The 117,990-nt window shown below is 47.4% G+C and overlaps 1 protein-coding gene across 1 annotated transcript; it reads left to right on the plus strand.

Moving 5' to 3' along the window:
- Positions 1-2,460: 2,460 nt before the first annotated feature.
- Positions 2,461-64,235, plus strand: LOC149347331 (uncharacterized). Its single transcript, XM_089587009.1, has 7 exons — positions 2,461-2,794; positions 46,658-46,710; positions 54,036-54,270; positions 55,543-55,739; positions 57,948-58,156; positions 59,115-59,403; positions 60,868-64,235. Exons 1-7 carry the CDS (start codon positions 2,764-2,766, stop codon positions 63,880-63,882), a joined length of 4,029 nt encoding a protein of 1,342 aa, XP_089443135.1. The 5' UTR covers positions 2,461-2,763; the 3' UTR covers positions 63,883-64,235.
- The last annotated feature ends 53,755 nt before the right edge of the window (positions 64,236-117,990 follow it).

The following is a 117,990-nucleotide window of genomic DNA, read 5'->3' on the forward strand; positions in this document are numbered from 1 at the left end:
CACTCCTAATGGCTGTTCTGTTCAATTTCTCTTTTCTCTGGAGGTCAACGTCAGAACACTTACCTTGAGGCCATTTTGCGGGTATGTCCAGGGATATATCATCGCAATGATGGCTCTGCTTTGTTAACTTGGAATTTATTTTGCAAATATAATTTTTGTTTGCAATTGTAATGAAGTATACTTTTCAATCATGATAACAATTGGCAGCCTTTCCCAAGTTTCTCATTTATTAATGCTGCGACCGTCCGACTCAACTGAGATCAGTAATTTTATATCTTGCCTGGGATTGCACCATATACCCTGGTCAATCCTCCGCCGTGGGTACGTGCCACATGTACGAATCCTGCAGCAACTATTACTAGCTTTCAAGACGGGATTTAAGAAGTCAGTGAAACAGTCAAGATCTTCGCAACGAGAATTCCTATGGACGGACATTAGCGAGGAATGGGGGACATTAGCTATTCCCCAGACGGACTCCACATTCAGAGAACATCGCATCCGGTCAGAGCCAGACGACTTTTCCTGACCGCTTAGTAGGTTTTCAGCACATTTTCCTCGCTACGTTGTCTGCAACTCCATCGCGCTGGTTGGAAGGAGAACAATAGCGCACGACTAAATTGCTCCTCTAGTGTACGAGCTTTTGAGGAAAGAAGCCACATGTCCGCTAGTAGGCAGTGATGATGCATACGGCAGCCGGCTGCCCACCGGTGACATAATAGATGTAAGCTTTCCCCTGGCCTTACGCTCAGAATCTGAAGAGTTATATGCTTGGAAATTCATCTTTGACCCCTCCTTATAAATCTAAAACAAATTGCGCAGTGGTGTGCTTTTGCCAAAGCTATGTGCACCCGTGAAATTGATCATCGCCACTATGATGCATGAATGACAGCGTGGACTGATCACTCTGAGCTTGAAACCAGCTTTGGACAACATTACGGTTATGTTGCAAAGATGATGAGTATTCTGCGAAGTCACTCTGGTTTATAAAACTGAACACCCGTTTTTCTGTACTTCACTCGTCGGAAGTGTGTTACAATTTTGTGACAGCTCTGAAGCTTTGTACAGAACTGTGGCGTGGTATGATGTGGTGCACGATATGACATGGTACGTGGTGTTTAATTTCCCAAAGCACCACATGTGCTATAAAAGAAACCGTAGGGCAGGGCTACGAATTGATTTCTATGAACTCAGGTGTATAGCCGGTCAGCTTCCTTGTAAATATCAAGCCAGATTTGTACAAATAGTCCCTCAATGCCCCATATTCACGTTGAGAGAATAAACAGGCTGCAAGCGGCATGCGCTTTGTGGGCAAGGGTGTGTTCTGGTCCGCTTAGTTTCACCGTAGGCTTTTTGTTTGAATCCCGAGTGTTAGTGCTAAAAACTGATTCGTTGTGTACACATACCAACAGGAACAAAACCATGGACGGACACTCTCGCAAAAGAAAATGCACTGGTTTGAGGCCTGCATTGACTGCAAGCTACGAAGCTTCTTCTAACAGGATTGTGGTTTCAAATCTGGAGAGGTCAAAAAGAAGAGTCCACCTCTTTCACTTTGAACGGCAAAGCAAAATTTATAGGTGCACCGAGTCTCCGAGAACAGTTGTTCGAGGACAGTTTAAAGGCCGTACGTTGAGCTGCTTCCTCTTTGAAAGTAGGGCGGAATACTTTGAGCGTCAGTGGCGTCTCTGCCCGGCCATCCCACCGACTCAAATCCTACGTGGGTCGGACCGGTCGCGTTCCTCTTTTTTTTTTTTTACTCTGGGGTCGACGCCGGACTTCCGCGCTCGGCGCATTACACGAACGGGCCTGTTTCTGAATACGCGCGGCCGTGGCACTCCAGGTGAGGTGGGGGGCCCGTTTCGACGCGGCCGTCTAGCGGCGTACCTGTAACGGAGCGCTAAGACCTAAGCGTAACGGCGCCCGTGCCGGCGCAGGGGAGGACGTCGAGACGCTCCGAGCGCGGTACGGAGACGTCGGCGGCCGGCTCGCTCTGCGATTTGACCGACGACAATTACCGAGCCTAACTGCGCTCCCGACGTGCACTTCCCGGCCGTAAGAGAGAGAGGAAAAAGGAACAGACAGAAATAACTAGGAGATAGGCAAGTCTAAACAATGGATTAGGGAAAGGGAGACGGGTACAAACAAAGAAAGGAAGAAAGTAAGAACGATGGAGGGAGTGAAAGCAACATAGGCAAGAAATAATGAAAGGAAGCAAGAAAAGAAAGAAATGAAGAAAGATGGAAGGAAACAAAGAAAGTAAGCCTGACGGCATCGCTCTGGCATTCCACGGTCTCCTGGCTCCTCTAGTCTTGAGGGTCTTGCGCCTGGGGAGAAAGGAGATCGCGATATGTCCGCGAGCACACGCGAGCAGCGGACGTGCGGGGCGAGACCCTGCGGAGTGTGTGGAACAGTGTGTCGCGGTCTTGTTCTTCTTCGCGCTGACCTCCTCGCCCTCTCACAGGTCGGAGGGTAGAGAGAGGGTTTGGCGCGTTCCGTGGCGTTGCGTCGGCGTCTGCTGCGGTGGCTGTGGCGTCGCGTCGCTTTCGCCCGTTCCCGCGCGGAATCCTTGGCGGCGGCGGTGGATCCGCTTTCGCTGCACCGCGCACGGGAAATGACTGCAAAGGCGCCCAGAAAACGGTCGCTCCTCCTGCCGGGTGCGATACTTGGCATTCCCGCCGATCCCAATCGGAACCGGTCGCCAGACGAGCACTTCTTTCCGCCGGCGGCAGAGCGGCGTCCGAGCATCGCTCGCGGGACGACGACATGGCGATGATCGTCGGCGCCTGCATCACCGGTGAGTCGCACTGTTTTCTGCCACGGTCCCCTCGGTCGCGACATCAGTTTCATTCCGGTTCTCACCAAAGTAGGAAAGCACTCGGCGTTACTAGACAGCTCTGTCCGCCTGCTAAAAAAAGAAAAATTTTATGATGCAAGAGAAAAAAAATTGTGATGCAACAGGCTAAACCGCACATTGAATCTTGCAGCTCTGCGTTCCCATCGATTGCTTAAAGACGTACCCCCTTTGCGAAAAGTAAGCGAGCAACAGGTTTTAGCTTCTCAACCATATAATGGAGCCGGTACGGCACCCCTAATGACTTAAAGGTACCAAAATGCGAGGACAAGGGTTCACCTTACTTTACACAGATTCTAAGCGTAAGGTCTGCCATGGGTGCTTCGCTACGAGGATAGGAAACAAAACATAGTCGCCCAATTACTTTTGGCAAAGACTATACATATGTTATATCCACGCTATCTGTAGACCCTTCTTCGTCGTCTACTAGAGTCAAATCTCGTTATAACGGCACGGTTTATAGCGAAATAATCGATACAACGAAGGAATGACAGTTTCTCTTGGAAGCTCAGTCAACACGGGCTATAACGAAACTACGGCTACAACGAAGTAATCGCCGGGCCCCTTCAATTTTGTTGTAACAAAGTTCAACTGCACTTATTCTTGAGCTTAGTATTCTTCCAAGCTCACCTAGGCAAAATGGGCAGCTTTCCCTTCTACCTGCGTGACCATATATGCAGTGTACGTTTCACTTGATATACTTGGTGTATTTTGAGATCATCAGTCCGTTCTATTATGCGCATACGCGATGCAGGCTGAAATGTGACGCTACGTTTAGAACAGGGAAATTGCAAAAGACTGAATTCATCGTTTTTTTTTTCATTGGGAGGCTCTTGTAAGGATTGGCAGGATTAGATTTTGAGTAGTCTGCATGTTAATTAATGCTGACGTCCTGCTTCAGCAGCGAACACCAGCGTTTTTACTTGTTGTTTGTACAGTTAAGGTGAATAATATTCAGAGTGCAAAAGCGAATGTTCCGATTGAAAAAAAAAAAAAAAAAGGAACAGGGCACTTCTTCTTTGGCCAGTGTGTTGAGTTGTCGTCCACGCAAGCCATGGCCACCATGTGAGGATGTCATCGGTGCGGCCTACCATAAGCGAGTTAGACGGTTTCCGTTGTGGGGGCTGTCGCGAATGCGCTAGTGACGCAATAACGTTTATTTGCAAAGAAGCACGCAAACAATGCAAAAGCTAAGAACAGGGTAGTTGTTCTGCTTTTCCTTTGCGATGGTTGCGTCCTGTAATAAGACAGCCAAAGTCATCTAATCGCAAAATTTTAATATATCCTACTGCATGGCCCTTTTAAAGTTCAGATTTAGGGAAAACACGAAACAGCACGTATTTTTCCAATCGGGATCCAAATTTATTTCTTCTGCCGCATCAGACTTGAAAAGGATTAGAGGAAGCATGCGTTTTCGAAAGAGGAAAACAAAAATTACCACCATTACTCAAATACGCCCTTGAGGAATAAATCATTGCATTTCTCATAAAGTATTCCAATGTATGTTGCTTTGGCCTGTGCATGTATATTACGCATATTTCAGTCTCTGAGGTTAGAACAGCCTTTTTAAGGTAAATGAAGTTGGGGATGGTAGCATGAGTGGATATGGATAGGGGATTACGACATAAACACGTTATTGTTCTGATAACTGGAACATGTTTTGGTAGGCCAGTGCGAAAGGCGCCTCGACAGCTTTAGCTGCACGCATTTCTCTTTCGTTTCTGTCGGTGGATAATTGTCGTCGTCTCAAAGTCTTACTGCTATATATTCGCAACGTCGACTCACACGTGCTGGTACGCTTTCACTTCTTTTTTTTTCGTTTCTATATATTAGCTCTCAGCGACGAGCACCGATATGGGCCTAGAAACCGGCGCAATAACTTATCGACAGTAGCGATTAGATCACCGTAGAAGTGCATGTATAAAAAGGGGGCCATCTTCGCCGCACCAGCCCGCTAGAGCTCACGGATGGTAAGCAGGGCACAATCTGAGAGCCTACAGTGTGCCCGAGCACAGTCTTTCCGCTTTGCATTCAAACCCGCTGCAACCAATGGGGTGACCCACACTTATCCGGTTGCATTACGGAAGAGCCAAGCTCCGGTCCTGAGCGCTCATTACGATCTAGATGACTCTCCCTGGCACTTCTGAACTGCGGGAAAGGTATAGTACCTGCTTGGCACTCACAGTCCTGAGAATGGGCGGAAGATTAATTTGATTTATGGAGATTTGACGTCAAAAAGCCACGCAGGCTATGAGGGACGCCGTAGTGAAGGGCTCCGGAAATTTCGACCACCAGGGGTTCTTTAACGTGCACTGACATTGCACAGTACACGGGCGCCTAGAATTTTGCCTCCATTGCAAATCGACCGCCGCGGCCGGGTTGAACCCGCGTCTTTCGGGTCAGCAGCCGAGCGGCATAACCACTGAACTAACAGTAGTACCATGCTTTGTCTTCGCATAGCCATGCCGACTTGTGCACAATGACCGTGTAACCGTCATCATAGCGGCCGTCATTGTCATCACTATCCCTGGTTACGCCAAATGCAGGACAAACGCCTCGTCCACTGCTATGTAATGAGCTTCACAATGTAACAGAGCGCTGGTCAGGAGCAATGGAGACCCCGCATAGGCCATGCTTATGATTTCGAAGGCGTCACGGACGATTGACCGAAACCGGGCAGGATGTTGGATATTATTGCATGAGCGATCACTTGAAGTCCAGCTTTCCTGTCTTACCACGTTCTTGGAGTGCAATCGATAGCTCCAGAAGCGACGTCTTAGCTATGACGCTGCAACTTAGTGGTTCGACCACGGTGGTGGGCTGGAAAGTACTAAACACCAACACATTTCCCGCTCTGTATATACATCGGAGATTACAACTACGCCGCAGCCAATGCAGTAAACAGCTGTACCTCAAAGCTTTCGGCTTCCAAAATAAAGTAGAAATTATTGATTTATTTATTTACCCTCGGAGCTATAGGCATGAGAAGGGGCACTGGTTAAAATGTTAAACAAAAAGAATATAAATGCAGTAAAACGTTGTGCAACAAGTTTCCCGTAATCGTACAATGTGAGCCAAAGAATTGCAAAAAAGAAGTTTATCGCCGGCTTACAAATTTCAGCAGGAAGGTGGTTTCATTCGCGAGACTGAAGAGGAATAACTGGCTGAAAGAAAGTTTCTCTGTAACAGAGATCGATACATGTTTTGCGAATGCGACCAATGCGATCTAAACGGCGAAAAGTTGTCAAATATTCTACAATCTTCTTCTGCTGCTCTTTCTACTACTACTTGTACTTAAATCTCCTACTACTTAATAGTAACACGCTCGAAGCCATTCGGAGGCCACAGGATTTCTTGGATGTAAACAAGTCTAACGAGTCCACCGAAGCCGTCTGAGGCAACCGGCGTTGCACGCCTGGAAAGTTCGCTCATTACAGAGACTGCATAACAGGCGGCAGAGTATTGGTGCTTTCTTCTCGACACCTTGCCCGGCTCGTTATGTTGCCCTGCTAATGCTCCTGCTGCTTGGTACTACACCTCGGCACTTAATACCTCTTGCCTATCCACCTTGGGCGGTGTGAGCCGCTAACAACTATAGCACTGGCCGCAAACAATGTTCGCCGTGATTCCTTTCTCGTGTTAAGCAGGCTCTTTTCTGCAGGTCGTCGTGTCCTTCTTAATCCATTAACTTTTCATCGAATGCACAGTTTGGCCTATGGCTGCTGTCCACATTTATCCAGGGACAAGTGTCTACCACGGCGAGGTGAATTACCGGTATTATCCTCGCTGCCTCCTCGTTGTTCCTCGTCGTTACGCGACCCTTAAAATGTGCACTGCGAGGTCGTTGCTTGCACGAAGCGGTGCACAGGACGATCTTCTTGGCATTGCTGTATTATGAGGTATTCTGGTATTGCTGAGTACCATGTCACATCCAGCGTGTTTTAACCACGCTAATGTTTTTTGGCCTGGAGGGAGAAATGCGCACTTCTAGGTGGGGGGGGGGGGGGGGCGCTTTATACCTTCGTCAGGGACAAAGGACTTATCAGCACCCTGGCGAGCAACTGCGGTTGTGTCTGCGTGCGCGTGACTCGAGTGCGAGCGTGTGTCACTTCTCGTTTTATCATCTTCATCTGGGGCTGCCTCGTCCCCCACGTGCAGTCAATATTATGAAGTGCCTCGTTCTTCATTTTAAACACCACCGCCGCGGTGGCTCAATGGTTGTGGCGCTCGGCTGCTGCTAGCCCAGAAAACGAACCGACCGCGGCGGTGGCATTTGTATGGCGGCGAAGTGCTAGAGGCCCGTGTACTGTGCGATGTCAGTGCACGTTAAAAGAACCCCAGGTGGTCGAAATTTCCGGTGCCCTCCACTACGGCGTCTCTACGGCGTCTCTTGGGACGTGAAACCGCCTTAAACGAAACTTTATTTTAAACATTGCCATGTCATGGTAGTTTTGATGAGTTAGCTCACTAATAACGGACTTTCAACGACTTTAGTGACCTGCATACGTGGAAATACTTTGCGACCGAATAGAATGGCGTCGCTTAAGGAATGGATCGATCAATAAACTAGTTATTCAATCAAAAACAATCGAGAAGTTAATCCATCGCTGTCAGCTGTCAATCACGTCAAAAATAGTAGTTGTTGAATAATGTAGGCCACATCCACTAGTTTAACCCAGACTGCACGATAAAACATCACCCGATTATCTATAGACGGTTCACTTTAGAACAGTGAGGAGGCATTTCACGCCGGCAGAATTGACATTGTTGGAGGCTTGGTCAAAGTTCAGTTCTCTCGAAACGAGTGCTAATAATGGCTTCGAAGCGCTACAACGTACTATTTTAACTAACGCGCTCTCTGAACTGGGCCACACGCAGCGTCGAATGTAGGTCATTTCTCAATCCCTCCATCCCGTAGTCTCTTCCGCACACCTTTTCATCTCTTCCGGCCTTGCAAGCTGAATTTTCTACACCGCGTGCATGTAAAGCGGTCAGCGGCAAAGGCCGTCCACTCCGACTTCGCAAGCAAAAACAAAACACGGCATAAACGCAGGAAACACAGTACTAAAAACCGCTGAAAACTTGGCCGAGGCGACCTCAGGAATCGCCGTATTTATGAGGCTGGATGACAGGCGGAGGAAGAAATGTGTGGGGGTTTCCGCCGTGTTGGACACTGGGGCACTTAACGGTGCGGCCCGGTTGGAGGTCGCGTCGACGGCGGAGCACCTGGCCTTCACCCCCCTGAGCAGCTCGAGTAGAAGCAAAGCCACAGTGGCCGGAGGCTCTCCTTGGATAACAGTAATACAGGCCTGCGCACACACAGACGCACACTGCATAAGCACGGCCGATGCCCCGTCACACACGCATCGGCCGCTGTGGTCCACCGCGTTCTCTACATCGTGATGTCTAGAGTAGCCTGTTTGCGGGACGATGCAAGACAGATGAGAGGACGCGGAGGATGTAGCGCCGCTCACCGGTGGCTCCATCGCAGGCTGCAGCTTATGCGGCGGATTAAAGCGTGACCTGCGGGGGGAGAACTGTTTGCTTGACATTTGGCTTGATGCGCGATTGCGGGGTGTGTCAAGTTATGCCGGGGCCGGCACCTTGTGGATAATGTTGTGCGCATGAGATTGAAGGGTCTTTGTGAATGGTGTCTCGGCGCACCTTTAACGCAAATCAGATTGCGCGTGTGGGTGTGCGTTCTTCTACTTTTTTTTCTTGCGAAAACTTTGTGCATGAGGCAGGCCTGTCAGATGTGTTCAGATGTGTTTTTCGCCTCCTTTGGAAAGTAGCCGAGCCCCCCCCCCCCCCCCTCCCCCAAGAAAAAAAGACTGAACGTTTCAATTCTGTATTTCTAATGCTCTTCAGCTTGTTTAAATTTTTAAACCGCAGCGGATATTTTTGTTTTCGTCACCTTCAAGGTAAAATAAATTTGGCTGCGAAATAAAATTAGGCTGTGCGCTTGCACTGCACTGGAGGATAACCACGATTTTGTAGGCCTGCGTAATAGTGAATTATGTTATTCCACTACCTGAGCTTTGTTCGCAGTCAATTTGAATTCGTCGAGTTTAGTCAGTTTAGACATTTTAATTGCGTATGTTTCGTATATTAGCATATACCGGTGCGTTTAGTATTCAGGCAATCTTCACTCTCAGCTTGCCACTAGAGCTCCACCCCGTCCGTACCTTTTCGTTAGTAGGCAAATTACCAAATGCTAAAAACATGGACCTCAGTTCTGTAGTTATTATAAATGTGTAGGAGTAGACCGGCGGGGAGGCTTATTAGTGGACAGGTCACCGCAAAATAAAGGGGAAGAAAAAATTGGAGTTCGATAGTGTAGTCTCTCTGATATACGCTGAAAAGCGGAGATGTCGCCAACCCCTCTGGGCAAAAAAGCAGTGATTGTGTTCATTCGATATTTCAAAGAATAACTCGGCTGCCGTAAGACAGTGAATGGCCGGAATGGGGTAATATGCCGACAATGTCGAACGTTCACGTAATTATAATAATTGTTAAAAAGTCTAATAGACATTCACTTGCAGATCAGTGAAAAACGGAAGCTACAGAAGGTTTTAGGAGATGTCCCGGCAAATAGCTAAAGCAGAAAAATGTGCAGAGGGAAATCTTTAGAAACACCCAATTTAAAACAACATTAAGTGTAAAGAAAAGGCTACAAAAGACACCCACCAATTTACAAACAGCGACTTTCAAATAACAATAGTAAATAGAGCTCTTTTCAGTTCCGCAGAAAGAGGCGTGACAGGCGCATTGACAATGTTCAAAGACGCCGAGAAGAGTCACACCTTGGAATTTCACACCGCCGTTTTTATCCACTTTGTTTTCAAACTCTGCTCAAGCATATTTTTTCCATACCTTGTTCTTGGCGCATGATAGCCTTAGCTGCTTATGCGCCAATAAACCCAACACAACACAACCTTGGAATTTCGCGAGCCCAGAAAAGTAGGCAAAAAATTAGGCAAAAATATTGCTTTGTTGCCCTCCTATGGTGGAAAGAAGTGCCTAGAGCTTCAAAAACACCTACAGGTTCAACAACACATCCTTCTTCCAGCCGCCGCGGTGGCTCAGTGGCTATGGTGCTCGGCTGCTGACCCAAAAGACGCGGGTTCGATCCCGGCCGCGGCGGCTAGAATTTCTTTGGAGGAGAAATTCTGGAGGCCCGTGTACTGTGCGATGTCAGTGCACGTTAAAGAACCCCAGGTGGTCGAAATTTCCGGAGCCCTCCACTACGGCGTCTCTCATAGCCTTAGTCGCTTTGGGACGTTAAACCCCACAAAACCAAACCATCTTTCTTCCCTCCTTGTTGTTTTTATTTTACATTCCGCAGCAGATTATGCCGTGCTCAATTTCTTTCCATGCTTTTCTGCTAGCCTTCAGGCATCAGTCGCACAGGCAAGAATAACGCTTGTCGCCGATGGTCCCATGACTGCCGAAATAGCGCCGCCTGTATCCATGCACCAAAGGCGTTCTTTGTCGTTCAACATGAGATATAGCTGGGTGTGTGCTTCAACTCCGCCGGACCGCGAGCGCAGGTAGCAGTGAACGTGAAGTGCTGCCGTGTGCGGTGCGGTGATCCCGAATTAGAATTACCTGGAGGAGGTTGCGCATAGGCCGTAGGTCTTGCTACGGCTCTCTGACCCGGTGGTAAAAACAGGTTTCCCGCTCCCGCCGCGCGTGAACGACTGCTGCGCAAGTAAGCGCGGATGGGGCGGGCAGACGGAGCAAGTACGGCACTTTGTGGAGCGCTTGAATGACCGGTAGCTCCCACACACTTACCTGCGGTTTCGCCAACTTGTTCCCTTGCTCGGCTGTCGTTCGTGTGTGCGCGGCCTAGAAGTACGACATTTGCCTGCTATCCTGACTACTGTAGTCTATTTCGCTCTCTTACTATCGGCGATATGTTAGCGGAGTGTACAACATATTGCTAACATTGGAGGGTTAATTTGTGCAAATAGGTTTTACTCTCGCCTAAAGCGGTCTGTTTTACCAAGTGGTGAGCCATTGTCTTTCAGTCATTGCATGTCATTACAGGTAAGCCATTGCATGATAGCTTAAGTCGCTAGGTCCGTATAACTCAGCACAATACAGATTGCTGCACGATATGAACCGAGTGACAAGCATGCCGCGAATTTATGTCCTAATTGAAACAGATTTGGGTACGAAAGGAGTACCGGTATACCTATGTGTTCGTACTAATCAGATGCGCACCGTGGTTGAAAGGGCTTGCAAACTTTTAGCCCTTACTGCCGGTGAAAAAACAGTAACGTGGGTCAGCATACGGATGTCGCATGTTAGATGGGTATGGTTTGGTTTGCATTATTGGGGTTTAACGTCCCGAAGCAACTCAGGGTACGAGGGACGCCGTAGTGAAGGGCTCCGGAAGTTCAGACCACCTTTGGTTCTTTAATGTGCACTGGAATCGCACAGTACAGAGGGCAAAACGCATGTCTTGAACACGTTCTGAGCGTGTTTCGGGCTGAACACGCGATAACTAGCGATACGAGTTTGTTAAAAATGGTCTGGATGTAAACATGTGCTGTTAAACTCATAGAATTTCATCGTCATTTTTTGCTTTCTTGGTCCCAGCGGCTTTGGGAGCTCCGGAACACACAGTTTGGTTGTTATAGGCATGCGTTTTGCCCTCTGTACATGGGCCTCTAGAATTTCTCCTCCATCGAAACTCAGCCGCCGCGGGGAGGATCGAACCCGCGTCTTTCGGGTCAGCAGCCGAGCGCCGCAACCACTGAGCAGCCGCGGCGGGGCCGCTGTGTTAGAGTTGTGAAGTCCAAAGATGTGGATCTTCTCAAAGCTGTTGTCTGATTGCGCCGATCACACATATACACACAAAAAAATCTGATGCCGATAAATAGAAAAAAAAAATTATATATGAATTAGCCATAGCAGTGCCCCAAAATACCTTCAGTGCGGGTACAAAGACGAGCAAAATTGGTGAGGGATCGGCTCTCAGAGAAGCAAGAATTGAAGACGCAAGCACACTTGCTTCGGGGAGAGATTTAGAGCGTATCCTTGAGAACTCCGGCGTGCCTGCGATTGAGCTAAGCTTCTTGAATTGGTCGGTATAGGGTCTGCAAGTGTTGAATGCCAATGCTTTGTCGTTCTCGCATCTTTCCATTGATCGTGAAGATGCGGGATTGAAAGAAAAAGGAAAAAAAAAACAGTAAGCCTACAAGTACGTACAATAGATGCGGTCCTTGTAGTCCGTGTTGTGATGAGATCTATGCTCTTCAGCCGGCTTCCGTGGCTGTTCGTCAAGGCTTTGTTTTGATAGCAAGCTGATATCGCGCTTGTGGTTTACGCTCTCCCCGAGGGAATCTCGATGCAGCTGGAATTCAAAAGACCGGAAATATCTTATTTTAGTGCGGGGTAAAGATCCCCAGCTTTCAATCGCGTTGTTGAGTGAGCCCTCAGAGCGGCGTTTAGCACTTTCCGCATACAGACACTTAATACTCACGGGCTCGTTTCCTTATTGAGTATGACATCACATGCAGTAAGGGGAATGCTGCGGCAATTGTGCCAACCTGCGCCATTGCATTAAAATATACAGCACACTGCTACAAATTGGTGTTTTTTGACGAAGACTGCGCCAGAATACTATGCCAGCAACCAAGAGCCGCGCCCAGTGCGAACATGCTGATGCAATCGCGTTAAGTACACAAGCATAACTGGTTGCTTTGCCCAATGGGCGAGGAGAAAGATGACCGACGGAAACCAGCCCGGCTTCATTTCGCGGCGGTTTCATTTCATGTCCAAAAAAAAAAAGCTTAACAAACTTAAATAGGACTGAAATTGGGCACTGCTATATTTATAAGGCTTTTTCGCAGCACTGGCACTTGTGTCATAAGGTCACTAAGGCCGTTAGAGAGATTATTGGCGCGCCCCAACTGATATAACTGCATTCGAGCTGTAACAGCGCCGTCATCAACCGAGCTTTCCAATTGTACAAAATGGAAGCTTCTCCAAATTAAATTTTCGCCGGCTACAAAGCCTGCTCCAAAAATCTCATGGCTGTTCTTACCACTGAATATGTCTTGCAAATTTATTTCTTATTTTTGGTGATGCTGGTAGCTGAAGCGCATCTCGGGAAAGTCAATACCCAAACCGTCTGTTTTCTGACGTTGGTTGCAAGAACGACACTTGTATATACTGCCTATGGGCGCCCTTGCTAGTCTTTATTTTTAAAGGGCATAATGATTCCATTTCCTCTGCAGCGAATGCACCTTTCGAAAGAGTCGCTTCGTTTTCCTAGCAGACCCAGTCGCGTCGACGTATTTGCGCAGTGCGCCAGCAGGACTGGGCATTGCATAAGGTGCCAAGAAAACGCTCGTCGAACCAGTTTGTCAGCAGGTGATTCACGAGGACGAGTTTCAAACTTTTTTTTTCAGTTACTTTTTTTTTTTGTCAAGGAAAGCAGTACGAGTTGACAGGCCGGAACATTCTTGATTGAAGTGGGCGCGATTGAAGGGAAGGTCTCATGAATAAGTATGAGAAGGAGCGAGTTTTCTTCAATGCTGTCCTGATGAAGTCACTTCAAGAAAGACGCGGGATATCTCAAAGCAGTCTACTTTGACTTGCTTTGCAACAGTGGGATACGCATATCAACGGCAATAAAAGTGGACGAAGCCCCTACTAACCTCTTAGCTTTGGGCATTTGGCGACCTCAAAACCAGTTTGAGATGTTTGCCGAGAGTGTGGTCCACCGCTGAGCACTGTTTTCACTGCCCTAGACTAGGCTCTAAAGACAGTGAAGGCACAAAACACAGGCGTTGCAGCTTGCATGGACCGTGCGCCGTAACACTTCGTAAAGAAAAGGCCAAGGAACTCTACCCGAGTGGTGGTGGCGGCTGACAATGTTGGTGAACGCTAACTTGGCTCTAGTAGAGTTGACGGGTTTCGGGGGGAATGAGCATGATTTGCATATCAAGCAGCCGCTGACCGTGCCGTCCAACTCGATGCTACTCTTAGGCCAGTTGAAGCGAGTGCCCGACGCTGGCATTATCAAGACTGGACCAGTGCGCTAGGCCATTACAGCGATGATAGAGATCTGAGACATGGAGGTGAACTTGAAAAGGTATTAAAATGTCGCGACTAAGTCATTTCGCGAAAGCTTTTTGGTTGCCTCCGACCGTCTTCTTCATATGCCTCGTCCACTTTAGGGCGCGCCCACAAGTTGACCAAAACATGTCGTTAGCCCCGGGAAAAATCTCTCTACAACGGTCGATAGTCCTGAATGTTTGATTTCCATTATCTTGCTCTTATTTCGGACAACACGCTTAATCAACACGGCCGGGATAGTGTGTACTGATTCTGAAAACTACTCCACTTCATATCTGTACACTCAAAACAAACAAGAGCAAAAAGGGAGGAAACTGTCCTCTAGGGCAAACCCTTTTATTAAAGGGTGTGCGCTAAAGGACAACTTACTTGCTTTTTACTACCACGTAGGCGTATTCGTGTCTAGAGGGTATTTCCCGCCATTTTCCACTGGCTGACGCGACGCCACGGTCTCGGCATGTATTTTAATTTTTTTTTTTAATTTTCTATCCTCAGCGTCAGTTTTGAACAACAGTGGGGTGGATAAGAAGGAAAGGGGGGGGGGAGGCAGCACATCCAAAATGCAAGAAAATGGCAAAAAGGCCTAACCGGTTTTCGAAAATAAAGCAGGAAAGAGCAAGATCACCGTGGACGCTTTAAATGCATGGAAAAGAAAGCAAACACCACGACTACAAAAGCGTATTGCATATAAGTGAAAACTAAATTCTCCATAATTAAAGACAGTTGCGATACACTGTGAAACTTGCGGCCTCAGCAGTTGCACTTTAGATGAGTGGCCGGAATTTTGAACCTATCGGTGCAGCGGGAAATGACAGCAATATTATTAGTATTTATCATTCGATGAAAGAACTGACACAGCGGAAGGCAGGCGATCAAATTCACGGCTAATTTTAGGAAAGTAACAGTTCCTGAAAGCCGATTTCTTGCATTTGTGTCTACGCACTTTTTCGTTTATGATCCAGTCGAGCGGAATAGTAATGTATTTATGTTTCGCGCGGGATATCAATGTAGGAGTAATGCATGTTGTGGAAAATTACTCACGCCCACTGACAGAGGTGATGTGGCGTCGAAGCAGTCAATGGGAAAGGGCGGTGAATGCGAAGTTAGCATGGAATCGTTATACTATACCGGGTTTGGATGCTAAGCTGCCACCCGCTTCTAGTGTCAATTGGTTCCGTTTCTAAAAAGCATGTCGTATGATGAAGGGAAAGGGACAGGAATCGTCTCGCTCATGGTGGACACGTGATTTCTCACCCGACTAACTTAAATCAGTTGCAAATGCCTTATTCGGTCCCCGCCGGGGTGCGTCTGCAGCACGCAGACGTTGGTGAGTGGCGACACCACGGGGTTAACCCGAGCATCCGCAGGGACATCCCCGCAGGGGGATGATGGTGAACAATGCGTCACCACGGACCCGAGCATCCGCGCTTAGCCGTGCGTGGCATCGCCGTGTCCGGGGAAAAGGGGATCCTGGTGGTTGAGCCGATGCCGAGCGTTTGGACCTTTAAGGCCCCTCGGCGGAGGCAACACACCACGTTGGCCCCAGCTTCCTGTAGACGGCACCTCCGGCCTGACCCGACCGGAGGAAATCGGCAGTCGCCTTTTCCTGTCCTCCCCTCTATCTTTCACTTTCCTATCTCTTTCTTACAACTCTCCTGTCTCCTCCTCTCTTCTTCGTTTCTTCCTCTTTTTCCTGGCGGCGAGGGTTAACCGTGTGTGACCAACTACCCTGAGTTGAGTCATATTAGGTTATAGTTAAGGTGTACAGCTGGCGTGGGCAGGACTTGCTCGCATGTTCCTGTCACGTCCCCTTGTTGGACTCCATGGTGGGTGGCTGGCACCATGACCGAAAAACCTCAATTTTTTATGGCTCCCCCACTTTCCAAACCTGATCGCTCTCTCAAGAGAGGGCGGAACGAAGCAGATGTTTTTTTCCAAAAAAGAAAAGTGAGTTTTGCTAAATACCATGTCATCCATAGTGAAGTAGAAAATAAGCAAGCAAGAATCCTGTCTCCCTTCCTAGTATCAAAGTGTTTGACAGAAGCCTTGGGCATTGGCTACAAGGTATCAAAAATGGCCAGCGGTGACTTACTGCTCGAACTGCGAGACAACATCCAGCACTCAAAACTCGTAAACATTGTGTCTGTTGGAGATATTCCTGTCTTCGTGACTTCACACCGATCTTTGAACACCGTCCGGGGCGTGATATCCGAAAATGATTTTGTCCACATGACAGAAAAAGAGATGCTCGAAGGTCTGAGTGACCAAGACGTGATAGACGTTCACAGAATCAAGATCCGGAAGGATAATAAGGAAATAGACACAAAACACATGATCCTGACGTTCAACACTAGCACACTGCCCGACACAGTCGAAGTAGGATATCTGAAAGTTAACGTAAGACCATACATTCCCAACCCTCGCCGATGTTTCAACTGCCAAAGGTTCGGCCACGGCTCACAAAGTTGCCGCGGTCAGAAAACGTGCGCGAAGTGCGCCTCGAAGGATCATTATGATCAATGTGACGTAGCCCCGCATTGCGCAAACTGTGAAGGAGACCACGCAGCATACTCCGGGGCGTGTCCGTCCTGGAACAAAGAAAAGGAAATAATCACCATAAAGACAAACGAAAACTTTTCATTTCAAGAAGCGAGAAGGCGTTTTGCACTCACCAACTCATTCTCCTTCACAACAAAACAAAACTTCGCCGATGTGGTGCGTGGGCGTGGCGCACCACACCAGGCTTCGGCACCCGTCCAGGTCACACGCAGTGAGCCTGTGGCGGTGCCATCCGCGCCTCAAGGCAGAGCAGCTAACGCTGCTCCGCCAACTGCAAGTCAGGCTGCGCAGACCCCCGGGTCGGCAGGCCTCAAGACCTCTTCCCACAGGTCGAGGTCAAACTCGAACGCGAACGTGCCTCCTGCACGGTCGTCCAGCGCCTCCGCAGAGGCGATGGACACGGCCCCGGGCAGCCCCGCGCCGTCCACGTCGGACGGTCGGCGGAGCTCTCTGGATCGATCAAAAAAAGACAGGCCCCGAGTCACGGGGCCATCAACAACTTGATCTACCTTTCCACCCTATAGAAACACAAAATTAAGATGGCTTTCATAGTACAATGGAACTGTAGAGGACTTTTAAACAATTACAGTGAAAACAAATTACGGTTTTCAGAGGTTAGGATGGCAAATTACTGACTTAATTAATCAATACCCTATTATTCTGGATACTGTACGCAGCACTCCCTCTATACGTAAATACAAAATGCTAATTAAAGCAATGCTCATAAATGAACCTTAAAGGTGAAAACTGAACGTATACCTATCACTAGTGTATGTTTTGTAAATACTGCTGTGGTCGAATTGTGTTTTGAAGTATGCTGTTTGTTTTTCCGCCGAAAGCCTGTGTTTTGTAAGGATGTCTTATGTATTGTGTAAAAAATATTGAATGTGTGTTCTATTATGTAATGCTCTTTCTTGGTTTTCGTAGCCTGTGGTGCCGCCTGTCATCCGGGTGGCGTGGCCTCGTCAGGCAAAGTCTGCCTTTTGCCACGTCACCCTGGACAACCTTTTCGTTGTCTTAAATAAATTCTGAATGAATGAATAAAAGACATACTAGGAGCACACGCTCCTGTCGCCTTATGTCTACAAGAAACAAATTTAGGTCTCCCAAAAAATAACTATCTTAAGAGTTACACTGTTTTCCGCCGCGATCGGGAACACGCGAGCCGGCTGTCGGGAGGCGTAGCCATCATAGTGAAAAACGGTGTTCCGGCTCGAGAGCTTCAACTAAAAACAAGACTCGAAGCTGCCGCAGCCACTCTGGTTGCTCATAAAACCATCACAGTGTGCTCACTATATATCGATCCGCACTTTAATTTAACACTACATGACTTAGAGGATCTTTTAGAGCAGCTACCAGAGCCATACCTGGTAGTTGGAGATTTTAATGCGCATTCATGTTTTTGGGGAAGCGAGAAAACTGACGCTAGAGGCCATCTCGTAGAGGATTTTATTTTATGCAGTGACGTCTGTTTACTCAACTCTAATAAACCCACATACTGCTCCCCAACCTCGGGGAAAATGAGTGTTTTAGATTTGTCTTTTAGTTCACCGTCTGTTTTTAACGATTTTAACTGGGACGTCATTGACAACCCATATGGCAGCGATCACCTCCCTGTACTAATCACATTATCATCCCCACCGGAAATAATCCCCACAAGGCCACGTCGCTGGAAGCTTCACCTCGCCGACTGGTCACTTTTTAGAGCAAAGGCAAATTTAGAAAATATACTTTTAGATAATCTCACCATCGACCAGATAAACGAAAAGTTCACTAATTGTATCATAACTGCCGCACTCACAGCTATTCCTCAGTCGTCAGGAGTAGCGCGACAAAACCGTAAAGTATGGTGGACAAGAGACTGTAAAGAAGCTAAAAAACAACAAAACAGAGCTTGGGGTAAATTCCGTAGGTATCCGACACATGAAAATCTCTTAATTTTTAAAAAGGCAAAAGCTAAAGCTCGGTACGTTCGTCGCAGTGCCGAGAAAGCTTCATGGCAGAATTATGTTTCATCTATCAACAGTCAGATTCCATCTAAAAAAATGTGGGAGCAGGTTCGAAAATTAAATGGCACCTTTTCACCATTCACAATTCCTTTTTTAACAACACCCGGCACACAAACAAGCATAGAGGAACAGGCAGACATACTAGGGAAACATTTCGCTGCAGTTTCCAGTTCATCTCACTATACACAGTCTTTTTTAAAATACAAAAACACAGCTGAAAGACAGAGGCTCCCAACAAGTGGAGGCACAAATGAAAAATACAATTGTCTAATTACCCTACAAGAAATCAATAAAGTACTATCTGCTGGGCAAAAAAACTGCTCCAGGACCCGACGAAATACATTATGAAATGCTTGCACATCTTTCCGAGCCAGCCGGGGACGCACTTTTAAGATTCTTTAACACAATATTCATATCTGGGAAAATACCAGAAGCCTGGAAGAAAGCTATTATTGTACCGCTTCTTAAGCCTAGTAAGCCCGCAACTTCTCCTAGCAGTTATAGACCCACAGCCCTGACCAGTTGCCTTGCCAAATCCTTGGAAAGTGTCCTAAATATAAGACTAACCTTTGTTCTTCAATATGGTGAACTTCTTGATATCCATCAATTTGGATTTAAAAAGGGATGCTGCACTACAGACCACCTAGTCCGCCTTGAAAATACTGTCAGAGAAGCTTTTATACACAAGCAACACTGTCTTAGCGTCTTTTTTGATTTAGAAAAAGCATATGATACTACCTGGAGGTTCGGGATTTTCCAGGACTTAGCTGAGCTTGGCATCCGTGGCAGAATACTGAACTCAATTAAAGACTTTTTGACTAACCGTTCATTTAATGTTCGTCTAGGCTCAACCCTTTCGAGGGATTTTATTCAAGAAAATGGAGTGCCTCAAGGGTGTATTTTAAGCACAACTCTTTTTATTGTAAAAATGAATTCTCTTAACAAAATAATACCAAGGTCCATAACATATTCAGTCTATGTTGACGATCTTCAGATAGCGTGCACATCTTCCAATATATCTACATGTGAAAGACAAGTACAACTTACAATCAACAAACTGGCAACATGGGCAGACAAGAATGGTTTCCAGTTCTCACCACAGAAAACAGTAGCCTTACTTTTTTCACTCAAACGAGGCTTGCACACAGATCCCACATTACACCTAAACCAAACCAAACTGCCTTTAAAAAAAGAACACAAATTTCTAGGCATCACCTTCGATAAAAAGCTTACTTTCCTGCCTCATATAAACGCACTAAAGAAGAAAGCGTCGCTATCACTGAACATACTTAAAGTCCTTTCACGCAAATACTGGGGTTCTGATCGGATATGCCTTCTACAGATTTATCGCTCTGTAGTACGTTCCGGTTTAGATTATGGCTGCATAGTGTATGGATCAGCAAGGCCGTCGTACTTGAAGCGACTGGACCCTGTGCACAATATGGGTTTGCGTCTTTCAACTGGTGCTTACAGGACATCACCCATAAAAAGCCTTTACGTAGAAACCAATGAACCACCACTTGCAGACAGACGAACAATGCTCACATGCTCATACATTTTAAAGATCCGTTCTCAGCCTAAACACATCTGTTACCCACTCGTTACAAAGTGTCCATCTCGAACACTATTTACCAACAAACCTCTAGCAATCAGACCACTTCTCCGCTTTGAAGAGAAATGCCAAGAACTAGACATAATGAACATATTACCTAATATTGCCCGCAAACCTGATCCACTCCAGCCTTGGTACTGCCTACCATCTGTGTGGGACTTCACATTAACACAATTTCGGAAAAAAAACATACACCACATGAACAGATATTACAAGAATATTTAGCACTCAACGAAAAATACAGAGAATACGAAGCATTTTATACCGATGGATCAAAATCTGCGCAATACGTGGGAAGTGCTGTAGTTCAGAATAATTGGGAAAAAATAGTACGGCTACCTGAGTGTACATCCATTTTCACCGCCGAGTGTTACGCAGTCTTGGTGGCTGTAGAAAAAATAATAAATGAGAACATTCAGAACAGTATCATTTACACTGATTCTCTGAGCATACTAACCTCACTTCACCACAGCAATGCAGTGACACCACTAATCGGGGATATCATACATAACATAACAAGCGCCACAATACAGGGACAAGACATAAAATTTTGCTGGGTTCCCAGCCACATTGGAATCGCTGGCAATGACAAAGCAGATGAATGTGCTGGAAAAGCTCGAAACAAAGAAATAAAGAAAGTGTACATTCCCTACAAAGATGGTATGAAGTTGGTGCAGTGCAAATTAAGAAATAAATGGCAGTCGCAATGGAATATCGAAAGAAATAATAAGCTACATTTAGTAAAACCCATTCTAGACGAATGGAAGTCATGCTCACACCAAAAACGATTCATCGAAGTTATTTTATGCCGTCTCCGTATAGGACACACACATCTCACACACAACTTCCTGCTAACAAAGAAAGACAAACATGTTTGCGAGCAATGCGGACATGAACTTACCGTAAACCACATACTACTATCATGCACAAAACTTGAATCATTAAGGAAAAAATATTTTGCTACATTTTACAAAGAACATATCCCATTTCATCCAGCGTTGATTTTAGCTGAATATGCACTCGTTAGTATACTTGATGTTTTTAGCTTTTTAAGGGAAGCCGGTGTTCTTCAAAACCTGTACTGTTCTGACCCTGTGCTTCTCTACTTAGAACGATACACCTCAGCCAATTTCTCAGTCCTGAAAAGGAGGCTGAGGTTTTTATCTGAGTAGTTGGGGGCCTCGAGATCCTTGGCAAGCCAAGGATGTCCACGGAGGTTAACCAACTTTTAAAAGCTTCTGCAAACAGCCATTTCTAAAAAGTTTGTATTTAATCAGCCAGGTAATAAAAATAACTTTTAGGCCCTTTACACCACCGTTTTTATCAACTTTGTTTTCACACTCTGCTGAAGCCAATCTTTCCATACCTTGTTCTTGGCGCATGATAGCCTTAGCTGCTTATGCGCCAATAAACCCAACACAACACAAACACAACACAAACACTCTTTTTCCTGGCGGCGAGGGTTAACCGTGTGTGACCAACTACCCTGAGTTGAGTCATATTAGGTTATAGTTAAGGTGTACAGCTGGCGTGGGCAGGACTTGCTTTCAAGTTCCTGTCGCGTCCCCTTGTTGGACTCCATGGTGGGTGGCTGGCACCATGACCGAAAAACATCAAATTTTATGGCTCCCCCCCTTTCCAAACCAGATCGCCCTCTCAAAAGAGGGCGGAACGATGTGACAGCTGAATACATCCAGAAATCTAAAGTGATTTTCACCAAATTCCATGTGCTCCACAGCGAAGCGACAGATAAAACTGCCCGAACGATATCTCCATTCTTGGTAGCGAAAAGCCTGACCGATGCCTTGGGCACAGATTACAAGCTAAAAAAAATGCCTAGTGGCGACCTCCTTCTGGAGCTTAAAGACAACGGCCAACTCTCCAAGCTCTCCACCATATTGTCAGTCGGGCAAACCCCAGTCTCAATAACTCCACACCGTTCTTTGAACAGTGTCCGTGGTGTCATTTCCGAAGCAGACTTTGTCTGCCTCACTGAGGAAGAAATCCTTGAGGGTCTCAGGGACCAGAATGTTACAAACGTGCATCGTATTAAAATAAGGAAATACGACAATTAAATCCCGACGAAACATATTGTTCTGACATTCAACTCTAGCACACTTCCAGACTCTATCGAAGCAGGCTACTTGAAAATAAATGTACGTCATTACATACCGAATCCACGAAGGTGCTTCAACTGTCAAAGGTACGGACATGGGTCACAGAGCTGCCGTGGCCACAAAGCGTGCGCTAAATGCGCCTCGAAAGACCATGCTTCTGAGAACTGTGAAGGAGCAGCAGTTCGCTGCGCAAACTGTGAAGGCGATCATTCCGCATATTCTAGATCTTGTCCTTCTTGGAAGGCTGAGAAAGAAATAATCACAATGAAAACAACACAAATATAACTTTCAAGGAAGCAAGACAACTCTACCACGCAAAGAACGCCTTCACGTTCTCAACAAAAACAAACTTTGCTGACGTGGCGCGCAGGGGCGGTGCACCACGCAGCACTCCGGCATCTGCCCAGGCCACCTTCACGGAGCCTGTGACAGTGCCATCAACGCCCCAGGCAGAGACAGCCAAGGTTGCTCTGCCAACTACAAGCCAGGGAGTGCCGGCCCACGGGCCAGCATCCCGCAGGACTTCCCCCCGTCGGGGGAGGCCCGACACCAACACATCCGCGGCTTCGCGGTCCTCCAGCACCTCTAGTGAGGTGATGGATGCAACTCCCACTCCACCCGCTTTGCAGCGGCGGATCGGCTCTCTCGAGCGACGGAAAGATAGAACCCCGGTAACGGGCCCAGAACAGTAAATTCCTTCCGTTCCATTCCCACCCAAAAAAAAACAAACATGACATTTGTGGTTCAATGGAACTGTAGAGGAATGTTGAGGAACTACAGTGACATAACGCATATTCTAGGGTCAGTGATGCCTCTAGCTCTATGTCTCCAGGAGACCAATCTTGGTCCACAACATTCAAATATCTTAAAACATTATACAACTTTTAGGCGTGATCGTGAACATGCAAATAGACTCTCGGGAGGCGTCGCAATCATCATCCAAAGCGGCGTCCCGGCTCAAGAAATCAAACTGAAAACAAAACTTGAGGCGGTTGCGGTTGCGTCATCAGCTACAAAACCATAACAATATATTCTGTATATCCGCCCCCCCCCCCCCCCCCCCCCCCCCCCCCCCCACATCACATTAACATGCCAAGACCTAGAAGGCCTGATCGATGAACTGCCGGAGCCATTTCTGGTAGTTGACGATTTTAACGCTCACTCTCCGTTCTGGGGAAGCGAACGCTGTGACTCTAGAGGCCAAACAATCGAAGATTTTATACTTTCGAATAATGTCTGTCTTTTAAATACGGCAAAAGCCACATATTGCTGTCCAAGCTCAGCAAAAATGAGTTCTCTCGATTTAGCTTTTGCATCACCATTACTTTTTAACGATTTTAAATGGGATGTTTTAAATGACCCCATGGGCAGCGATCACTTACCTACCTTCATCAGGCTCTCGTCGTCCACTCCAATCATCCCCACAAGGCCACAGCGCTGGAAAATTCAGCTCGCCGACTGGTCACTTTTTACAAAAAGTGCCACTCTGGAAAAGGAATTTGTGACCACCTCAGCACAGATGAAATTAATGAGAAGTTTACTGAATGCATAATATCGGCCGCAACACTCCCATACCAAAAACAACAGGACTTGCACAAAAGAAACATAAAGTGTGGTGGACACAAGAATGCACATTAGCAAAAAAACAACAAAACAAAGCCTGGAGCGCTCTGCGTCGATATCCCACTGCAGAGAAGTTACTTACCTTTAAGAAGGCAAAAGCCAGAGCGCGGTATGTGCGAAGAAATGCAGAAAAAACCTCTTGGCAGAAATATGTCTCCTCAATAAACAGCTCAACAACATCAAAGAAAATGTGGGAAAAAGTTCGTAAATTTACTGGTGACCATACCCCTTTCACACTTCCTCTCTTGACAGCACCCGGGACACAAACATCTTTAGAAGAACAGGCCAACATATTGGGCGAGCATTTTGCTGAGATCTCAAGCTCATCCAATCACACAAACACATTTCAGAAACACAAAGCAATAGCTGAAAAACAAAAATTCCCACCCGAAGCAGGTATACATGAGGATTACAAGCAGCCTCTCACACTGCAAGAATTAAATAAGGTATTATCCTCTGGAACAAAGACAGCACCAGGACCAGACAACGTGCATTATGCTATGCTTGCCCATCTCTCCGAGGCTGCTGTAGAGGCACTGTTAAAATTCTTTAATAAAATCAGGATAACTGGAAATATACCTGACGAGTGGAAAAAAACAGTCATAATACCTTTTCTCAAACCCGGAAAACCACCAACAAGTCCTAGCAGTTACAGACCAATAGCCCTCACCAGCTGCATTGCTAAATCTTTCGAAAGTGTAATAAACATTAGACTGACCTTCGTACTTGAATCTCGGCAACTATTAGATACACACCAATGTGGGTTTAAAAAAGCATGCTCGACCACAGATCACCTTGTCCGTCTAGAAAACACCATCCGGGAGGCGTTCATCCACAAGCAGCACTGTATTGGGGTCTTCTTCGACTTGGAGAAGGCCTACGATACTACGTGGAAGTTCGGCACCCTCCGTGACCTAGCAGAGCTAGGTATCCGCGGCAGGATGTTGAACTGCTTGAACGACTTCCTGGCTAACGGCACATTCCGAGTCCGCCTAGGAGCAACTCTCTCCATGACTTTCACCTAAGAGAACAGCGTACCCCCAGGGGTGCATTCTAAGCACGACACTCTTCATAGTAAAAATGAATTCCTTAGCTAAAGTAATACCGAAGTCCATAATGTATTCAGTTTATGTAGATGACCTACAAATAGCATGCACGTCCTCCAGCGTATCAACCTGTGAGAGACAAATAGAAATCACACTAAATAAACTAGGTGCTTGGGCAGACAGAAATGGGTTTAAATTTTCTCCTCAAAAAACAGTAGCTGTTCTTTTTTCATTGCGACGAGGCCTACAGGTCGATCCCAATCTATACCTGAATCACACTGCGCTACCAATTAAACAAGAACACAAATTTTTAGGCCTAACTTTCGACAAGAAACTCACATTTCTACCACACATTAACAACCTTAAAAAGAAAGCTTCTCAAGCCCTCAATATCTTAAAAGTGCTCTCACGGAAGCGGTGGGGTGCCGATAGAGCAAGCCATTTACAAATATATCGCTCTCTGGTGCGCTCCAAGCTGGACTACGGGTGCATAGTATATGGTTCGGCAAGAGCATCCTACTTAAAGAGATTAGACCCCATTCATAATCTTGGTCTGCGCCTATCATCTGGAGCATACAGAACATCACCAGTAGTTAGCCTTTACGTTGAAACTAATGAAGCCGCTCTTGAGGATCGATGAATCGCCCTTACATGCTCATATGTCTTAAAAATCCGTTCTCTTCCGAAACATCTCTGCCATCCAGTTGTCACCAAGTGCCCATCTAAAAGATTATTCATCAACAAACCACATTCTATCAGGCCATTACTACTGCGCTTTGAAGATAAATGCGAAGAGCTAACAGTACTAGATGCCCTACCGAATATTGCACAAAGGAATGAATATTTACCACCATGGTACAGCCTGCCTTCAGTATGTGACCTCACAATGACCCATTTAGATTAAAAGCAAACGCCAAATGAGTACATATTACAGGAATTCTTTGCACTACAAGAAAAGTATGACACCTACATTGAATTTTATACCGATGGCTCAAAAACAAAGTCACGTTGGAAGTGCAGTAATCCAAGGAAAAAATAAACAGATAATGCGACTACCAGAATGCGCAACGGTTTTTACTGCTGAGTGTTATGCCATCTTTGTAGCTGTAGAAAAAATAGTAAGAGAGGATATCAAAAATAGCATGATTTACACTGATTCCCTGAGTATGCTTAAAGCACTGCACTCCAGAAATGCAGCTGAACCTATAATAGGAAACATCATACATAACATAGTTAAAATCACAAAACAAAAGCATAACATTAAATTCTGCTGGGTTCCTAACCATGTTGGAATTGTAGGTAATGAGAAAGCAGATGTATGCGCTGCACAAGCCCGGATGGCCAAACAAAGCAAGTGACATACCGCACAGGGATTGTTTAAAGTTTGTATACAGTAAACTAAAAAATAAGTGGCAGGCTGCATGGCACGTAAACAACAAACTACATTCTGTGAAGCCAATTTTAGGGGAATGGCAATCATGTAGGCATCAAGAACGTTTTACCGAAGTTATTTTATGTCGGCTCCGCATTGGACACACCCACCTCACGCACAACTTTCTGCTAACCAAACAAAACAAACCTCTCTGTGAAATGTGTGGTGCTGAACTCACAGTGAACCACATTTTAATTTCATGTGTCAAACTAGAAGAACTAAGAAAGAAATATTTTACAAAATTTTATAGGGAAAGACTCCCATTACACCCCATGTTACTTTTAGGTGATCGTGCACTGGTTGACATCTCATGTATATTTAGGTTTCTCAAAGAAGCCAGCGTTTTAAACTAACTCTAAGTATAAAAAGCTTCACCTTTAACAAAAACTCCAACCTTGTGTTTGGCGCATCATAGCCTCAGTTGCTTTTGCGCCACTAAAATCAATATAACTAACTAACTAGCCTTATTCGGGATAAGCATTCACCGCACTTTAATTATTTGAATCATTAATTTGATCGCCCAATTCCGGAGCCTAGGGTGCTTCGATGAAGGGACGCTGCATAGAGGTACCGTACACTAACCAGTTGTATTCCGGTCTAACCCCGACCTCAAAAGCCGCGTTTCTATGCAGGCGATAGAGAGACAGAGTAATGGGAAAGCAGGGAGATTGACTGGGCAGTGCCCTGTTTGCTAACCTACGCGTGTGGAGGGGTCTTGTACTGATCCTGCACAAGTTATAATAGCTAAAGGTTTATTCATGATCCACAAGGCAAACAGAATAAACCTTGCGTTTGGCGCATGATACCCTTAATCACTTATGTGCCATAAAACGAAGCAAGTAACATCTTACTGAGAAAACAAGAGAAGTCCTGGTGTGCAAGGTGTGGAAAATAACCCGGAGTAAGAAGGTATGTGTTAGTGTCATGAAAAAAATCTCGAAAAACTACGAAAAACAATGAACTTATTGTCGATTTGTCATGTGCTTCTTGCTTTCTGAAGGAAGGAAGTGTCGTAAACAAACTGTATATTTAGAAATTTCTGCTCCTATAAACAAGAAAGATGTTTAAACCTTCTCTTTAGCACATAATAGCCTTAGCTGCTTATGTGCCATAAAACGCAACACAACACTAGCTCGATTCCACCGTGAAACTGAACGTCACCGTGGTCGTATAGGCAGAAGTATTTGTTCAAAATCTATTTGTGCTGCCTGCACCCAGTACGGGATAATCTCACTAGCCGAAGGAAATAGGACCTGAAAACAATGACGCGAAGACAATTTTAGCGAGACGCAGAACACAAATAAAAATTGGTCCGTATTATAGACTACCTCATTCAAATGACAGAGGGGCACCATTCACAGAAAGCGAAAGTATTATGAGGGATAAAATGTGGAAACATAAAATGTAGGTGTCGCCGCGATCGGTCTTTTTTGCAGGCAGAGAGCGGTGACGTCAAGACTTTTTTTTTTCTTTGTGCGAATCCCTGAGGCTAGGGTACAGTCGCGGGCAAAAAAGATTAGCACACATGGCGGAACACAAGAGCGCCGGAATGACAACCCGTGGCGCTGCGGGTGGCGAAGAGGCTGATAACGAGTGTGCCGGGCCGTTCCCATTCTACAGTATTAGGGGGGTTCAACGGACTGCGTCGGACTAGCAAAATTACTGGCTAAAAGCAGGGCTATCATCTATTGTTCCCGCGAGTACCTTTTGACAAACCATCGCGGACATAAAAAGAAACAGTAATAAAAAGAAGTCATCTTTGCTCATGATAACCGAGCCAAAATAAATGCCGCAAGCACAGTCAAGTAGGGGCGGCACTTCAACGCTCGGGTGGTGCACGCTTGATAAAGCTTACTCCCTGCCGTCCCCCCCTAGGCTGCAAACATGGAAACGCCCCGTTAGGCAGGTCTACGTACCGCGGCGCCGCGTGGTGAGATGTACGAATTGTAATCGCCAGTGATCTGTCCTAATATTTTTTGCTCGCGACTGTACATTGCCGTTTATTTATCGCGATGATCACGGAGTCTTTTTTTATAGTCTTGACGTCACGAGTTTGAATGGAGTGGCGGAGAAACATACGCTTCATTTCTAAATTTAGTTTTCTCAGCAATAAGTGAGTTTTTTTGCTTCTGAACAGTCATTAACACAGTCCGAAAGAGGCACCCAATACATTTTTACAACGCACAAGAATTGGGATTTGTCCTTTAACACACAATTAAGTCGGCAGCACACGGTAGTACGAAGCATTCGTAAGACTAGTAAAATCCCGAATAGCGATCCAGAAACACAACAAAACTTAACACGGCCGGTAGTATTTACATGCCCTCCGACGAAGCTCACACGTGGCCGCGATAAAACGCCGGTACGCCAGTGCGGTTTCAAACCTCGCTTAGCGACTGTCTTCCAAGAGCCACTCGGCCTCCGAACTCGTCTTATCTGTAAGGAGACTACGCTACACTGGGTAACTGGGGCATAAATGCATAAAACCATAACGGGACGGGGAGGGAGGGGGGGGGGGCTGCCTGGCTTTGCGGTTTCGCTTTCTCCGCCATCCTTACGGCCAGGGACTTTAAAGACGCTTTTCAAATTGTTATCTATACTGGAGATCAATGCGGCGTCTGCCTGCCTGCCTGCCTCACAGCTCGGCATCCGGGCAATTCCAGGACACCGCGCCGCTCTGGGCGTCGGCTTATCGCACAGTAAATCCAAGTGCCATCACGAAGCTGAGGTACTTGGGCATCGCTGACTCTGTGGGCTCTGCGCCTTTGGCGAATTAGTTTCATGCTGGCTCGTGAGCGCATTGAGCGCGCACTCAAAGGCGCACTATCTGAGTTTCACCGCCGAGACAGCCAGTGACCCAGAATTACAGGCACGCGAGGTTCTTTGTTGCGTCTTATTCATCATTTGCTTGCTTTCAAGGGCAAGATAATGCTCACGAAGAACTTGTGTGCCTGCCGGGCGGGCTTTTCTGTGCGCGCAACATTTGCGTTTGTATGTACGAAATGCGGAGGTTATTTATTCGGTCATTAATTATCCCGCGCTACCCATCTACCATCAACAATGGCCCCTTTTGAATTTGTATGCGTGATGGTTGTCGCGATCTCATTTGTAGAGAGAAATCGCTCATCGGAATGCTTGGCTACAGTGATTAATGTTTTTCAGTCGAAGGTATGGATTGTGCGGAATATAGCTTTGCGAGGCTTCACATTCTAGACCTGAAACGACATCTGATACGGCAGTTATTCATTTAATCTGCTCGTTATTACTGCGCGCACACAAACACACCGAAATCACGCATATAAATAATGTGGAATGCATGAAGGGATGACACAAAATGTCAGCGGCATGGCCACCATTAGAGTTAACTAAACTATCGTAACATAACATTACAATGTTTTCACCGATGGACCTTGTGATTCTCAAGTCATTTTGTCGGTATGTTAAAACAGTTTGAAATGTCAGCGCAAAGTTAAGCCCCGTATATACTTGTGAAAGAAGATGTCCTGCTTTCTCCTCCTAGATGACAAATCTTTTAAGTTGATCGTTTTCAGGAACCTGGAAGACTCGTACTAAAAGCTGCGATATCTGCAATACCTGTCACGATACATGAGCAGGAAACGGCGCTAAACGTCTCCAATTTTAGCTTTAAGCAGAGTACCAATGAAGTATAAACAGATGTCGCGAACTAAAGATACAAACGCGCGCGCGCAAAAAAAGAAATCCCTTATCCTACGCTGGGCCCACACACTATGGTATGGTACTGTATAGTAAGGTATGGTATTGTATGGATTGGTATGACATAGTGATGCGCAATAAAGTGTGGTACATGGTGCTTAACCTCCCAAAATTTTACATGGGCTAGGATTGATGTCGTTGTGAAGGGCCCTGGATTCTTTTTAGCCCCCTTGGGTTCTTAACCATGCACTGACACCGCACAGCATGCAGATGTCTGTTGCATGCCACCGTTATTTGCCAAGGAAAGGCAGAACAGGGCTTTTCGCTGGTGCGAAGCCACAATTGCTCAATGCTGTCCGGAGACAGGCGTGAGAAAGCAGCAGCACCAATAAACAACCTGGTGTGATTATATTTTATAGCACACACCTGCCCGCTCAAAGCGACCTCAAGTACAGTGCAGGTTTTTCACACGTTGTATTTCGTACTATATGCTCCGTACTTACGTTTTCTGCATGCACACGCCGTCAACACAGCATCATGTGAGAGAAACCATCTATACGCTTGTAGCTTTTCCATTAAATAGCTTGTTTCTTTCTATGTCTGTGCTTTGTAGCAGTTGAATGTTATTAAGGGGTGTGATTCTCCCATTCAAATGCCAGGTTTTAAGATGTGCTGTTTTTTTTTTCGGTTGAATGCAAATGAATAAGCATTTGTAAAGAATGCGGTATTGTTTTTTTAGTCGCGGCCCATCAGGAGCCTCTTTTTCACGCGTTTTGACACCATGACTTTGACAACTGAAAACTACATCTAAGCTGCATGATCTTCCACTATTGCTGCGGCAGAAATAAGGTAATCATAGAAGTTAAAGCCATTGCATCCTCGCTTCATAACCGCGATTATAATCATGAATATTTTTTTTGTCCGCCGCGGTCTTCTACAAGACGAAGGAACCTAGAATCATAGCCCTGTCTTACACCGATATCAGCTACAACATCATGACTACACATGACCATTTATTGCCCTCAACCGCGCATCTCTTCACTCAGTACCCGACTTGTCTCTCTCAGAGAGAGCCAGCAGTTTGTTCGGTGCAGGAATTGTCTCTCTCGAATCCGTGTTCGTCTCCACATTCCAGACTCGGTGTTATCAACTCGAGTTCGCTCTCTAATTCACACTCCTTTCTTCTTTTACATGACACTTATCTTCTCTATATTTCAATGAAAATAAAGCGAGCAAGCAAGCAAACAAGCAAGGAAGCAAGGAAGCAAGCAAGAAAGCAAGCGAGCAAGCGAGCAAGCGAGCAAGCAAACAAACAGCAGCGCGACGCATTCCGCGATATGGATACAAATCGCTCCGCCATATCTCGTCCGCGGCTTCTCCCGCGGGTGGCCGATTCACCTACTGGGACAAAGTGCGGCCCGCTCGCTCTCCCATAGGGGAACGCCGGCGAAGCAGCAGCACCGGTGTGGAGAGAGCTGTGTTGCTGCTTGTTCCGGTTACGCAATCGGCGCGCCGACTAACGGGCTGTAGGTCAGCGGGGTGGCCGACGTGAGCCGCATGGGGTACGCGCACATGGAAAGACCAGCCGCCGCGATGAGCCAACAGCTGCTCGCTGGTGTGCGGAGGGAGAAGCGCGTCCAACGGGATCTCTTACTTTCTTTTTTTTTTTTCTGTTCTTACGCACGCGGAGAGGTGGTCGTTCCCACTTGTCGGCGAAGTCTTCTTGCTTTGTGGTAGAGGAGGATGCGAGAGGGTGACGACAAATGCGTCGAGCGTAGGATCGTAAAGCGGAGCTTGCCTCAGCTTCTGCTTATGTATAAATATATTGTTTTCCTCGTCGTTTCGTTGTTTCGCGACGCAGGTTTACGCTAATTGCATGTTCTCTCTGCTCATCATCATCACCAGCCTGACTACGCCCACTGCGGGGAAAAGGCCTCTCCCATGTCTCACCAATTAACCCTGTCCTTCGCCAGTTGCGGCCACCGTATTCCCGCAAACTTCTTAATCTCATCCGCCCACCTAACGCTCTGCCGCGTCCCCTGCTACGCTTGCCTTCTCTTGGAATCCACTCCGTTACCCTTACGGACCAGCGGTTATCTTGCCTTCGCATTACATGCCCTGCCCAAGCCCATTTCTTCCTCTTGATTTCGACTATAGGATGTCATTAACCCGCGTTTGTTCCCTCACCCACTCCGCCCGCTTCCGATCTCTTAACGTTACACCTCTCTGCTCTCTGCTAGTGTTCCTAAACTGCTGTTCTTCCCATCGCTGCTGGAATTTCAGTGGGTTCAAGGCCAGTTAGATTGACGTGGTGAACTTTTTATTCATATTAGCCGAAACGGTACACTTCTCTAAAGAAACTTAAATTGAATCCAGTTAGCTTGTAGACAGGAACGCGAAGAACACCCTGCCAAGCAATGATTGCCCTGCCCAACCCGGTCATACGCTGTCGTGATCAATCTCGCTGGCCCGTCTGGCAGGTAGAAGGTGACTGGAGATGGAGTGATTGTGCGTGTGTGGATCCGCAAAAATGTATTCCGCTTGAATAGACTTAAGTTTTCTTAGGTTTTTTAGGTTTAGGTTCGCAGCAAGTAGCAATCATCGCGTACATTTAGCTCTGCGGAAAAAAATAACAGCAAGAGGAAGAACAAAACCATGCGCTTGTTTGCGCAGAAATGTAAAGTGGGATAAAGATTGGCCGATGGAAACTCCCGCTTTCATCGGGTGATCCTAGTAGAGATGATGTCGATGATACACGGTTAATATGAAATAAATGAATACTCGTGAAGCAACAAGGGTGGGAAGGAGGGGGGGGGGGGGGGGGGGGCGTAGCCTAGAGCTAAAACTGGTCTTCATTTGATGACAGGCTCAAGCGAGAGAAATCTTAGGTCCCTTCTTTTCCCGTTTCCATTGTGTTTCTGGTAAATTCCGCAGGGGTAACATAGTTATTGCTTGCAAACAGGTTAGTGTCTGGTGGCAATTCGTTCCGAGAATAATTCGTTCGGCTAGTCGTATCCAATGGATCGAAATATCGCGATTTCTGAATGTAATTCGACAAAGTTGTACAATAAAGCTGGACTGCACATGCATATTGATCAGCCCGATAATTTACTCTGCGCAGAAGAACGCCCACGGACGCGTGCTGTGCAAACTCGAACCTGTTCAAACTATCGCACAGGTGGGGCTATTTCTAAAACACGTGCTGTCTTCCAACAAAGGGCGAAGGTTTCTACAAGTGTGGAGGTGACGCCATGGCTGCTGCTATTCAGAGTTAGACTGCGCTTCCAGCGTGGTCCTTATAGCGCGCAATCATCTCTCTCCACGTCACCGCCTAGAAGACGCGGAGCCGCAGGTATGCCAGTTGTGACGTTTGTATAAACATCTGTAAGGGCTTCAGCTCCTTTCCCCACCTGTAGGGTCACGTAATTGAAGGCCGAGCGGAGGACCTTGACCTTAGCCTTGCGATCGCGTATGAAATGTGCCAAAGCCAAAAGCGCCGAAGCACTGGGTCAAGGCTGAGAAGGGTCAGACATTATAGCGCTGAAGTTTGTGTGGTGGCCAAATCCAGTAAGTGGAAGCGATTTATTAGTGTCTCTATTGCCTGGCATCACTTTGCTAATGATAAAAGGTGTAAAGCTTGTAAATAACTATAATTACCCGAAGACATTAAGCGCAGTGCATAATCAGTGCGTTCGCAGATGCGTTAAAAAGCGGCAGCAGTGGCTGAATAGTTATGGTGCTCGGTTGCTGTACCAAAAGGCGCGGGTTCGATCCTTACAACGGTGGTCGCATTTAGGTGGAGGCGAAATGCTATAGAGGCCCGTGTACTGTGCGATGTCAGTGCACGTGAAAGAACCCCGGGTGGTCGAAATTAACCGCAGCCCTCCACTACGGCGTCCCTCGTAGCTCGAGTCACTTTGGGACTTTAAACCCCATAACCCCATAAACCAAATCAAACTTAAACGATACAATGACACTACACAATCTGACAATGGAGAAGCAGTTGCAGGCAAAAGAGACAGCGCACACCGCATTGTGTTTCTGAAATTAGGTTTTTCTCAGTGCTTTCAATCAAGTAAATGCATTTCTCTCATTAAATGTTACTTCCTTCAGGGATGTAGCGATTGGATTTTACACTTGCTTGAGTCCTTTGTGGATGCCAGTGTAGGGAATCTAGTTTCGAATGAATTACAATATGTGATATCTCATACATAAGTCCGACCGTGTGCAGTTCCTCACTGGCTATGGTGCGAACTTGAAGGAGGTCGCAAGTTCGTTCCTTCATGCCGTGGCTGTATTTCAGTGGGGAAAGAGTAGGAACACTTGTGCCTTGATTTTGGTGCTCTTAAAAGTACCAAAGGTCGCAATGAATTCGGAGGTTTTCGTTTCCCGCAGCGCACCTGTTTCGCGATGCGATGTTGTTGCGTAATGTGTAGCGTATGAGTTGGTACCTGATTTAAAGATTGCTGTTGACTTGTTTTGTGGTCTCTGCAATGGTTTCATGAGCATTTTCTGCCTGTATAATCGGGTGAGTTTTTGATGCCGCTCCTATACAGATGGCAAAAATAACAGAAATTGGTGCTAATAACGTTTAGTTAATAAATAAAGAAAATTAAAGCCGCAGTACAAGAAAACATTGCTTCACAAATGGGCTCTAACGACAACAAGGACAGGAGGCGATTAAACTACAAGGAGAAATAATGCTCACAAAGTGAAAAAGGGAGGAGAGAGCCTCAGGATGCTTGAGAACGTTTCAACAAGTGGTTTTATCTTCGGTGCCAGTCTTCTTGTCGAAACGTTGGCAAGCAACCTAAAGCTGTGTCCCCTCGCTTGTACCTTTGTGAGTGTCAGGAAACCATCTGCCTGCCCTCCCTATACCAAGGAGAAATTCTACAGGTGAAATTCTACGTTATTCTACAGAAGTGCGCTAAGTTCACAACGAGAAACACAGCATGAAACGATGCCATGGAAAATCACATAATTCTGTTCCGTGCCCTCAAGTTGACGGGCTCCTTCCTTTTAACTGATATGCGAGACAAACTGCACAGTGCAATGGTTTTCCGTCTTTGCGTATCCTCGCCTTCTTACCACTTTTACGATTCTGAAATATCAGTTTTGAACTTGGTTAAAAAAGAAAATCGTCACAACTATGTTTACGCACAGCTACGGGTTCCTGTCTCGCTTTTCCATTGACTCGTTTCGCGGGGCCAGTTCAAACAGCGAGTCCGCACATGCAGCGGAAGTTTGCGAGCTACAGTCACGTATTCGTTGTAACCCCCTTCTGGACTAGTTAAGCATGATTTTTACGATTTCTACAACCACGTGAAGAACCACACGACACTTCTGTGTGACTTTAAATGCATTTTATTCATTCGACCCAGCGAAAGTGAACGAAGGGCCAACGTGCTCCGGACTGCTTTGAAAGCGTTGGAGAAATTCTTCTGGAAAGACAGACAGCGGAGAGACTTTAACGAATGGGGGAGAAGTCTGCCTGGTTGTTAGCCTAGCATGCTACTCCAGGTGAAGGTGAAAGAAGATAAGAAGAAGAGGGCGAAAAAGAAAGAGTGAGGATGAAAAAAAGAAAAACAGAAAAAAGAAAAGGTGAAAGGTGAAACCAGGCATAATCAACACTCCCGCACTCACAAACACAGATGATTATCAAAGGTTGTCCACCAAACCCTTAGCCGTCGACTAACCTTCCGTACCATGGCGGAAACTGCGGCCGTCAGGTCACGGCAGATTGCCTGCAGACTGCGCTAACAGGCTGCCAGCGTAGACTTCAGTAACGTGGCGCCAGTGGCTTCTGCGCGTCGACTGCTCTCGTTCCCACGTACTGTCGGGAGCAGTAGTGGCGTTAACAACGCGAGCTTAGATTGAAGTGCGTGGTTGGGCCGCGTCTAGGCCTCGCCTTGTGTTGAGACGTCCTGTGGGGTGACCCTGTTTATTGCCGGACGTGTTAGTTTCGCCGTCACAATCCACGGCGTTCCTGTTCGTCAAAGGCGTCAAAATATTCACGCCGTGATGCTGTTTGTCCGAAGTTCGAGCAGTGTACTATGTTTTCGCTGTTCACAGCACGGGTGCTTGTAATCATTCTAGGGTCGTGCCATACCCTGGAGTTCGTGTTCCTGTGGGTGCGTTTGTGGGCGCGTCTGCGGGGTGCGCCTGTTGTTGTTGTTGTTGTTGTCCTCTTTTGGGGTGGCACATACCCTCAGCGCGCCTCTTGTCCGGAGAGGCCGCACAGCCTAACCTTTGTTTCCTCATTGTTGTTCGCGACAGCGTCGGTAACGTAGTAGCAATGAAAGGCAAAATTCGGGTTGCAGTAAGCTTTTACCCAATTACTGAAACTCAGGCAGCTTCATTTCAATGCACGTCACAACCTCTGCTGAAAACCATATCCGGCCTGTTTTGCGCCGCCGACAAGAATGAAACTTTTCTCGCTTCTCGGCCCCTTTATTATTCACCAGTGCGACGAATATGAAGCAAAATTGTGAATTTGCCGCCTAGAAAGAAATTTTTTTTACATCCGCAGTGAACTTGGAACTACATCAACGGTTTAAGTGTTTCATGAAGAAAAAAACTGCCCAAAAGGATCTGCTCCTTATTTGTGGTCAGAGTAGTAAATGACGACTCAATGCATCAATGTAAGCACCGCCCCCAGCTCTCTATGCGCCACTTCCCTTCAATGCGCGGCAGTGCCGGATCTTCTGGTCGGCTACGGAGCGCGGCCCCGTGCTCGCGTGTTCACCCCAAGAGTGGACGACCCCGTACAAGCTAGTTTCGCCCAAGCTCGTTACGAATGCGTTGCAGCGCACGGCTGCAGTAAGGCATTCTTGGTTCCGGGCACAAGTATAAACTCAAATAAATATATATATATAAAAACTTCAAGCCGTTCTCTCCTTTCCCTCGCTGTGATTGCCTTTGTGACAAGTTTTACGCAGGTGCACTTGAAAACTAATACAAATATTATGGAATTTCGATCTATCCTGGGCTTGGTCAAGTTACTCAAAGAGCATTTCTGACTCTCCAGTAATACCTACCAAATTAATTGAACTGAACTGAATTGGAATGAAATTCTTCGTCGTAGCGCTAGACACTTGAGCCCCCTTTGCGTGTTCCTACGACCGCTCCAGCTGCTCGGGGGTGTGTCGCATACTTCTGGCATGAACTGCTCTCCGTGCCAACAGCACAAGCGGTCAGCTCTTTCCTCTCTCGCTTGTGGGTCAAGAGACAATGCTTCAGCATTCGCTACGAATGAAAAAAGAAAACGGTGCTGTGTAGGAGGAACCTCAGACAGACGTCGGAGCTGTGACTCACAGCCATATAAGCTAATTCATTCGAAACACGTACAGCGCAGAACAAGATGGAAACGGGGGACTGCCTCAAAAGCGGAAAGTCCCTGGCTCAAAAACCAGCGACCGGACGGAGCAGCTTACGAGTGTCCGGGAAACTGTCTACAGTTAAGACAAAACTGAGAAAGGTTGGGGGGGGGGGGGGTCATTATTTTGCGAAGCAACGGAACAACGCCTTGAGTAGCCTAGGCTCGCAGTTGCTTTACAGCGCGTCGTACGACCCCCGCGATCCCGGAACGTCAACTGACCCTCATGTTTAAACAGCGGCCCCGTATGCGTCGTCTAGGAAAACCGCGCGTGTAAATCGAATTCACGACGGCGGCGGCGGGTGGTGGTTGGCAAAGTGGGAGTAGAGCAAGCGCTTAAGAGCTATTGGTGTTGTTGACGCATATGCCTTAACGGACCACCCCGTTCACATTATGTGAGCACTCGGCTGGCCGAAATGAAAGCTAGAGCCGACGTTTCTTTCTAGCCATGCTTTAGCCAACTCTGTCAATGGTCTTTTGATTGCAGCTTCACGTTAAACAAGGGCTTGTTTCAGCGTCGCTGCGTAGGGCTGTTTGCTCCAATCACTGCATAGATACTCCGTTTAAACTGCCAAACGTTCGTGGAGAATGGCGGATCGAGAAAGAAGTGTGTGGTTAGGAAACTATCACAATCTGGGGTACTCCGGGGCTGTGTGAGGGAGGGATGTTTTTGCGCTCGTTTGTTTCGTGAAGATCTGCTTATTGATTTAGTTCTAACTCAACGTTGTGGTTGGGGTAATAAGGTGCAGGCAGACGATTGAAGTAGGCGGTATTTGCACCGTCGATCAAAGCTTAGGAACCGTGTGTATGGAAACTGGCCCCTGCAAAGAACGAGCAGTACTTGTCCCATCGAAGGGAGCACTTTAGTGTCGTTTCCGTCCACCGAAGCAGCGACTCACTGCAGCTGTTCGAGAGGTTGCGGTTTCAGCGCCAGCTCTAAGCGGCTTGATTTTTGTGCTGGCGATCTGAACAAACGTTCGCCCACTCAGTCACAATGCTTGGCCGCTACGGGGCTCACCATCACCTGTGCTGAAATTGTTTACAAGCGTCCAGTATGTAGCCGGCAATAGTCCTAAATGTAGCTGTCAGGTCGCAATGGTCAACTTGATCTGATCTTGCTGCATTTTGACGCCTGTCAATGCGGCCGCACTCCACCCAGCATCAACTGCAGATATAGTAGTACACGACATCCTACAGTGCGTGGTATACAAAGAGTGTGGAGGTAATGAAAGACATGTGGGTAGAGCTAAAAACCTTGTGTTTAGCTCTCAAAGAGGTAGATGCACGAACTATTACGTACCGTGTCTCTATATGTATTTAGTTAGAATGATGAATAAGACATTGCGTATCACCACGCGGAGGTTTCCTACGTCTGGTAGATAAAGCCTTAACTGTGTTTCTTCAACCGGGCCGTTTCGGTTTCAGCAGCCGAACGGGGGGGGGGGGGGGGGGGGTATCACAGGCATGTTTTATATCTCGGGAAAGATACAAACACTGCCAGATTGAAGCGAATAATTTTTTTTTTTGCTTTTTTACGATCTTTGAGCGCCTCCGCCGGTACGTGGCCTGATCATCTTGTTGACCACGTGGCACATCGCAGCCATAGCGCATTGGAGTCGTCATGGTGACGTGAGGCATTATTCGCGATGATCGGCTGTTTTCATACTTTATAGAGTTTAACGTCTCAGAGCGACTCGGGGTGTGAGAGACGCCGTAGTGGAGGGCTCCGGATATTTTCCACCAACAGGGGTTCTTAACGTGCGCTGACCCGGACCTTTAGCATTTCACCTCCATCGAAATGCGACTGGCGCGAACGGGGTCGATCCTATATCTTTCGGGGCAGCAGCCGAGCACCACATCCACTGAGATACCATGGCGACACATGTTGCAGACTGTTTGCGGTGCTCAAAGCCCTTTACCGGAGAAGTTTGCTCCCGTTTTTACTTTCAGCGCGACCGAGAGTGATAGCTATTCTTTTTGTCGACTGCCGAGCCAAGGGCTATCGTAACTACGGAGCTTGAATTCTTCTTTGCGGAATAAACCATTTGCTTTGAAAGCCTTTCGAGATCTTTTGCCTTGCCCGACTGCTGCCAGCACGTCATTGTAGTATTTGTTTGTTCATCGCTTTCATTCCAGCTCTCATAGCAGGACAGTGTAAGGGTTGGAGCAAATGAAACGACGTGGTAGCGATTGTATTGAACGGGGTAGAGTCCTGGTTATAAAATATCTACTGTATGCAGACGAATTCCATGCACTGCTCCATGTTTACTCAGTTCTAGAGTACAGCTGCAAACAAACAACGCAAAACACGAAGTTGATGTCTCCAGCACTTTACGATATTCCGCATGCGCCGGACAAATGAACTGTCACCACTGCTTTTAAGCTTATTCCAGGCCTAAGGAGCACAGCGAGTGTCATATGACACACTATGCGGCGGCGCGCTCCTCTTCTATCCTCTCTTTTCTCCCCCTCCCCCCTACCACTATCGGCACGCTGGCAATGGGCGTGGTGGTCTGCCACCAGTATATAGGCTCGTGCCCTCCCCCCTTTCCCTCTTTAATCCACTCACTCACTCACTCACTCACTCACTCACTCACTCACTCACTCACTCACTCACTCACTCACTCACTCACTCACTCACTCACTCACTCACTCACTCACTCACTCACTCACTCACTCTAAGCTTATTCATCGAACACTATGCACACTCATATTCAGACTTATGTCGGCCATAGTTTGTGGAGCAGAAAATTTTCATCGCGGTACTCAAATAATCTATGGTTTCTCCGGTGACACTCATCGCCTACAGGCCACAACTCCGCGTTTAGACTACGGCTCGGCCAGAACGTATAACTTCTTTCTCTTTATTTATTCAATACTGCCAGCTTTAGTAGGCCCAGGCAGGAGGAGAAATGCAATGAGATACAAGGCAAAGTAACATTTAGCACACAAAACTAAAAGATAAACAAATCAAAGACAACACATGCATGATTCCAACAAAAAATAGGCAAATTGAACACAATGTCTCGGCAGAACTGGAAGTACAGCATACAAAAGTCGTTATAAAAAACTGGCAGTACTCTCAGTGCTTAACAGTGCAGTCAAAGGAAGCTGGTTCCACCCAGTTATTGTTCGGGGAAAATAAGAATGTTATGCAAGTTGGTTCTGGCACGATAAGGTGTTAAGGACTGGACATAACGTCTCGTTATTCGCGTCAATAGTGGTTTTATGTAAGGGTCCAGGTTCATTGATAACTTGTTATTCTTCAACAAAAAGAGAAATTGTAGTTTTTTTTTTCTTTCGCGAACGGTCATATGATCTTCCATGTAGAGCGATGGGCACTAAGCCTTAAGCGCTCAGTGAAAGCACTAATCGGCCAGCGCTGTACAGCTCCTCTGCCACCCTGGCAGTTCCTTCATACACATTTATCGCTCTATCCATGCCGTCTCGACCTGCGACGACCCTCTGGCTTTTCGCGTACAGGACTCGGTAGCCAATAGAGAACCAGCTTGAAGCTGATGAAGGAAGACGTCCGCGGCATGTTGCGACAGCCTCTCCTTACGATGGCCTCCTACGCGAATCTCCTGGGGTGGTCTGTAAGTCCGATACGTGATGCATGGCGCGACTGAGGTTGGTTGCGTTGCTACACGTGCCACGCGGACCTCGTTCAATTTTCGCTACTAGGGCAGCTTTCCATTTGCGAAACTGATTGCATAGCTGGCTAGTTTCCGCCGTCGATACTGCAGGAATCCTGAGTCAGACATACCATCGACGCTATAAGGTAAGGACGAAATGAAAAAAATTGAAAAACAGTCAAGTTCAACTTAAGAACGCACCTGATAGCTTTAGAGGGTGACATTAATTAGTGACCCGAATTAGCGACAGTAATTAACTACGCGTTGATTACTGCAGAATTACTGCACACTACAGTAGAACAGTCACAGCCATTTCAACAATCAATATATCTGCAGATCTGCCGTTGGCAGGCTTGCCTTTTTTGCTATTAATGTTTTTGATATCGTCAAAAGTGTTCCCCATTGGTTTTCTATGGCAGCCTTAATTGTTCTATGCGATCGATGGAAAAATTTTCTTTTAAAGATTTTGCTATCCATCGTAGGAATGGGCCATCGTCTTCAATATTTCAATAAAGGTACCTTAAAATATTCCAATATTCAAAATTTTTTTTACAAGAATGCTGGCCATGACACTGTGCGAGGCGCAGCGCTCACTGAAAGAGTGTTCCTTGGTGACGAAGAGGCAGCGTTTCCGGCTCACGACACGAGGGACAGAGGTTTTCTTCCATCCCTCTACCAAGCAGTTTGGCGTTTAAGCGAAATTTAGATGGCTCTGACGTCGCAACCCTGTTAAACAGTCAGGGTTTTAAAGTCACGGCGCCACGCCGGGAGTTCAACTTAACGGGAGCCTTAACGCTATCACACGTTAATAAATGAACACTTGTTGACACTATTGATCGGTCATGTGTTCCTCCTTATCACTGAGAGCACGTTGTACGGGATTCATAAATTCATTTATTCATGTCTTTATTCATACACCAAGGCGATCAGGACAACGGAAAAGCCGTTCTAAGATGTCTTGGGGATGTCTGACTACGTTAAAAGTGCAGGGGGCAATGCGATATGATTGCAGTTAGTTACGTTACACCAGCAACTAATTCATGACAAGCGACTAGATTTCATGGGCACATGGCTGAGCAGAAGTTTCAACCGTTCTATCCAGTTTTTCATTTTTTTTACAGCTTTCTGGGCTGTGTTGGTTTGTGTCCGTTCTTTAAGGTCATCGCTGCTTTGTGCGCAGAAAATCCCGTTGGCTCCGGATCAACGCCTTGCGGTCATCATTCCCCTTCCTGAGCTTTTTTCACCCTCTCAGTCCTCCCTCCCTATCGACGGGCTTTGCCTGTGATACGAGCGAAAGTACGGCTGGCTCTGTGTTTCGTCCCGCTCCAAACCAGTCTCGATAGTTGCTCGCTGTATGACGCGACGAAGCGTCCTGAATAATCCTTCTTGCGAGCCGACGTGTCCGCGTTTATTTTTGCACGCGATTCATTGGCTACGCGCGCCCTCTGCAGTCAGTGTTGAGTTATCGCTTTCAATAAATAACGCCTCGAGCTCCCCGAGGCCGCGTGTGCACGCAATATATCAAAATGCGTGCGGCGAAACCCGCACGCATAGAGCGCTACATTCGTGCCGATGGCGTTCCGGTTTGCGCGGTGAGCCTTGAGAAAGAGGAAAAAGGAAGCTTCTTTCGAAGACCGGCTCCTGTCCTGCGGAGAAGAAAAAAACAACAGCGAAATAAAAAGTCTCCTTGCGTGCATTAAATTTTCCGCACTGCATACTTCGAAGATGGACTCACCGGTTTGTGGATGACCACAAGATGGGGTGGCTCGCGTGATCGTCTGTGCCGCCAAGGTTATCTACCCTCTCACGGGGTACTCATGAGGAAACAAAAAAATATAAGTTCAAAATTATTTACCCGCTTAAGTGAGTACGGCGAAGCAGTAAAAAAACATACAGGTGCCCACTCAAAAGCTTTGAGTTTCTTCGCCAGAAATGCATCCTCAGTGCCCACAGAAGCCAAGGTTACCTCCTAGATCCTCATGAACTACTATTTCTTCCATTCCTACAGTCTTCGAAGTTTACCTGGTTAACATGAACAGCTGATCATCCTACCTACGCTGCCATGTATATAGTGTATGCCATTCATGACCACGTAACACCTTGCGAAAAGTAACCGAGCAAAAGGCTTTTGCTTCTGATCCACATAACGGAGCCTTTATGGCACCCCTAAAGACCGAAAAGTCCCTAAAAACAGAAAGGTAAACCAACCACCTGTGCCCGGTTACTTTTGACAAAGGCTGTATGTACAGCGCCTGCCTATGAAGACGTGGGTAGTATTTATTCTTATAAAACTGCGGCCGCCAAGTCAGTGCCTTGTAGAAGCAAAGGGCCTCTGCCTTAGAGAGCCAATGTGCGCTCGGGGCTAGAGCCCGAGCTGCCGCAGAAGCCACAGTGGTCACGTACTAGGTACCTCTCCTAGCCTTTGCGAGGGGCTAGCCCTTAAGGCCTGAACCCCCCCCCACGTTTTCTCTCCCATGTAATTAATATCATATAAATGTTTTTCACCACCACCACCACCTCTGGACTCCTACTGTGACGTCACCGCACCTTTCCCGGTTGACTATCGATGCCATGAATTTAGACCGCAAGGCTCAAGAAGCGATAACCGCCAAGGTAAGAAGCGATGGCCGCAAAGTTCATGGCTACCGTCGCTTCTGAAGCCTCCTGATCAAAATAGGCATAGTACGGCGAACCGGGCAAGCAGTGGTGATGTTACAGGAAAGGTGCGGAGGTCTTTTGCTTCTAAAAGGCACTGGCCAAGTTCGAGGCGAAAATCTGGGGCACATTAAGCCCAAGAATGGATACCTATTGAAAGAAAACGCTAATATGTACTCCAGGGCTTGGTGGTGATTCGCGGTCGACAAAACAGCGCAGAAAAGACACCGACGAAGTAAGTAACACGACGACAGGACGGTGCCCTGGGTAGGGATTCACGGGCGAGGTCGTGGGCAAGTCCGTTGTCCCCTACCCCTTGTGGTGAGGGGGACCATATTCAGTGCTCTTTTTTTTTTCTGTGATGTGTCATTCTACACTTCTGCTGAAATACTAGAGAACCACAGGCTAGAAAGATCACCATTTCCTAAACCATCGAAAGGATTAAGCAAGGATGAATAAATAAAAACTGCGCCGGAGCCAGGCTTGATGTCTTCGGCTAAGATTGGCATTTGCTACCTTTGAAGCATGAAGTCGAAATATTGCGCGTCACAGCTACGGAGGTGCTTGAAGATAAACGCGATATTTAAGAACCGCTTCTGGAAAGCTTCCAGTATTGCCTCCTTGATTGGACTTGACCTGCCCTTGACTCCTACTTAACAGCCGATAAGGAAGCATTGGATGTGTCTATGTATAGCGAGGACGCATGTTTTTGTTGTTCACTAGTTAAAAACTTGAGAAAGGCTACCATACAGTTCAACCTTAAACGAACATATTCCGGAGACATACATCAGGTATTGATAAGAAACTATGGACGGAAGATCAGAAAAAAAGGGTATTCTAGACCAAACACCCTCACACAATCTTGCAGTTCCTGGAACAGGCAGTTGGCTGCATGTCATGCAGTAGGATCGTCTGGATGGCTATTATTTGTACGATTACTCATACCTGATGGACGGCACACAACAGAAGTTATAAATTACATTACGGGGTACGGCTTGGGGCATGCACGGCTGCAAGTATAGTTGTCCAGGATCATAACGAAAGAAAGGGCTCTTCTTGCGGGTGACTTTGCGACACATTGTCATTGCCGCGAGAGGACATGGACTGCTGCTTTCAGCATTCGGTGTCAATATTAGATTGCCTTCTTCGTATACGGGTGTATTTGATATATTTAGGAGTTTTGCGGCAAGATGCTTCATTTTCAATGCATACCGCACTGTTGAGTTGTTGCCTGTAATCATCATCGTCAGCTTTCGCTCTCAGCCACATTACCCTTTTCTGCGGCAAATCGAAAGTATCGGATGCCATGCTGAAGCAAGGTGTGTTAACTTTTCGCTCCATGATAACACAACATTTTTTATAAATTGAATTGCTCGCACGGCACAGTATCCTTATTACGCGAAAGCTGTTAAAGCTGTGGTTTAGCCATATAACGTTCTATTGTTCCGTGGAACCTGCAGCGTCAGCTTGAAGACTTTAGTTGCGTTGTGATTTAATTAAATAAATTGATTTAATTTGCCACCTGCCACGGTTGGAAATTTAATTGAAGCAAAGTGGAGAGAAGGCAATCCCCCTGTGGACGTTTACAGGAGAGGAGCGAGAAGGATATTGCGCGAGAGAGAAAGGTGAGGAAGTTGGGATGTACAGTCTTTGTCAAAAGTAACCAGGCTGCATGGTTTGCTTCTAGCTTGTACAGTGGAGCCCTTATGGTTTCCTAAAGATCGAAAGTTGTTGGAAGTTAAGAAGACCCCCAGTCCTTACCTTTAACGACCATTTCAGCTTCAGGGAAGCTGTAGGGGCTCCACTGTACGAGCTAGAAGCAGACCATGCAGCCTGGTTACTTTTGACAAAGACTGTACCTAAATGGCGAAACCAATCTTCAATAGCTTTGCGGATGTGTAGAAGGTGTGGAAGCTACGATGCTGAAGAATTGGGAGCCGAGTTTGCTCGGCCACACTGTGCTTGGACTGTTGAACACATTATAACGAGGTCGAAGGGGACCGCTATTTATTCGTTAGAGCCGTTGCCTCGTTATAGAGGCGCGTGGCCTTGGTTGCAACTGCAGCATGGCACCAGGCTTACCAGCCGCTGTGTACACCGAGGACAAAGTCGCCGATGGGCGCTGCGAGAGCGTTCAGCGCGCACACAGAGTTCGAACCACGCTGCCGAATATGCGAAGACTAGCCGAATAAGCTAGCCTTGCCTACGCGCGCCCGTTTATTCCGCGGCCCGCATAACCTTCAGCGCTTATAAAACGGGTCGGAGAGGGATAATATCATAGAGGACATTGAGTGACCTAACCAGAATATTTAGGTTCATTCTCTGGGTCCTGAACCCGACACGGGCCGCTCTAAAAAGGGGGCGCGAGGCGGTGATTTCGTCGCGAGTGCTCATTTTGCTCGCTTTCCAGTGGTTTGGTTTATGTGGCTTTACCATCCCAGAGCGACTCAGGCTATGAGGGACGCCGTAGTGAAGGGCTCCGGAAATTTCGACCACCTGGGGTTCTTTTACGTGGAGTGACATCGCACACTACATGGGCCTCTAGAATTTAGCCTCCATCGAAATGTTGATCACCACGGCCGGGATAGAATCCGCGTCTTTCGCATCAGCAAGCAAGCACCATAACAAGTGAGCCACCACGGCGTCCGCTTCCCACTGGGGCGAGCAACTAATACACTAAGCGCGAAATTGCCCGTGGGGCTCATTGTATGTTCGTTGTATCCCGTTCTGGATAGATTTTGCTTCGTAAAAACGATATATCGATACATGGGCTTTAATGGAAGCTTCGAATTGGAATGGCTTTTACTTAGTTATATACATTATTTCGCTATACACCGTTCCACTAGAACGACTTTTGGCTGTGTATGCTCTGGAGATAGCGCGAGTGAGAGCTCTATGGACACTTCCATGAGCGGAGCTTTGTGGACTTCCTCTTAAATTTCTACAGAGCGTTGATTGTTTTTTTTTTCATCCTCAGGCTGGCTGCTGATCTCCTCGGCCAGCCTGGTGCTCTGCCTGGAACCGGAGCTGGTGAGTGGCCGTGTTTTCGAGAACCCTTGTGTGCCTCTGGCGCCTTTGCATGCCGTTAGGCTTTGTGCCGCACGAACATCGGAGGCCATCATGGGCTAAATAGAGGCTTTGTTATTGGTTTGGGAGCTTTTTCGGCCTACCGCTATAATGTGCCATTTATAGGCAGCTGTCGTAATAGCCGAGCGAACGCATTTGGAGTCAGTAATCCTGTGGAATAGGCTTTTTTAGAAGGTACTGAGTGAGTTTTGCGTCATCGGAACCTGCATGCCACCAAGTGGTACCTGAAAGCTGGCGAACCAAATACTCCACTTCTAAAAACACTCTCGGGCATTGGCGTTGACGCCCTTTGTCAAAAAATAGGAGCTCAAGGGGCTTGCTTTTGGGCCATGTTGTGCATCGCCAGTATTCCGAATCTCGTGAAAGAAACGGAAACATTTCACACCTCCGAAAGTTGGCACTTCCACAGGTGCTCTACCTGCGTTAGTGCTGTGGACTCCATCGGTGAAAGGGATGGTGAGGGCTAGTTGATGTGATCGTTGATTGGTGATTGACGATTTCTGATTACAAAGAGGTCGCTTTCACTGAATGCGCAGCTCTCACTCGCTAGAAAAAGTCAATAATTGTGAGAAGAAATGCAGCCGCTGGTCATTCTGCTCAAGTAAAGCGCGGTGACGTCGAGGACGATTTTAAAGGGTTCACTTGAACGCAGGAGAAAACACAGGACCATGGGCTTGAATACCAAAGCGACTTGCATTCGGCAACCACATGTGCGTTGTGATCACTGAACCTAGACGGAAAAAAAAGTGGGAAATTTAGTTATATGAGTTTGGCGCATGATGGCCTGAGCTGCCTATGTGCCATAAACCCAATACATACGTCTAAAAACAGCGCACAGAAAAACACGCAAAACACACGGAGAACGGACAGGACAAGAGCGCTTGCTATAGCAACTGAAGCTTGGTCGAAAAACGCTTCTCACTCGGTAAACTCGCGCCAGGAAATTGAGCACGTGTCATCAAGATAAAAACCCAAATAAAAACGTGACGTCACTGTACGATGGACATACTGACTAAACCACAAGAAAAAATATCTAACACAAGAATTAAGACAAGAAACCTAGACCCCTGGGGTGAACGAAGCACATAATCAGCACATGCGAAAGGCGAAACCTGTATGAAAGCGCTACCAACGTGGAAAATTGGCGTGTTGGTACATGTCTTGAACAAAGATATAGCAGCGCAAGGATACGAGGACTAGACGAAGCACATAATCAGCGCATGCGAAAGGCGAAACCTGCATGAAAGCGCTACCACTTCTGCTGTCAGATACCGAGGAACTTACGCTCTTTTTCCAGCAAAAACATCGAAGTGTAACTGACACACAAGTCATTACGTGCGGCGATTATTTTCGAGGCCTCCAATATCTCTCCATCCACTCTTTTTCTACCGCGCCCGATGATACTTGTCGCACCCAAGTTGGGCAGACAGCCGCCCTCGCCCGCTTTACGAAACCCAATACAATACAATACAATACAATACAATACAATACAATACAATACAATACAATACAATACAATACAATACAATACAATACAACACAAAGTTATAAACTTTGACCCTGTGACCCTATCCCCATCGTGATTAGTTTGAATCAGAGGGGTGGTAAAAATATTCCAACTGACAGCCTCTGAGCAATAAAATAAAGTCGTGCTGTCGAACAGGAGTCAACAGAGTAGGATTTGACTACAAAAATGCCAAAAATCTTAGGTAGATGCTCACAGCGTCTCTCTAAGGCGTCGCTGTAGCCACTGCCGCCCACGCAGTGGCTTAGTGGCTTCTGCTCCTGGTCCCAGGGTCGCGGGCTTGAATCCTGGCCACGGATTCCGCATTGCGAAAGAGGCGAATTAAAAAAAAACGGCCATGGGCTGTGCCATGTCAGTGAAGGTTAAATAACCGCTGGGCGTCATCATTAACCCGCAACCTTCCTATACGGCGCCTCTTGGGAATCAGGAGTAGCTTCGAGACACTGAACCCAAATACCAAGCCGCATACCAAGTTCACAAGCAGTACGGGCTCCAAGTTGTTTGTGTTTATTGAGACAGCAACGGGAGAACTTACAGCAAAGTGGGAAGCCCAAAAGCCAAACGCAATATCGAAAAGAGGTCGCCGGAAACCGGACAAATTAAATCGAGGCCCAACACATTATTACCCTCTGAAGCAACCGCAAACTGGCCGCAGCATGTGGGCGCCTAACTCCTGACCCCCGAGGTCGCGCGCAGCTAGCTGACGCGGTATGCGAGCGCTATCAAGGCGCGGCGTACGTGGCTCCACTCACTGCACCTGTAAGACGGAGGCGAGGCGATCAAGAAAATTGCCGCCCTTCGCGGGCTTTACGTTATAGCTACTTGCATACGGGGCCGGATGCTAATGCAGCTTTGTAAACACCGGTCCCGACGCAAACTGAACACAGGTAGACAAAGCGCGCGTTCGAGACGGTTTCATTTCTCCCACCGCTCAATACATTGAGGCGCCGCGCTGGGGCTTGTAGGCGCTGTACGCTTCGTGAATTGATGTTGGGCGTTAGGGCAAGCTTCTACTGTGCTGACCTCGGTAACCTTGAAGCAAGAAAGAACAATGCGGCGCTAAGAGTGTAGGTGAATAAAAGTAATCTCAGACTGCTCGGTGAACTGAACGTGTTCTTCTACCACGCCCCCAGGAGATAGAGAGATGATGTTTTCCCATGGCTCCGCGACTTCGTATACAACTGGTGATGGCGGTAGCACATGGTAGTCGTAGGAGTAGTAATAGATGTAGTACATGTACGCTTATCTTAACGAAACAGTCAATGACGTATCTATTCCATGACAATCTGGGGCTGAGAAGCAAGATAGATGTACTGCGCGCTAGGCTGAGAGCGAGAGAAGAACGTTTGTGTATGTTTGCGTTGCCGTAGCGTTGATGTTTTTGGGAGGAGATGGTAGTAGTAGTGGTAGTGGTATAATTATTAGTGGGTGTATCTGTGTATCTATCATAGGAGAAAACGATATAACCTGACGACTTGGGGAGCATTTGGTCGGCATCTCACAGATCAGGGCATCGTCGTAATCATCTGCTTTACAGTAAGAGCGTTCCTACTCCTCCAATATAAACCGGGTGTGTGACCTGTGGGCCAGCGCTTGGGCCTTACGAGGGAGTGCCAGTAAGAGGAGGTAGCTGCGTTATCAGCGGAGGCTATATGTTTTCTGTGGATGAAATAATTTGGCGTCTATTCTCACAAGACTCGGTGACGGCCATGCCAGAGTCTTCTTTGTCCAAGCACGCCAAGAAATCAAGGTGGACTGCTTAGGAGGCTGGGTTCCAGTATTGAGGCTCAGCGCAGTGCTTTCAGGACATAAACTTCGCGAACGGGGAGGATATGGACGTCAGGTCGTCATACCATCTCTGCCACACGGTGAACTGTCGCACAGCTCCAAAAAAAAAAAAAATCATACAGCATTTCGGAGTATTTTTGTACAGGCAGAAACACAATGTTGTTCTGTGCGACCTCAATGCTCTTCTCGAGTGTTCAGTAAGCGATCAGGCAGGCATTGAGTAAAGGCATTATTGATGATTGTTCCGCGAGGTGCAGAAGAATCATCTATGTCAGTTTGTGGCAAGTTCTAATGATTGCCGATTCGGCACCTACTCAAGAGATGGCACCGCTGGGCCTTTAGTCGGGCTGGACAATGACAATCGGCACGCTTTTCATAGCATTAATGCGCTTAGCGTTGACGGTACAAAGAGGAGGAAGTTGTGAGAGAAGGAAAGGGTCAGGCATTGCTGTCGTAGTTTTGTCCAGTCTTCGTGGACATGGCTGACAACTTTTGGGCCCCTGCAAGGGTAAGGAAACCTTCGAAGAGTCTGCTCATTCATAAAGAAGAGGCTATAGTAGAGCGGGAAGCTGGGCTAGTTGGTGAATCTGCATCTTGAACAAGTGAGATACTGCGCTAAGAGACACGCAAAAATATTGAGAAATGGTCTTGCTCTATACAGCATTACTGCTGCCGTACTGAAATCATACATCCATGCAGTGGCGAATACCGCCAGTCACCTGAATTAACACATTAAATACAGCTGGCTTTCCGAGCTCTGTAGTTTCAGCAACGTGCGAAAAAAAATGATTAAGAAGTTGAAATTCGGTGTCACTGCCTCTACGCAAGGCGACTGCCAGAAGCATAAGAGACACGCTGTAATACTTCACTGCATAAGGTGACACAATATTCGAAGAACGTTGCGCAACATTATAGGACTGACGTTGTGTTTTGTGCCCCCTTAAAGATGGCTCGTTGTGCACACGTGTTCAGATAAAGACTAAAAAGACGCCCTGCCTAAACCTCTTTTCTTGTCAAGAAAACCAAAAGTCACAGTTTGTGCCCTGCGTCTGGGCTCTGGTTCTCGAGTCCCTTTCTTTTGCTTTTGTGTTTATGTCGGACGTAGGGAACGGAGTGTTAATATCCGTTTCAAGAAACACTACAGGATTCAATTTTCGGGAAAGTTTTCCCACGTTGCACATCATTGCATGGACTTTGGAAGAAAAGATGAAGATGTGCATTATAAAAAAAAAACAAATATGTGCTACCCATTCTTCGGTATCAATTGCTGGTTGTGAGGAGCAGTCTCTGGACGCGAGCTTGCGACGGCAGCGTTACTTTGGTTTTGGATGGCCTCTGAGCATGGTATCCTTTGATCGCTTTTAGTTTTCGCTTCGATGTTTCTTTTCATTGTTTCCAGCTTGAGTGAGCACGCGTGCATGTCGGACTGTGCGGCGCATGCGCTGATTGTATGAAATCTCCCAGTAAGAACGCGGCTGGCGCAGACCCATTGGAAATATGGCTGCGCCCAAAAAGGCAAATGTGAGAGGTCTATACTCGTCGTCTTTCATATGAAAGAGCTTCAGTTGTGAGTTCGCGGTCGTATCCTCTGCTTCGTGGCTTTTCTATGTCTTTTACCGCAGTACCTCAAGTTCATGATTGCAGGATGAGGCAGCGCCTGTAAGGTAGCGAGAACCATGGCCTAGTGACTCGGAGGCTTCTCCGCAGTCCTGACGAGGTGCCGGTTGCGTTTTGGTGTTTTAGTCAGAGCTGGTCTTGAAAGTGGAAAGAAAATATTGTCTCTTGGGCCTCATCAGGATTAGTACTTGATGCAGGGCTTGTTGGTTCATGTTACAATATTTTTAACTGCGCAAAAAGGCACACACAGAGGAAAAGACAGAAAGAAACGAACAGTAAGAGCGCCATACTGTAAGAGTGCTCTTACTGTCCGTTTCTTTCTGTCTTTTCCTGTGTGTGTGCCTTTTTGAGCCGTTAAGAATATTTTCTCATCAAATTTTAGTTGGCATGGAATGATGGGCAGTCTACATCGGTATGCTCGGTTGCCGGAGCCTGGTGAGCCATCTGTACCTATAATCTTACACTGCCCTATGGAAGCGCAGTTCGCGTGAAACCCAATCCAACGGCTTGATGGGAAGTGAAGTACTAGCAACGTAGACCAGCCGGGCTACATTAGACGGCAGTTTTATTTTGTATCGAAAGCTACACTGGCGACGAACTTGCGATTTCGCTCTGGTGGTGCTCCGAGGAGGCACAGAGACCTACCTTGAGCCGTTGCCTAGCAACCGCCGCAGCTGGCGGACGCCGCGCGCTCGCCGCGCCAACTGGCATGACGTCAAACAGCGCGCCTCGCCGCGGAGCCGCCGCCGCCGTTTGGTATCACGTCACACCGCTTGCCTCGTCGTTGCGCTGGCCTCCGCTAGCTTTGCGAGCTGCGTCGCATGCCTGATAACATGTCGGAGAATTGAAAACCAAGCTATGCCTCAGCTTTTGCTGCCATTTTTTTACACTCAGAGCTGTATCAGGGCCCTGCTGCGGTAAATGCCTTAGTGCGTTGTAACCGAAAAGTGCCGCTGTTTCCAAACAGCTGTAGGGCTTTGCCGGCAGGTTCCCTTTGAGCTACACGGCGCAAATCGACCAAGGTGTTAGCGCTCCCGAATATCTGACATCTGTGTACATGTAAAGGCGTCCTTAGGCAGACAGAGACACGAGCTACGGCAGATCCATCGCTGTTACTTCCATGCCTAGATGGCGGCCAGGCGCTTATATTTTTCTCCTGTGCCCGTTATGCGTTCAGCTCTACGCCGCCACGGTAAACATCAGGCATAGAAGAGGGCACGGTCATCGACCAGCCTGGCGTTAAAGGTCCCGTTAGGCGGAAAATTCGACGTCGGCGTGACTCGAAATTCTTGATTGGCAGAGAGGGTATTAGGTAGAAAAGCAGTTTCGCAGCAAAGAAAAAAGATGTACAAGCGGAACCGAACCGCTGCCTTTTAGGTCGGGAGCCTGGAACGCTATCTCTGCACCACTGATGAACTTCTTTTTTTTCAACTGGTATTTACTAAAATGATACGATGTCTTATGTACATGACCTTTCTACAAATATTAAGAAAAGAGCGCCAAATCAACACACTTAAGCAACAAATTAGAAATATTATGGCGCAAACACGGACAAAAAAGAGAGGAAACACACACACAAGCGCTTGTGTGTGTGTTTCCTCTCTTTTTTTGTCCGTGTTTGCGCTATAATATTTCTAATTCAATATGAACTACCAACTCGCCCAACAGGAAGTTTTAATTAAGCAACAAAGCACGAGGAAAGAGTCAATTTGAAGCACATAGTTAATACATCATAACATGACACATCTAAGCCACAAAGAAATAAAAAAAAGGCAATCAACGGCACAGCACTAAGAGTGAGTGTCATTCCGGTTCAAACATGATCTGGACATACAATTATTTTAGATGTGCAATCATTCTACTGAAATAATCTTTAGCAGAAACAACAGATTCACAATGTCGGTCCACATGCGTGTTTTCCACAGGATGTGTAATCTAATTAAAAATAACATATCTAAGGGTTCACCACCAAATGACAGTGCTGTGAGATAACGTTATGTGAACAAAAAAAAGACTTCATTTTACACCACTGATGAACGTCCGTTTAGTCGAATAAATATAGGCCTTGGACATAAGGGCACCTCACGCTGCACAGTAGGCGACTTACATTACAGGAACACGCATTAATTAGCAGCACCGGTTAATACGAACGACGATGTGTAAGGAGCAATGTGATGGCAACAACGGTGTCGCTGTCTGCGAAAGCCGGAGCCTGGGGCTCCCAAGCGACCGTAGAGATACTTTAACGCTATTGTGTCATAATTTTGAGGTGAACTTAAAATGTCCCTCAAGTTTTCTCCCGCCTACTAACATGCGTGGTCCCTTTTCTCTCCCGCAGTCGGGCGGCCTGTGCGAGGGCCGGCCGGATTCGGTGTTCGCCGACAGCGACGGGGCCGGCTTCGTCGCCTGTCGCGGAGGAGCGGCCCACCACCTACGGTGCCAACCGCGGCAGCAGTTTCACGCGGGACACTGCCGTCGGCCCAGATCTGAGCTACAGGCCCAGAAATGCTCGGAGCCCGACGGCGTCTACCCGGACTACGGCTCCGGATGCCGCAGTTTCTACTTCTGCCGAGGTACGGTCCGGCGGGCTGCTGCCTTTACTAAAGAAAACGCGACGTCGCATCACGGCTGCGTCACACAGTGACAGCGGTTGCCGTTGAAAGGCATTCAGTGGTATTACATGCATTTTCAGCCTATCATTGTGGGCACTTAACGATCTTCAACAAGCGCAGAGACAACAGGAGCGAGGAGAGAAACGCTTGCTGAATCTTGGTGGCGGTGAAGTAGTACCTTGGCGAGCTCTACAATCGAAGGTTGAAGTCGCTTGCAGTGGATGGGAGGCAGCACAGTGACGGAAACCCTTACAGGAGTAGAAATGCTAGTGACATCGAGCGCAACAGACATTCATGTTTGGTTTTGATGCATTATGTCAGGGTTGTTCTTTCTTATCATGCGGCGCCTCTTGCTTGGAAGAAGGTTCAACGCAGAGGATTGGCATATCATTAGGCACATGGGTTGAACAATTGGAAGCTCTACGAAAGATAAATATATTAGGAGAGACTTAGAAGGAGGCCTGGTGGCTGTGAGAAGTCAGTGAGAGTATTAAGACCCCGTGCATCCCCCAAGCTCACAAAGTCGGGTTAAAATTTTAGGAACATTCACATCAATATTCCGTGCCAGTTTCATGATGAGTGCCCTGCTTCATAGTACACTTGAATTGTATGTCTGCTCCTTCTACTTGGACGTAAAATGCTACTCGAAATGTGTGAAACCTTACATCGTCAGGTATACTGTTTCCACTATGACCTTGCTAGTATGCCGCTGCGATAATATTTTGTCGAATAAGTCTAAGTTGAAGCTCGCTCATTTTAGTTTGCTATTCGGCAGGGCCGCTTAGTGACTATAGGGTTCGGATGCTGAAGCCAAGGTAGCAAGATCGAATCTCCGCCATGGTGACCTCAATCCAGTGAAGGGAAACGAAATGGACGCCAGTGCGCTATGCGATGTCAGTGCATGTTAAAGAACACTGCAGGTGGCAGATATTACTCACGAGCCATCCACTACAGCATCTCTCATAGCCCATTGGTAATGTACCATTACCATTTTCGCTTACTGCCATTTATTTCTTATTTCATCTCGTTTAGGAACAGTGAGACCTTCCTCTTTAATAAATGTAATCCCCTTTTTGTTGCACATGGGCTGAAAACGAGCGTTGCAAATGTGCTTTCGTTCAAACTGCTGTACCGTTACAGCGAAGAAAGACATGCTGTCAGAGGGCTGCATTGGACAGCAAACCAGTGCTGTGACGGTCAGCCTAGAGAATAACCCGGCGCTTTACATGGCAGATGGCCGCAAGACGGCGCTCTCATGTCCGGCCTCGCTGCTGTTCGACTGGCGCTTGGGCCGCTGCCGTCCGGCCAGCAAGGTGGGCTGCCCCAGGCTGAGATGCGACGCTGACGGCGTGTTCCCGGACCGCGTGGGCGGATGCAGGCGCTACTTCCGGTGCCAGGACGGAGAGAGGGACGAGGCACTGTGCCCGCAGGTACGCGCTATGACTGAAGAGTCTGAAATGACCTTTGTCCTAGCGGGGCATCGGACTAAGACCGGGTTTCGACCTTGCACAGTCTTGCCTTGCAAAGAGTTCACATCGGGGAGTCACGGCAGTTGAAAATGGCCTATTATGATAGCATCGTGAGACAAGGCGCACGACTACAAGGCGGGACGCAGAGAAGGAAAAGACTGGGCGAAAAACCAGTGCAACGCGCGATTGTTTTCGCCCTCCATTTTCGTTGGCTGTATCGCGTCTTGTCGTGCGCCATGAGACACGGCGCACGAACGAACAACAAGCCATGCGTTCCACGCTGCTATAATTGCACGTCTGACAAGCCCGCTTAGCCTGTCTTCGCACAGAGAACGCATAGCACCGAAGCAAGCAAAGGCAGACCATGAATGGTTAAAGACGGAGATACTGACGCTAAACACGAGATTGCATGCTTAGATTGCGCGTCTTTCATATTGTGTTGTTATCTATCTACTGGAATCAACGCTAGACAGCGCAAGTGGGGCCCGAAGCTGGCGAAGCCACTCTAGCCATTGTGAAGGAGGTCTTAGAACAAATGTCAGCTGGCGAACGCGGGACCCGCGACTAAAACTTCACCCCTTGTCGTGTCTCCCCAATCGGTCTTATAGAAGAAACTCAACTTCCTCGGGAAGAGATGCGGTACCTTGGGGTAGCACGGTGGCGCCAAACTATCGGCGTGAGCGTAGTGTCTGTCTCTTTTCGTGGCCAGTAGGGGGGTCCCAGCTGTTAACAGAAGCTACAGCCATCCGCGCATGGGTGACTCATACAAGCCCTCATAAAAGCAGGCGCGGACGTCTAACCTGCTGATTGGGGAAAGGGAGCCCTCGACGTAATATCTACAAAACCACTGAAGGGACAACGAACTCATGTTCAGCCTGGAATTAACCAATCGACGGCATTGTTCTAAAAATGCCGGAAGAAGCAGGGGGAAGGCGATTTAATCCAGGAAAAGATTTTTTTCCCGGTATCTTTTCGCTTCAGTCACCTACCAGCTGACATTCTCTACATTTATCGGGTCAGTAACAAAATGTAAATACTTTTGTTGCGGGTGTTCCACCTAAGATTTTCTCCAATTTTTTGATATAAGCTTCTTGAGTTAGGAGAGCGCTTTTTGCGGCATGACATTGTGAGCGATGTAGTACCGTCTTTGTCAAAAGTAACCAGGCTGCATGGTTTGTTTCTAGCTTGTATAGTGGAGCCCTTGTGACTTTCCTAACGACCAAAAGTTGTTGGAAGGTAAGAAGACCTCCATTCCTTACCTTTAACGGCCTTTTCAGCTTCAGGGAAGCTGTAAGGGCTCCACTGTACGAGCTAGAAGCAAACCATGGAGCCTGGTTACTTTTGACAAAGACTGCACATAAGAAAACAGCTCAGACGTGCTAACTGGCTGACTGGTTAACGAATATTGAATAGTTTACTTTTTAACAATTACTATTGAGAGGCGTGTAGCCGACTGTAAGTAATACTGGTATCAGTTTTTAGAATTTCAAGAACGCGGTTCCCCTCGGCGCTGTGGCCCCGCAAATTTCGGCTATTTTGCCTAGTTACGTGCACTGGAGAGGTTGCGTTTTCGAAAGGGGATGTATATTGGCGCAATGTAGCCACATTTCACTGGGGCCACAGCGCTGAGGGTGGGCTACACGCCTAACTCACGGTGGGCTACACGCCTGAATATTTAAGGAGCCTAAGAGTGATAGTTAAAAAGGTAACTATTCAGATAGCGCGCTAGTTAGCGCCTCTTAGCTGTACTCTGATACATTACACCGCTGACAATGCTATGCGGAAAAAAGTGCTCCTCTAACTCAAAAAGCATATTTAAAAAAAATTTCAAAAAGTCTTAGGTGGAACACCTTGTTATTAGTACGAAGTCCTCATCATTAGCATCAGTCCTGTTTCCCAATCGGAGTTGTTGCTGCTGTAGGGCCTTTGGAAAGCGCCGGATTTTGAGTGAGATAATAGGCGCTCACAGGTAAGGAACCGAAACCTCATATTACAGCGTAAAATCCAATAAACCTTAAATAAACAAGTAAAATTAGTTTTATCACGGATATGCCCTGATTAAGCAAGTAAGTAGTGTTCAGTGACTCAATGAGTGTGCGCCTTTGTGCCTGTGTGTCCTGCTGTGCGGTTGTGTAAGCGGGAGAGTGACAGGAAGTAACACTTGCGCAGGGCGAGCTGTTCGACGCTGGCCGCTGCCAGAACTCGACCGGCGTGCAGTGCGAGGGTGACAACGGGTGCGCGGCGCTGCCGGACGCCTTCTACCCGGCGCCCGGCTGCGCCCAGTTCGTGCTCTGCGTGGCCGGAAACGCCAGGGAGTTCTCCTGCCCCTCGGACCTCATCTTCAGCCGAAAGCAGCTCGCGTGCGACTACCCCAACAAGTGAGCGGCCTCGCAGATGGGCGTCGTTCTCTGGACCCGAATGCTGTTTGTGTCGAACATTTTAAAGCCTTCGACTGCACAGTTCTAAATGGGGCACTGGGGAAATCCACTCGATCATAGTTCTTAACGAAAATCGGTCCTATGACCCTTTCTGGCTACGTTGACATCTGTTAGGCAATAAAACGCGCAGACATATGTATGAACGAGGAAATTGGATTTTAAAATGGGAGCTTTTTTTTTCGCCACCTGATTGGCTAATGCTTTCAAGTAAAAAAAAAAAAATGTCCGTGATTGCAGTTTAAAGTCAATATCAGTGTAGACTGGACTCAAGAATTCATGCACAAAGAAAAGTCCTTGATTTTCAGAGCTGTTTGTTTGCGAAATCGACTAGTTTTTGTGTTAGCTGCGGTTCATACCGTGTTCTTAATAGCTTATAAAAGCTCTGTTTGCAATGCAACTAGGTTTTTGCCCATGCTTGCCCATTTGATCAGTGCATACTATGATGACAATCAGATAGAAACTCGTGTATGCAGCTGTAAAATCTTTAATATTGCTTGCTTTTGGGATTGATTGTTTGCCATTGTTTTTTGAAACCAGCAAGGAAAACATCACAGAAAAGAACAGGAAGGACGAAAGGCACATTCATTCATTCATTCATTCATTCATTCATTCATTCATTCATTCATTCATTCATTCATTCATTCATTCATTCATTTTTTTGCTTCAATGAATGTGCAAATGTTGAGCCAATAGATGAAGCTAGCGTGCGCCCATTTTAACGACACATTAGGCAGTGAAAACCCGCCTGAAGGACATGACAGAAATCATCAGGGTAAGGCATACCAAAAAAAGAAACTATGCAGGCGCTGTCCTTGTTCCCGTCCGTGGTGTTTGCGGCGCTGTTCCCTAAACGGCGGCGAAATTTAATTCGCCTCAAAATCGACATTCTCTGAAACAGGGCAAGCTGTGAGGTTCCGGACGCCACGTGCGCCCCTGGCTCGAACGGACTGTTCCCGCTGGCCGGGTGCCGCGAGTTCGCCGTCTGTCGGGACGGCTCCCTGCTCAAAGTGGGCAGCTGTCCCAAAGGTACGGCCTTCGACGCCGCCTCGCTAACCTGCCGACCCCCGCGAGACGTGAGGTGCGCGTCTCCCGACGACTACGCGGACCCGGAGTGCGTCGGCCGCGCTGACGGCGTCTACGCGGGCACCACGGCGGATACCTTCTACGCCTGCATAGGCCAAGTCAAGGTGTGTTACTCGCTCTCCTCTTAAAGTGATTATTATTAGGATTTTATGCCTAATGGTGTAAGGGCAGCTTGACCAAAGAGTGCTGTAGATGACTTGCTTAGTCTTCAAAAGGTTTGGTAAGAAGCCCATATTCCCGAAAATTTCATCCCCGAGAAGGCAAGTGCCAGGCGAGGGGAAAAATTGAACCCATCGGAAAGCCGGCAGGGACTCGGTGAGCAGTGACCTCTTGGTGAATCGAAATAATATTTCAGAAACGGCTAATTAATGAGAGCAAACGGGTGCCACCCATTGAAAAAGGGTGCCTGCAAGTTGATAGTTTTTCTTGGGAACTTAACAGAGGTTGTATATTTTGATTCGATAGCAACAATAGGACGAATCTAGACAAATAAACAAGCGTAAAAACAAAACTGTATAATAGTACTTCTCACATTTTCACTGCTTTTGTTGCGCTGAAGAAATCGTGTCTCGCTGAGCTGGAAACCACTCAGGCAGACTGTACATAATTGAAGAAACTGGCTCAGAAAACATTCATAGTACTCTGCGCAACACATGGAATGAAGTTAGCCAGCATTAGAATTTAAACGCAAAAAATAAGAAAAGTTTCTGTGAAGTGTCCAGTAATGAAGTTCTGTGTTTGACAGAAGAGACATGACAGCTACGCCGTTCCACTCAATTAGACACACTGCGCTCGCTGTATAGCGCACACAGAGCAATCTTTATGCATGCGAGTACTTGCTGCTTAGCTGTGAAATAGTTTCAGCATTTACTATGATGAGTACACGCAAGAAAACACTAACATGTGCCTGCAAACTGCATTTAACGGCTTGACTGATTAACTAAAACCTCGCAGCCATTTTCTCACAAAGATGACATAGCAACAGTAAAGGCGACCGCTACTTATGGCTCTCGAGGTTGGAAGTCCAGCTTAGAATCATGGCTATCTTTCAACGCACGCGCACCTTGGCGTCCAGAAATTAGCATCTCTTTGACAGGCAGATCGCTCTGCACCATATAAATGGCAGCACGGAAAGCTAACTCAAAAGTGTCTGATGATTCCTTCCCCTGTCTCCTTTTTGTAGAATAGCAAAGAGGATGTTCATAATGTGCGAAGCCAATTCGAAATCCGGATGACAAGGGAATCTTGTGATAGGGACGTCTAGGCTCGTCTAATCTGTACCAAAATATGCGCACGCAATCTTGCTTCTGACGTTTTGATTTTGTCTTGCTCCCCTGAGGGAGATGCATGGACGGTTATCATTTCCACCACTTCAATGAGGATAATTAACGCCTAGAGCATACTATCGCTATCTGAGTGCACTGTCCGGATTTCTCTGACAGCTTAAATTCCATTGCCAGATATTACGGACTTGACCATCCAAAACGTTTTTGAATCCAAACCCATTTCTGCATTCAAACCGGCCATTTTCCTTCCTGCGATACAGCTACACCGTTTTTTTTTTGCAGGTTGCTACATCTGTTTGTCCTGATGGCTCTACCTTTGACCCTTCGGAACAAACCTGCCAGGCGACCGGTCGAGCGGTGGCCGACGGCGTGGCCTACGGAGAGTACGAGTGCGAGGGCCGCATCGGCGTGTTTCCCGACTTCAAGAGCTCCTGCTACAGCTACCGAGTTTGTGCCGACGGCCTTCAGATTGTCCAGGACTGCGGCGAAGGCCTCAGCTTTGACCCTGAGAGCGGGCGCTGCGTCCAAGAGGCTGCGTTGTGCCGGCCTCCTCGAGTCGTCGGTACCTTCAGGTGTCCTGAAGGTTCCCCAGGACTCTTCGTGGACGAAAGCACCGGCTGTAGGCTGTGGCACGAGTGCGTCGGGTCCGAGGGGGTCTCCTATGCCTGTCCCAGGGGTCACTCTTTCGACCCAGAGAAGATGTTCTGCCGCGCCAACGTCGGTTGCCCCGAGGCTGCCCTGCGGCCGCGAGCTTCGATATCTGTGACCGGAAGCATCCTGCGGCTTAATGATACGGACTTCGAGGTCGACTGCGGCGACTTCGCCGAAGTCCTGCCGTCGGTGGACCGGCGTGACTTCCACGTCTGCGCGCCAGCGGGAGCCTTCAGCTTCCAATGTCCAGGCGCCACTGTCTTCGATCCGGAGAGGAACGCCTGCGACGTCGACCGTGGAGTGGACGTTACAGATTTGGTTAAGCCTGGCGAGGATGACTTCAGCTGTGACGGCAGGCGGGACGGTCTTTATCCCGATGAGACGCTCGCGCAGGATTGCGCCAGGTACTACTCGTGCGAAGGCGGCAGGAAGAGGACCATGCTGTGCGCGCCGGGAACGAGGTTCAACCCAGTCCTACTGCTCTGTTCCAGCTCCGTACTTTGTCACGTGGACAGGCATTTCTCGGTAACAGCTCCGGCACTGACTTACTCTACATCAGTCAGCACCACACCTACCACCACGCCGCCACCACCACCACCGCCGCCATCGACGACGACGACAGCGGCGACTACGGCGGTGTCAACGCGGGCGACAATTCCTTGGGATATAGAGGTCACTACGCCATCCCCGGCCCCGGTTACGCCGCGGGCATCCGCGAGAGGAGGGAGTGCACGAACGGCTACGAGAGGAACTACGTGGGCGGCTACATGGCAAGGCACGTGGGCGGCGACGAGGGCCGCAACGCGCGCCACTACACCGCCACCGGCCCCACGGACAACTCGAGTGACTACCCCAAGGCCACCTACAACTACAACGCGAGCCACCACAACCACAACGCGAGCCACCACAACCACAACGACGACTACTACAACAACCACGCCGGCACCTGCGCCAGATAGTAGGCCGGAAATAGTGCCAGAGTATGACGACTATTATTCGGAGTTTGTGCCAGAAACCGCTGGAGGATTCACGCCAGAAACGAAGCGACTAAATACGCCAGTTACAACGCACAAACCTGCGGCGGAAATAACGCCTCAAAATTATCCGGAAAGTAGACCAGAAGAACTCCAAGGTCGTATACACGATAGGACACCAACAAATTTGGCGACGAGTGCGCCAGAATCTGTGCCGGAATTAACACCAGAAAATGTAGTAGAAACGACGCCAGAAACACTGCCAATCACAACGCCGCAACAGCCGGAAACGACGACACCGACAACTACTACTACCACTAAGCCTATTACTCCGGCGCCCACCCCCCAAAGTACAGTAGAATACGACCCGGATTACGACGCAGAATATTACTCAGAGTTCGCGCCTGAAACTACCGCAGAGGTTACTCCGTCAACTACGCGCGGAACAACTAAAGTAACCACAACAACGACCACGCCGGAAACTACGCGGGCGACTACTCCGGTAACTACGCCGGTCCCTGTGCCAGTAACCGCTAGACCAACCGCAAGGTCAACAGCGCGAACTGCTTCGCGCAGGACTACGTCGTCGGACGCTTGGGACGGTGCTTGGGCTGCGACGAGAGCGCCATCGTGGGCTGCGACACGAGCACCATTCTGGGCAGCGACACGGGCCCCAGTCACACAGGCACCGGTCACACAAGCACCAATCACACAGGCTGCAGTGACACGAGCGCCAGCGACCCGAGCTCCTACGCGGGCACCGACGCGGGCACCTACACAGGCATGGGCACAAGAATGGACGCAGGAATGGACACAGACATGGACACACGCACCGACGCAGCGACCGACGCAGCGAACGACGCAGCCACCTACTCAGGCACCTACAGAGGCGCCGACGCAACCGCCGACGCGGCCACCAACTCAAGCACCAACCGAGCCGTCACCGCAGCCGGAGACGGAGCCACCAACTTGGGAACTTACACGAGCAGTTACTCATCCTTCACTGGAAGAACCAATCCGTGCAGCTACGCCATCACCCGCCCAAGTGGCTACTCCAGAAGCACGGAGCTTTGCAGACGTTTCCGTCGCCGAACCTCTCCCGGCGGCCGATCTGTCGCCTCCTCATCCTGTTCTTCCTGCTAAAACTGACGACGTAACACTGCTGCCCTTCCCGCAACAACACCTTGGCGGTGTGAGGCGGCGTCGCATCAAGTGCGTGCCCGGTAAGACCGGTGTGTTCCCAGACTTCCGGTCCGGCTGCCGTAGGTACCACGTCTGCTCGAAAAACAAGAGCAAGACATACGAGTGTCCTGGTCAGCTCCTCTTCAACCCGGTCAGGCAGACTTGCGACGTCCCCGAGAAGGTCACCTGCGCGCCACCTCGCCGTCGCGGCTGCCTTCACTGCAAGAAGCCCTCGGCGTCCTCAAGACGGCACCACGCCCACGGCGTACCTCCGGGCTTCCACTTCGAGTGCGACCAGCTTCCTGATGGCTTCTACCCGGATGTGGCCCGTCGCTGCCACGTCTTCTACCGCTGCCACGGCGGACAGACATTTTCGCACTACTGTAAGCACGGCCTGCTCTTCAACGCGAAGACCGGAAACTGCGACTTCGAAGGAAGCGTCGACTGTTCGATGCCCGGCGAGGAACGCTCCCCGAACGAGTCGGCCTGAACGTTCAGCAGCCGTTCACAAGGCTAGTCAGTGATGGGCGTCGCGAACGCCAGTGACGAGCGTAGCGACATGCGTGCCGCCAGGTCGAAACGCGGGCGCTTGGCCTTTCCCGACTGCGTTCGAGCAGGCTCGCTTCGGTAATTGTCCCTGCTCTAGGACGGCCGCTGGCCTCAGTCATCACTGGCACATTTGGGGTTCGTACTTCTGCTTCCTGCCACCGCCGCCCGGTCCCGAGCGGTGTTTCCACCGAGAACTTCCGCCGCGGAGAAGCCTTCATACTTAAGCTCCTCAGTAACGAAATGCTTCAAGAGTGATCAAGGTGTTCACCAGTTTGTTCCAGACCTGCACTGTCATTGTTGTAAAATAAACAGCACTACACACTAAAACGTTCTACAACCTTAAATGGTCAGTCATCTTTGAAGTGACATTCCTCACGTTCGTTAAGAAAGAAAGAGAAGCTTTTCATAAATAAATTCGTTTTTTTTTTTCTTTTTAGTGCCTAGCGATTAGGGTGATTTCACGTCACGGATACAGCTCACGCCGCGGGAATAATATACGGCTTTATTGTAACGCTATAGAGGGACCCATTGCCTCGATTATATATAGATGGGATCCGTTTGCGAAATGTGGCTTGTGCCATATAAGACTGTCCGCCTAAGCAAGTTCAGAAACCATTGGTTTTGCTGTCCAAATGGCTACATGAAAGCCCATGAAGGCTGAACACAGAGTCTGCATTTCATTGTTATGGGCTGGCATCTAAAAAGACGGCCGTCATAAGAAAACAACATAAAGAAGACACTTTTTCATGCTTTTGCTTTCAGTCAGACTGGTGAATATTGCTGGCGCTAATAAGTCGTAACGGCCGCATAGAAGAAGCACGTTTTTCTCCTTATTTAATGAGCAGATGAGTCCGCGAAGAACATCTTAGTAGGCATACTTGCTTCGTGGGAAACCTCATAGTAAGCGACTTCTGTGTGGTGAAGGATGGACAAGACATAGCTGCTGTGAACATACATGTGTAGTGCACAAACTACCACAGTAGTGAAAAAAACAAACAAACGTGCACATGTAATAAAAACACAGTCCCACTAGCTGATGTTTTGCATTACTCACTTATCACGGCTATATGCTTACCGGAAATAAAAGCCAGGTTCACCGACCAAGCCGCGCGAAGCTTTATGAATTGAAAATATGTATTGGCGATCGCTTATGTATTTCTCGCTCGTGCATACAGTTGGGTTATTCAGCCAGCACCGCGCCCTCTTGGCTACTGGACGACCCGTCGAAAAAGAAGAGAGCTGCAATACACACATGAAGGCGTAGTGTTTAAGAGAGGAACATATGTACAGTCTTTGCCAAAAGTAACCGGCACAGGTGGTTTGTTCCTTAGCCGCGTAGCGAAGCACTCATGGCAGCCCTCAAGCTCTGATTCTGTGTAAAGAAAGGTGAGACCCTGTCCTTACACTATGGCACCATTCGGTCTTTAGGGCTGCTGTAAATGCTCTGTTATACGTTTGAGAAGCAAGAACCTGTTGCTCGGTTACTTTTGGCAAAAGGGGCACCAATATCCCTCGATAGAAAAGCATACAGCAGCTGAATGTTACTGGTACCCACCCATGGGGCAGAAGCGTGGAGGTTAACAAAAAGGGTTAAAGGACAGATAGTAGTTGAGTCCTTTAGGAGATAGCTCAAGGGTTAAAGGACATGAAGTAGTTCGGGACATAATAAATGAATAAGAAAAAAATAGGCTAATTGGAGATACATGGGAGAGACCTTTCCCATGCAGTGGGCGTATTCATTCTGATGGTGATGATTTGGCCTTCCGCCGCCGCCGCAGAACTCGCCAAGCTGCGTCTTTATCACAGCGCATTACAGCGTTTTGCGCCTTGCACCAATTCCGGACACGTCACCGCAAAAAAAGAAAAACTGGGGCGGAGTCACTGACTTGGCTGTGCTTTAACATGCAGCATATTCACATAATACTGTCGGAGAAACGCGAAAAGTTGCGTACTGCTTGTAGAAATTATAGACTATTAATAGCCTTGATAATCATTACGTAAAGCCGGAGCTGGCAGAAAGTTGAGAGAGACACAGATAGCGCTTTTCGTAAGTTAGCACAGGGAGCTGTGTGAACGTTTTGTCTACGTCCGCTATGCGCTGCGAGTCCGACATGACCATGAAATAAAGTTAGGACGTTCCATGCCATGCATTACTTTTTCTCTCCACAACCGCCGGTTCGCCTGCCCTGGAACTGTGCGCTGAGCATGCATACTATGGAAACGTTTGTCTGGTACTAAGTTTGACAGTGGTACTTAACTTGGTTCGGCCGCGCATTATGCAAGCTCTGAATCGCATCGCCGAGAGCGAGCGACCGGAACCTGCCAGCTCCGAGTTTCCGCAAAAGGATGGCAGTACCGTCATGTGTCTTCTGTACAGGCGCAGATGATTACGGGCTTGCATCATGGGTGGTCGAACCAGGTAAGTACAATTATCTCACTGCGAGACCAAAGTTGAGCAGTGTCACCTCAAACAAGGCAGCGATTGAAGCAGGACTATTGCTACGTGGCGGCAAGCCGAAGAACGAGGCCTCGATGAACGATGGACTGAAGATGATTCCATGGCCGCTGTCCTAGCACGAGCACTCCGTCCCGCGCCACTGCCAACTTCTTCGTCTTCGTCACACTACCCGGGGCCACCAAGCGATCGTCCCGATCATGGACAAATAGACGCGCGAAATGGTAATGAGCTTGAGAAGAGGTTTGAGCAGTAAGGAGAAAGTGGTGAAGTGCTGGCCGTAGGTATGAGAGACGGGCGAATGATTCCTGGTCTGCGAAGCTTCTGGGCCACAGGTGCCCAGGAGACGACGTTCGATGCCCTTGGGCGCACCGAACGGCAAGGACAGGGGGGTGGGGGGGGGGCTGTACTACATGTGGGCAGCGCCTCGGGTCGGTCGGGTCATAGGTTCTGGTCGCGGCAGCATCTTTATTTCTTTGTGTCTTCTGGTCGGGGCGGGGGACGGGGCTGGGGTGGGGTGGGCGGCGAGGTCGGTCAGGTCGGGCGGGCTGCGGCGTAGCCGGGCGGTGCGGGCCAGGTACTCACGGCCGATGACCACGGCAGACGCAGGACGCCGAAGCTCCCGGACCAGGACGGCGATGATTAACCCGCAGCTCACACCAAATGTTACGTGGCGGCCAGCCGAAGAATGAGGCACGATTAATGATAGATTGGAGATTACTTTTAATGGCTGCTGGCCTAGCGCCAGCGCTCCGTCGTTGCTGTTGTTGTTTTTGTTGCCTCAAAAACGGTGACACGTACCCACGGTGGGGGATCGGCCAGAGTTCGGTGCAGGTCCCGCGACACTGCCAGCTTCGTCGTCTTCATCAGAATATTTTCAAAAGTTTCTCCACTGGAGATGCACAACATGGCATCACAGTTTTGTATTAAGTATTGCAGAAACCTGGTCCGAAACTAGAAGTGTCCTGGACGTGATTTATATGTACTGCAAAAGCAAAATATCGAAATTCGAACTGCGAGACTGCTCCCACAGGCAAAGACGGCCACATTAGAAAGCCCTTTATGACCCAGGCACGCACGCCGCACTTTAGTATTCAGTACCAGCTATGAGGAAAGCGGCCGTGAGTTCACTCCTTTCGACGGCGGAAAGTAATTAGACACTGTAACTGATTAATGAATGACTGACGAAAAAAAATTTACTAAGGAGAAATGAAAACATTACCGTCGGTTTTGTCGGTAAAGTATTGTCGATCACACTTATCTAGTGTGACCTTACGGTCAATCAGAACTGTGCCTGCGACACCTTGCGGCAGTCACTCATTCGACACCAATTGGCAAATAGCGCCATGAGCATGGACACTGCGGTATTCGGCGCCGACCGAGATACAGGCCTGTGTGATTTGCGGGTCGCGAGCGCTGGCTCTTTATCACTGAAATACTTAGAACCCCTGGCTGAGCCGGAAACACGTGACCTTGCCGCCCATTGCTCGCAGCATCTATAGTTGGCGCTTCGCGGCTCGCGCGATGCGATAACGCCATGGACATGCATGCGTGCTTTCTCATGCGCGTTCGCGGCTCAGTCACCGCCAGTGTTGTTTAACCAATACATAACCAGCATTTGTGACCCGCAAATCACGCAGATCTATGTCTGCGTCAGCCGCGAATGCCGCAGCATCTGCGCTCGTGCCGATTTTGACCATGCGATCTCGAACCGGGTGGCTACCGCGAGGCGTCCCACGCGCAATTCAGAGCGCACCTCGTATCACGCTAGACAGACGTGATCGACTCTGTACTGCCCATGCTTGAAGATAGTCACACACTGCGATAAACAGCGAAATATGCACGGCTTCGTTCTGCAGAGACTACGTTTTGGAATAAGCAGCTAACGTAAACGCGCTCTCTCTAAGCACGCAGCAGTATGAATGACAGTTTAAAACGATTTATTATTCATACAGCTGCGTGCGTAGAGATAGCACGTTTACGTTAGCACAAAGGGATTTAGCCGAAGCGGTGGATTAGTGGTTATGACGCTCGGCTGCTCACCCGAAAGACGCGGGTTCGAATCCGGACGTGGAGGTCGGATTTCGGTGGAGGCGAAATTCTAGAGGCCCGTGTACTGTGCGATGTCAGCGGTCGTTAATGGGAGACTGAAGCACTTTTTTTGAAAATCGGACTGGCAGCCGCGTCCTATAGTTTTTCATGCTCTATACTGGAATATCGCATCCAAATAAGGCAAAAACAAGCGCGAATTGCCTTTTTTAGCCGAAATCTGCGACCTGTGCCGCGCAGCACGCCGCGCAGCGCGCCGCCGCCCGTGATTGGTCAAGAGAGGTCGTGACGTCACTTTGAGGAGAGGAGAAGCTGCCGATGCGGATCCGGCGCTGCGTTGAGTGCAGGTCGCAGCTTACCGTGTCGTTGTAAAAGCGAATACGGGGACTATTTTTTTTTTACTGAACTCCGAAGAAAAGGATACTACGGTTTGCTCATTCCACGTATCGCCTGAAACCAAAAAAGACACAAGCAAAAAATTCTACGCCTAGCACAAACTTACGCCAGCGTCAAAGACGCGATGCAGGCCATGCGTAAAAGGTGCTAGCCCAACCTCGGCTCGTATTCTCGGAAAGGAAGGGGTGCGAACAATACTCAAGTCAATTACCACCACCTGACGCCTCGCCCGGAAGAGCGTCATCCTAAAGAAAAGGCCCAAAGCACTGTGTACAAAAAATCCTGTTCTCAGTACTCGGCGTTGCAGGTTGGGGCAAGAAAGTATTTCAAGGAAACGATGAAAGAGCACAAAGTTGATGTCAAAATTAGCGAAGCGCAGTGGCCAAGCACTGCGAGGCATGTGACCACAAGATAGTGACGCAATCAGTGTGCGCTGGAAACCAGGCGAAATACGCGCACAAGGCTGCTGCTTCACTCGTGGCGCGTTCAGCAGATGCCAGAAAATATTAATCGCTGCCTCGGAAACGTTCGCCCTTCCTAGATTTGCAGTTTAGGTTCAGTGAAGTCTATATGTGTGTTTAAAAGCCAAGCTAGCTGGAACTCACCCGCTGCCACAACTTGATGAAGAAACCGAGTAAGGTTGCGGTGTTTTTTTGCAAAAACTCGGTTGGCATTCATTTCTGTCAAAAATTTGCATCCGAAATCAACATCGAACACTTCCATTTTAATCGCTTAGCTACGATTAAACGAGATGTCGCATATGAAGAGCTTCGATGCTTGCTTGCTTTGCTTTATTGTGCTTTGCTCTGCTTGCTTGATTGCTTGCTTGCTTGGACACGTCGAACCGAGTATAAAATCACTAACCAAGCCTTGCTGAGCACGTCTCAGGTGGTCTGGCCGCACCTAAGCTGAGGAGAGCGACACATGCTTAAGCCTCTATAAGGTTTCTTCAGGGGCTAAGTGAGCATGTTTCTACTTTTAAAAGAGGCGCTTCTTCGGAATGGTAACACGCCTCTCATGCGCGAGAAAATCGAAGGAACTGTGTCATGGTTCAGCCGCGCCTTTTCGACAGAAATCTCCAGAGGTCACATTAGGGACAAACTCTGCATGTAGCCGCTCTTACGAAAGTGCTTCGAGAGAGAGAGAGAGAGAGAGAGAGAGACTCTTTAATGAAATGCAGAGAATTTTGCCGGCGTTTAAAAATCGCTGGCATGCTACTCCGCGTAGGAAGGGGAATTTGGGAGAAAAAGACAGGAGAGCAGCGTGGAAGAGGTAAAAAAAAAACCCCGAAGATAAAATGCGGCCATGAAATGGGTACTAAGGATGCAATGGCGAGTATTGATGTAACCTATGGAATGATGGAGCGCATAGTCCGACAAATGGGCTGACGAAGTTCACTGCATGAAGAATGCATGAAGGTAACGTGCAAGTGAATTTAGAGCTTATCAAGATGTCCAATGTCTTTTAAATATGTAAAAAGAAAGTTCATTGCAAGTCTCTGTTGCCTGAAGCAGGCTAAGGGACCTAAAACTTTGTCCATTGTTAGGGGCACTGGGCAGAGCTTCTGCATGCAATGTTCATAGTACGCACGCTCGTTAGCATACGCAGGGCACACAAGTAGGATATGTTCCACAGTTTCTATAGAGGCACAATTGTCACAATGCGGACTGTTCGTTTGTCCAAAACGGTATCGCAAGCCGTTTGTATATGCAGAATTCAGACGAAGTCGGTGATAAAGTGTTTCCAGTTGTCGAGGAATTCTGGGTGAGTCTTGATCTACGATGTGGGTCGATTGAGTGAAGAAATTGGTACTGATGTGTCGGCAAACTCCAAAGACGATACGTTTCTTCGTAAGCAAAACTTTTAGCTATTTGGGACGCATCCGATTTCATGAAAAAAGTTCGAATGTATCTCCGATGTTGATGGCCCTTACGGGCCGCTTCATCTGCTTTTTCATTAGCCAGAATGCCACAGTGAGCAGGTACCCACTGAAATGTTATGCAGTGGCCTGCGGCAATAGCTAAATGATGTATATACCCGATGTCGAGGGAAACTGGCTGGTGATTCGTTTTCTTCAGCAGGTTGGCCAGGATCTGCAGAGATGCTTTTGAATCGGTGAAGATAACCCAACGGCCGGCGGTTCGGCGCAGGATGTAAGAAACAGCTTCCTTAATGCCGTGAAGCTCAGCTGTCGTAGAGGATGTCCTCCGCTGCAGCCGGTAAGAAAGGGCATGGTTTGTTGAGGGCACATAAAGGCCACAAGAAGAGGTTTCTTTAGTAGTTGAACCATCGGTGAAGATATGGATGTGCTGCGTATATTCCTCCGTTAAGTAGGCGAGAGTAGTTTGCAGAAGCGCTGCCTGTGGCATGCGGCTCTTTGCATTCACACCTGGAACAGACTTCTTCACCTTTAGAGGAGAGAGTGTCCATGGAGGAAAGGCCAGAGGTAGTAGCTTCTGTGGCTGATTAATAGTAGGAAGGGGCAGGAGATGTACTGCCTGGCCAAAGCTAGAGTTGCTGTGAGTTAGATGGACACGGTGTAGGAAGTGTTTCTTCCCTTGCAGGACATGGCGGAGATGGGTACGCATAGTTTCCTGGGCGGAAATCACCTCTAGTGGGAGACATCCTACCTCCGCTACTGTTCCTGACGCAGAGGAACCTTTTGGGAGGCCAAGACATATTCGCAGGCAGTTGTTCCGTGCGGCATTGAGAGTCTTATTGCTAGATGTAGATAATCTTTGAAGCACTGGTAGACAGTAGCGCAAGGTTCCTTCAACGTAGGCTTTTTCAAGCAGAAGCATTGATCGGCAGTTGCTACCCCACCTTGTTCCCGCCATGAACCTGAACACTTGCGATGCTGCAGTAATCCTCTGGCGGAGTTTTTTGATCTGAGGTGACCATGACAGATTGTAGTCGATAACAACACCCAGGAATCGCTGAGATCGTACATATGGCAGCGATCGTCCGCCTAGGAGCAGCGGATATCGGGTCATCGTTTTTCTTGTAAACGCCATTGCAACACTCTTTTCTGGCGTTAGACGGAGACCTCTGGAAGCCAGGTACATCGAAACGTGCAACAGCGCTCGCTGAAGACGTTGCTGGGTAATATAGCGCGAACGTGATGCGGTCCAGATGCAGATATCATCAGCATAAATTGTTATGCGGACCCCTCGCGGAAGGTTTCTTGTTATGTGAATACGGACGATATTGAACAAGAGAGGGCTGAGCACCGCTCCCTGTGGTACGCCCCTCTCCACTGCGTGAAAGCGTGTTGGACCGTCTGGAGTGGACATAAAAATTTGCCGTTCTTTTAAATAATGCCCAATCCACTTGTATAGCCTTCCTCCAAGGCCAAGACTGCCAAAGGCTGCGAGAATTGCATGGTGAAAGACAGAGTCAAAGGCGGCCTTGATGTCTAGGAAAACGGCTGTCGGGATGTACCCAGCATGAAGGTACTCCTCAAGTGATGAGACGAGGGCGATGATATTGTCAGTCGCCGACAGGTTTTGACGGAACCCAAAATCTATAAAAGAAGTCTCAGAAGAATACTGCAGGCTACTGTCGACAAGGTCAGGGCATTCGACACTCTCCGCAGATGGTCAAACAGGCATCCCAAAGGCGGCAGTGCCAGCGTTAGACCTGCCTTTCACAATGGAAGAACTATCCACAGCTATCGCGGAGACAAACAGACACACGTCTCCGGGTCATGATGAGGTGACCTATGACGCCATTGCTAAGCTACCCCTCACCTCCCGTCTTCGACTCCTGGAGTATTACAATTCTTCCTGGATGGCTGGTGAGGTGCCCACGGAATGGAAGCTGGCAAAAATTGTGCCCGTTTTGAAGCCCTGTAAGCAGCCAACAAGCTACGCATCATTCCGGCCCATTGCCCTACTGAGCTGCGTAGGTAAGCTCATGGAGCGCATGATCTCCAAGCGCATAATTTGGTTCCTAGAAAGCCGAAATGAGTTCCCCCAAAGTGCTTCGAGCAGAGTAGGCTTGCTTTGATCAGCTTGAATTCTTCGTCACAGCAGCGAGCGCTTGCGCTGCGAGCTTTTGATCTTGCGAAAAACAGTGGAAGACGAGACAGTCTCGGCCATATTTGTTCATGGACACGAACGCAGAGTAGTACCTCGTGTTGAATCTAATTCTCAAGGTCGGCTGACACGCTTTGTACGTCACAACGCACGCAGCACGAGAAACAACGCGCGCTAAAAGCGCGCTCGGGTGCGCCCAAGTATCCCCGGCTCCTCAACGTGACGTCACGTTGGCTGACATGGACGAGGTTTCCCTCTCCGCTGTTCTCCTCTCCTACGCTCGCGCGGAGCGCGGGAGATTTGAACATCGCGTTTTTAATTGGTGATTGCGCCACTGTTTTAGCCAAAATCGAAAAAATAATTTCACAGACGTGATCAGCAATGACACTACTTCAAATCCCTAAAAAATTAGCTGATTCGAAAACCGCCTCAGTATCCCTTTAATGAACCCCAGGTGGTAAAAATTTCCGGACACCTTCACTACGGCGTCCCTCATAGTCTGAAGCGCTTTGGTGCGTTAAACCCCACAAACTAAACGAAACGAAACCAAACAAAGCGGTTTAGACACGGAAAAGGAAGCTACCAACATGTTATGACTAGTTTGTGAGAAAAAAAACTGCGCCTGCCTCTCACTATTTGTTCCTTGTTTCTTCCTGTCAATTAGCCGGATTGCTCGAGTGTGCTTACATTTCCCTCTTCGAAGCGATTTAGGTGCGTCATTGCCTTATTGGTCAAACTGTGAAACTGTCTGGTCTATTATACCGGAAAATGTATTCAGTAGAACCCTGTGCGTAGCAAGAATTCCGTGCGGTATGGGAGCAGGACCAGGAGCCTGACTGCGAGGTTATGGATTCATATAGCGTTATACTGTTTTACAGTGCGTATTGAGATTTAAGATATTAGTGGCACCCCAAGAGATGCTCTGTGAAGCTTTTTCGCACCTTTAAGGAAAGTGTTTAGCTGCCCGTGAAAACTGTCTCGCTCTTTGCTCCAAAGCTCTTGCAGGCAAAAATTCAGCACGTGGGGCCAGATTACACGATCCCCTGTCGCACGGGATTTTCAAGGCCCGTCGCGCCTGAAATGTACAGCGCTGTCAGGCGCTCCTTCCAATAATGGCTGGCGGTGTAGGATTGATCAGGAAATATTGTCCGAAAGCACGGTTTTTTTGCAAGTGAACACCATCGCCACGTACGCTTAAAGCGCCATAGAGGAGTCCTCTAACCCAGGGAGCCACTATGCGCCTTTCCTTTCTTAAAAATAAACGGAGCCTAAACCTACTGCTGCTTATGAGAAAAGGATATGCGCATTGAATTGAAGGCACAGCTCGCGAAGGACGGGACTAAGTCTCGTCCTTCGTGTGCTGTGCCTTCAGTTTGAATTATGTACCGACTAGCCCCGACAAATACCTTACTGAAATGCGCATAAGTGCCTCATTTTGTAGGTTGGGTGCCGTCGCCTACGCACTTGCCATTGTATGCCTTTTCTTTTGGCTCACTGACCCAGTGAGCCAATTGCATCTGCTATTAAGAGGCTTCACAAAGACGGTCATCGCTGAAGTCCGGAGAATGCGGCTAGAAGTGCTTTTGCACTAAAAAGAGCTGCATGGCACTTTGAACACTGATTTTGGCTGCATCGTCATCACAACTGACCGCTGGACGTCGCGAGCAGGGGACAGTTCGTGACGTCCCAGGTGTGGAGGGGCGACTTTGTGCGTCACAATTTCGTTCTTGCCTACCGCGACCTGCGTGCGAACTATACTGGAGAGCATCTGCATCATTTACTGTGCTCTTCGATACGTTAATCCAAAACACAAAGGTGTTTTTCCTTTTTTGGCACCATATGCATATAGCATGTTGATGAGGGAATCGTAAACGAAGTCCCCGATTTCCTTCCTTATTAGCTCTCCCCCGAAATGTCAAACATGCTACATCATTTTCTCTCCGAGGTCATCCACAAATTATGGAAAAGGAAAACAAGACCGCTTGCCGCGCCACTGATATCGTCATTTGATACAGTATTCACCACCATACGGAGCCGCCATAGTTTTTACTGGGAACGCTACTTAACCGCCCATTATTTTGATCAAGCTCTTTTGTGAACATTGCGACCGTACCACTGAGAAAGAGCGCGAATGACCCTGAGTGCTTGAGCTAGGCTTGCGTTTGTGTAGTACTTCAAGAGTGGCGAGTGTAACGGAAGGAATAAAGGAAGGAGTGAAAGAACAAAGAGGTGTCGTAGTGGAGGTCTCCGGAATAATTTTGACCACCTGGGGATTTTTAATGTCTACTGCCACCTTCACCACACATACGGGTAGTAGTAGTAAATGGTTTAATAAACATAGTAAATGGAAGGAAAATATTTTTGCTAGCCCCAACATCTCCCATCGCTACGGGAAGCACCTTATCTAGGGCAGCGGAAATAAAAGGATATCAGGCAGGGTGTAGAACTGAAATGAAAGAGGTCAGGGGACAGTTAGAAAGGATAGGGGCAGAGGTATAGCGGGAAAAAATCTATGTACATATTAACATCTGTATACAGGTCACACGTGCGTGATGATATTGCTAAGTAGCATGCAAGCTTACGCGCGCGACACAATGCAGAGCGCCACACACGGGTGCCTATGGCGTTTCACCTCCATCGAAACGCAACCGCCGCGGCCACACGGGTGCCAGCCGCTGCGGCCGGGTTCGAACCCGGGTACTGAGGCTCATTAGTTGAGTGCCCTAACCACTGAGCCACTGCGGAGGGTCGGCTGGCTCAGCGAAATTACATATTTCGTAAAAAGTGACGCTACAGTAACCAGGACAGCATTTCATAATGGGTGTTCTGTCAAATCTTGTGCCGCATGTATGGAACTTGTCGGGATTATTGGGGGAGATAAACACGTTCTCCCCGCTTAACCACGGCTGACTCGGTTCAAAACTACGCGGACTCTACCCCGTGGTCGCGAGCGCTACCGAGCGCACGCCGGCCACGGCGGGCCTTGCTCTGCGGGAACAAAGGAACGACACACTGGCTGACACAAACAAGGCACTTATTGCTATAACAACAATAACGGCAGCTAGCAACAAAATACACTGAGGAATCGAGGCCGTCCGACTAACCAGCACGGCTACGAGCGGATGTTCACCCACGGTAGGGCAGAGGAAAACTCCGAGGCCGGGCAAGACGAGATGCGGGGTGAACGTTCCTCCCCACGAGGGTTCTCGCCAGCCGACGAGGAGCGGAGGGGCGCGCAACACGTCCACGCGCTTTCCCACTCCCGAGGAGAAGAGACCCCTCTCTCCCCCGCGCGCGACCAGCAAACGCGCTATCCGTGGCGCTGGTGTCGCTTAAAGTTACTGGAACTCAGAAAGTACCGCAACCAGCGGGCGCCGCGCGGGCAACATTGGGGTGTTGTTGCCAGAGGTGGTCCAGCGCGGCGAGCGCGTCGTCTGCTAGGCGAAGAAGGTCTCCCTTGCGACCGCCTTGCTCATCGGTTTTGCGCGAAAATTAATAAATGAAAGTATTCATGATTGAGACCTTAGATGAGGTGAGGGTTTTGAAAACCTTCAAAGCGTCGCACGACAGCTGCGCAGCCTCTCGTATTCTTTAGCCCACGGGTGTGAGCTAACAACGTAAGAAGCAGGCTTGTTCTATTTTGCTTCCGTGAGAGGCTCGCAAATGCATGTTTTCGGGGCCCGGAAAACTTTAAAGCCTGCAGGCTGCGTACATACGAGCGCGATATAACAAAACGTTTAGTAAATCGGTTCACTTGGAAGTCTGATGCGTATAAAACGTTCCCTGTGCGCTTGCTGTTTCCTGCCTCCTGTTCTTCCCTCCGTGTGGTCAGTCGCCGGTCGGAGGCTTGTGGGAGGTAGTTGTTCGACCCCAAGGTCGACGACGGGTCCAACGCTCTAACTGTGCGGCCAGATAGCCAGACAGCATGCGGGCGCGCTGTGGCTGTATTTCGATGGAGGCGAAATACAAAAACTCCCGTGCGCAGTGCGATGTAAGTACGCCTTAAATAACTCCAGGTGGCATAAATTCTCCCACTGCGCTCCACTTCGGCACCCTTCATAGCTATCGTGTCTCTTCGGGGCGTTAAACTCTGCAATTTATTATTTTTTACTTAATCCTCATTAGCCAATATCGATGACCAGCAGGGAAAAAAAATCTCGTAAAGCAACGTCTTCGAAGACATTTCTTGCTGTCACACTCACACAAACACACGACGCACACAGACACACGCGGTGCACAAAGACACACGCGCACACACATACGCACGCAGACACGCACCGACAGAGACACGCATGCACAGACACACTCGGTGCACAAAGACACGCTCACACAGATACGCACGCAGACACACGCGGTGCACAGACACGCGCGCACACAAATACGCACGCATACACACGCATACACAGACACGCGCGCACACAGACGCACGCACTGACAGACACGCATGCACAGACACACGTACGCACACAGACACGCGAGCGCGCGCAGAACACACGCGCGCACAGAGACAGGCGCGCGCACACAGACATACGCTCAGATTGAGGAACAGGCACGCGCGCACACGCACACAGGCACACACACACACGCACACAGACGCTATACTGAGCGTGCTACTTCATAAAACACGCAGTCCAACCTCGGAAGCACTGCGCCCCGTCGGCTCCTAGAGCGAGTGGACCATCTATGGAGGCGCCTAATCACGTGATCAAAACTGGCCAATAGGCGGCGCGGCGGCGAAGAGAAAACAGCTGCGGTACTTTCAGAGTTCCAGTGATTTTAGTGTCGCTGCGACGCGAGCGCCCTCCCCTGTTAGTTAAAGTAACACAACTAAGGAGAGTGCGTTGCGGGGGAGCTAACCACAGTTGAGGGTGCATTGCGGGAAAGCGAACCACAGGGGACGAGTGCGTCCCCACAAACTGGAGTCGTTTTGATTGGTTTTGTTTATAGGGTTTAACGTGCCTAAGCGACTCAGGCTGTGAAAGACACCGTAGTGAAGGGCTCCGGAAATTTCGACCACCTGGGGTTCTTTAACGTGCACTGAACCCCACTGTACACAGGCTTCTAGAATTTTGCTTCCAGCGAAATTCGACCACCGCGGCCATGATTAAACCCATGTCTTTCGGGTCAGCAGCCGGCCACCATTAAAGCACTGGAATAAATGACAGACATAACTATAGACGAAAAGAATTAACTTCAAAAATAATCGACAGCAGATGACAACAAAGAACATAGCAGCTGCTAACAGAGCCACACTGTGTTCGAAATTATACCCATGCGTTTCCACCGTACAGTGCTTGAGGAGCTGCAACCTGTTTCCTGCAATTTCTTTCGCGGCCCAGCACCGGCATGCAGAGGATGTGCGCTTTAGTTAAACGCCATTCGTGGCAAAAGCATTAAAACCGTACGATAACATGTCAGGAAGCGGAAAATATCCCATCTGCTGAGCAGTGCAGTGCGCACATTGGAGATCACAATTATAGCACCCCGGCTGTTCGAAGTGGTGACGGCGTTCGTCTCATCTTCGTGCAGCTGAGGTAGATGCTAACGTGGCGGAAACAGCGTGGCCATCCTGTTTGCTCTTCGTAAGCGGACATTCACATCAGAGTGACCTCCACCTGAAATAGGCGCAGTGACAACTGCGAAAGCAATATAACTTTTCCCCACCTTATCTCTTTATCCCTACACTTTTCACTGTCCTCAACGAGTGCGGGCATGGTTGTTTGGTTTTTGTTTTCAGGAAAGGTCATGACGCAGTAGCTGTCTCAGATATGTCAGTGGTCACCCGTAACCACACTGTAAGGAAAGGAATAAAGAGGGAGTGTAAGAAGAAAGGAAGAAAGAGGTGCCGTAGTGGAAGTCTCAGATATAATTTCGGCCATCAAGGCGGGAAGCTGGGCGATTTGGTGTGTCAATGTTAATTAAAAGACTAGCGCATAAAACTAGGAAAAAGACAGAGAGGGAGATAGGACGACTGTCCTCCTGTCTCCTTCTCTGTCTTTGTCCTAGTTTTATGCGCTAGTCTTTTAATTAACAATAATTTCGGCCACTTTGGGATCTTTAACGTGCACTGACATCGCCCAGCACGCGGGCGCCTTATGCGTTTCGCCTCCATCGAAACGCGGCCGGCGCTGTCAGGTTCGAACCCGGCTGCTCCGGCGCGTTAGACGAGCGCCTAAGGGACCGGAGTGGCAATTTTCTTTTTAGTTGTCGTTAACTACCCTTTCCACTCTTTGTCCTCAAAGAGGCCGGGCAATTTTATTTTTATTTCTCCTTTTCTTGCCCATTCCACTCTTTCTCCTCATTTGGCCTCTGGCGATGCGGGCCGGCCAATTTTCTTTTTTAACTCATTCTACTCATTGTCCTCAAAGCGGACGCAGTTAGGGTCCTCTGATGGCATGAGCGTTTCAACGTGCGTTGCCTTCAAAGTGAAGAGTAACAGCCCTTATTTTTTTCCTTTTTCCACCAATTGTCACCACTTTTGCAGGGAACGGAAGTGACGTTACGGACAGGTGTGTTAAGCTGCCCAGTCACGGGTCACGAATTGCTTCCTGTTGTTAGATTTGACGCTTATAATGGCATCGCCGAGAGAATTTACTCCACTTTTACGGCGCACAGTGCATTTTGGTGGTATACTCGTATACTGTCCGTTGTGTTCCAGCGTGACAGTGTTTTCACGAGTACCATGCGTCTTGCCCCGGGAAAGACCGTAATTCTCTTAATCCTAGCGACAACAATTGCAATGGCAACGACCGACGAAGCAACGGCTTCAGATCCACACGCAGGTATCGCATCTCGTTCATTGCGCCGAAGGCTTTACCGCGGTCTACTGAATCAAAGTAATTGTACTTAGTTGAGAATGGCAGCCTGAGTTCAGCTCGCTCGGAAAGCTGCTATAGCCTCCTTGATGTGGTTAATCAGGCCACGTTAGTCTTTGGCTTCAGGACATGCCAGCGACCTCATCAATGATGTTCGTGGTGATGTGGAGAGGCGTAAAGTTGGAAGATAATAGCATGAGTTGCATGTTGTAATCTGCGCAGTGTGTCGTTCAAGCTATGGGTGCTCAAGTTAGCGACTGGCTAATGTCAGTTTTTACGCTAGCAGGTGAAATACTCCACCTTAAGGTAAACATAGACTCTAAACTCTACACCTCATGATGATGCTGATCATGTGAAGGGTTGGAAGTGTTGTCTGTGTCTTACTGCGGACGTTTTTCACGTGTTCATCTGAAATCCGAAGTAAGCTTTTTTCCTGCCTTTCTGAAGTTATGCTTGAATTGATCTGCACGTTAGTTGTGCGTGAAAATGTCCTTTACACCTTTTACTGATTGGAGCTTTTTTTTATTATAGATGTTTTGCATTAGGGATATGATAAAGGGAGAGAAAGTTAGAAGAAAGAGTGTAAACAAGCCTCGCTTAAAAAGTGGCAAAGGTTCTCAATAAACCGATTACCATGCCTCCACTTGCAATAGTCGCCTGCAACGCCCCATCGCAGGCCTACCTTCCTTAGGAAGCGTCGTCTCACGGAAGGTGTAGCTGGGCAAGTCCACATCAAATGTCCTCAGGTCTGGCGCAGCACCGAAATAAGGACACTTGTCAGTCGTTTCTAAACGTTTGTCACGCCACCGATGACACACAGAGGGAGTCAGAGCCGCTCCTGCCCGAATCCGGTGCACAGATACCTCCTCCTCCCGAGTGAGACTACGGTGGAGAGGGTACGAACACGAAGGAATTAGAGCGCGCGTTCGCTGACGCAAAGCCTGTTTCTCGTAAAAATAAGACAGAACGGATCTGGGGAAAAAGAGGAAGGTGGCGGGATGTCTAATGTGTCAAGGTGTGTCATTGTATCCGCATGAATATTATGCGGATCATGAGAATGGCCATGAATCCAGTGTATACGCGCAGGACAGGGGTATTTTGTGCAAAGTTGGTGAATGGACTGTGTAATTTGGAATGTGCGCCGGACAGCCTTAAGCTGCTTAAGGGCGCCAAGGGAGTCGGTGCAAATGTGAACAATATGGAAATTGGGTACGAGTGGAAGGGAAGCAATGGCACTGTGTATCGCTTGAAGCTCCAAGGGAAGGGAGAAACAGGTATCCGGGCTATATGTAGCGCGGGAGTTAAGATGAGGATGGGAGGGATGTAAGCTGCGGCAACTACTTGCAGTGCTGTGTGTGATGCATCGGTGTATACTATGCACCCTGGCGGTAGATGCACGGCTCTTATAGGCGGCGATGCAGAGAACCGATTGTTTGTGAATTGACAGTATGACCGTGGAGAAAGAGTCTGTGAACGACAAAGCTGAAGCAACATCTTGCGTGCTCTGTTTGCCTCACGCTGGTTGATGGTTGGACTTAATGTATTAAGTTGAGCGTACTCTTGCAGAAGGGGGTGGGTGTGACGCGAAGAAGATAAGTTATGGCGCGCATAGCCTCCCGATTGAGTGATTAAAGCGAGTCCCACTGTCGACGGGTGGGGCGATGAAATTGGGCCTGGTACACCATCTGCGGCTGGAGGATGGTGCGCACGAGCTGGCGGGCAGTATCAAAACTCGCTCCGCCAGAGCGCATAACTATGCTTCAAATCGGACCGAGAGTAGCGTGAGCCGATTTGCGGGTCGCGTTTAGCCACGGAGTCCCACTCCCGGATGTATAAATTAGAAGACCTAGAACACGCAAACTTTATACTTGAGGAATTTGAGAATTATCTACCATGAAGGTAAAAATGGCTGCTTTCCATAAGCCACTTTTGTTTTCAATGCGAATGAAACAAGATTTATTACACGAGAGGGTCAGACCCAAAGGGAGTAGTCGTGATGTTAAGGCATCCAGCACTTGCTGGAGCACCGTCTGTTGCACAGACACATCTGGATGACAGGACCGCAAGATTGTCATCGGTACACGCAAGGACGTGTACAGAAGGCATTTTCTTTAGGGCTCGGACAAGGTGTATAAAAGTTACGTTAAATAATGTTGGGGCGAGGATGGAGCCCTGGGGTACACCTCAGTTGGAGGTAAAGTGACTAATAAGCTTCCCGTGAACACGTATACTGAAGGTTTTGTTTGTTAAAAATGACTGAATTGAGAGGAGAAACCGATGCGGGAGACCGAGATCTTGAAGGGTGCAAAGAATTATAGAGTGAAGGATGTTGTCATATGCCTTTGTGATGTCAGTAGCGATCACCGTACGAACAAGATGACTATGAGGAGAATGGTTAACTACGTCCGCATCCAAAACAGCAAGACCGTCTTCCGTTCCAATTTGAGGGTGGAACCCAGTTTGAGATTCTGGATAACAATCATTCGATTCCATCCACCATGACAAGCGGACTGCTGGAACGTGTTCATAAAGCTTGCATATAGTAGGCGTAAGTGAAATAGGGCGGAGGGCCGAAAGAGAAACCGGCGGCTGACCTGATTTTGGAATTGGTACAACGATAGAATGTTTCCGCTCTGCAGGAATAACTCCAGACCGCCACACCTCATTGAATGTATCGAGGAGGGTCTGTAGAGCAGGTCCTTCCAAACTGCGAAACAACGAGTTAGGTACCCCGTCATGTCCGGGAGCAGTGCTTGTTTTGAGGCGATCTATGGAGACCAGAAATTCTGCCATGGTAAAATCTAGTAATCTGATCAGGGAGCTCAGAGATCGATAATATGGGAGAAGGGGTAGGAACGCAGCCATGATGTGGGAAAAACTAACGGGCTACCTGGTGTGCAAAATGAAGCTTCATCCACATTCAGAGCCCAGCGAATGCTTTCGGCATAATCAGCTACTTGAGAATTGCGTTCAGGAGGGGGGGGGGGGGGGGGGGGCACTTTGTTGAACTAAAGTGCGGTGAGGAGGGTTTAAGCGCGGTGTTGCTGCTTGTGTCACTGATATGTGGTTAAGATGTTAGCTATGTACGCAACTGTTTGTGAATCTTAAATGCTGGAGACACTGAAGGGCATTTCGGAGGCATCCGTCTGATTCGACGCCTTTCTGCAAACACTCTGCAGCGTCATAGCCAAGGATAATTACATATGAGTTGGCATGAAGTAGCGTAGCCATTAGCACGCTCGGCTGCGGAAAGGAAGGATGGTGGTTCGAATCCCATCGTGCACAAAGATCTTTTTCTGGTCTCATTAGAAAAAGCTTGGCACCTCTGCTGAAAACCTTCTCCTGACAACCCTCTGTCGACAACGATGAGGCCATCCCTCGAACTCCCACAATAATTTTATATGCAGATGATACCAGTGTATTTTTTTCTGGCATGAATCTTAGTATTATTCATGGAACCGAAATGCTTTCATATTTAATTCCCAGTCTTCTAAATAAACATACACAGGCCATAGAAATTATTCAGAAATCTGTTTCCCAAAAGTCCTTCAAAAGAAATGCTAAAGCTTACCTCCTTTCTCGCCCGAATGATTAAAGGGTTGTTCACACAGAAATTCTTGATGTCCCTGTTTTTCCGTCAACTCTGTGAATTATGTCATTGCAAAAGTATGCACCTTCCTCCTACTTTTACCTTGTATAATTATTTTTTGTTTTTGTAATGAGAGTGTATGAATCTCTTGCTTCTTTTGCCGCTTGTCCTGAGCATTGTGTCGGGTGCTTGGGCCCCGTCAGCCAGAGTGCATCTGCCTTTTGCCCCTGTATCCGAGACCTTGTTGTCTAAATAAAGATCGATCGATCGATCTATCTATCTATCTATCTATCTATCTATCTATCTATCTATCTATCTATCTATCTATCTATCTATCTATCTATCTATCTATCTATCTATCTATCTATCTATCTATCTATCTATCTATCTATCTATCTATCTATCTATCTATCTATCTATCTATCTATCTATCTATCTATCTATCTATCGATCTATCGATCTATCTATCTATCTATCTATCTATCTATCTATCTATCTATCTATCTATCTATCTATCTATCTATCTATCTATCTATCTATCTATCTATCTATCTATCTATCTATCTATCTATCTATCTATCTATCTATCTATCTATCTATCTATCTATCTATCTATCTATCTATCTATCTATCTATCTACTATCTATCTATCTGTGTCTCTGTCTGTCTGTCTGTCTGTCTGTCTGTCTGTCTGTCTGTCTGTCTGTCTGTCTGTCTGTCTGTCTACCTACCTACCTACCTACCTACCTACCTACCTACCTACCTACCTACCTACCTACCTACCTACCTACCCACCCACCCACCCACCCACCCACCCACCCACCCACCTGCCTGCCTGCCTGCCTGCCTGCCTGCCTGCCTGCCTGCCTGCCTGCCTGCCTACCTACCTACCTACCTACCTACCTACCTACCTACCTACCTACCTACCTACCTGCCTGCCTGCCTGCCTGCCTGCCTGCCTGCCTGCCTGCCTGCCTGCCTGCCTGCCTGCCTGCCTGCCTACCTACCTACCTACCTACCTACCTACCTACCTATCTATCTATCTATCTATCTATCTATCTATCTATCTATCTATCTATCTATCTATCTATCTATCTATCTATCTATCTATCTATCTATCTATCTATCTATCTATCTATCTATCTATCTATCTAATCTATCTAATCTATCTATCTATCTATCTATCTATTACGGGCTTGCGCCTTAAACTAGCTTTAGGCGGGCGGATCGCCCGTCTTCTCGAGCAGAGTAGAGTCGCTTGCTCTGCGGCTCCACCTATCGGTAACAGCTCGAGTTAGAGTGAAAAGAACATCATTTAAGCCAGCTAATAATGCGCTGAAACTGTTTAGTAAAGGTAGATTTTGTGTTTTTAGTTAATTATTTGGTAAATGTTGCGCTTTAGATTTACAAACGAGGCTGCTATCTTGAATACCCGTACACGCCCGCGCGCTCTTACGCACGCTCGCGCGCTGCCTATCGCTCCGCGGGAGAGGGCTTCCCAGAGGGCGTAAGCTTCGCTCCGTAAAAACGCTGGCCGGCCCAGCGACGTGCGCATGCGCAGTGGCGTCTGCGCTCGTCCGCTCCTCTCCGCTGGCCGCAAAAACGCTCAGCTAAAACTGTCTAATCGTTGCCGCGCCCACGATGGACCAGCTAAGTCGCCAAGGAGAAAGCGGCACCGCAGCGTGGGCGCGGCAGAGGTTTTCATGTGGTAGAGTGAAATAAACGGCGGCACAACAAGGACACTAACAAGAGAGAGGACACCACATTTTATTTCATCATGCACCAACTCGCCCCTCAACCATTCTTCTGATGTGGTAGAGTCTTTGTCAAAAGTAACCAGGCTGCACGTTTTTCTTCATAGTCGTATATTAAAGTTATTATGCCAGCCCTCAAGCTCTAAATCTCTGTGTATGGTAAGGAGAGCCCCTGTTCTCACCTGCAAAGAACTTTTTGATCTTTAGGGAAGCCGTGAGGGCTCTGTTATACAAATGAGAAGCAAACCATGGAGCCTGATTACTTTTGACAAAGACTGTACGAGAGCCACGGGTGCCGCGATTTCATGAACGTCGATTCGGGCTCCCTGCAGGAGCGCGATTTTTAAATGGCACGAGAATTGGTCCAAATTTGTTAGCCACAGAGGCGCGACAAATCGCGTTTTCAAAACTCTATGAACCGATATGCTTATTGCTAACGCCCGGCTAAAAATCTGTAATTGCAATCAGTCTCCTATCAGTAATAGTGGAAAGTAAGCTATTAGAATATATTTAATCACTTCTCCATAGTTAAAATGAATCACCTGTTTTCGGATGTACGCCAAAAGTGGCATTATCGCGCCGCAAAAAGGTGATATTTACCTCGAAAACCCAATTTTTAACGAAATTAGTGGCGTGCTTTTCTCAAACAGCTGTTGTATGCCGGCTGTTTGCTTTAAGATATTCTGCAATTTAAAAAATCGGGATTTTGAAGTGAGAAGACTGCTTGCTTCGGAATAGCAGTGTAGCACATGAAATACTGCTAAGATGTGCTAATAAACATTAAGTTAATAAACATTAAGATAATAAACAGTTAAGTTTTAACCATTAATTTTAATCTCCTTGTTAAGCTCAGATGTATGTAGCCCACTGTAGCCCACTGTTTTGGAATTTCTAAACCGCAGTTACCCTCGAGCTGTGACCGAACAAAATTTGCCTACATCGGGTCAAAGTACATGCGCTTTCGAGAAGCTTGCAGGCAAAACAACCCCTCTAATGCACGCAGCTGGTCTATATATATATGGTGTTTACAGAAGTAGAGTAGCGGAGGTCCCATGAAATTTTTGTCTGCAATGAAATATTTATATATCGTGGCCAAATGTGCGGACACGAAGGAATGGATTTCAGTTTTTGCAAGAAAGTGTTTAGTTTTCATTGAAAAAGAAATCGTATATCACTGGAGGCAAAAAACTTCACATGTGCGATTTTACATAATAGCAAATTTAGATCCCCGCACACAAAAGGAATATTTTTTGCAACCTGAACCTTTTTTGCTCAAATATGTGCAAACAACCCTGTCTGAATTAGGGGAACAAAAATGTTTTTACTCTTGGAAGTACGATATAAAGAAATCACAAACCTCGTTAGAAACAGTGCATTCCGAGAAAGGAAGCTTTCAAGGTAATGAAGCGACATAAAAAAATATGTAGGCTCTGCTGAAACTTTCCCTCAGCATTCATCGCGTTTTTCTGCAGCCGTGAAAAATCCGTGCTCTAAGAAGTTTATCTCTTGTTTTAGTTGCTAGCCCAAAGATACTAAGATTAAAAATTGCGAAAAATAGCCTGTTTGATTAGGATTCTAAAAAGCGCCATCGTCGATTTCAGAATAATGCACTGAAACGCCCTAAGTAACTGCTAATTTTCGAACTGGACTAAATTGTTGGAATATATGAATTTATATTACAAAAAAGAAACAATAATTGATATAGAGGATATTTTGTTCAGTTACAATTACTTGATGTTTTCAGTTAAAAAATGCAATATTCACGAATTTTCATTCCAGACTGCATGAATAAGGAGGTACTTTGGAGCCGCGTTCTTTCGTGAGCTTCAGCAGGCAGTTAAACATGAATAAATTTGATTCTATGCATTGCTTCTGTTACTCTGTGTTGTGACTTGGAATTCTGCCTAATTTCTAGAGTATTTAAGGCAATTTGGCTTCGGAGCGTGCTTAATATACGCTACGCTCTTATTTGAGCAGCTTTCAATCAAGCATGGCCCATAGCGAAACGTGAACCAAATGTGGGAGAAATTTTTGAGTATGCTTTGCGCATGTGGCACGCTGAAATACGCGATGATAGCCCAAGAATGCCGGAAAAATAACGCATCTCAGTCTATGTTGTCAACCTAGAGCCACCTTCATCTTTGCCAAGTACGAGCGTTGCCGAAGCAATCTAATTTTTGACACGCAAAAATTTCAATTGAGTAGTGATCACAAAGGCTGACAGCAACTTGAGAAGCCGCCGTAGTGGCTCAGTGGTTGCGGTGCTCGGCTGCTGACCCGAAAGACGCGGGTTCGATCCCGGCCTCGGTGGTCGAATTTCTTTGGAGGAGAAATTCTAGAGGCGCGTGTACTGTGCGATGTCGGTGCACGTTAAAGAACCCCAGGTGGTCGAAATTTCTGGAGCCCTTCACTACGGCGTCCCTCACAGCCTGAGTCGCTTTGGGACGTTAAACCCCATTAAACTAAACCAGCAACTTGAGAGTGGAATGAAATGGTAAACCGTCTGGCCCATTCATTGTGACGACTCTGAATTGATTTCGTTTATGGGGTTTCACGTCCCAAAGCGACTCAGGCTATGAGAGACGCCGTAGTGGAGGGCTCCGGAAATTTCGACCACCTGGGGTTCTTTAACGTGCACTGACATCGCACAGCACACGGGCCTCTACAATTTCTCCTCCAAAGAAATTCAACCACCGCGACCGGGATCGAACCCTCGTCTTTCGGGTCAGCAGCCGAGCACCATAACCACTGAGCCACCGCGGCGACACTGTGACGACTCTGAAGGAAGGCCAAAAAATTGCTCGCCACAACAACACAAGATCTATCCCAGTGGTATCTATTCGTTAGGGAAGAAAGAGCTGTGAGTAGAAAACATTGTTAAGCATTTTTGGTTTGCCGAGTATACAGCAGATGCCTTTCCAAATAGAGTAAAAGCGCATTTGGAAAAAGTGGCCAGATCAAAGACTCTTTTGTGCCTAACACACAATTAGAAATAGCACCTGAGTATCCGGGGTTTTGTAAAGGGCCAACACATGTGACGTACAACACTCTCCCCACTGACCTTTGATAATAAAAATGTATAAGGGCGATATCACATCAAAATAGTATCTACAAAAATCAATGAGTATACAATACTATTCAGTTGCAGTTTTCGGTGCTCAGTGATACGTGCGTAGCGTAAGCGTTCAAGGCTGCATTACGTTTTTGTTTGCAAAGAATAGGGCGATAAATTTGTTCATTACAAAAGCTTTTCTGAGTATTCAGAGGGATATGAAGCATATGTGTTCTTCAAATCGCTGCGAAGTGCATGTTGATCGCAGCGCCTCTTCACCACGAACACAAATAATTCTCATGCAGTATTTAACTCAGTACGGTGAACACACAGGACAATCATTCAGCCCACTAGAGGTGCCAGAAAATTAATAGAATTCTCTACGGAGCATGCGCTTTCGTACAATCTACCGAGCAATCATCACACATCATCGTAAGGAAACTATACATAGACGTTATAAGACATCTTTTGCTTTGGGGACGTCGCTGTGGAAAATTAAACCTTAAAAAAAGAAAAATAAATAAAAGTCAAACACAAGGAATATCAAATTACAAAGCCGGCGTTTTTTACCGCTGGGCACGACAAAATCCGCGCAATGGCGATGGCGGGCTAGTTTCTAAACACTGGACAAAATGCTTTCGATGTAAATGACGGCACAGAAACAGCCAGTGGCCTCGTTGGCACACTGAAAGAAAAACTAAACGATATAAAGGGTGAATAGGATGAGGGCAAGAGGCAAAGAAACAAATGCAACACCACGGACGCACACTGCCAACTTTTTATTCAATCTAACAAAGCAGAGGCTATAAAGGGGGGGGGGGGGGGGGGGCAAAGTGCGCAGCCACATTTGCTTTCTAAAAATAAGAATTACAAAAGGAGAAAAAAATATGTACTAACTGTCCAACGTAAAACCTGCCGCCTACGAAAGGAACTCTGCAGACAAACCTTGAACAAACTTTGCAAACTTTTTATAACGCTTCTGCGCACAGGGCGACCTCGTATACTTTTCTTTAGTCACCAGCAGACACACCCTTACAAAAATGACTTTTGAGCTTGAGTTGACGCCTTGTTGAGCTCCTGTTGAATCAACTGGAAACTAACATGAACTGAATGTATGTTGAGGCTACTCAACAACTGCTACACAAAATTTTTGTTGAGCGTAGTCAAGAGATTATCTGCTGAGCAATTTCTGTTGAATTTAAGTTGAATGATCTCAAGCCAGCCGTTTCTAAGCCTAGCTAAACGAAATCATTTCGACATGCATCGTGTAAACAAGACCTGATCACATTACACATATTAAGAACGCATGCAGCGCCCGTTAACACTCTCATAAACCACTCAAAGTCATTTTATTGCATAGAAAAAACTGCTAGTAGTGCAATATGCTAATTCAGGCATACCTACTTTGGAGTATTCGTATGTCCGCTCATAAAAAAGGGCGCTTAATTAATGCTTTATTTATGTTGTTTATGAATGAATCAAGGTCGTCAAATAATAGAACGTTGCATGTGAACTTGATAACTTCTACTACACATAAAATAAATAAATATTAATAGTAATAACTGACCTAACTTTGCTGATCGGCAGGCCACAACCTGCGCAGGTCCGGACACCCCTGAGTAGGACTATATAAGGGCGAAGCCGAGGTTGCACTTGAGATCGTGAGATGAACTCTCAGTCAGTTAATCACTTACGTTCTCTGTGAGTGTGTGTGCATAGGACGACATCAGTTGCCGCAATGTATCTTTGTTTTTGTAGAAGGACGGATGTCCCTTTTTTATCGAGAGTCCAAATAAACTTCTCTTATGTGCTATAACCTCGTGTGCAGTACTGTTCCATGCTCTTTATCTGATGGATGTGTAAAGCTAGAGGGTATGTCTGTATATATTATATATACACACACGTGTTTGTGCATATGTGTGGAGCACTACGTCACAAGGGATGACGACTTCTCGTTAACGAGAAATTGCAGCAATAAATATGAATATACCGCCGAAAATTGCATTTTTAGTCTGTCCAACTGGCGCAGTACGAATGTATACCCAGGATTTATTGCTTTTTTACCCCAGCCAAGATTCAGAATTATGTGTTGATTCACCCCCGTAATTTCAACATGAATTCAACATGAACGCACTGCAGAAATTTTATTGAGAATGCTCAACTCTAGCACGGTGGCCACTTTTCCAGTGAGTTTCAACTCGACCTCAATAATTCACCAACACTAGCCCATCCTGGTCACAACAAAAATTCAACATGGCGTGTTGAGTCTGCTCATGAGAACTTCAACACCGTCTCAAGAAGCATTTTTGTAAGGGTGCAGTCTGCTATGCCTACACGGTGGCGAGAAAAATGTCTTCACCCCGTATCAGCTCGCCACCTTTTTATGCTATGGGAAGTCCGGTGAACGTAGGACATAACCTGCAGTGGTTCCATCTTAGCAGTTTCTGCGAACTTTCATTTTGGAATCAACATTCGCACTCGCTGGTGATTGACTGGGGAGGGTGTCTAGCGGAAAGAAAGCGATGCACTTGCGTTTGAAGCTTTGTTCTGGTTTATGATAACCTGACCATTCCGGATCAAACCGGGAGGCTAGGATTATAGTCGCACTTTTTAATAGCTTGAAATGCGTGCTTCCATACCGCAGCTGGTTCTTCTTAGTTCTTGGGGTGTACGATCATCAAATGTGCTTGGCCGCGAGTTCAAGCTTTAGGTCAAGGTAAGGGAGGCAGTTGTCACTGTCCAAGTTGTTTGTGAAGGTGAGGTCTCCGGAAGCAGATGTAAATATTCGTAGAAAGCTAACGTTACGGCTTGGGGGCGTGGAACCGGCGATACCGAAATGGCGTTGCCGCTCACGCATTTACTGCTTTTCACGCAGGTATTCATCGCTGGTTATTCAAGTCACTGCTTTCATCCCGAGGAATTGTCTGCTGTGCATGATTCGTCTACGCTGGATACTGGTTCCTTCACCAAGCTTTCACCTGTGCTAACCACGGTCGACTTCAACGATTGTGTGTGCCTCGCAGCCGATTTTGGACATTGTGCGGTGCCAGTCAACCCACCATGGTTTTACAGCCCGTGCCACTACACTCTACAAAAGGCGGGAATCGTCACTTCATCGTTGGGGCGTGGAACCGGCGATACCGAAATGGCGTTTCCGCTCACGCATTTACTGCTTTTCACGCAGGTATTCATCGCTGGTTATTCAAGTCACTGCTTTCATCCCGAGGAATTGTCTGCTGTGCATGATTCGTCTACGCTGGATACTGGTTCCTTCACCAAGCTTTCACCTGTGCTAACCACGGTCGACTTCAACGATTGTGTGTGCCTCGCAGCCGATTTTGGACATTGTGCGGTGCCAGTCAACCCACCATGGTTTTACAGCCCGTGCCACTACACTCTACAAAAGGCGGGAATCGTCACTTCATCGTTGGGGCGTGGAACCGGCGATACCGAAATGGCGTTGCCGCTCACGCATTTACTGCTTTTCACGCACGTTAGTGACACATATTTCAATATATGTTTAGTGTATGCTTTGCCGGTTCCACCCCCTGTATTGTATGCATGCGTTTCTTCTCATTCTGTAGCACACAGACCCATGTTACGCAGAAGGTGTCGTTTTTCTTTATTTCGAAGAGCTGCGTTTTACCTTTTGCTTCTGGTTTTGTGCGGCGACATAGAAGTTAACCCAGGACCTAGCGATGCAATCCTGCAGCAGCTTTTGCAAGGCCAGACAGAAATTAAGGAAAAACTTGCAACTATCGAGAGTTATCAGGATGAAAACAAAACAGCTATGTCGGATCTGAATGCCCGTATGGCCAATTTAGAAGCAAAGATTGCAGGTCTTGAGGAAATGAGGGCCGCTGTCGAGGACTGTAGGGCGAGTAGTGAAAGACAGCGTTCCGAGTGGCAGACTCTGATGAAGAAAGTGGATGATCTTGAAAATCGATCTCGACGGTGCAATTTGCTCTTTTATGGAATTAAGGACGAGGATGAACGCGAGTCACAACCAATTTCTGAAAAACTTGTCCTAGATTTGTGTAGATCTACTCTGGGAATTGACCCCAGAATCGAAAGAGCCCATCGCCTCGGACGGTTCCGTTCAGAAGGAACTCGCCCAATAATTGTTAATTTTAGTTCATTCAAAGAGAAAGAGGCTGTTCTGTCAAATGCGAAGAAATTGAAAGGAAGTTCTACTAGCATTTCAGAGGACTTCTCTGAACCAGTACGAAACAAGAGGAAAATGCTATGGGACTACGCCAAACCTCGCAAGGGACCCAATGGCAAAGCACATCTGAAATACGATGTCCTTTACTTGAATAATGTCAAGTACATTTACAACGAATCTCAGGGGCAGGTAGTTCGAGCCTCTTGACAAGTTAAGCCGAATCACTCTGTTTTGTCGATTCTAGTACTAAACTGCAGAAGTATTAAGAATAAAGTGGACAAGCTACATGGTCTAATTGACATGGCGAGACCTTCCGTTGTGATCGGATGTGAATCATGGCTGGATGGGGATGTTAGCGATAGCGAAGTTTTTCCGAGTAACTATATCAGCTATCGAAAAGATCGTGACAGGCACGGAGGAGGCGTATTTATACTGGTGGACGTCTTAGTTAGTTCTCGTAAGATGGAAATTGATGTTGGGACATGTGAGGCAGTATGGGCTCAAATTAGACTTTTAAATGGTAAATTACTATCAGTTTGCTCGTTTTACAGGCCACCTGGAAATCAGCTTGAACCCATCAGCGACCTAACTGATATGATTGAAACTGTTAAAACTGACTGTTTAGTTGTTGGAGGTGACTTTAACACTCCTGAATTAGACTGGAGCTCAGGATGTCTTCCGTCTAGAGCCAATTCCGCAGTAGGCAAAGAATTGTTAAATCTGTGCAATTCATTCAGCTTATCCCAATTAGTGCTGCAGCCAACCCGTGGCAACAATGTTTTGGATTTATTATTCACTAACCAACCATCGGCAGCTTGTTCTACCCTTGTAGTGCCCGGTATCAGTGATCACAGTTGTGTTTTAGCGGAAATGAACTTTCAGTATGTTAAACTTGAAGACTGTGGCAATCGGCGCATTTACAGTTACCGAAAGGCAAATTTCCCCGAGATAGCCTGGGCACTTGAATCCTATGTCGATGTGTACGAAACATTGTCTGATTCACTCAGCGTTGATGAGCTGTGGCGCACACTGACAGCCAAACTTTTTGATTTGCGTGAGCAGCATGTGCCGTCATGGGTGATGACGAAACGTCGCAGCAAAAGCAAGCCATGGTTCACAAAAGCGCTGCGCAGAGTCGTTGAAAAGAGGCAACAACTATATGCGCGCTTCAAAAGAAATCCGTCGGAAGATAACATGGATCAGTTAAAAAAGATTACAAAGGATATGAATGCTTCGGTCAAAGAGGCTAAATTTACCTACTTTCAGTCTTTCGACATGCGTATCCAGGATCGCCCTAAAGAATTTTGGCAGTACATAAAAAAAAACAGAAAGGATGAATTGTCTATCCCGCCACTCGATCACAACGGAAGTATCGTTCATGATAATCTGGAGAAAGCCAAGTGCTTTAACACGTTTTTCAGCTCAGTTTTTTCTGTTGAGGACAGCAATAGCCCTGCCGATTTTCGCCTTGCCTTGAACTGTACGGAACCCATGGAGAACATTGAATTTGATCAGCGAGGAATTGTGTCGCTCTTAGAACGCTTAAACGATAACAGTGCCACCGGTCCGGACGGCTTACCCACGATCCTGCTCTCTTCTTGCGCTTTTGCGTTGTCAAGGTACCTTCAAATTCTTTTCACAAAGTCATTACAGGAAGGCTCCTTGCCTGATGAATGGAGGCTTGCTAATGTTGTACCTATACATAAATCGGGACCTAGGAATGTTGTTTCAAATTATCGACCAGTGTCCTTGACCAGTGTATTATGCAAAGTTTTAGAGCATGTGTTTTATACTAGTATTATGAATCATCTTAGTATACATTCATTATTAAATACTAATCAACATGGCTTTCGCAGTGGTTACTCGTGTGTCACCCAGCTTACCGAATTTGTACATGACCTGTCAAGTGCTTTAGATAAGGGATATTCTGTTGACTGTATTTTTCTAGATTTTAAGAAGGCCTTTGACGTTGTATCACATTCCTTATTAATACAAAAATTATACTGGTACAACATAAATGAGAACGTTATTAGGTGGATAAAGGAATATTTGAGCGTTAGGCGTCAATGTGTTGTTGTCAACGGGAAACAATCGCATGAGGTGGCTGTAACATCAGGGGTGCCTCAGGGATCCGTCTTGGGCCCATTACTGTTCATAATTTACATGAATGACATCTTTTCAGGTATTTCTTCATACATGCGTCTTTTTGCGGACGATTGTGTATTGTATAGAATTATTAACGATCAAAGTGACTGCGATGCATTACAACAGGATTTGTGTAAAGTGGCCCAGTGGTGTGAGAACTGGAGAATGCATATTAACTTACAAAAGTCTGTACATATGTGTTTCACTAAAAAGAAGGTTCCCCATATTTTCACTTATAACATAAATAATAGCAGACTGCTTTCAGTGTTGGAATTTAAATATCTTGGTGTATATTTAACAAGTTCAATGTCATGGCATCGTCACGTGCATTTCGTTACTGCCAAAGCCTGTCGTGTTTTAGGTTTCCTGCGACGTAACGCTAAACTTTTCCCTTTAAAGACTAAAGAACTGCTGTATAATACAAACGTTAGAAGCATACTTGAGTATGCTTGCACAGTCTGGGATCCGAAAACCTTGCTTGACGTTCAAAAGCTAGAAAGAGTTCAGAATTTGGCCGTTCGTTTTGTTTTCAATAACTATGGGCGATATTTTAGTGTAACGAGCGCGAAAAAATCTTTGGGTTGGGACTCACTTCAAAAACGTAGGAAAGTACTGCGTTTAAAATTATTTCATAATATATTTCATTCTAGAACTGGAATAGACAGAACCAAATATATAGCCAACCCTGATTACGTGTCTTTACGTAGAGATCATTCACTTAAAGTTAAAGAATACAGGTGCCGGACTGACCTTTTTAAAATGCCTTTTTTCCCCAAAACGGTTTCGGAATGGAACAAGCTGCCTGAGGAAGTAGTGTCCATATTATCAAATGATTCATTTTCTTCCATGCTGTGACATTTTTTTGTGTATAATAATTCCGAGTTCTTTCTATCTCATTGTTATCTTTTTTTTTGTACCCACCTGCACGCGGTGGCATTTGTGTACTTTTTCTTCTACCCCCCCCACTGTAATGCCAGCCAATGGCGCTGTGGGTATGATGATAAATAAATAAATAAATAAATAAATAAGTCAGTTTATCTTCTGGGGACAGGTTGGGCATTGGGGATAGGTTGGGGATAACTAGAAAATCGTCATCATACCGAGATATGCGAATCTTTTGTTCGACGTCCTGGTCGAACACCGACGAATATCCGGATACAGATAACCAGATACAGATAATATCCAGATATAGATAACCGGATACAAATCCCAGCCTTTCGAAAAAAATTCACAATTGAATTCGATGACAATGACTTAAAAGAAAATGTTAAGAGATAAAGAAAGTGGTCTGTGCTGACACCTGCCGTATTCTTGGAATCCATTTCACCACTCTGATATGTTCTTAGAAGAATTCCATCAAACAAACCGTGACGCAGTACTGAATAGAAAAGATGCTCAATGTGTATGGAATAGCCTGCAGCGGCTTTGTGGGAGACCTCCTTCATGGCGCTTCACAACTTACCCGGAGTGCGAACATAAAATGTGCCTCTTCCAACTGTCTTTTCTAGGCTGGACTGAAGGTGCTTCACAATCGTCAGCTGAAAAGTTTCTTTCTCTGCAACGATGGCTCGCAGGGGGCAACAGTGAGGTTTGTGGGTGTTTCCAGTGAAGAATGTTCGCAGGTAACCACTTTCAATCTTTCATGAAAAACAGCTGTGCGCTTAACAGATGAAAACAGAGAGAGAACATACGCGACACACCTTGTGTGTCGTGTATATTCTCCCTCTGCCTTCGTCTGTAAAGCGCACAGTTGTTTTGCAAAGATCATGAACTAACTAACTCGACCAAAGTGTTACTCATTCTTCCACTCCGATTTGCTCAAAACCTCAGGGTGCATGCTTTTGAATAACGAGTTCGAGACTCTTCTGTTTTCTGACAAAAAGTAAGTCGGCTTACTTTCTTTCTTACAGCTTCTGTGACCTCGCATTGGCAGCTAGCTTCTTGTTTTCGGCGAGTCAAGCGGTACCGACAAAGGCCTCCAGACTATACTACCACACGTCGCTACCATGAATAACCAGTTGGCTTTCTGCGGTGTTGTATCTGGCCATTTGAAACCAGAGCTATAGACGACCACCAGTGCCATTCCGGACACCCAATAAAGTTTTCGTTAATAATTAAATCATTCATTCATTTCTTTGCCTCTTTTTGTCGTCCTATTCGTGGAGGTGTAAGTTTTCTCGAAATGAACTAAATAACCCTCAAGAATGTTTTTAAATTATATAATCATTCATGACCTTACGCGCAATGAGCTTTGTGAATTTCTGGACAGGATGAAAGAGAGGAAAACCACTAAGAAAGGACGCGATAAACCCATGCTCCGGATGTAAATGTGTTACATTCAATGTAGGCAATCTTTCTATGACCTGTAGCATAGTTTTGGAGTGGAATCGGCTCTGTATTAGTTTATGGTCTTGCGCGAAGCAATAGAGGCGCGGCTGGCTCCGTTATATTTTGTAATAATGCCATTCACGAAACGCAGTCTTGAACCTTAACGAGATTTTCATTCGGAGAAGTGCGCAGTTTGTCTGAGGCGACTTCGCTTAAGGCATTGAGGTTGAAATGATTACCGCCCTGTCACCTACCTATGTGTCTCTTCTGTTTTTTGCGCCTAAAAACTAGTTAATTATGAAATGATTACCTCCGTGCAGGACACTGCCGACCGGCTCCCATGTAGAACCATCATAAACCTAAGGCACTCAGCATACAATTCCAAACGAAAAATTCAGGGGGGCACTTTGTTGACCTAAAGTGCGGTGAGGCGAAAGCCTTTAGCGCGGTGTTGCTGCTTCTGTCACTTATGTATGGTTATGATGTTAAGTACGCAATTGTTTGTGAATCTTAAATGCTGGATACACTGGAGGGCGTTTGGGAGGCATCCGTCTGATTCGACGCCTTTCTGCAAACATTCTCCAGTGTCCTAGACAAGGAGACCTACATATTCGTTGGCAGGAAGTAGCGTAGTCATTAGCGCGCTCGGCTGTGGAACGGAAGGATGGTGGTTCCAATCCCATCGTGCACAAAGATTTTTTTTTTCTGGTCTGACTAGAGAAAGCGTGACACCTCTGCTGACAACCTTCTTCTGACAACCTTCTGCTGACAGCCTTTTGTCGACAACGATGAGGCATTAAAGGCTTTCGTCTTAATATCCCGTGTAGATAAACTCAATAAATTCATATTGTGCGCTTGTAAATGAGTTCGTTCCGTCTCGCGACTCAGCTTAAATTGACCTACCAGTCACCAGCACATCCAGGCAAGGATTGCTGGGCATCTCGGGTTTTCTCGTACCTTCCGACGCATTGAAAACAAGCATTACTGGCCCCAGACTACCTGTCAATGTCGCACGTTATGTGAAAATCTGACGAGATTGTCAGCGACGAAAGGTGCCTCGTACATGGCAAGAAGAATTCCCGAACCGAATTGAAACCAATCAATGCCCATCCAGCAAATCGGCATGGATATGCTTGGCCCTTTCCAAAAGCCAGCATCTGGAAACAAGTGGATCAGGGTAGCAACCGACTACATGACGCGCTACGCCGAGCAAAAATCCCTGTCGAATGCAAGAGCAGCAGAAGTCGACAAATTTTTCTTGGAATTTATCCATCTGCGAGACGTTGCCCTCGAAGTGCCCATCACGGAGAGTGAAACAGCGTTCATGGCGGGTCTGACGCAAGCGATCCTGCGGTAAAGCTGAACCATTCACCGGAGGATGACTGCCTACCATCCGCACACTTAATGGAGTATAGACACCTTACTTTTGGGTGAATTTTTCTTTTTTATAATCAGGCGTAAGACATAATTATTGACAGATTTCCGCGCGGTATCCTCCTGCGACAGCTAAATAGTTTATAATCAAATCTTCCTCGTGTTGTTTCGGTTTGGACTCGAGAGCCAAACGATGGCTGTGACGTCAAAGAGAGGTTATAGGTCACGTGAAGCATAAAAACTGCAATATAATCAGTGCTTCTATATACGTTGTCATTCCGGCTCTCGACGAAGGCTGACTTCAGCACTGCAGTGAATTAAAACGATGAAGCAGCGATTATATCGAAGCTTTTCGATGTCTGATTGACCTATAACCTCTCTTGGAAGTCAAGGCCATTGTTCGGCCGTTGAAACCGAAAGCGAAACAGCATGACAGAAAAATTCAATTACAAATTATTCTGAGGTACTTGCCAATGCCACATGGTAATTCATGCTCAACAGTGTCTTCCGCATCATCAGAGAGAAGAAAACGTGCCACCAAAATTAGGTGCCTATACTCTTTTAAGGTCTTGCGAAGGGCATGAAAAAGACAATAACAGACATGCTTTCCATGTATGTCGAAGCCGAACACAAGATTTCAGACGCGATTCCTCCCTACGTCGTCTTATCCTACACCGCAGTTGAAGACGCCACCCAAATGACATCGTTTAGGCTCGTCCATGGCAGGAAGGCAGCCATCACGCTCGACGCCTGTTCCCAAACGTCACCGACGATTCCAACATCAAGGTCGGGGCCTACCTTCAGCGCAGAAAATAAGCCAGGCGAATTGCGCGATTGCGAATCAAAGACCAGCAGAACACCGTCGCCCGACACTACAATCTACGCCGACACCACGTGGGATACAAGTCGGGTGATCGTGTATGGGCGCGTGGGCGCCCACTCAGTGCCGCGGACTGAGAAGCGGTTCTGTCATTCGCAGATTTGGAGAGCTTGACTACGAAGTGGCCCCCGACGTAACAAGCGCATCACATGTGCGCATAAATCCTTATTATGCGAGCTAATGGAGACTGTTTGCATTCTCAACTATTTTTTTTTGTACTATCAATGCTTGTGTTTTGGCCGCATTTGCTTTCGTTGTAAAGCATTGGGTCGAAGCTCCTTTAAGAGGGGGATATGACTGAAAGTTTTGTAATGGTTGCAATGGTTTAAATTCCTCAAAGCTGCCGGTTCGCGCCTTTATCCCTTTAAGATGCAAGACGCGAACAGATTTATTTCGAATGATCGCACCAAAATGGAACCGATTCTGCGTTGTTCCAGAGTGTTGTGGTTATTCTGTACGCCGATTCTCGAATATTAACTATCAGCTTTAAAAAGAGCACGGCCGAGAGCGGCGGGCCTTCTGTTCGACGACCGAAGAGTATGCTTGTTGCTATCGCCGCAGCCGAGTCATTCAATTCTTTGCGGGCGCGAGTCAGCACAATGAACAATTTGGTTTGGAAGCCCTTTTCCCTCTCTTTTGGTCTGTTACTGACTGCTGGGTGACATCTTGGTGCCGGCAGCTTTGATGTATATAGAAACAACCATTACAAAGCTTCTCATCAGTACTTTACATATGAACGTAGAAAAAGGTGGAGTGACCCCGACTGATTAATTCGGCGGGAACAGAGACTTTCATGCCACAGGGTGTCGGCATGTAGGCAGTATGAACTCGCTTGAAAGTGTCATAAATTTCCAGGGTGTTTCTTGCTTCCTGCAAGCGTTCACAGTACCTTAGAGATGCGCAGACGTTTAGAAATGGAAAATGGAGAGCGACATTTTTCCCTGGCCAGTTGGTGTGATTCCATGTGTGGGCCAGCTTGAACGCTAATACGCAATGGGCATTGATGATGGAGTATGAAAGTAAGAATGTAAAGTAGCCGACGTACTTTAAACCAACCCTTGCATGCAGGATGTCGAGGTGCAGGGCGACCTGACATGTACTGACCTTATCATGATAATGTCTCGAATTAGGCGAGGCTTGAAGAGAAAATAGGGAAACTAGTAAGGAATAATCTAATCGACGAGCTAGCGTTACCAAAGAAAGTAGAGGAATTCAGGATATTGCGGCACAACAGATAACCCTCTTTCACCGAGGACGGCGGTCGTATTCTTCAAGCAATGAATGATAACCTCGCAGCTGCTTTTATGAAGTGCTGAGCAGAAGGAGTTGGAAGAATGGTTAGGCGAGCTGCCCGCAAGGTGTGTCTCGAGAAAAAAGATATAACTAAGAAATCCGAAAGAATGATAGCTTCTAAACCAGCAGGCAGAATAGAACTGGCCGAGTGGTCAAAGTTCCTAAGTGTAAGGTACAAGGTGCAAGACATACAGGAGTATAATATGGACAGAATCGAGCTTGGTCTAAAGAATGGAGGTAGCCTAAAAGCGATCATTAGGAAACTAGGCATATGCAGAAACTAGATGTATGAGTTAAGACACAAGGAGGACAATGTTATTGGCAATATAGAAAAGATAGTTAAGGTAGCCGAGGCCTTTTGTACAGATTTGTACAGTACCCCATGCAACCATTACGAGAATGAGAGAGGCAGTACAGCAGAGCAACTTGACATCCCTCGGGTAACGAAAGAGGAAGTAAAGAAACTCCTGGAAGCAATGCAAAGGAGAAAAGCAGCTGGCAAGGATCTGGTAACAGCCGATCTGTTGAATGACCATGGGAAGATTGCGCAAGAAAAACAGGTAGTCCTGTATACGCAATGCCTCAAAACCTCGAACATACCGGAATCATAGAAGAACGCTAATAGTATGCTAATACATTAGAAAAAGGACATCATTGACTTATGTCAATGATCAGATTACTGTCGATTTCTACAAGATATGCGCTAAGGTGATCGCCAGTAGAATCACGAAAACCTTAGAAATGATTTCTTGCTTACCCTGAGCGTAGCTTGAGCTAGAGACAAGCAGTTAGTTTGAAAGGAAACCATCGAAACAGCTTTTTTCCTTCCAAAATCGTGGGACTGAATTTGTTTTCTTCATATCAGTCCTGAGTTTCATCGTAGAACCCTCAAGTTTGCATCGCTCCTGCTTCTTACCGTCAAATACACAATGGCTTATTGTACGCAGCCACTGTAAAAGGTGCACAGCGCCTATGCAGGGTGGCCGGATGTACGCAAAAGCCTCGCGCACTGACCACTTAGAAAGTGTTGGCCTGTCTCCAGTACTTATTAGCGATGACACCTCACTTCCAGCCATTTTTTTACCGGCAGTTTTACTCGCAAAGACAGCATTTTTGCTCCCCGCGTATCAGTTGCAGCGTGCATGTGGGTGCAGAAAATGTCCAGCTGAGTACCGCTGCAGACACATAAAAATCCGCGAACAGCACTATCTGCCATGGTTTTAAGCAGAATTTCTGTCACTGTTTGTTTACGGCGTCGAAACAAAATGAATTAAAGAAAGCTGGAAAGCGAAAATTCGTACAAAAAAAGAAACGAACATTAAACACACCTCCCATACAATGGACCATGTATATACTCACACTCTTCACGAAGGTCAATTTCCTACACCTCCACAGGGGCGTCTGGAACATGCAGATGTTGGTGAGCTGGGACACCACGTGTTCCTGAACATGCGCAGGGACATCCTTGCGGGGGGATGATGGTGAGCAGTGTGTCACCACGGACCCGAGCACCCATGGTTAGCAGTGCGTGGCTGAGCCGTGTCCGGGGAAAAGGGGGTCCTGATGCTTTAGCCGATGCCGAACGTTTTGACTTTTAAGATTCCTCGGCAGAGGCAACACATCACTTTGGCCCCAGCTTCCCGTAGACGGCACCTCCGTCTTGACCTGGCCAGTGGAAACCGGCAGTCGCCTTTTCCTATCATCCCCTCAATCTTTCACTTTCCTGTCTTCCTTCTCACAACTTTCATGTCTCTTCCTCTCTTCTTTGCTTTCTCTTTTATGCTGGCGGCTAGGGTTAACCTTGCGTGGTGAACTACCCACCGTTTTGTCATATTGAGTTATATTTAGGGTGTACAGCTGGCGTGGGCAGGACTTGCTTGCGAGTTACTGTTGGGTGGCGTCATGTTGGGTGGCTCGCACCGTAGCCGAAAAACAGACATATTTTATGGCTCACCCTCCTTCATCGAACGATCGCCCCTAAAGAGAGGGCGGACCGATATAACCAAACAGTTCCTCCAGAAAACAAAAGAAGCCTACCCGCAATACCATGAAGTTCATAGCGAAGATCCAGACGAACCAGCAAGAAAAAACTCCGATTTCATAGTTGACAAATGTCTTAAGAAGCCTTGGGCCCCGGCTACAAGATGACCGAAGTCGTTAGTGGGGACTTGATTGTAGAATCGTGAAGTTCAAATACCTAAACTTTCAAACTTTCTTTCTTTTGGGGACATCCGTGTCTGCAATGGAGCCGACAGGTCGCTAAACAGTCGGCGGTGGGATTTCGGAAACCGTTTTTCTAGATATTGTTACCAGTGAACTGGTTACTGTATCAGTGGACTCGACTCGTGACTGAATCGTGAACGAATCGTGAACGACGAAGTGGTGGTGCACTGGACGACGACGGAGCTGACAGTGTGAAGCTGGGAGGGGGTATGTGCCATGTTTATTGTGGAGAACAAGAAGAAGAAGCTGGGCCCTAATACCCTATTACTACTCCCTTTCCTCTATAAATGCTCCTCTTTCTAGCAGTTCATCGCCTGTGTCTTTGCCACTCCCCGTAGTGGGTATGTGCCATTTTATTTCAGGCTAACCAACCAACCACCTTTGAGCTGAGTGCTGGCCATCGCAGCACAGCCGTCAACACAGACTTCCCCGTAACATCCCCCTAACATCTTTTGGTGGAGGTCACGGGTTCGAGCCGACATGCCGACGACCCGACGAGCAGGCCCGTCGCGGTGCTTAGAAGGCGACTGAGGTGTTGTCTGCCTTCTCTGTTTGCTTCGACTGGTCATGAATGAGAATGAGCCGTGTGGGGTTTCCCAAAGGAGGTCCCCGATTCCTTCGATTTCCTGACTGTTCGCTTCTCATTGCAATATTTATTCGACCTGTCAAGGTGGGAGATGAAACAAGCACTAATAGAATCTCTATTCCCTTTTCACGTGTAGCCCTACCTTGTGTTTATGTATATTGGTGTATTGAAGCGAGTTCAGCAACTGTATATTCAACCTGCTGAAAAATCCTTCTTTTTTCAAACCCCATACTTCGACTCTAAGCGTCAATGCCTGGCTTCAAGCCAAGGGTACTTGTGTGCCATGGTCGGTGAACTGTCGCCTGTGCGACAAACCAGAGACGATAGATCATTGGTCTTTGTGGTGCCGTGATGCAGTGTTTTTCTGGGACAAAAAGCGGACAGTCAAAAAGGACATTGAGATCTTGTCTCATAGTGTACGGTTGTTGGCTGTTCTGAATGACTCGGGATTCACTCCGATCTGTTAATCATAACTGGACGTTTTAGCCTGTGGAAGAGCCGCATCATCGATTGACAAGCAGAACCACCTCGTTCTTCCAAGGCTTCGTTCACTGAACAGTGCGCCTTGGTGCGGAGGGTTTATGCTGAGCAGGACCGGCCGCCTGAATGTTTGCCGGTTCTTGACGCATGTGTATGACTGCTGCATTTTGATGTGCGGGTGGCGTGCAGTTTAAGAAGACTTTGAGAGTACGCCTCTGCGTCACGGAATAGTGTGTGTACGTACGTAAAGTCTTTGGTAGCCCAGTGGGTTTTATTTCCATGCAAACCCGATGAGTAGTAACCCAGGTTACTTTTCCCGAGCAACCTCTTGCGACCAATCATTATTTCAACTGTCACCTACCACTGCGCAGTTTGCTCACGATACGCTGGGCAGGCTATGAGGACGCAACAAGGTTACGTCACCCAGGTGGGCCGCCTACCTCCTAGGTTGCTTCTCTTCGATTTACTTTTCGTGCAGTTGTCGCACACGGTCGACGACGAATTTTTTGTGACACGAGCTCCATAACATTATCGCGTTAACATTTTGTCAGTTTTAGCTTCCAGCGCTGATGCTGAGCGCGTGTTCTTCGTGAACTTGACAAAAAAGCATATGTGCAACAAAATGAAATTGGACAGCCTAATGGCGATTCCATGAATCAAATTTGGTCCACAGCTTCGAGGCAAAACAGCTTCAACGTCCTTACGAGTTGTTGTCTAGAATGTGACATTACTCTCGCAAGATCACTATCTACGTGCACTGAGCATTTAATAAGCTATTTATTTATTTGGAAAATAGCTCCGACTTGAAGATCAAGTAAAGGCCCAAAATATTCTGCTCTTCACTCTGTTTCTTATGTTAATTGAGTATGCTAATATTTATTGTTCTTTCTTTATTTCAAAGTACACAAGTAATTACATAAAGACACTCAAGGATCCTTAGCCAGAGGCTAGTCGTGGATCCCATAATGAATACTAATTAGTCTACTGACGATTCAGGAGGAAAAAAAATCATACACATTTGTCGGTGTAGAATGAAACAATTGCAATGCAAAATACAATACAAAGTACAATACAAAATACAAAACAAAATACAGACTGAAACACTATCGTATGACATTCATATAACCAAATAAAAAATAATTGTCATTCTACATTCAGATTGCCACGTTGAATAGATTAGTAGTATTATGCCACGCCACAGAAGCATATAGTGTCTCTTCACTGAGACGCTTCTGTTTGAAGGAAAAAGTTCTTCAATGCTCTAAATGTATTAGGTGAAGATATGACTGAGCATGGGATAGCATTCCAAATTTTGACACCAGAAAAACGGAGACATCGATGACCATAATGATTGTTAGATATTGGAAGCAAGAACTTTCCATGAGCGGCTGAGCGAGAACTGGACGGTGGAGCCTTGTATGAAACTAAAGGAAAAGTGCTAGGGTTGCAGATAACATTTTTTACAAAAATTGCTAAACGATAGTTTTTTAGGTTAGTTAGTGGCATAGTGTTATTTTGTTTAAATAAAGGCTGTGATGGAGTTCTAGGTGCAACAAAATTGATCATTCTAAGAGCCCTTTTTTGCAGCCTGCAAAGGACTTACTAAACAAAGAAACCAAAGTAGGCGCCAGAACTTCAATATTGTTTTTCAATAACGAAACAGGAATTCGATCTAGTCCGCGCGCTTTTCCGGTCTCCAGTTGCCTACCCACTAATATAAGTTCATGACAGGTTATGTCATCATATCTGAAGCTGGATTCCTGCCATGGAGGAAGAAAAAGAGGCTCCCCGCTTTGCGCTTTGGGGATCACATTCTGAGCTATGGAGCAAAAATGCCTGTTAAATTCATCTGTCATGTGTGATGCACTCGGGGACAAATCTTTTGAGGGTAGTACCCTTTTTACTCCAGCTGGCTGAATGATAGAATTTAGAATTTCCCATAGTTTCTTGGTATTGCTAGCATTAGCATTAATTTTTAACTGATAATAATGTCTTTTCTGTCGACGCATCAACGCAAGGGCTTTATTCCTGTGAGTTCTATATTGAGCTGCGTAATAATCATTGAGATTTAATAACTGCGTTCAGAATATCGCTTCTGTTCTGCTTGGATACTAATTTGGCGCTATGATTATATGACGTGGCAACTTTGGGTACTTTTATATCGAGTTCCGGCTTCTTTTGTAATGTGCCCAATGGCAAGCCTGGTAGCACCGGTCCTGCGTAACATTTTTCTGTCTGATATTGACCGTTCCTTATCGAATGTCTTTGCGGCAATATTATATATATATATTTGCGGCAACAATATTTTAAGAAAAGTTTAAGGTGATTCTTTTAAAAGAGCAGAGTAACGTGAAGTAACAATACGAATAACAAATTAGAATTTAGGGGATTTTAGACGACTTGGTAAGGCTTTGACCTTTACATATTAGGTACCAACTGCAGAATGTCTGCTGGTTGTGGAGGTCGAAAAGTTTCCCTATGTAAAGCATTCGGGTTGGATGCATCATACTAGGGTTTCAAACGATCCCGCCCACTTTTCGAACACACACACACACACACACACACACACACACACACACACACACACACACACACACACACACACACACACACACACACACACACACACACACACACACACACACACACACACACACACACACACACACACACACACACACACACACACACACACACACACACACACACACACACACACACACACACACACACACACACACACACACACACACACACACACACACACACACACACACACACACACACACACACACACACACACACACACACACACACACACACACACACACACACACACACACACACACACACACACACACACACACACACACACACACACACACACACACACACACACACACACACACACACACACACACACACACACACACACACACACACACACACACACACACACACACTGTTGGGTCTGGGTGTCCGAGCCAAGGAACGGTCGAGGCGACGGTGAGTAAAAGGACGTTTATGTACAGTACGTACAAGGGCTTTTACATGATACAAGGGCCAAGAGCACCACGGGCTAGCACAAAGAAGAAGAGCAGCCCCGGCGGCGAGCGTAGCTCCGGCGTGATGGCTCTTCTGCTGCCCGTCTGCTTCTCGGGTTCAGCGCGGCTCCGTTTTTATAGCCGCTGGTAACGGTTGCGGCAGCCAGCCGTTCAAACCCTCCAATCACTGGCCACCGTTCAAATTAGACCAATGGTCGAGAACCGGCGAGCGTCGGAGGAGTTCGCACCGACGGAGAGGAGGAGAGGAGGAAGGGTCCGTGTCGGCGCCGCGGCGGCGGGATGAGTCACGCTGCATGTCGCGACTTGTCCGAGAAAGTCTGGGCCTGCTTTGAGCGTCGGCGAGCGCGCAGCGCATGTTTCCAGGGGGGCCAGCCAGCGAAATGGGAGCTCCGGCACTACAGCACCACCGCCGCCAGACAATGCGCCACGAAGACGAGCTACTTCCGCGTGGCTCGGATGCGGGGCGCGCTCGTACGCCAGGCTCCTCCAAGTTCTCGTCCGGTGTTGAGCCGTAGGTAGCTCCAGGCTCCTTTCCGAGAACGGGTCCCGCTCGCCAGGACAGGATCACTGCTCCGCAGCCTTGCCGCCCAGGTGACTGGATCAGCTTCGCTCGGTCCTTCGGAAGAGCTTGCTTCTCAGCATCGGTCGTTGATCGTTCTGCATGTTGCGAAGAACCGACCGACAACAGGCAACACCCAACACGAGCAAGTGCCCTCTGTCACCCGTCAACACACCAGACTTAAAGTCACAAAAACTCCGTTAGCAATAGTTCTGCCCCCTTTTTGTTCCCCTTTCAACAAGAGACACATGTGGGATACAAGAACTTGAAAGTAATTAACTCAAACAAAGTGTCAGACACAGGAAACACTCGGAATGAAATGAATGCAAAGTAAATTCGCTCTCTTGAGATCACTCGATCGGCCAGGAAAACAGTCAGCTGAGGCCACAAATGAGAATATAAAATTTTTCCCCGATCTACGAGCGAACTTAAAAGCTTTTCGCGAAGAGGCAAAATGTAGGTAGCGAGGAGGCGAAGCCAGCCTTTGCTTAGAACACACGGCTTAGTGCGTCTACGTTCGCGTTTTCCTCGCTTCTAACGGACGGTAAACGACCCCCGCTACCGCGGAAGCTAATGACTCTGCCTCTTTCGCTGTAGCTGCGCTTTTCTCTCTCTCTCTACTACCGTGGTAGCTAACGTCTCTGCCTCTTTCACGGTAGACGCGCTTTTCTTTTTCTCTGTACTTGTCTTTCCAGTTTCTACGGGCGGTACAAAACGAGAAAGATTCGCTTTCACTGACTTGCGACTTGTCCTTTTCTTTGCGCTTCGCGCTCCAGTTGCGGCGTTCAACTGCGATTGCGCAAAGCTTCCGGTGGGACCTTTCGTTCCTTTCCTTTGTTCTTCGTGGCAAGTGAGACATTCCACGAGTCTTTAAGTTCTCGCGCACCCGTTTGCCTTTCCGCTCGATGTGCGGTTCGCCTCTACCCAGCCTTTTGATTTTACGCCTACTGGAGAGCGTTATCCTGACACGCGGCTTTCCATCGCGATAACCGCACTTGGCCGAACGCTTAGATGGTTTCTTCTTGCCAATTTTCTTGCGCCTGTCACTACGGCCCCGTACACGCGTTTTCCTTGCGCGCGCGTGCCGCTTTCTGTGGGAGCGCGGTTTCTCCCGTGACTGCAGCGGAAAGCGAGAGACTTCATGAGAGTACGCGCTTTTGCGTGTTTTGCTCTCTTTGTGCTGGCGGCAAGACTCTCTCTTGAACCGCTCCTTAATTTTTCGCCTCCCGGGCAGCGCTCTCTTGAATCTCGGTTTGCTGCCTTGGTGCACTTTTCCGCGCGAATGTTTGCATGCTTTCTTTTCGCAGTTTACCTTACTGCCCAGATCCATGTGCCTCGGCACACTTATGTGTTTCGCTTTGCGCGATAGCGACGCCTCGCACATTTCTCTAGCTCCGATTGTGACACTAGCTTCACGGCTGACAACGTGACTGACTTTACTGAAGTCATTTTGCCGGTGACGCTGGCGCTTCCGATGGTGGAAACCCGTTTTCGCGCGTTTGCCCTTTTTTTCTTTTCGGCAGCGCCCGTCTTTCTTATGCCTGCCTTTCATCTCTCGGCGGCACCACTCTTTGTTTTGCCTGCCTTTCACCGTCTTTCGGTGACAGCTCTCTCTCTGGAGCTTGCCTTTACTGTCCTTTCGGCGGCAGCACTGCTTGTCTATTACCTTGTTGTGATAGCTCTCTTTTCGGAACTGGCTGTTACTTTCCTTCCGGTTGCAGCTCTCTTTCTTGTGCTTTTCTTTCATTTTCTCCTGTGGAAGCACATGCTGCTTCCGTCGCCTAGGTTCCTGTTCTCTGACAATGTCACTATGATTCTCAGCCGATTCACGTGCGCTACCTCGATCAGACCTGTCTTTAGCGCCTTCACCAAGTTCCTCAAAGCTGCGCTGTTCCTGCTCAGCGTCTCTGAGTGCGCATTCGGCCTCATCTTTCTCGGACGGGTTGACGTCTACCGCCGCTATGTTGTCTGGAACGTTCTGTTCTCCACTGTCGTCCAGCGCCTTAGCTTCTTCAGGCGCAGACGAACCAGTGTTTTCTCCTGACATTAGTGCTGACACGCAGCTCGCGTCGTGCTCCTGGCGCGTTTCAGCTGATAGCGGATGAGGGTCGGCTCTGCACTCAGTCGCGGTGTTCCCGCTACTGCAGCTGCTTTCTGGAAAGTCGCAAAGCTCAGAGCAGAGCGAAAGCACGGGACTCGTTTCGCATTCCTCGCCAGAGACACTAACGCACAACTCAGCGTCCGCAAACTCTCCATGCGCCTGCTTCCGTTGATCGTAAGTTTCGGGTTTCTGCATCTCTGCCGAACGCGCTGCACAACACGGTGTGCCGACCTCATCTACTTCGCTTGCGTCGGCGCAGGCGTTTTCATTCATGTCCAGACGGACGTCCTCTCTGCCCTGTTCGGCAACTTCTCCTGCTTTCGACACGCTAGGAGATTCGCTTTCCGGTAACTCCGCCACAATTTCGATGGGCGAGACCTCTGTAAATGCATCGTCCGATGCTGTGACTACCTTATCCGATGGCATAGAGGTTTTGTCGGTTGGCGAATGCGGGACAATTCCCACTGTTACAGCAGCAGTTACATCTGCCAAGTACGGACTACGTTCCTCTGTGCCGCACTGGCAGGGCTGCTCTACAGCGACGCATTCTACCTCTGTGTCACGATCGTCCGAACCTTCGGCATTTTCGAGCCACTCTAAAATGTCGGCTTTAAACTGGTAGGGAAAATCGTTAAACGATGGGGTGCTATTCTCTCGCAGGTACCTTTGACGAAGGTCCAGCGGTGACACGTTATATCTATTAAGTAAGAAGCTTTTCAGCTCATCGTAGTCCGCCAAGCCGTCGTCCAACAGGCGCTTGACAACGTCATACGCTTCGCTGGAAAGCAGGGCTACCAACTTCTGTGCCCAACCGTTCCGCTCAACGCGCTTTCTCTCGCAGACGCGCTCGAACTCCGCCAAATATTTCGCCATATCTTCGGCGATCACGAAGGGCCGCGGCCTGTCTCTCGGCTGCTGACCGTTAGTCTCATGCACAGCGGACAATGTTTTATATCTCTCGAAATCGATCTCATGCGCTTCAAGCTCGAGGTCCATCAGTTTCTTAGCGCGAGCACGCCGTTTTATTTCAAGCTGCCTCTGTTTTTCTGCCTCCTCGCGCTCACGTTCTGCCTGTTCGCGCTCAAGCTGCTTCTGTTTTTCAGCCTCCTCGCGCTCACGGCGTTCTGAGATCTCTTCCCAGGCCTCATTGGCTTCCTCAGCCGTTACATTCTCCTTTCGCATGATCTCAAGAATCGCATGCTTTCGTTTTGCGGGGCCCAAATCAATGCCCAACTCTTCACAAATTTCGATGAGTTCCTTCACTTTGAAGTTCTCCATCGCGCACAATAGCCTCTTGTAGTTTGCCCTTTTCTTAGAATTCCCTTGCCGGTCACTACTATAGCGCTACTAGTAAGACACGCGCAAGTAATTCTTTCCAAACACGCCTCGTTAACTCCCTCTGCACCAGCTTTCGTTTCAAAGCGCTCCGACTTGGCTCGAAACAGCAAAGCTTTCTACAGTGCTACACACAGCCCTACTCTAAACTACAATCACGTGTGCTAGAGCAGTCTGGCGAATTGAGGGGGAAACATCAGGCACTCACCGCGCCGAGGTAGCTGACGCCGGTCGATCCCGCAGTTGCCATCCACTGTTGGGACTGGGAGTCCGAGCCAGGAAACGGTCGAGGCGACGGTGAGTCAAATGAACTTTATGTACAGTATGTACAAGGGCTTTTACATGATACAAGGGCCAAGAGCACCACGGGCTAGCACAAAGAAGAAGAGCAGCCCCGGCGGCGAGCGTAGCTCCGGCGTGATGGCTCTTCTGCTGCCCGTCTGCTGCTCGGGTTCAGCGCGGCTCCGTTTTTATAGCCGCTGGTAACGGTTGCGGCAGCCAGCCGTTCAAATCCTCCAATCACTGGCCACCGTTCAAATTAGACCAATGGTCGAGAACCGGCGAGCGTCGGAGGAGTTCGCACCGACGGAGAGGAGGAGAGGAGGAAGGGTCCGTGTCGGCGCCGCGGCGGCGGGATGAGTCACGCTGCATGTCGCGACTTGTCCGAGAAAGTCTGGGCCCGCTTTGAGCGTCGGCGAGCGCGCAGCGCTTGTTTCCAGGGGGGCCAGCCAGCTAAATGGGAGCTCCGGCACTACAACACACACACACACACACACACACACACACACACACACACACACACACACACACACACACACACACACACACACACACACACACACACACACACACACACACACACACACACACACACACACACGCACACGCACACGCACACGCACACACACACACACACACACACACACACACACACACACACACACACGCACACACACATATATGTCGCTCCACAATAAAATAATCAGTTGAAGTCTTCGTCCTTGTCTTAGGAGTGCGCGGTGTTTTTCCCCAAAATGAACTACCAACTAGCCCGCTCTTCCACCCTTGCAAGTTTTAAACTATCTTTTTCCGTGTTGGTCTGCACACTCAAAAAGTGTCAAAAAGGGTATTGCTGTGCTATGTTTTGAGTCTGCGCTCATGAAGCCATGCCCGCCAAAAATTAGTGACAGCTTTCAGATTCAAGCGGGCCTGTTGAACGGTGCCGGCTACCCCTATACAATCTTGGCGGCGGTGAGTGAAACCCTCCTACAGAAGATAAAGGAAAAAGGCGCAAAAGGGCCCCAAATGATGGAACAAAACCACTGGTAGAACCTTAGAGTCCTAAGGTTAGGCACAACCTGAAAAAAGTGGCAAACAGGTAGTGTTCTCGGCCCCTGTGAAGCTACGCTAGCTTTGCGCTCTCACAGCCAATGGGAACTCTAGGCAGAGTGAATGCGCGAAAAAAGACGGAAGGCCATATGTTGTGGTTTATGAAAATCCACTAACATGCGGAAAGGCTCGTATTGGCCATACCGGACGCGGCGTAAATTATCGCGCAGAGGAGCATGAGCGCACTCTGAAATAGAGATAAAAAAACGGCTCTGCCTGAGCGTTGCAGAGCAAGCGAATGGAGGCCACGACTTACTGAGATTAAGATTCTTGGCAGGGTCAGTAATGCCGAGGCATGCGAAATAATGGAAGCCTTTCTAATAAAGACTTCGGATAACTGCATCAGCGACATGTCTGTAGCCTTGTACAGAAGTGAGTCCGCCTTACTGAAATCTTCATTGTAGGGTGTGGTGATGCACGTTCACCACTCATCCCCTCGGTGCACCTGATGTGCATGCAACGGTTCTGTCTAGTATTTAGTTGCAAACCACTGAATAAACCATTGTTAGTTGGCGTTCATCCTGTCGTGTTGCTGATGTCTCGTCTTTTTGGTGCAAAAAGCCTGTCATGGCTAATGAAGAATCTGACCAACTAGCCTGACAACAACACTTGCTAAAGGTGTGGTTCGCTTTCAGGCTGATGCTGGTAACAGGCGCTGGCCTTTTGACTTTGATACGGTTAGCGTGCAAGCTTGGTTCCTTTAAAACATGGCCGATGGCGGTAGAGTATGGTGGCGAAAAATCATGTCACGTCTTCTTTTTGGAGCGAAAGCACCACTTAACGCGGTCCCAACAAAGAATCTTGAGTGAAGCCTGGGAGTAACTCAGATAAGCTCCAGTTAGTTTTGGAGGAGCGTGGCGCAAGCTGCAGCCAGTGGGAGAGTGAGAGAAAGATGAATGAAAAGGCAGAGTGGTTAACTAGGCGACGACCAGTATGCTACCCTACACGTTGGAATGAGAATGGAGGGGGAGCTAGAAAGGGGAAAGAGGAAACGGAGTTCACTTTTTCACGCTTCCGTAAGCCATTGCTAACAGGGTACACAGGGCACACACGGAGAGTCTATAACTTTAAACTCAGTCCTCAGTGCTTCGGGAACCTGAAAAGCGCCTTCACAGCTGCCCTCTACGATGAAGGTTTAGTCCAAGGAGCCAGAATCTTGGTTTCTGTAAGCTGACAAAGATTTAAGCAGCGGAGCGTTGCAGCCAGGAGGACACGCTCACGTTGAAACCGGGGGACCTCACAAAGAAGATGCTCAATTGTCTCGTCGCACCCGCAGTTCTCACACATAGGAGAGTCTGCGATTGTCATAAAGTGGGAGTAGGCATTTTTAAACGCCCCTCCCGGCCACAGGTGACAGAAGAACGTAGCATAGGAGCGGGAGAGGTCGGACGGATGATTGCGTTCAAATGAGGGGTCGAGGCTGGGCAAACGGCATGTCGAGTTTCCAGGGCTAGATCATGACGCCAAAACCTCATTACGGCCAAGCACTGGCAGATGTCTTGCTGCACCGGCTCTTATTAGTGGTATCCGGACAACGTGAGTACTGCCGTGGGCGGATCGAGCTGCAGCGTTAGCTCTGTCGCTTCCAACAATGCCAGTGTGTCCTGGGAGCAACTGAATATGACGTCATGACCCTCTACCAGTGCGTGATGTAGAAGATGTCTTATTTTCGCTGCGGCGTGGAGCAGAATTCAGGCATTGTAGGGCAGCTTTTGATTCGGCGAAAAGAGCCCATATGGGGAGTGTTTGTGCACCCATGTGCTGCACAGCAGCACAAAGAGCAGCCATATATTTCCCGCTGCAGGTTGTGCGATGCGAAATTAGCGCGTTATGACTGGTCTGTTTCGCCGGAATAACCACGACGCAATCTTAATTATGAGATGAGACCCCGCCATCTGTACCTACATGCTCGCGATCACTTTATTTGGCGTGGAGTAGTTGCGGTGTCACCAGTTTAATAGCTGGCGTGGATAACTTCGATTGCTTCGTACTCCTCAGAATAGCAATTCGCACACGAGGAAGGCTGTATAGCCGGGGTGGACTGTGATGGGATGACGACTGGTGGGCTGCTATTACGTTTGTAAACACTGCTTGTGGTCTCTACCGCCACTGACACGAGATGACGCTAGGAAATCATTGTTAGGTGACCTATGTAGATCCGCACGGTGTCAAGGGTTATATACGTCGAAAGGGGGCAGTCGTTGGCGGTAGAAATACTTAGAACTGATGATGCGAGCGAATCGGAGGGTGACCTTGGCTAAATCTAGCGTAGCAACAGCCCATAAAGAAAGAAAATAAATTTCTGCCACTGGGTTGCGAACCCGCGGCGGCGCGAACAAACCAGCTTCACTGCACGAGAGCTGTATACTTTCGCCGCAGCCGGTCGCACCTTGTGTAAAATCGCAACCCACCCTCGCGCCGTGCATTGCAGATCATTGTTTCCATAAACGTCCATCTGCGGAGCGAACAGGTCAGATCAGATCAGCTTAACCTTGATCGGAGCTGAACCTGAATCTATTATCGTCACCACACGTGCCGTCGACGTTGCAAAACAAAACCATGACCCAAGCAGGCTAAACAAATGCTTTCGCACATCTGCTCGGTTTAACTACACTAAATCCGCAGCAGTTTTTTCGCCTTTGGTGGTCGTGATGAAATGCGGGAATAACAAAGGCCATGAACGTAGTACGCCGCAAAAGAAAAGATTCATCCAATGTTACTGACACTCATCACAAACTGAACGTCAGACTCATCAGCCCGAAAGCAAGGTGACAACATTAGTTGTTTGAGCAAGTTGATGCAGAGACATTGCTTAAGGAATACAACGGCACAAGAAACAAGGTCGGCACCTGGGCAGTGCCTAGATGTGACAGCCTCCAATTTATACATTGAACACTGGTTTTCAGAAAGGATGGGCACTTATGCAGGTTTTACAATCCCCGCTCGTCCAAAGAACTTCGTCCGTATGATAGTGCTGATTCGAAGGTTGTTGAAGGTGGAATAATTGCGACTTGCCTAACTTCCGCTCTGAATAAAACACGTAAGCATGAGCTAGACGCATCTTTGATGCGCAGATGAAAAGAATTCAAACAGCCGGTTACCTGGATCACTTCGCTACGAGTGTATGTGGAACACTTCTGTAAAACATAAACATGCATCAGGGAATAGTCACACAGAAAAGAACAAAGAGAAGAGACCGGTTGTGGTAAATTATTACTTTCATCGCCTATCGCACAATGTCAAGAAGGTGGCCAGCTGCGACAAAGTAAAGTAGTTCTTTCTGCATCTTTGAAATTGTGAAAAATTTTCAAGTTAAATAAAGAAAAACATGTCATAGAATCGTATGAACAATACTCAACTGTGTTCATGGAGTGCACCGTTGATGTGGTTTAAGCCATTCCTCTTAGCTATGGCATTGAATACAAGGGGCAGACTGACCGGTCTTTTAACTATATGGCAAGAGAGCATAAAACGCACGTAAAGAATGGCTATGGTAGCCACATGACGACTCACTGTAAAAGTTGTCACTGCTGCTCTGCTTTTGAGAAAGCAAGATTCATGGATCAGTCGAAGCTTGAAACAGAGATTATGGAGGGATACCTGATTAAGCAACGGGGCTCCTTGTGCCTCAGCAAGCAGTCAGTGTCTCTAACGAATCAAGAGATTGCGAATGGTTCTATGCACGCGGTTTACCTTTCTCGCTTCCTCTTTTCGCCTCTTGTGTTTGTTGTTTTTTTAGTGTGTCCTCTCTTGAGGTTTGTCGAGATAAGAAATCAGTTGGTAGTTGGTGTCCGTGCTATCTATTGCGTGTTCTGGTCCTTGTTTTCTTGTGCTGCTGTATTTCCTTAGCTAGGTGACCAGTTTTTTAAAATGGCATTAAGTAATTAGTGGGACTTGAATAAGAGTTTGAGTTGCGACAGATGGTGCCAAACAGTATGCTTTTATTTTCCCGCGTCGGAGGCGTGGAACGTTCTTCAATTACTGGCCCACGTTACGGAAAACACGCTTTTTATAAACGGCCTTTTTTCGCCCCATCGTGGCCTGTTTAATGTTAGTCTTTCTATTTAGGTGGATATCTCTGTTTCGAGCCGTTGGCACATTCAAGTGGACGTTCCTTCTCTGCTGAGTTGTGCGCGTTTACATATGGAACTGCAGCGTGAAAAGAAAACCCTCACAGACATGTACTCCATACTTCTAGTATTAAAGGCGGAATTATTTTTAGCGCACCCCTTAACGCCGACAGGATGGACGGTAACTCATAACTGTTTATTCAGAATGAACGCGCACATATGTAGAATCATGAAGTCATTCGTCATTTCAAAATTTTCGCAGCTTTACACAGGGGTCGCCAAGAAATATTCTTTCCGTTTCAAGCTGACTGAAGTGTCGCTGATAACAAAGGCTTTTTTTCTGATAAAAACGCTTCCATTAACTCGCGTCCTACTGGGTGTTCTGCCTATTATCTTGATGTTGATCTTGACGATGAAATATCGTTACATCATGCCAAAATACATGCGCTTTCGAAAATAATGCAGGCAAAGATCAATTCCATTGCACGTAGCTAGTAAATAACCATAGTAACCATAGCGCCATGGGCAATAACGTTCTCGAAATTTAAAAAACTAATATGGCTATAACTGACGACCGGCTACAAATCTCTAATTCTAACTTGGCAGCTAACAATGATAGCTAAAAAGTTAATTAATAAAAATTTTCTAACCAGCTGACTACTTAAAAAATTCACCGGCTTTCTGGCATCCGCCAACTTTTATAATACTATGCTGAAAAAACCATATTTTTACTTAAAAAAGCCTATTTTTTTGAGAATCACATTAAATCTTCTTGAAACATCTGTTATCTGTGCACGTCTTCTTTCTGAATAAGCAGATGTGATTTAGTGTCTGACTTGTCCCTTTTATGTGGTGCGCTAAAAACAATTCAGCCTTGAAAATATGAACCAACCATCCCCTTGGCAAACGCTGCTCGAATATTTCTCGTATTTCTCTACAATCAACTGCAGATTTTGTGCACAAGAGCTGCCCAAGCCTGAAAGCCCACACAGCAACATGCAGCTATGCTATTAGGCACCAGTTGTGGCAAGATAACTTCCCCCGGCGGCCTTCATCAAAGCCTTCGCCCCGAGGACTCAGCAGCTGAGCCGAGCCGTGAGCTTCGTAGAGCAGCCTTGGAGTACGCATGCACGGTCATTTCCATTAGCAATTTTTTATTACAATCCACTCAGCCACGCAGCCGTCGAGCACTGCCGCGCAAACACAAACAAAACCGCAGAGACAGCGTCCTGTCTCGATTTTCACAGCTGCTCCCATATGCCACTCGCTGTATGCTCTGCAACGCAGCGTCCTGCACCTGAGAGCACAGTTTCGCGATGTAGCAAAACTGCAGGCTTTGTAGCACTACTATCACTTTTCTAAAACTACACCGGTACGCTGCATTCAAAGAACGAGAAATAAAAATTAGCATTTTGCCCCAATCACCCATTCGCCGTACGCGCGGTGAATAATTTTTGAAGCAGAGGTCACTTTCTTGCGGCAAAGTAAAATGGGCAGGCGACGTTCGACAGGAGCGAATGCTTCAAAAAGAAATCCGTCAGGAAGTTCTGTTGTTGGCACGCCTAAGAGCCTGGATCGAGCATGTGATATTCCCTAGTGTAAATTGTTTCACTTCCCTTTTCTAATGCACTTGGATTGAAAACAGGGGTACGTGCTCGCTCTTAATTGAAATGGTTGAGCTTCGTCGGCATCCCGTTTAAACTAGGACGATGGTATTTCTCAGAAGGTTTAAGCTTGGTATTATTCACTGCCCATGTCCCCGTTACATACAACAAAAGGAAAGAAAACATATCTAACATTTCTCCTGCCTGGATTTATAACCGCGTCCAGTGAGAGATACGTGCTCACTTCTTGAATATCGTAAGCTGTTTCTCTCACACTTCTTAGCTATTTCATTTCTGGCTCATTT

Source organism: Amblyomma mixtum, chromosome 4 (genome assembly GCF_055824585.1).
Source record: "Amblyomma mixtum isolate Tamu chromosome 4, ASM5582458v1, whole genome shotgun sequence".
NCBI classification, from domain to species: domain Eukaryota; kingdom Metazoa; phylum Arthropoda; class Arachnida; order Ixodida; family Ixodidae; genus Amblyomma; species Amblyomma mixtum.

What these genes read in the sequence shown, in the direction of transcription:
- LOC149347331 (XM_089587009.1), top strand. Translation starts at nt 2,764, where the DNA reads ATGGCGATGATCGTCGGCGCCTGCATCACCG. An exon ending in TCTGCCTGGAACCGGAGCTG is followed by an intron (nt 46,711 to 54,035) that starts GTGAGTGGCCGT and finishes TCTCTCCCGCAG; the next exon opens with TCGGGCGGCCTGTGCGAGGG. An exon ending in CAGTTTCTACTTCTGCCGAG is followed by an intron (nt 54,271 to 55,542) that starts GTACGGTCCGGC and finishes TTTACATGGCAG; the next exon opens with ATGGCCGCAAGACGGCGCTC.